General features: G+C 34.8%; 1 protein-coding gene across 1 annotated transcript; it reads right to left on the bottom strand.

The window, feature by feature from the left end:
• Nucleotides 1-7,358: 7,358 nt before the first annotated feature.
• Nucleotides 7,359-109,352, bottom strand: LOC149783352 (uncharacterized). The gene is made up of 12 exons (XM_089931556.1): nt 109,264-109,352; nt 88,962-90,140; nt 75,832-75,978; nt 71,453-71,638; nt 59,596-59,697; nt 48,885-48,995; nt 47,522-47,703; nt 41,723-41,865; nt 37,388-37,433; nt 35,736-35,922; nt 25,317-25,452; nt 7,359-19,753 (listed from the first exon to the last, which is right to left on the bottom strand). The coding sequence occupies exons 2-12, from the start codon at nt 90,070-90,072 to the stop codon at nt 19,702-19,704; spliced, it is 2,403 nt and encodes an 800-aa protein (XP_089787682.1). The 5' UTR covers nt 90,073-90,140; nt 109,264-109,352; the 3' UTR covers nt 7,359-19,701.
• Nucleotides 109,353-113,773: the final 4,421 nt, after the last annotated feature.

Below are 113,773 nucleotides of genomic sequence, written 5' to 3'. Positions count from 1 at the left end.
TTTTCCTGAGTTCTTCCTCCACCATTTATAATGGCTGCCATGTATAGCCTTATTTGTGCTGCAAAATGTCATTAAACCTACAACAACAATAAACATTTGTTTCTAAAATGACAACATACTCTGTCACATATGTCCACTTGCAGTACAAGTTAACTTTTCTAGGCAGGCTATATCAAGTTCTTTCTTTCAGATAATACTGCAATAAATTTGGAATATGTGCCCCATTTTAAGGAATTCTTAGAATTGTTTGATAATTTGTTTGATTATTGGATCTTAGTTCAATGGAAATATTCCTTCATCCTGAAGTAATTAGTCAATTGCTAGGAGCAATGCCATGGTTCACTTTTAGTGAATTCAGGTCAAAACCGCATGAGAGTGTCCTCTCGTACCATAGTCGTATTAAAATCTAGGGGTGTAAATTGTTGGTGTGACTGCAGTGGCTGCCATGAAAAGCCTATCTTGTGCTGAAAATGGATTACACCATACAACAACAACAACTGACATGATTTAATGGTATTGTTATTGTTGTCTTAGTAAAGTTTCCTGACCAAACTTAGTGCTATTGTTGCATTTTGAAGCCTCCTGGCCTGATTTAGTGTTATAGGTCTCATTTTGATGCTTGCTGACCTGATTTAGTGTTATTGTTTTCATGTAGAATCATGCTGGCCTGTTTTAGTGTTGTTGTTGTCATATTGAATCAATGCTGGCCTGGTTTAGTGTTGTTGTCATATTGAATCATGCTGGTCTGATTTAGTGTTGTTGTTGTCATATTGAATCATGATGGCCTGGTTTAGTGTTGTTGTTGTCATGCTGAATCATGCTGGCCTGATTTAGTTTTTGTTGTTGTCATATTGAATCATGTTGGCCTGATTTGGTGTTGTTGTTGTCATATTGAATCATGCTGGCCTGATTTAGGGTTGTTGTTATTGAAGTTTGCTGGCCTGATTTGGTGTTGTTGTTCTCATATTGAAGCTTGCTGACCTGATTTAGTGTTATTGTTTTGATGTTGAAACCAGTTGACCTGATTTAGTGGTATTGTTGTCATATTGAAGTAAATCAAGGTCAAAGACTTGTACTTTCAAATTTCATAATACAATCACAAATTGATTTACCATCCATCCCACTTACACCGGAACCATAAAAGGTGTTGTATCATCTAATTTTTGTTGAGATAAATGGGTGCTTTTTTTCTTCATTTTATAACAACCACACAATAATACTGTCAAACATCATCTCTTAGAAAGAATAATTTTGTAAATTTTGATTACTACTTTGTTGTTGTTGAGTTAATTATAGTGGCATGCACACAATTGTGCATGTGCCACTTTTTTTTCTGACTGCACTGCAGCCTGCTAGTTGTTCCTGGGGAAGGGAATGGTGCCACCTCCCACAGGCTTTTATGGGTTCAAGGAACCCTAATAGTTTGGCCTCAGTCTGTGGGTCCATAAAGGTCCCTTACAGTTGAATGGTTGGCTGTCATTAGTGGGAGGGAGAGCTTGGGAACTGTCTTGGTTGCTTTACATCGCTGGTTTCTTGTTGCATTTGCCTGGTGTTTGTTGCGTATTTTTTTCTCAAAACCATAGTGAACTGCATAGTGAAAATTTAAAATAAACTTTTACCCTTTCAACGAGTTGGTGGCTGCAATAACTAACAATATAAATACCATTAAACATCATCAGAAAACATCACTTGATAGAATTTGACCAAATTTTTAAAAATTAATCCGAACAGCAAAATGTTTCACTTTGCTTAAATTGGTGCTGAACCACTGTAGTTACTAAAATTAATAAATCCTTTAACTGACAGAAGGCATCCTAGGTTTGATGGCTTTCAAAGTATACAGATCTGTTGCCAATGATGCTCATCACTACATATATTAGGGAAAAAAAACTTAACTTCTCAAATTCCATTTTACATAATTTGCGAAGATTTGAAGGAAGAAATCCTGCCAGAAATTTCTTTTGAATTACATCAGTGTTGCCAATACGCCATCAAATGTTGCGTATCTTATTAAATAAAAGTATAAGACCTTTCAAAAGCTTCGTCAAAATAGCTGAAATTTAGACGGAAGACGTCCTGACATGAACCTCATTTGCCGACCCTCCATCATATATGTCCGTCCACTGCAACTAGAAATTGACAAACATTTAAATGATTTTTTTCTTCAAACACCACTAAATAGAGCTTGTCCAAATTTTACCGAAAGCATATAAACAGATGGCTTTTGTACAGATCATGCCAATCTGCCATCAAATTTAGCCGGCATTGACAAAAATAAAACACGTAGAACTGCTTCTTTTCAAAACTGCTGAACATACTTTGACCAAATTTGCAAGAAAGTATCTTGTCCTGGCGGTCTTTCGGATTTATGTAAATGTGACTTTTTCTCAAACACTGCTCAAGGTAATTTACCTAGTTTGTCAGAAAACATAATGTCATGGGTGGTTTTCGAGTTCAACTCAAATTATACTGATCTAGTATTATATATATTTGTTGTAACGAAAAAGAGTAAATCAACTTAAACAATCTCAGGTATACTTAGACCTATTCTTTAAATGTGAGCATTTTAATATTTTTAAGCTCTAGCTTAGTTCTGATATAGGTAATTCCAACTCTGCATGGGTAGAAACGGGTATGTACTGTAAGAGTCATTTTCAGCCCATAATCAGATTCGGATGAAAAATATATATACTAATTATGCCTTTCAATCTTCCTTAAATATGTATATTTGATTTTTAATAAAGGATAGCAACAAACAAACTGCCTGTGATTTTCTTGTCCGTGGTGGTACATATATTCACGGATTATATAAATGTACGCTTAAAAACGCTTCCATCGCGCATATTGCCGAAAAATATACATCCTAAATTGTGCATTTACACGCAGTGTGCATAACAAGGAATGATAAGATTTATAAAAGTATATTTTTGTTTTGAAGCAATCTAAAAATGATGAATATTTCCATTAGGTTCTGCTGATCACCTCTTATACTTAATTTTGTTTTCATTTAAATCTTTTGGCGCATGTATATGTTTAGCGTCACTTTCTGTCTCATTCTTACCAGAATCGTTGCAGATAATGCAACTTATGTATTTGATGATCATCATTTCACAAAAAAATGAGTGCATACACTTTGCTCATTAATAATAGTCAAATGTTAATAGTGAGTATAGGGAAGATTTAAAAATCTTCAAAACATCAGCGACGTCAACTGTTTGGTCTTTGCATCGTTTGAAAGAAAAGCTGAATTTATGTTGTCATTAACTCCGACGAAAATATTCCTATGTTGATGAATTTAAAACTGTTAATTTGCAGGATTTTGTGGGTTCATTTAGATATTAAAATGATTATATCAATGTGCATATATGTATTTATACTTCTTTGATTATTCTGTGTAGTGATGATTTTGTAGCCTTGGGTGAGATACTCAGATGGGTTCAATAAATTTGATCATTGTGTTTGATACTTTTGAACGTATGTGTTATGATATGGTTAGAATCATAACCTTCTTTTCATCTCTTGCTATGAGAAGGGATTACTCATAAGTTAATAAATGACTCTGCCCATGGTTAGAGAAAGAGAGAAGGAGTTCAGGCTCTCTTAACAAGGGTGTTATGCATTGAAACATTGTGTAATTTTCTTATTTAATTATTATGATATTTGAAGCCTTACACATTTAATTCATTACTTTGATTCATATCTAGTTGTACACTTCACATTCATCCTAAATGTAAACGCTGTAAAAAAAAAACTGGTATTGATAAAAATCAATATAAATACTATTTCGTACGTACTTTTTTCATACCAAATATTTGCATTTAGTTAAACTTATTTAGATGTGAGGAATGGTGCTTAATTTGTGAATGATCACTTTTCGGAATTTGAGTAATATAAAAATTAAACTTTTCATAAAACTGAATCTAGTTTGCTTTTTTGTTTTGTCAACAACATATAACAGGAAGAGCTGAATTCAGTATTTCATTATGGAAGAAAATCCGTTCCCGTTATATAACAAATAAATTCAATGTCGCATATATTATATCAGCGTTGTCATGTTTATTGTGGGCTCTAGGCTGGGTAAGTACAACAATGTAGCGAAAAAAGATGTGACCATATACAACTGTATGGCTATAATGTTAAAATGTGTAGGTTGTAAGCTGACTGTCAATAAAGGCACTGACTCACACAGACAAAACTCACCTATCTTGACTAATGTAGATTTTGTATAGATCATTCATTTAAATCATGTACTAATAAGCAAGAGAGTTAAGTGGGTCTGATATATTTCACTTGACTTTCATAACGTAACAGATAAACAATTCAGACTTATGTAGTTTTGCAGTAACGTATCCTATGTAAACTAGCTCCCAACTTTATACCATTTTGTTTGTACCTGTTTTACTATATCCTGACTAAAATGTTCTCTAAACATAAAATCATCATTAATATGGATTGCACAGTCCCTTGTTCATAAATGAAGTCATGATGATACTAATGATAATACACATAACAGATACACGTTATGACTCTAAGTAGCTTAAACTAGGTAACAGAAAAGAGTGAAAAACCAATGAAAATTGTAAAGTTCAACAAATTTATTTCCCGAGAATACAAAGTAAAACTTGAAAGAGAACTTACAGTCCAAATGTATATAGTTCCAAACGAACTGCAGTGGTGTTCCGAAAGAATTACAATTTTGAATGTGCTGATCTGCTAATGTCCTCGAATGTGGTGATGAATTAGCAGTCGTGATGTATCACAGTGATATAATCCAAAATCTTTTAATGGATTCACAATAATCCCAAAAGAGTGACTGAGTCTGAAAATAATAAGATTGATTGCACTTAGGATGTTAAATCATGCAACTCTAATATAATCAACCTTAATATAAATACCTAGCACAATTTAAGAACTTGACAAAGTTAATTTACAGAAAATTCTGAGTTATAAAGAATTTTATAAAGATCCCCACTACTCTTTCATCATAATAGAAATTTATGTTAAACTGCAAATAAAATTCGTTTCTAGGAAAGTCTAAGGTCAGAATCAAGGCTGTGTCTAGAACTCGAAATCATGCAAACATGTTTACGCTATGTGACATTGGACATGTAGGCCCAACTCCTACCCTCAATTATGGATAACGGTGAATCACACAATACAAATTAAATCAATATAACATATAATAATAAACACAAGCCAACATAAAATACAGATTAAATATACAAGCTATCCACAATGTATGTTATTAAACAAAATCCTTTTCTTCATCTTTCAGTCACATTGCGACATTTCACTTTCTGAGATCTAAATTCATTCGGTTATTCCTTATCCCATGTAAAAGCTATCACAATGTTTGGTAACATTATAACATAATATCCTTCATATAAAAAGTGCATTAACACATTGTGAGAGCAAAGCAATTTGTTAGCATGTTTACCTTCAGGTTGGAACCATATTATTTACCAAATTTCATGGCAATCTGTCAAAAGATGCAAGACTAGTTTCATTATCGAGATTGTGTGTTGGATAAGAGGATGGTCATATGGGCGATTTGTCAAAAGGATGGACACATGGGCGATTTGTCAAGAGGATGGACGTATGGGCGATTTGCCAAGAGGATTGACATCTGGGCGATTTGTCAAGAGGATGGGCATATGGGCGATTTGTCAAGAGGATGGACATACGGGCGATTTGTCAAGAGGATGGACATATGGGCGATTTGTCAAGAGGATGGACATATGGGTGATTTGTCAAAAGGATGGACATCTGGGCGATTTGTCAAGAGGATGGACAGATAGGCACCTGGACACAGTGATTCATACAAATCTGCACAAATATAGAGGTAAAACAAACGATTGGGACCATGGAAATTATTTTTGTATTATTTGGGTAGTGTTCTTTTTTATAGCAATCACTAAATGCAGGTCAACATTATCGTTAGATAAGTGAATATTGACCAAGAGGCTAATCTATTTTCAACATTTCAGTTTATTTATTAGCAAAGAGTCTTTCAACTATATCAAGGGCTTTAACTAGTACACAAGCACAAAGATATTTGTACATTCTTTTTTTTCTCCTCTATGGTCACATGAGATTTGGAGGTAAATTCTTTGCAATGAGTTTATCATATTAAGAACTGTTTTCCATATAATGAAAAAAGAAATTGCGAGAGATAAAGAGATTGAGATTTAGTCTAATTGAACAAAGCACCTTGAATTTACTAATTAAATAATTACTGTGGACCATCTTGAAATACCAAGCCATCTGCCAAAATATCATGGTCTCTCATGACTGGTCATAACGCCTAAAGATTATGGTCTCTCATGACTGGTCATAATACCAATAGATCATGGTATCTCATGACTGGTCGTATGCCAAAAGATCATTGTCTCTCATGACTGGTTATAATGCCAAAAGATCATGGCCTCATTGCTGGTCATAATGAAAAAAGATTATGGTCTCTCATGACTGTACATAATGCCAATAGATCATGGTATCTCATGACTGGTCGTATGCCAAAAAATCATGGTCTCTCATGACTGGTTATAATGCCAAAAGATCATGGTCTCTCTTGACTGGTCATAATGAAAAATGATCATGGTCTCTTATCACTGGTCGTATGTCAAAAGATCATGGTGTCTTATGACTGCTCATAATGCCAAAATAACATGGTCTCTCATGTACTCAATAAACCTGTCATTGAGCATCTGATATATATATATATATATATATATATATATATATATATATATATATATATCAAGGCTGGTGTCCTCTGACAGGTTTTTGCTGTATATGCTTGCCTTATTTAGCAATATCCAGCCAGTCAATTAATTCTACAGGTTTTACTGTATATGCTTGCCTTATTTAGCAATATCCAGCCAGACAATTAATCGTACAGGTTTTACTGTATATGCTTGCCTTATTTAGCAATATCCAGCCAGTCAATTAATTGTACAGGTTTTACTGTATATGCTTGCCTTATTTAGCAATATCCAGCCAGTCAATTAATCGTACAGGTTTTACTGTATATGCTTGCCTTATTTAGCAATATCCAGCCAGTCAATTAATTGTACAGGTTTTACTGTGTATGCTTGCCTTATTTAGCAATATCCAGCCAGTCAATTAATCGTACAGGTTTTACTATGTATGCTTGCCTTATTTAGCAATATCCAGCCAGTCAATTAATCGTACAGGTTTTACTGTATATGCTTGCCTTATTTAGCAATATCCAGCCAGTCAATTAATATAAGTAAGAGATCTTTCATTGTATGAGAGAGAGAGAGAGAGAGAATAAATTAACATAAAGAAAAATATCAGATGACATATACAGTATAATATAGAACAATTATCACATGTAACTGCATAGTCTTTATTAAAAGATGGCAGACACAGCAATTATTTTTGACCAAATTACAATATGTAAAAAAAATGAAAAAATGATATAACACACCAATAATTACTATTCACAACCATGCATGTCTTTTGAAGCTCCTGCAAGACCAATATCTTCATAGTCCAGTAAAATATTTAACTTACAATCTACCTACTAGCACTGTTTCAAAACAAGAAAGACCAAACACTCCTTTGGCTGAAATAAGATTCTGGTTATATTGGCAAGTAAATTAGTTATTCTGATCTACAAAATATATGTTATTTTGATACTGCTCTTGTACAAAAATATTGACAGCTAAATTAAATCATGTATAAAACTAAGGAATGTTTAATAGTATGATATGTCGAAATAAAAATGTAAAAGAAAGATTCTTTTCCAGATCAAATTATATAGAACAGATTGAACATTCATTAGCAATTCATTGCAAGAAATGTTAAACTTTTCTTTAAAGACATTCAGAACATTTACAATGTATAATGCTAATTTTTTTAATGTTTTCCATTTATATTTCTGAAATGAGATTAATTTTAAGTGAAGTCACTTCAGACTTAACATACTTGATCTAACTTTGAATCTACAAGCTGACAGGAACGTTTCCATGACAATGGACATTATTACATCACAGGTGTTTCCAGTAATTACATCACAGGTGTTTCCAGTAATTACATCACAGGTGTTTCCAGTAATTACGTCACAGGTGTTTCCAGTAATTACATCACAGGTGGTTCCAGTAAGAATGGCATAATGTACAGTTAGAACTGATCAAAATTTGACACAAATAAACTGCCTGTCCTCTTATGGGAATCTTCAACATCGTAGACAAATGTCTACACTGAGTTGGCACAGAACAGGATTTTTTTTATTATTTGAAAATGTGCTTTTCAAAGATCAGTAAACATTACTTGTCTTAGAAAAAGTATATATGATCCCTATCATTGAGTTCATAAATCGAAATACACACCAATCATACATTATATAAAGTAAATCAACTGTGTACCTTGGTTGTCCATACCTCTGATTGTAAGTCTTAGTTGGTAAGCTTTGAGTCATTTTGTTCTTCAGCTTTTTACAATACAAATACACAGCTTTCTTTTTTTTTTTTAGATCAATGACAAACTTGCTTATAGCACTGGGCACATGTGGGTCATATCTCATCTGCTTACCATGAAACATATCATTAAAACCTGTTAAAGACAAGCTTGATATATTGTCAAACACAGTGGTTTTCATGTACAAAAAATATAAAATCATCAAAATAAATAGTTTGCAGGATTTTTTAAAAAAAACAAAACAATCGTCTCAATAAATGACAGAACACAGGTGGCAGCTGACCAAAAAAAATGTTAACAAATGCCTACTGGTGGCAGCACTGTATGGAATAAATACCAACTGTAGAAGTCTTTTCATATGAAATTCATGTTTTAATACTACTCTATATACTTGATTATAAAGTCAAGTCCAACTGCAAAGTGCACAGTAAGACCCTAATATGCCATCATAAAATGTGCCAAGAAATCTGGGTCTATCCATTATGCTTGAAGTAATTAGTGCAACAAACAACACAGACCCCAATCTACCAGTTCATTATGAAGTGACAGATGAGGGGGCTAATGCTGTTTGCATCTGGACTCGACTTATAAGCAAGTATATACAGTATATGCTTTCATAAATTCATATGTGAAAAAAGTTCATCAAATGACATATTTGCTATCAGTCAAATCTAGTCAAATTTCATGGAGAGTTTCTTGCAAAGAAATCATTTAACGTTTTCTGTTTTTAGTAACAGTAGTCAGATTTGATGTCAGATTGCCATAGTTTCTGGAGACTTGAAAGGCCGGAAAACTAGAATGCTTTGTCAAATTTGATTAAATTCTGTTTAACAGTTTTGCGTAAGAGGTTGTTTCAAGTTTTTTCTATGTGGTCATATTCTGAGTGTCAAAATCCATTATCTGCATAAACTTACATGTCCTTTAGCATATGATACTTTCTGTCAAATTTCATCAATTAATATTGTGTGTAATATTTGAAAAGTCATTTAAACCATTTCTAATTTTAGCAACAGCAGCCACATTTTATGATCAATTGGCATCTGTTGCATAAAATTAAAAACACTTATGCCAGAAACAGTTTGTGAAGTTTGGTCCCAAATTACATTCAGTTTTGGCATGAACTGAGTGAAGGGAGTGATAGCCATATCTGATGGCATCTTTTGTTTAGAATTTAAATCATTTCATGTCAGAATGTTTACTATTAAATTTGGTCAAAGTCCTGTCAAGTGGTTTTAATAAGTTATTTAAAGATTTTTATTTTGTTAGCAATCAGCAATATCTGATAGCAAATCCATATCATTTGTAAAAAAAAAATGTATGCCCTTTGTTTCAGAAACTGATTTTGTTAAATATTATAATCAAATGTAACAAATAAATATAAAACTATTCACCCAAAAATGCAATGGAATTTTCTGCAAATTTCCAGATCATATCAGTGTGCCTGTAAAACTATTTTTTTTTTTAAAAAATGAACAAAAATTGAAATCTGGGAAATAAATGGCCTTGACAGTCTCAACACTTTTTTTCATGAAGCTTATACTGTAAGATATGGAATTATGCATATACAGCAAGGCATTTCTAGATAGGAAATTGCAGGATTCACATCTAGAGTGGAGTCCTTCTATACAGGAAACTATGATTCACATATACAGTGAAGCCTTTCTATACAGGAAAATTTAAGATTAACAAATTGAGAAAAGCTATTTTATGTATGAAATTCTAGAATTCACATAAATTGTGAAGCCCATTCTTATGGTGGAAAAATGATTCACACACATACAGTGAAGCCCATTTTATACTGGAAACCAGGATTCACATATACTGTGAAGCCCTTTTGGTACTGGAAAAAATGATTCACTCACATACAGTGAAGCCCTTTTTATACTGGAAACAAGGATTCACATATACTGTGAAGCCCTTTTGGTACTGGAAAAAATGATTCACACACATACAGTGAAGCCCTTTTTATACTGGAAACAAGGATTCACATATACTGTGAAGCCCTTTTGGTACTGGAAAAAATTATTCACACATACAGTGAAGCCCTTTTTATACTGGAAACAAGGATTCACATATACTGTGAAGCTCTTTTGGTACTGGAAAAAATATTCACACATACAGTGAAGCCCTTTTTATACTGAAAACGAGGATTCACATATACTGTGAAGCCCTTTTGGTACTGGAAAAAATTATTCACACATACAGTGAAGCCCTTTTTATACTGGAAACAAGGATTCACATATACTGTGAAGCTCTTTTGGTACTGGAAAAAAATTATTCACACATACAGTGAATCCCTTTTTATACTGGAAACAAGGATTCACATATACTGTGAAGCCCTTTTGGTACTGGAAACAAGGATTCACATAAACTTTGAAGCTCCTTATATATAGAAAACTTTAGGATTCATGTACACCTTAAAGCCTTTTTGTATAGAAAAATTTAAGATTAAAATGTACTGTGAGGCTTTTTCATAAAGGAAACTAGCATTCACATATACAGAGAAGCTCTTAGATATGAGAAACTTTCTGACTGGCGTATACTGCAAGGTCTTTCTATATAGGAAACTAGGATTCACAAAATTCATCTATCCTTTGTGGATAGATAGTTTGTTGATGTTAAAAATGATACAAATAAGAAAATGATTCACTACTCTCCATTATGAACGGGTCTCCATTATATAGAAATGTCCAATAATATATATATATATATATATATATATATATATATATATATATATATATATATATATATATACACACACACACACACATTTATACATTAGCAATATGCAGTAATCATACACAAGAAACATTTCTTTCTTGCATTTCATATTAATAAAGGCATATTTATAATTTTAATTCAAACCAACACTATTTCGCTGTGATGAGCAGCATACCAGACCAACTTTCGGTGAGTCACAGGTTCAAATCCTACTCAGACTACCCAGAATCCGCTGCTTTGTTGTGCCATGATCCAGAATCCTTTACTCCCATTATCCCAGTACAAAACAGTCTTTAATTTGCTAATAAGCCATTAAACAATTATCAATAAATAAATCAATCAACAGCATTTCAAGTTTATTTACTTAGACCAATGTAAAAGTAACTAGAATTGTGTTCAAAGATCAACTGTGTCTGTCTTCCTAGTATAATTGATGAAACCTTGGTGCAAAATTCAAGGGCAAAAAAAGTTATCGTTCAACAGGGCTCTAACTCAACTTTTCATGGTGGGGGTGGGTGAAGTGAAAATCTAGCCTGAATTTACTTTTCCAAATCCATTTTAAAATCTGATTTAAATCCAAATATCCATCAAATATTACTGGTCAGCAACAAAATTCATGATGCAACACTAAATGTCTTAGTCAAATGATGTCCATAATTCAGTCACATCTGGACATATAAAAGTGAATACCTGACACAAGTCTTCTTGGTCTTATGTCCAGTTACAACAGAATACAACAAATGAATTTAAATAATGAAATATATTATCTTTTTTTTTTAAATCTAAAAGAATGATATAAAATTGTGCTGATGATGATGATATATTGGCACCAATAGGAAACTGAGACCTGTATCACCTGTCCTTTGCAGGTGAGACAAAAAAAAAATCTGTTTTTAAATAATACCTGAATAGTACAAATATATGACAGCTGATATGAGCAATCCTAAGCATAAAGATCATACCAGGCTTTTTATTTCATGAAATAGATTTTAGGATGAAATCAAACATGCCATGATTTTAATTCAATTTAAATCTTGTTAACGAAAATTAAATTTAAAAAAATGGAATACAATAGTCCTCAAGAGATGACACATAATCCTGGTTCCTGACTTATGAAAATCACCTTACTGAAAGGACACCATGGTTGACACTCTCAATTTATATACTACTTATGATACACATTGTTTCCATGGTAACTAAAATCAAAAACAAAGAAAATTACAAGTATCATCAAGAATCGTTACGTAAAATGATTTACATATGTACCTAGACTGACTAAATTCAATTAATGGTTTGAGAGTTCTGAAAATAAAAATGTTTACAGACAGGTACATGTATGCGAAACATTTGTTGACATTAAGAATTCTCTTTACAACTAATGCTTCTTGTCCCACTCATCAATGTTTTAAAACTTCTGTGTTAGTACCAGTAATGTTATCTGGTTTTTAGTACCACTAATGTTATCTGGTTATTTGTACCTGTAATGTTATTTGGTTATGTACCAGTAATGTTATCTGGGTATTAATACAAACTGATCAATGTGAAACTTGCATGATACATCTATAGCACAAGGAAACAATTCACTGAAAGCTGTTTAGTGATCTGGCAATTAAGAAAAATGGCATGTGCAAATGGCACGGACCCAAACCCATCATCACATAATGTACCAGCAGATCCAACTCTACACAGTTTAGCTAGTTTGTCCTTCTTAAATACAAAAACTGAAAACTGAATCAAAGGAAAATCTATTGATTTTGAGTGAAATGTAGTCAAATTTTGTAAATCTCCCAACTTGATTTTTCTGTTCCATCAAATGCAGTCACAGATAAAGACAGAGCAATAGTTATATTAGTGACATTATGTCATACACTGCTAATGAAAAAAGTTGCAACAGCACAATCCAAAAGTTGTGGGATCCAAATGCTTTGTCGACATGTGCATCTTCATGTGATGAATACATGAAGGTATTCAATGGCAATCCATCAAAACTGTGGTAGTAATTACACTATTAGGACCAGGTGGACTAAAAGACAGACAGAGAGACATACAGTCACAATGGATTACTATATAACCTGATGTTTAATGTGGCTTAGGTATACAAATAGCTGATACAAATGGTTGATTAAACAACAACAAAAAAACACTTTGTAACAATCATATGTTCTGATAATACAAAAAATAAAATTTGGTACTTATGCTTGGAATGGTTTATAAATAATGCAAAGACATTGACAACAATCATTTCTGCAAATGTATATGCAAGGTAAAAACCTGTAGATATTAATTCATAAATGGAACAGCAAAGACACTATAATGGTGGTTAGATTACGATAATATCAAGTTTTTCTACAAAGTAAGATTTGATCCAACACTTTACAGAAAAGTATTACTACAACTGTGAGTTTCAAATGACAATACCATGTGCCAAATGTAGAGGCTTTGATGACATTTATTTTTGATTTAATACAATTTGTAAACAAGAGCAAAAAAGCTATTTTTTGTTGCAAACATATCTAATTTTGTATATAGATTTTTACTTTTTTATTTAGTTAGTATAATTTTATAATCTGATTAATAATATAAAGATTGTAAGGTCATAGATCCCAATAAAATGGGCAAATTTTATTTAGCAAATATCACTAAGTTATTTATCTTAATTGTAGTTATTGGCACTTTAAAACTCTTGATTTCATATTAATTACACTTTATTATGTCTTTATACAAAACAAGAACATCTCAATCATTACAAAGATTTACTTATAATGCTATCTGACATGGGGATCCTCATTTCTCAATCATTACAGATTTACTTATACTATACTCCTGAATGGTGATCCTCATATCTCAATCATTACAAAGATTTGCTAATACTATATTTCAGAACTGTAATCCTCAGAGCTCAGTCAATACAAGGATCTGGCTCAAATCTTACCCCAAAACACTGATCCTCACATCTCTGTTAACAAAATGATAATACTGTACTCTAACATGGTGATCCTCACACGTCTATCGTTACAAAAATTGACTACTACTGTACACCAGCATGGTGATCCTCAGATCTCTTTATTGCAAAGATTTACTTACACTGTACTCCCCTCTCATGGTAATCCTCACATATCTTTCATTAAAAAGATGTGCCTTTACCATACTCCAGCATGGTTTTCTTCACATCTCCATCACTACAAATATTTACTGTATCATGCATCGTGATTCCTCACTAAAGAGTGCCAGTATATAACAAAGTGTACAATTTCTTAAAATGGTAAACCTATCTTAGCAATAACATGATCTATGTGATTACAAGGTACAACACACCTCAGTAATAGTGTGATCTCCATGTTTAAAAGGTACAACATATCTCAGTAATGATATGATCTCTATTATAACAAGGTACAACATACCTCAGTAATAATGTGATCTCAATGATTACAAGGTACAATGTATCTCAATAATAGTGTGATCTCTATGATTACAAGGTACAATGTATCTCAGTAATAGTGTGATCCCTATGATTACAAGGTACAGCATATCTCAGTAATAGTGTGATCTCTATGATTACAAGGTACAATGTATCTCAGTAATAGTGTGATCTCTATGATTACAAGGTACAATATATCTCAGTAAAAGTGTGATCTCTACGATTAAAAGGTACAACATATCTCAGTAAAAGTGTGATCTCTATGATTACAAGATACAGCATATCTGAGTGATAGTGTGATCTCTATGATTACAAGGTACATTGTATCTTGGTAATAGCATGATCTCTATGATTACAAGGTACAACGTTTACAAGGTACAAAAAATATCTTGATCTGTATAATTACAAAAGAAAACATATCTTGGTAATAGCATGATCCATGATTGCAAGGTAAAATGTACCTTAGTAATAACATGATCTGTATCATTACAAGGTACAACATATCTCAGTAATAGCTTTATCTTTAAGATTGCAAGGTACAATGTGTCTCAGTAATGGCGTGATCTTTATAATTACAAGGTACGTGTCTTAGTAATAGTGTGATCTGTATGATTACAAGGTACAACACATCTCAGTAATAGTGTGATCTCTAAAATTACAAGGTACAACAGATCTCAATAATATGGTAATCTCTGTAATCATAGCACACAATTTTGTCTCCTCAGAATAGCATTATACTGAGGAAGCACTTTATAATGATCCTTAACATGATGATTTACATTAACGGCTTAACCAAAAAGTTTAAAGTAAAGGATTAGTGCACAAAGAAAATCTCAGGGATAGAATATAATAATTATATCTAAATCATAAGTATATGTTACCGGATTTCTGATTGTCATAAATCAAAGTGTTTTAGGATAAATTTTAAAAATTTTTAATTCTGATATATTAGCAACGTAAGATTTTAGAAACTTCCAACAGGTAAATATCATTGATTGATATAATCTTACAGTTTTTGTCTTCTTAGAAGACAATAGATCTTAACAACTATCTCCTGATTTAACAGAGTTGACATGCTTTCTAGTCACCATCATTTACACTGATCATTATAGTTGTGAATTTAGACATGAAAGTAGGGATTGGAGAGAGGATCAATCATTATAATTGTTTACATGCATTTCATAGTAAAAATAGACTGATTATGACAAAATTTTACAGGGCAACATTTGTATTTAAATAAGGTTTTATCTGCACATTAAAGAAAATGTATCTCAAGTTTTGTGGAGACAATCCAATAAGCAAAGAAAAGTCCACAACAAACATTCCAATAAACAGAAATAAGTTCATAACAGACATTGCAATAAACAGTGAAAAGTCCATAACAGACATGGAATGGTATGGTATAACATAAACACTAAAATGATACAACAGAAGTAGACACTAAAATGATACAACAGAAGTAAACACTAAAATGATACAACTGAAGTAAACTCTAAAATACAAAACAATTAGAGGAACAGTGTATATATATATCTGAGAAAATGTTAACAAAGAAAATACTTCAATTCTGACCAAAATGAAAACAAGAACAAGAAATATATACATACAATTTACAGTATATGGATGTTTACTTCATGCAAAGAAAATGAACATAGCAAGTACATGTTGAAAATGATGCATATTTGCTTTGCAATGATAATGGTTGCCATAAAGGACATGAGGCCAAATAACCTGTATACAGTTCGTTTAAGCACATTGTTTGTTTCATCTTTAAAGATTCATATAAATACCATGTTGTTCTCCATTTATGGCAATAAATTAAACTTTGTAAACAAGTCTGTTCACAGAATCAATTTGTCTGCATAAAATCTGTCAACTAGGAAAATGTATCTTCCTCACTTTTGAATACAGTCCAATAACTTACATACCTTTGTAGTTTCAGAATTAAAATATCCAGCCCAAGGTTCTGAATTAATACATCCACCCATCTTTGAATGAATACATCCTACCCTTGTGTTTTAATTAATGCACTCACTTCACTGTCTTTGAATGAAAGCATTCATCTCTTTTCTTTGAATGAATACATCTACCCCTTTATCTTGAATTAATGCATCCACCCCATGTCTTATAATTAATGCATCTACCCTCCTGTCTTATAATTAATGCATCTACCCTCCTGTATTATAATTAATGCATCTACCCTCCTGTTTTATAATTAATGCACCCACCCCATGTCTTATAATTAATACATCCAGCCCATGTCTTATAATTAATGCATCTACCCTCCTGTCTTATAATTAATGCATCCACCCCATGTCTTATAATTAATACATCGACCCAATTTCTTATAATTAATGTATCTACCCTCCTGTCTTTGAATTAATGCAACTATCCATTTTCTTTGAATTGATGCATCCACAACAAGGCTTTGAAATAATGCATTCACTACTGATCTCTGCAATATTTCACTGAGGATACAATAAACCAAAAGCACAAACTGAAAGTTAACTCAAACTTCTGGCAACAGCAACAAGGTAAGCAATATATATCACTCTGGCATAGGGTTTAAATTCAAAATTTTAATTGCCATACTTTTGCAAATCTCAAAGTATGTGTGGTAAAACAGAACTATAAAAATACTACTTCCATGTACCTCTACCCACTGTCATGGTGTACATGTTTCACAGAATAGGGAGTCTAATGCTTCCATATACTTAGACCCACTGTCATGGTGTACATGTTTCATAGACTAGGGAGTCTAATGCTTCCATATACTTAGAAACACTGTCATGGTGTACATGTTTCATAGACTAGGGAGTCTAATGCTTCCATATACTTAGACCCACTGTCATGGTGTACATGTTTCATAGACTAGGGAGTCTAATGCTTCCATATACTTAGAAACACTGTCATGGTGTACATGTTTCATAGACTAGGGAGTCTAATGCTTCCATATACTTAGAAACACTGTCATGGTGTACATGTTTCATGACTAGGGAGTCTAATGCTTCCATATACTTAGAAACACTGTCATGGTGTACATGTTTCATAGACTAGGGAGTCTAATGCTTCCATATACTTAGAAACACTGTCATGGTGTACATGTTTCATGACTAGGGAGTCTAATGCTTTCATATACTTAGAAACACTGTCATGGTGTACATGTTTCATGACTAGGGAGTCTAATGCTTCCATATACTTAGAAACACTGTCATGGTGTACATGTTTCATAGACTAGGGAGTCTAATGCTTCCATATACTTAGAAACACTGTCATGGTGTACATGTTTCATAAACCAGGGAGTCTAATGCTTCCATATACTTAGACCCACTGTCATAGTGTACATGTTTCATAGACTAGGGAGTCTAATACTTCCATATACTTAGAAACACTGTCATGGTGTACATGTTTCATAGACTAGGGAGTCTAATGCTTCCATATACTTAGAAACACTGTCATGGTGTACATGTTTCATGACTAGGGAGTCTAATGCTTCCATATACTTAGAAACACCGTCATGGTGTACATGTTTCATAGACTAGGGAGTCTAATGCTTCCATATACTTAGAAACACTGTCATGGTGTACATGTTTCATGACTAGGGAGTCTAATGCTTCCATATACTTAGAAACACTGTCATGGTGTACATGTTTCATAAACTAGGGAGTCTACTGCTTCCATATACTTAGAAACACTGTCATGGTGTACATGTTTCATAAACTAGGGAGTCTAATGCTTCTATATACTTAGAAACACTGTCATGGTGTACATGTTTCATAGACTAGGGAGTCTAATGCTTCCATATACTTAGAAACACTGTCATGGTGTACATGTTTCATAGACTAGGGAGTCTAATGCTTCCATATACTTAGAAACACTGTCATGGTGTACATGTTTCATAGACTAGGGAGTCTAATGCTTCCATATACTTAGAAACACTGTCATGGTGTACATGTTTCATAGACTAGGGAGTCTAATGCTTCCATATACTTAGACCCACTGTCATGGTGTACATCTTTCATAGACTAGAAAGTCTAATGCTTCCATGTACTTCTAGCCATTGTTGTGGTGTACATTTTTTATATATAGAACTATATAAACATTAAATACCACATATATGCATACATGCAAATGTATACAATAACAGGGTTCATACAGAATTCTGAAGGATAAATTCAAAGACTTTTCCCAAACTTTCAGTGACCACAAACATGAATTTCCAAGACCTAATTTTGCTACCATTTTGTTTACAAGTTATGTTATATGAGAAAAGAACGAATGCAAGATACTACAATACTGTCTAATGATGAAATTTAAACCATAATTAATTTCCTAATTTCAAACGAAAGAAACCAGGAAAACTCGACTACATCCAAAATCTAACAACCTTGGACAATTTTATTTGTGATTATGCTGGAAAGAAATTAAAATATTTAAGTTTATTTAAATTTTCAATGACTTTTCAAAATCTCAGGGTAATCTGGAAAATTTTCCCAAACTTTCACGGCCTTGAAAATATTTCCTCATTTTATCCAAACTGTCAAAGACCTTAAAAGACCATAAGAAACCTGATTAATATTTTTTTATAAATTGAACAATATTTGCTCTAATACTTCGCGTTACTTGAATACCCTATGTAATTGGTCTAAGTATGCTGCTGGTTCTCTCTAAAAATGATGTACTCATCTAGCCTGAGCTTAAAGATACAGTGGTAAAAATAAGAGGATATCAAGATTTTCACATGAAATTTTCCCTCGTCATACAGCAAGCATTGTACATACAAACAATGGTGTATATAATCCAAGGGTCAGGAGAAAAAAGAATTTAAGGTACAACATAACTGTCTTCAGACAGACTGACATGTTGACATGTTGACAACAACAAGTACTACATTCTTTTCTATACACTTAGCAAAGCATACAAATTAGAGCAAAAACGGGAAACATTTTAAGTCCAAAATATGAAGAAGAAAATGTTTCTCTAATAAACAAGACTAATGCAGGTTTTGGGTATAATGCCAAGACCTTTGTGTAATATGTTTAGCATGGTGGCAGCAGAGGTCAATTTCCTTCACAAATATGGAAGCCAAGTACAGTCCATTTTGGCAGACTTTGTCAGTCTACCTTCACCCATTTCAGGATAGATTTTTGAAATGCATCAGTCCATCTGAAAATAAACAAGATCAAACGGTCAGATCTCTCTCTGATTAAAAACAATGAATAAGAAACCCCATATATATGTCAAAGTAAATCATACCACAGGAGGATTATAGCACAAAGGTCACGACCAAAATAATACATGAATATTAACAAGTAACTGATGATCCTAATAATGCATGAATATTAATAACTGACAGTTGGCCCTAATAATGCATGGAAATTAATAAGTGACAGATGACCCTAATAATGCATGAATATTAATAATTGACAGTCTACCTTAATAATGCATGGAAATTAATAAGTGACAGATGACCCTAATAATGCATGAATATCAATAATTGACAGTCTACCTTAATAATGCATAGAAATTAATAAGTGATAGGTGACCCTAATAATGCATGAATATCAATAATTGACTGTTTAAAAATGTCATATCACTACAATGTCAGCAGTGTGTCAGTTTATAGTGCATGAATATTAAAAAGTGACTGATGACCCTAATAATGCATGGAAATTAATAATTGACAGTCGACCCTAATAATGCATGGAAATTAATAAGTGACAGACGATTCTAATAATGCATGAATATTTATAAGTGACTACCCTAATAATGCATGAATATTAATAAGTGACACATGACCCTGATAATCCATGAATATTAATAATTGACAGACGACCATAATAATGCATGAATATTATTAAGTGATGATCCTAATACTGCATAAATATTAATAAGTGACTGATGACCCTAATAATGCATGGAAATTAATAACTGACAGATAACCCTAATAATGCATGAATATTTATAAGTGACTACCCTAATAATGCATGAATATTAATAAGTAACTACCCTAATAATGCAAGATTATTAAATAAGTGACTGATGACCCAAAAAATGCATGAATATTAGTAAGTGACTACCCTAATAATTCATGAATATTAATAAGTGACTGTTTAAAAAATGTCATATCACTACAATGTCTGCAGTGTGTCAGTTTATAGTGCATGAATATTAATAAGTGACTGATGACCCTAATAATACACAGAAATTAATAAGTGACTGATGATCCTAATAATGCATGAATATTAATAAGTGACTAATGACCCTAATAATGCATGGAAATTAATAAGTGACTGATGACCCTAATAATGCATGGAAATTAATAAGTGACTGATGATCCTAATAATGCATGAATGTTAATAACTGACAGTTGACCCTAATAATGCATGGAAATTAATAAGTGACACATGACCCTGATAATCCGTGAATATTAATAATTGACAGACGACCATAATAATGCATGAATATTATTAAGTGATGATCCTAATACTGCATAAATATTATTAAGTGACTGATGACCCTAATAATGCATGGAAATTAATAAGTGACTGATGATCCTAATAATGCATAAATATTAATAAGTGACTGATGACCCAAATAATGCATGGAAATTAATAACTGACAGATAACCCTAATAATGCATGAATATTTATAAGTGACTACCCTAATAATGCATGAATATTAATAAGTAACTACCCAAATAATGCAAGAATATTAATATTAATAAGTGACTACCCTAATAATGCATGAATATTAATAAAGTGACTGTTTAAAAAATGTCATATCGCTACAATGTCTGCAGTGTGTCAGTTTATAGTGCATGAATATTAATAAGTGTTGTTGTTGTTGTTGTTGTTGTAGGGTTTAACGCCATTTTTCAGCACACGATAGGCTATACATGGCGGCCAGTATTAATGGTGGAGGAAGAACCCGGGAAAACCCCGGAAAGAACCACCGACCCACGAGAAGCTACTGGCAAGCTTTCTCACATACCCACATTAGCCGAATCCGAGACTCGAACCCACGCAGACAGAGGTGAGATGGCAGTGATCCGTAACGGAGAGCGCTTTAGACCACTTGGCCACTCGGGGCCCCCTATTAATAAGTGACTGATGACCCTAATAATACACAGAAATTAATAAGTTACTGATGATCCTAATAATGAATGAATATTAATAAGTGACTGATGACCCTAATAATGCATGGACATTAATGAGTGACTGATGATCCTAATAATGCATGGAAATTAATAAGTGACTGATGACCCTAATAATGCATGGAAATTAATAAGTGACTGACGACCCTAATAATGCATGGAAATTAATAAGTGACTGATGACCCTTATAATGCATGAATATTAATAAGTGACTGATGACCCTAATAATGCATGGAAATTAATAAGTGACTGATGATCCTAATAATGTATGAATATTAATAAGTGACTGATGACCCTAATAATGCATGGAAATTAATAAGTGACTGATGACCCTAATAATGCATGGAAATTAATAAGTGACTGATGACCCTAATAATGCATGGAAATTAATAAGTGACTGATGATCCTAATAATGCATGAATATTAATAAGTTACTGATGATCCTAATAATGCATGGAAATTAATAAGTGACTGGTGACCCTTATAATGCATGAATATTAATAAGTGACTGATGACCCTAATAATGCATGGAAATTAATAAGTGACTGATGATCCTAATAATGTATGAACATTAATAAGTGACTGATGACCCTAATAATGCATGGACATTAATGAGTGACTGATGATCCTAATAATGTATGAATATTAATAAGTGACTGATGACCCTAATAATGCATGGACATTAATGAGTGACTGATGATCCTAATAATGTATGAATATTAATAAGTGACTGATGACCCTAATAATGCATGGACATTAATGAGTGACTGATGATCCTAATAATGCATGGAAATTAATAAGTGACTGATGATCCTAATAATGTATGAATATTAATAAGTGACTGATGACCTTAATAATGCATGAATATTTATTAGTGACTACCCTAATAATACATGAATATTAATAAGTAACTACCCTAATAATGCAAGATTATTAAATAAGTGACTGATGACCCAAATAATGCATGAATATTAATAAGTGACTACCCTAATAATGCATGAATATTAATAAGTGACTGTTTAAAAAATGTCATATCACTACAATCTCTGCAGTGTGTCCGTTTATAGTGCATGAATATTAATAAGTGACTGATGACCCTAATAATGCATGGAAATTAATAAGTGACTGATGATCCTAATAATGCATGAATATTAATAAGTGACTAATGACCCTAATAATGCATGGAAATTAATAAGTGACTGATGACCATAATAATGCATGGAAATTAATAAGTGACTGATGACCCTAATAATGCATGGAAATTAAAAGGTGACTGATGACCCTTATAATGCATGAATATTAATAAGTGACTGATGACCCTTATAATGCATGAATATTAATAAGTGACTGATGACCCTAATAATGCATGGAAATTAATAAGTGACTGATGACCCTTATAATGCATGGAAATTAATAAGTGACTGATGACCCTTATAATGCATGGAAATTAATAAGTGACTGATGACCCTTATAATGCATGAATATTAATAAGTGACTGATGACCCTAATAATGCATGGAAATTAATAAGTGACTGATGACCCTAATAATGCATGGAAATTAATAAGTGACTGATGACCCTTATAATGCATGAATATTAATAAGTGACTGATGACCCTAATAATGCATGAATATTAATAAGTGACTAATGACCCTAATAATGCATGGAAATTAATAAGTGACTGATGACCCTTATAATGCATGGAAATTAATAAGTGACTGATGACCCTAATAATGCATGGAAATTAATAAGTGACTGATGACCCTTATAATGCATGGAAATTAATAAGTGACTGATGATCCTAAAAATGCATGAATATTAATAAGTGATTATCCGAATACTGCATGAATATTAATAACTGACAGTTGACCCTATTAATGCATGGAAATTAATAAGTGACACATGACCCTAATAATCCATGAATATTAATAATTGACAGACGACCCTAATAATGCATGACTATTATTAAGTGATGATCCTAATACTGCATGAATATTAATAATTGACTGATGACCCTAATAATGCATGGAAATTAATAAGTGACTGATGATCCTGATAATGCATGAATATTAATAAGTAACTAATGACCCTAATAATGCATGAATATTAATAAGTAACTAATGACCCTAATAATGCATGAATATTAATAAGTGACTAATGACCCTAATAATGCATGAATATTAATAAGTGACTGATGATCCTAATCATTCATGAATATTAATAAGTGACTGATGATCCTAATAATGCATGAATATTAATAACTGACAGTTGACCCTATTAATGCATGGAAATTAATAAGTGACACATGACCCTAATAATCCATGAATATTAATAATTGACAGACGACCCTAATAATGCATGACTATTATTAAGTGATGATCCTAATACTGCATGAATATTAATAAGTGACTGATGACCCTAATAATGCATGAATATTAATAAGTGACTAATGACCCTAATAATGCATGAATATTAATAAGTGACTGATGATCCTAATAATGCATGGAAATTAATAAGTGAGTGATGATCCTAATAATGCATGGAAATTAATAAGTGACTGATGATCCTAATAATGCATGAATATTAATAAGTGACTAATGACCCTAATAATGCATGGAAATTAATAATTGACTAATGACCCTAATAATGCATGAATATTAATAAGTGACTAATGACCCTAATAATACACAGAAATTAATAAGTGACTGATGACCCTAATAATGCATGGAAATTAATAAGTGACTAATGACCCTAATAATGCATGAATATTAATAAGTGACTGATGATCCTAATAATGCATGAATATTAATAAGTGACTGATGATCCTAATACTGCATGGAAATTAATAAGTGACTGATGATCCTAATAATGCATGAATATTAATAAGTGACTGATGACCCTAATAATGCATGAATATTAATAAGTGACTGACGATCCTAATAATGCATGGAAATTAATAAGTGACTGATGATCCTAATAATGCATGAATATTAAATAAGTTACTGATGACCCTAATAATGCATGAATATTAATAAGTGACTGACGATCCTAATAATGCATGAATATTAAATAAGTGACTGATGACCCTAATAATGCATGAATATTAATAAGTGACTGATGACCCTAATAATGCATGGAAACTGATCACAAAGAACAACTGCAAACAGAAACAAAAGACTGAAGAAAACACAAATATTAAATATTGACCACCATCACCTGGCCTCCATTAACCTGGGGCAGATCCAATAACAGCCAGTTTTGCAAGTTAAAACTAAAAGAAGAAACCTCAGTGGCAGGTTGGCTGAAAACCAAGTAATTACAGGTCTCATGAAACATTAACATGCTATGGTTATACCACACTGCAAGCAGCAGTGAATAAAAAAATGAACCATTTTATTAATCTCAAAATTCAAATCCCAAGGAGTGAATGACATATCAATCAATACAATGGGATTGATCTGCAATCCAGAAAAAAGGGATTCTATGAAACAATGTCTATTGCATGCAGTGAGTTCAACAGTGTATAAAGGCTTGTATTTCATTACAAGCTAATGAAAGTGAGATAAAATTTCACCTTTGTCTGTCAGTCTCATTTTCGCTGTAGAAAGAAAATGTCCTCATCTCCGGCTCTGGGGGTTGCAAAGAAAAACTGCATTTCTTATTTCCAACCAGACCAAAATCCACTGTGTAACCATGAAGATGTGCCACACCTATATAAACATAATGGAGAAATGATACACTAAGTTAGTTTTTGAGAGCAATGTGGGTCCTGTACATAAAATGAGAACATATCTTAGACCAGAGGTGGGCAAACTTCCAAGTGTAAGTGCCGCATACACAAATACACCTTGTCACGGGCCGCAAAGTTCATTAAGTAAAATAATTAATATTTGAAATAGCAAAAACAAAAGGTTCTTCTAAATAACATCATAATTAATTTTCAGTTGTTAATATGTTGTTAATATTTTAAAACTTAAACTTTAAAAGAAGCACATTTATTTGATAACAGAGTAACATAAACAAAGTCAGTGCAAACGATGACTTGTTCCTAGGCCACATCAAAACTCTTGGCAGGCCGCATGAAAGCCCTTGGCTGGCCGCATGCGGCCCGTGGACCGTAGTTTGCCCACCCATGTCTTAGACGATATATGTGTATGTAAAATACACATTCCCCTCCCAACAAAAGTAGAAAATATCCACCAAAAAAAACTAGTGTACTGTCTGTAGCATATTTTGCATATGTCTCATTCTACTAGTGTAACTTTGACAAAACAAATTGGGTGAAGATTCATATCCTGTTCAATAACTTGTATATTAATCCACTAAAAGCCACGGCAATGTAGCTTGGAACCAAAGGTTATCAGTCAACAGAAATAAAAAAATTGCTCCAGATATCTTCAACAATCAAACTGAAAAAGCTGACACAGGAAAACCTTTGGGAGTTCATGCCGACAACAATTTAGTCTGACCAGTCCAGTCTATACAATTTGAGGAAATACAACTGATAGCAATATTGAAATGAGTAACAAATTTGTAAACAAAAATGGACAGCATGAACCATACCAAATTTACCATCAGATAAACCATCCAGAAATTTATTCTTGAAATTGTAACAGCTCAAAATATGAATACAGATCAACCTATCTAAAGTCCATATTATTGTTCCACGTAAAGGATTGACTTTGTCCGCAATATTTCAATGACATGTTGAATTTGAATTCAGAAAACTAGTGCTAAGGACCTAAAGTCTGCTTTCATTGTAAATATTGAAGTACATGCAGTATATTTTATTACCTTCGCATGGAAATTAATGTGGAATAGAAACTGAGCCAAATGACGAACCAACAAGAGGTAATTAAAATATTTTAATTTATTTATAGCTGATCTAAGTCATTATTCTGTTTTATAAGAGTACTACTGATCAAAAACTCACTCTCTCTCTCTGGTCGGTTTGACTTTAAAACTCTTTCTCTGATCCTTTGGTCACTTTGATTTAACTTTTACCATCATTAAATGTCCAGAGACATCAAAAACATTGTGGGATGACACAAGTGAAAATCATCTATGCTCCTCTTTTCATAGATTTTCATCCGTATCTTGCTACGCTGGTCGAGAGAGAGAGAGAGAGAGAGGCTGTCTTTCAGACATTTTCATGTTTAGTTTTTTGGAACATTATAATAGGTTTAAGAAACAACAACAACAAAACATTAAATACATCACAGTATGTGGTGCACATTACCAAGAAATTTACCATATTATGTTGACATGGTTTGCAACTCTGTATAAGTGCACACATACCCTTATGACAAACCATATTTTTGTAGGGTACTTGGTTTAAGTTCAATTTCAAGGTTTTCATACAACACAAATTCATTTTCTCTCTCATTCCAGATTTCTGCATATTTTTTTCTCCATTATGCATGAAAGGGGAGGGTGAAAACAGAAAACAGAAAGGATGAAACTGTGTACCATTCTAAATTCATTTAGAAAATGGGGATTATAAAAAAATTATCATTATTTTCATATATCACTAATGATTAATTTGTGGAAATTGATCATTGATCTAGATTCAATAGCACACAGTTGCAAGAATGTTTATATATGCGTATTATTGCACCATGGGTGGATCACAATTTGATATAACAAAAGTACTGGTATATCAGTTTGCTTTATACCAAATTCCCAAATCACCCCATGGCAAGCAAATAACCTACTGAATATTCCAAAAGCATCTAAATGGCATGTAAACAACCTACTGAAAAATCACAAATTACCTAATGGCATGCAAACAAACTATTGAAAATTCCCAAATTACCTAAATTGTATGCAAAAAACCTACTGAAAAATTCATTAAAATTGAGTCAGATTATCTGCATAGGAATCATATTATGCTTACTAAATATTTCATTGGACTTTGTAAAAATATAGTTTATAATTAACTGTGATAACAAGGTTTTTAACAGACAAAGTCTGTCCCCAAGAAGTACTTGAGATCCTGGCACAGTCTATGCGTATAGGCAGTATATGAGATCCTGACACAGTCTATGTGTACAAATAGTACATGAGACCCTGATACAGTCTATGTTCACAATAAGTACATGAAATCCTGACACATGCGATGTCTACAAGCAGTACATGAGATCCTGACAGTCTATGTCTACAAGCAGTATATGAGACCCTGACACATTTTATGCCTACAAGCAGTACATGAGACCCTGACATAGTCTATGTCTACAAGCAGTACATAATATCCTGACACAGCCCATGTCCAGATGCAGTAAATGAGACCTTGACTCAGTCCATATCCATAAGCAGTACATGAGACTCTAACAGTCTCTGACCAGAAGCAGTACATGAGACTCTGACGCAGTCTCTGTCCAGAAGCAGTACATGAGACCTTGACACAGTCTCTGTCCGGAAGCAGTACATGAGACTCTGACAGTCTCTGACCAGAAGCAGTACATGGGAACCCGACACAGTCTCTGTCCAGAAGCAGTACATGAGACCCTGACACAGTCTCTATCCAGAAGCAGTACATGAAGCTCTGACAAAGTCTATGTCTACAAAATACATGCCAACCACACATGAGGTATAAGCATAACTACTGATATTAAAAGTGTCAAAGAAAGTGTAATTTGCATGTAAAAAGTGTAATCTATATAGTACCTGACATAATTACAGCATGTATGAAAAAGATACTTTTATTTTTGCTAACCCGGTTCTGCAGCTGGTCAAAATTATTGTCACAAAGGGCAATATCCATATGGATTAGAACAAAAATACAAAGACAAAATATACTGAACAATTATTTATATTCAGTACTCACTTTAACTAGTCTACACATGTAACTTCCGCTGAATGATCGTGAATTGGAATTTTGCAATGAGCATGATCATGTGCTTCGAGTGCTGTATTACATTACTCTCATATTCTTCTTTTAAAGTTTGTAAAGCAGCATTGATTTGTCCTTTCTTTTTATCTGACATGTTTTGAAGTTTGAAAAAATCCATCTGCTTTAACATTTTCCATCATATAACATCCCCAACTCACTCTGTAAAGTCTTTTGTTTAACATCTGGCACCATCTTGTTTAAAAGAATAGACTGGTCTGCTATCTAACTATCTTATCAGTATAATGAATCTGTGAGAAAAGGTTTGCATTTGAAGACAAAAAGATGTTTTCTTGGAAATGAGTCATAAACAGGTACATGAGACCCTGACAAATAAGTAAAGTATTCTTATTATATTCTTATGCAGCAGTCATCATGTTTAAGTTGTTGTTGTTGTTGTAGGGTTTAACACCATTTTTCAGCACACGATAGGCTATACATGGCGACGAGTATTAATGGTGGAGGAAGAACCCGGAAAAACCCCAGAAAGAACCACCGACCCACGAGAAGCTACTGGCAAGCTTTCTCACTTACCCACATTGGCTGAATCCTAGACTCGAACCCACGCAGACAGAGGTGAGATGGCAGTGATCCGTAACAGAGATCGCTTTAGACCACTCGGCCACTCAGGGCCCCCATCATGTTTAAGAATATTCTCAAACTTATAGAAGTGAATTAAAGAGATGTTAATAAAAATTACAAAAACAACTTGTTATTGCTTTATTTACTTTTTATTGCTTAATGTAGCAACACAGCATAACCCATATACTGGCAAACATAAAACGTAAGTTGGTGAAAAAGTTCTAATGATCATACCAATAGCTTAATGGTTGGCATGTAGGCTACAAGCAGACCCTGACTCATTCTATGTCCACAAGCAGTACATTATACCCTAACTCATTCTATGTCCACAAGGAGTACATTATACCCTAACTCAGTCCATGTCCACAAGCAGTACATTATACCCTGACACAGTCTATGTCCACAAGCAGTACATTATACCCTGACACAGTCCATGTCCACAAGCAGTACATTATACCCTGACACAGTCCATGTCCACAAGCAGTACATTATACCCTAACTCAGTCCATGTCCACAAGCAGTACATTATACCTTGATTCAGTCTATGTCCACAAGCAGTACATTATACCTTGACTCAGTCTATGTCCACAAGCAGTACAATATACCCTGACACAGTCCATGTCCACAAGCAGTACATAGCAGTACATTATACCCTAACTCAGTCCATGTCCACAAGCAGTACATTATACCTTGACTCAGTCTATGTCCACAAGCAGTACATTATACCCTGACACAGTCCATGTCCACAAGCAGTACATTATACCCTGACTCAGTCTACGTCCACAAGCAGTACATTATATCCTGACACAGTCCATGTCCACAAGCAGTACATTATACCCTGACTCAGTCTATGTCCACAAGCAGTACATTATACCCTGACACAGTCTATGTCCACAAGCAGTACATTATACCCTGACACAGTCCATGTCCACAAGCAGTACATTATACCCTGACTCAGTCTATGTCCACAAGCAGTACATAATACCCTGACACAGTCCATTTCCACAAGCAGTACATTATACCCTGACACAGTCTGTGTCCACAAGCAGTACATTATACCCTAACTCAGTCCATGTCCACAAACAGTATGCGAGACCGGGACACAGTTCATGTCAAGAAGCAGTATATAATACCCTGACAAAGTCCAAGTCCACAAGCAGTACGTGAGACCCGGAAACAGTTCATGTCCACAAGCAGTACATTATACCCTGACTCAGTGTATAAGCAGACCCTGACTCAGTCCATGTCCACAAGCAGTACACAAGGCCCTGACACAGTCTATATCCACAAGCAGACCCTGACATAGTACATGTCCAGAAGTAATACACAAGGCCCTGACAGTCTATATCCACAAGCAGACCCTGACTCAGTCCATGCCCACAAGCAGTACACAAGGTCCTGACACAGTCTATATCCCCAAGCAGACCCTGACTCAGTCCATGTCCACAAGCAGTACACAAGGTCCTGACACAGTCTATATCCACAAGCAGACCCTGACTCAGTCCATGTCCACAAGCAGTACACAAGACCCTGACACAGTCTATATCCACAAGCAGACCCTGACATAGTATATGTCCAGAAGTAATACACAAGGCTCTGACACAGTCTATATCCACAAGCAGACCCTGACTCAGTCCATGTCCACAAGCAGTACACAAGGCCCTGACACAGCCTAAATCTACAAGCAGACCCTGACACAGTACATGTCCAGAAGTAATACACAAGGTCCTGACACAGTCTATATCCACAAGCAGACCCTGACTTAGTCCATGTCCACAAGCAGTACACAAGACCCTGACACAGTCTATATCCACAAGCAGACCCTGACTCAGTCTATGTCCACAAGCAGTACACAAGGTCCTGATACAGTCTATATCCACAAGCAGACCCTGACTCAGTCCATGTCCACAAGCAGTACACAAGGTCCTGACACAGTTTATATCCACAAGCTGACCCTGACTCAGTCCATGTCCACAAGACCCTGACACAGTCTATATCCACAAGCAGACCTTGACATAGTATATGTCCACAAGCAGCAGATGAGCTAGTGATTTTGCTTAATTCAGTACAATTACATTAAAATGTTACAACATTCTTATCATGTTCTCACCTATAATGTTTTACACATGTTCGCTACTACTATTTGCATGAATCCTGTATGCACTCATCCTTGAAGTCTTGTACATATTTTATTGTAGAAGTAGATCAATTGTCAAATTTTTAACAGCATTTGTTTTCTAAAGACACCTCATCTTGTAAAATGTGTGAATATTTGTACAAATGTATTTGAAGAAAGCCTAATGAATGATTGGTAAGTTGACCAAATGAGCTTCTTCTTTATACAAGTCATTATTATTAGTATTACTACTGTATTTTCCGGCCTACAAGTCGATGCGGAGTACAAGTTGAATTGACCAATTTTGTAAATTTTCCATCCTTTGTCCATATATGTCAATTCGGAGTATAAGACAAGGCCAGGTCGATAACTTGGCTTTGTATTTTATACTAGTAACTTCCGGTTGCATGAATATTGATGGTATCGTTGTATGATATTCCATATTACCGGCAATCGTGAAATTGCATTACCGATGCTAACATGCTTGTGATTTTACTTCTGAACTGCTATATTTTGTTATCAATTGACACAGCTGAATAAACAGTCCATGCTTGTTTTATTATAACTGAAGGCACATCCATGTTGTAGTTCATTTTATTACCTGTAGTTACGAATGTAACTTATACAAACTTGTCACTTTCTATCGTAAGTTTGAAAGTCACGGACTCCGTTAAATTGATTCGTATATATATATATATATATATATATATATATACATATACTATTTTTTAAGTGTTTGTTCTGTTTGGACTTGGATATAATTAACATTTTATTACTAATCTATTCAATGCTATACCCCACTATTATCTTTGTTGGCGAGTTCAAATACAAAGTAATGGGTATGATCTCTTGTCCTTATAACAAATTTTGTATGGACAATGACTTCAATAAAATGTTGACAGATTTTCATTTCCCTAAAAAAAACCTCATTTCCCTACTGGCAGCCTCGCTGATTTGACCTATTCTGTCAATTCTTGCCCTCAATCTGGTTTCAATTATAGCCAAAGCGCTAAGCATGTTTAATTACCATGTAAATAACACTGCATAGCCATGTGGTTGTTGTAACAATGTACATCGTAATTAAAACAAGAATGAATTGTTGATTTAGAGGTGTTTATTGATAATGGAATATAGTAGGCTTGTAATACATGAGGATTATCACAATCGTCCGGTAACTCAAAATACCGTCTTTTTTCTCTTTGCAAAAGCTACAAATAAAAACCGCCCTGAATAAAAGAACGATCTTGTACAAGGACAATTTTTTCATCTCTCACTCTTTCTCTCTCATGCGCACACACACAAGCATGCGCGCGCTCACAATATATCTGATTTTAGTTTAGTTTAAACCATATTTGTTTTAATTATGACATTCATTGCAACAAGAGCCATGTGGCTGTGCATGCTATGATTATTCCTTCCAGCTGAAACCAGTCTTGAGTGCAAGATTCAACAGATGAGAACTTTACAAGTTCCAGCTTAAAAGCCGCTGTGTAAGACTTGCATGATTTGACGGGAGGCATTGTGAGATAAGTTGTATGATTTGTACGGGGATATTTATACGAATGATTATGACTGAAAAGATTGATCAAAATATACCGAACTCATTAAAATGTGCCCGTACTATAGCAATGAAAACAATGCCCATGACTAAATTCATTATTTACATCTAGAGAAGGGAGTGGGCATCATTTCCTGTTGTACTTAATCCCATTGATATTAAAAATGGGTAGCGCAATTGATGCGGATTAATGATAAAGAACAATGGGGTACCAGCAATATGGTAACTAGTATCGGTAGCTAAAGCCAATATCAAGGTCTAAACAATTGCGGCAACTGGCTTTGATTGTTGTTGGAAACCAAAGACCAATTTATCAAAAACCGGTATAATCAAAGAGAGACACCGAATCATCAGCTGGTTAAGAATGAATATAGGTTAAGTGTTGACATTACAATTTGCTTTAAACTGAATTGCGAAACTAAAAATCATGGATCACTGATGATCTATTAGTACTGGTAGTCCATCTATATATCTGATTTTAGTGTAGTTTAAACCTAATTTATTTGAGAAACTTTGTCAAATACAATTAGAAACATATGATTTGGGGGATTCAGTAGAATGCATGATCTACATTATTTTATAAATAATCATAGATCGCTCAAGTTAATATGGATTACATCCCTTTGTAGGCTCAATTGGATCAATCAAAAAGCTATGCCGGTAATTGCTCACGTGTGTCCAACATTATCCTGGAAAATCAAATATTAATGGACCAGTTATTTCATATCTTTTTTTTAGGAACAAACAATATGCTTTGAATTAGTACAGTACACTACAGAGTATAGACCGTAAGTGTGCTAAGCGGCCCGGTGAAGTTTTTACCGGTATGGTAAATTGTTTTCTTTTATTTTATGTTTGAGAAATAAGAAAAAACATGCAGAATGCAAAATAAATAATGACAAAACTTACAAATATAAATGCAGTCATATTAGTTTATGACAATTTATTGACATAGTAATTTAACATGAATTTATACTTCTATGTGACCTGTTTTCGATTATGCCGATTATAGAGCAATGTCAATAGCATACCGGATACTGTAATCCATATATAAGTCGACGCAATTTCAATGACACAATCCATATATAAGTCGATTCGGAGTATAAGACGAAGATCGAACTTTCAAGTCAAAAAGTATCGACTTATATGCCGGAAAATATGGTAGTACAAGAAACTCTGACACAATGTTCACAAAGAATACACAAGACCCTGACAGTCTATATCCACATGATGTACATGAGACCCTGACACTATCTATATCCACAAGCAGACCCTGACACAGTCTTGTCTACAAGCAGTACATGAGACCCTGGCAGTCTATTCCACAAAAAATATATAAGACTGCGACAAAGTCTATATCATCAAGCAGGCCTTGATGCAGTCAATGTCCACAAGCAGTACATGAGACCCTGACACAATGTCCACAAACAATGCATGAAACACTTACAGTCTATATCCAAAAGCATACCTTGACACAGTCAAGCAGTAAATGAAACTCTGACACAGTCTATGTGTACAGGCAGTAAATGAGACCCTGACACAGTCTATGTGTACAGGCAGTACATGAGACTCTAACACAGCCTATATGTACAAGCAGCAAATGAGACCCTGACACAGTGTATGTGTACAGGCAGTAAATGAGACCCTGACACAATCTATGTGTACAGGCAGTAAATGAGACCCTGACACAGTCTATATGTACAAGCAGTAAATGAGACCCTGACACATTCTATGTGTACAGGCAGTAAATGAGACCCTGACACAGTCTGTGTACAGGCAGTAAATGAGACCCTGACATAGTCTATGTGTACAAGCAGTAAATGAGACCCTGACACAGTCTATGTGTACAGGCAGTACATAAGAACCTGACACAGTCTATATCTACAAGCAGGACATAAGACTCTGCCAACATAAGGCCAGCTGTTCAAATACATCTTCTGCAGCATACTTAGAGTACACATTAAAAGACATATGCACAGACTTATAACATTATTCCTAAGTCAAATATCATCAATTTGGGATTTGTTGCTTGCCTAAAAGTTCTTAAGAATTGAAATGTAATCCCACTTAACTACAGATATGAATATACATCAAGGGTGCACAACCTTTTTGGCCAAGGGCCAGAGTGTATTTTCTACAACCACTCTCGGGCCACAAACACTAATTTCTTTAGCATAATTACTGTTCATGGGCCAGATTTCTGTGTAATTTTAATTTGATCTGAGGGCTGGACAGAACACGTTTGTGGGCCAGATCTAGCCTGTGGGCTGGGGGATGTGAACCCCTGGTCTACATCGTAACTACAAACCAATACCTATACATTAGAAATAACATCAAACAAATACTATAGAAATAACACCAAAGGAAAACCTACCTATACAATAGAAATAACACCAAAGGAATACATATGTATTAGAAATAACATCAAAAGAATACCTCTACATTAGAAATAACATCAAAAGAATACCTCTACATCAGAAATAGCATCAAATGAATATCTATTAGAAATAACATCAAATAATACTTATACATTAGCTATGTCAAAAGAATACCTATACATTAGAAATAACATCAAAGAATACCTATACATTAGAAATAACATCAAAGAATACCTATACATTAGAAATAACATCAAAGAATACCTATACATTAGAAATAACATCAAAGAATACCTATACATTAGAAATAACATCAAAGAATACCTATACATTAGAAATAACATCAAAGAATACCTATACATTAGAAATAACATCAAAGAAAACCTATACATTAGAAATAACATCAAAGAATACCTATATATTAGATATAATATAAAAATAATACCTATATATCTGATTTGTGTACTTACCCCGAGCTTCTGTAGAACTTAAGGTTTTGTAAAAGTAAATGCAAGCATCCTTAAGAACACTGTATCGTTTGATCCAGTGTCGACTTGATCTACCAAGCTTGTAAAGCCATCCGGAGCAATCTGGTTGACGAATGTCAAGAGCTGGTAACTGTACGTTTATACTTGTAACATCGAGCCAGGAATCTTTCTGATGAGCAGAAGCATTTAATAATATTAATAATAATAATAATCATAACAATCATATCAACAATAATAATAGTGATAATAATAACATACCCTTGTTTTTATTAATAAAAATAAACAAAATTATATCACCTACAACACCATGTAACAAGCTCATACAAAACAACAAAAGCGTTTATTAATTGACTGATAAGTGACTGTTTTAGAAGAATAACTTTGGCTCATTTATTCAATATGTAAGGTCATCATGGGTCAACATTTCAAGAAAATTTTACATAGGCATACAACAATTGATTAAGCACGTTTATGCATATTCTGACAGAAGAAATAAGGAAACTGTATAGCAGGCAATGGGTGAAAAATTAATTAAGTGAATCTATGCCTCTGGTTTTCAGTGATGCAACAACTCTAGAATATAAAATAACTCTAAACATTCAGAGATGCAAACTGTATGAAGTGTCTCAATAAACTTGACTGGTTACCATTCTGATCTATGTATTACTTGGTATCTTAACCAAAACAATTATAGTCTTATGCACTATTTAAAACTGTAAAACTGATTCCTTTAAGTACAGTTATGGTAACTTATTTTTAAAAATAAAAATCCAGTGAATATTTTTAAAATCATGCAAGCTTAAAATTAGTTTATCCACAATAACCGAGTCTACAATGTGGTTACTACATCCACAGTATCTGAGTCTACAATGTGGTTACTACATCCATAATATCTGAGTCTACAACATGGTTACTACATCCACAACATCTCAGTCTACAGTGTGGTTACTACATCCACAATATCTAAGCCTATTTTGTGGATACTACACTCACAATATCTGAGACTACAATGTGGTTACTACATCCAAAATATCTGAGTCTACAATGTGGTTACTACACCCACAATATCTGAGTCTACAATGTGGTTACTACACCCACAATATCTAAGCCTACTGTGTGGTTACTACATCCACAATATCTGAGCCTAATGTGTGGTTACTACATCCACAATATCTGAGTCTACAATGTGGTTACTACACCCACAATATGAGTCTACAATGTGGTTACTACACCCACAATCTCTAAGCCTACTGTGTGGTTACTACATCCACAATATCTGAGCCTACTGTGTGGTTTCTATATCCACAATATCTGAGTCTACAATGTGGTTACTACATCCAAAATATCTGAGTCTACTATGTGAGAAACTGTCATCAATGCTCCAATGATGTTAACCGTCTTACTTAACAATGTGGTATAACTCATGCTGGCAACAGCTGGTGGCTGATAACAATATGTATGATGTTAAATATGCTTGACTGACACAACAGAACTATTAATTATCCTCCATGAATATAAAAGAGGCAGATAAAAGATGGATGAAAGACAATCATCTATTGGGGGGGGGGGGTGAGGGATGGATGGGGAGGGGAGAGAAATAGAAAATGAGCTTATGTATCTTTATGTTTGCTTACCCTCTCTTTTCCTCTTTTAGATGCCTCATTCATAACTCCAACCCATCTGTAAAATAGAGTTTGGAAACTCTTCAGTTTGACTGAATCTCTATATCCATAAAAGATGAATAAAATATAGACTGATGGTAGCAAGACCCCTACTCTGAACATCGAAAGGCTTTATATAAATCTCACTTAAATAATCAGAAAATGCATGACAAGGAAACTGAAAATGGTGGTATGGTTGGATTGCACATTGTAAAATCTAGGTCACAGTGAGCTAGTTTTTGATAATACTCTAGTACTCCTCATGAATCATTTACATACCAAGGTATGTGACTCTACAAGCAATATTGTCTGAGAAAATTCAGCATTGATGCCAGGTGGATGGACAGGCTGATGAATGAACAGAGACTGTCAGACAGACACCATCAATTCATAAAGTCTGCAGTTGGGCCATAAATAGTAGTTATATCTGTCTGCTTAATAAGTAAACAGTTTCAAAGAGGCAACCAAAACCACGCAATAGCCAAGCCAAGAATGAATACTCCTCTGCCAAGTTTGACTACTTTCTGGTCAAAAACTGTGCGTGTTAATCCAAGGCAGACATATATACCCTAAATATATAAAAAATTAATTTCACTTTGACAGGTGCATCACCAACAACAGTGTGCTCTACAGGGTCTTGAATAATGAAACTTGTGCTAGAAAAGCAAAATTAAGATATGGGCATTCAAGAGCCATAAATCATCTTAAATGATGATATGGAATGCTTGAAATCTGGCTCCTTCATGGTCTCATCAATATAAATATTATGCAAAATATGTGAAACTGATCAACAGGGACCACAGCCCTGTCACACACAGAGAAGACAATACCCAATCCATAAAAGACACACCTACATCTATGAAACAACGTTTGTATCAAATTAGATCAGAATATATTGATTAGTTCTTGAGCTTTACTCATTACAAGCAATACACCTAGTAAAGATATCAAATTGACCAACAGGGGCAATAACTCTGTCTAGAGTGGATACAAACATCTCATGAATGATCTCTATGCTGCTTTAGATTTTAGTAGAAGAATTTGCTTGATACGGGTGATAACGCTGTTCTAGCAGTTGTAGACAAAACTGAACCCACTTAAAGTAAGTAAATCTAAACTATGTTAACTACCAAGGGCCATAACTCTATCAAAATGGAGTTGATATGACAAAACCTATAAAAGGTATATTTAGGTCTATGAGAAAATGTACATATTAAATAGTATAACATATTAAATGGTTCCTGATTTATGCTGATTGCAAGGATCAGAAGATTTAAAAAAAAGCAACAATGTTGTTCAAATTGGACCTGAAATGATCTAACCCAACTGCATAAAATATGCAATTCACCATCCAAGCAGTATCCAATTACCTGCAAGGTTTGCAGAAATATGGTGGTTGCAAGTAGTGTGAATAGACAGCCAACCAGAGGGATGGACAGAACAGAGATTACCACTGGAATTCTACATCTTGAAGCAGGGTGCTTTATATTGATCATCTGGCTGTGATTGGCATATCTTTGCTTTTCTTTAAATACTGTATTATCTAAAGAACTGCAAATAGCAGAATCCTTACCTTTTGGCTCATAGACTGTTGTCATAAATTAATAAAAGACATATTAGTTTTAAAGTTGTGTGAAGCCTTGAATGAATGACTTCTTACATAAAAACAATTAATGTTGGTACCAACATGGCAGATTTCTACTGTGTGACTGGATTCGAGGTGCAATTATTAGCATTCATCACAGCACATGCATCAAATATAAAGCATGCATCACAACATAAGCATATAATGCAATCATACCCGTTTCTAAAGGACGAGTCCAAATATGACTTCCTGAATAGCTGTTGATGTTGCGCAGAATGATACTATGATTGCTGAACATAACAGCAGGCACCCAGAAGTCAACCATTATATACAATAGACAGGATAAAGTTATTTCACAATTTTTGTGATCTTTAGTTTTTTGATGTTTTACAGCATACTATCTTCTCAGAATGGCTGAAAAATCAGTGTGACTTGTATGTTTGATGTTCATCACTGCATGTGCAATATGATCAGGTGGTAATATTCTTGGTGTTAACACACATCATCATCAAGGGCTAAATGTGGTAATATTCCCAGTGTAACACACATCATCAGCAATGGCTAATGGTGGTTAATTCCCAGTGTAACAAATATCAGCAAAGGACTAATAATGGTAATATTCCCAGTGTAACACACATCAACAGCAAGGGCCAATGGTGGTAATATTCCTAGTGTAACATACATCATCATCAATGGCTAATGGTGGTAATATTCCTGGTGTAATACATGATGATCATGGTCTAAAGGTGGTAATATTCCTAGTGTAACACACGTCATCAACAATGGCTAATGGTGGTAATATTCCTAGTGTAACACACATTATCATCAAGGGCTAATGGTGATAATATTCCTGGTGTAACACATGATGATCATGGTCTAAAGGTGGCAATATTTCTAGTGTAACACACATCATCAGCAAGGGATAATGGTGGTAATATTGCCAGTGTATCACACATCATCAGCAAGGGCTAATGGTGGTAATATTCCTAGTGTAACACACATCATCAGCAAGGGCTAATGGTGGTAATATTCCCAGTGTAACATACATCATCAGCAAGGGCTAATGGTGGTACTATTCATGGTGTAACACATGATGATCGTGGTCTAAAGGTGGTAATATTCCTAGTGTAACACACATCATCAACAATGGCTAATGGTGGTAATATTCCTAGTGTAACACACATCATCATCAACGGCTAATGGTGATAATATTCCTGGTGTAACACATGATGATCATGGTCTAAAGGAGGTAATATTTCTAGTGTAACACACATCATCAGCAAGGGATAATGGTGGTAATATTCCCAGTGTAAAACACATCATCATAAAGGGCTAAATGTGGTAATATTCCCAGTGCAACACACATCATCAGCAAGGGTTGAAGGTGGTAATATTCTTAGTGTACCACACTTCATCAGCAAGGACTAAATGTGGTAATATCCCTGGTGAACCACACATTATCAGCAAGGGCTAATGGAAGAAATATCCCAGGGATAATACAAATCATCAGGAAGGGCTAAAGGTCATAATATTCCTAATGTAACACACATCATCAGCAAGGGATAATGGTGGTAATATTCCCAGTGTAACACACATCATCAGCAATGGCCAATGGTGGTAATATTCCCAGTGTAACACATATCAGCAAAGGGCTAATAGTGGTAATATTCCCAGTGTAACACACATCAACAGCAAGGGCTAATGGTGGTAATATTCCTAGTGTAACACACATCATCATCAAGGGCTAATGGTGGTATAATTCCCAGTGTAACACATACCAGCAAAGGGCTAATAATGGTAATATCCCCAGTGTAACACACATCAACAGCAAGGACTGATGGTAATATTCCTAGTGTAACACACATCATCAACGGCTAATGGTGGTAATATTCCTGGTGTGACACATGATAATCATGCTCTAAATGTGGTAATATTCCTAGTGTAACACACATCATCAACAATGGGCAATGGTGGTAATATTCCTAGTGTAACATACATCATCATCAATGGCTAATGGTGGTAATATTCCTGGTGTAACACATGATGATTATGGTCTAAAGGGTGTAATATTTCTAGTGTAACACACATCATCAGCAAGGGATAATGGTGGTAATATTGCCAGTGTAACACACATCATCAGCAAGGGATAATGGTGGTAATATTCCTAGTGTAACACACATCATCATCAAGGGCTAATGGTGATATTATTCCTGGTGTAACACATGATGATCATGGTCTAAATGTGGTAATATTTCTAGTGTAACACACATCATCAGCAAGGGATAATGGTGGTAATATTGCCAGTGTAACACACATCATCAGCAAGGGCTAATGGTGGTAATATTCCCAGTGTAACATACAAAATCAGCAAGGACTAATGGTGGTAATATTCCCAGTGTAACACACATCATCAGCAAGGGTTAAAGGTTGTAATATCCCTAAGTGTAACACATGATGATCATGGTCTAAAGGTGGTAATATTCCTAGTGTAACACACATCATTAGCAAGGGCAAAAAGTCACTTCCATGTTTCATTGTATCATAATTGATCTGTAATGCTCACATGTCAACTCATGAGTTGTTCTATTAAGCTTTTCAAACATGTTCTACATAACAAATTAATGTAAAAATTGAGAATTTAAAAAGATTTTAAAACATAGTTCCATTTTCATCAACCTTTACTATATAAAATGGTACAAAGAAAATACCACACATCACAGTACCTAGTCATTGTTTCTCGTGAATCTGCCATGAAGTGGTAACTTTTGGAGCAATATTTCTCTGCCTTGAAGCAGTTCTTATTTAGGTCACCATGCCGGGAAATGACATATCCTGTCAAGGGTATGGCTCCCAATGGATCTTTATCCTGGATATAGAAAAGAACAATATGGTATTGTTTACAAATATATATTATTTAAGTACGCTCAAGATGAACCCATCCAAGGTAAGCATAGACCCAGATCTGCCAAATGAATATAGCATTTCTCCCATGATAAAACCTGGTAAACAGCCTATTAAATTGGGCCAAAAAGTAGGAGGTTGACTTACTTTCAGATAGAGATATATTATGCAAATATTTGCCAATATCTGATAATATGTGTACCAAGACTGGTACATTATATGCATGCCCTTTTGTTAAACAAGTCATCTAGGTAGGTAATGGTTGGGCATGAGGACTGACCAATGGGTCTCAATGGCCATAACCTTAGGTTGTGCAGTCTTCAACTAAACATACAGTGAAGAAACCATTATTTTCTTACGGGACTTACCATGAAATTAATCGTTGACTAATTTACCTCAACATCAACAAGTTTCTACCTTACATAAACTGCAATCTATCCACAATGTTTGGTCTAGAAACCTAATCTAAAATATCAGTTCTTGTGCAAAAAGCAATTTATCTTTGAGGCACAAAGTTCCTGACCTTTGACCCCAGCACCAACAGGCATCTTTCTTACTTTAAGTACAAGCCCTTTGGTCAAGGTAGTGGTCAAAAGCTAGAATTATTATGTAAAGAAAACCCTTGCTCTTCTTTCATTCATACTGACCCTGACCTTTTCACCATCAAACAAAAGGCTATTTTCTTCCCCAAAGTATTAGCCATCCACAAACTTTGGTGAAGTCATATAGCTCAGAACTGTAGTATTTGTGCAGAAACCATTTGTTAGTTTTCTACTAGGGACCTTGATCTATGTCCCCAAGATAAAATAGCTTCTTTCAACAACTCCAGGTACAAACCTGCTATAAGGTTTAGCTCAGGTTTAAGTTGTAGAACTAAAGTTATTGCATGAAAACTTCATTTCTTCTTTCAGTCACAGTGATCTTGATATTCGAGCATTTTACCTCTGATGAAAGCATTCCAAGAAGTTTGGTTAAGGTAGAAAGAGTAAAACTCATTTGTGGAAACAAGGAGGTAAAAATACCTTGTCCAACAGACCCATATTAGTGTGGAAACAAGATGGTATCAGACCAGGACCAACAGACTCAGAGTAGTGTGGAAACGAGGTAACAGACCAGGGCCAATAAACTCTGACTAGCGTGGAAACAAGGAGGTAAAAGACCAGGACCAAGAGAGACTCAGACTAGTGTGGAAACAAGGAGGTAACAGACCAGGACCAATAGACTCGGACTAGAGCTCTTCTTGGCCAAATCAACCCCGAAATGTTGTGACTCCTGCCCACTTTGTGAATCATGCAACACAGCCCTCCACAAGCTATTTGTAAATATCATTAGTGTCAATATTTCTCTCCTTCAGACATGTTATCTTACCATGCAAAGATGTAATGTCTGATTTCATGCTCTCAATGCACAATAAATGTAAGGTTAATTCACTTTACTCTTGTTCTCTTACCCCACTTTCATGGCTTGTCACTCTCTGCCCATGCTGCACCAATTAAGCACTGTAGCTGTCTTCCCTGGCTATACACATTTCATCTAATCCAATGTATTTTCACATTACTTCAGTCACTTCACACTGCTCTTCTCTCACCAGCAGTGGTGAATCATCAGCTTATGCAGTGCTAAGCTATAACTGACAGAGGTGGCATTCATCTGGCAGCATAGTACTTTGGTTATCTCCCCTTACAAGGCATATTTCATCATATTCAATTTATTATCACTATATTTCACTCAGTTCATACTACTCTCACACCAGCTGTGGTGCATCATCAGTATATGCAATCATAAGCTGTAACTGACACATGGAATTCATACGGGGAGTATAGTTAAGGCTGTGGTTCTCATCCCTGACAAGGCTGATTTCTTTTAATACCATTTACGTTTCGTCTCACAAAAAGGCTTATCTTCAAGTTTACTGTTGTTTTTAATAAAGTGTTTCCCTTTTGTGTAATGTAAATTAATATTAATGTCATAAAGCAGTTTCACCCAAAGGCAACTTCTGACCTCAGTACAATTCCTCACAATAATGCTATTTGAAGGCCATAAAGTGTGCCATGCTATATGTGAAGTTGCCTTTATTATGAAGTACATTATACACAGAAATACAAAATGTAGTGGGATCCATGGCCATAGCTGTCCTATAACAGTTGTCATAATTAATTTTCAAGCCACTGGCACACTGGGCCAGCAAATGTTCAAATCACACTGGCGAAACTAAATTTCAGCGACCTACATAAAAATCAAAATATTATGCTTACCCTAGTATTTTCTCATAATAAATGAAGACTGATTTTAACCAAATATATGCCAAGAAAAGCATTACATGTTTCTTATTTATTCCCTCCAAAAAATATATCATAGACATATCAAGTTCTTCTGACACCTCCATTTCATGTGTGTGTGATTTGGATTTTTAAATTTAGCTTTAACAATATTTCAGTCATATTGTTACAATGTCTGCAGTGTGATAGTTTATAGCGATGTCTATCACTGGGCATCATGCTACAGACATATAGTATCATGTCCCACCCAGTAACATTATCTTGACACCAGGCCGACCAGTCCTAGCACTAACCTCTTAATTCTGAGCACCAAGCGAGGCAGCTGCTAGTACCATTTTTATAAGCTTTTGGTACGACTCCACCAGGGTTCAAACCTGTGACACTCCTACATCTGAGCCAGATGCTCTAACCACTTATGCCACTGAAGTGGTATCTCCATTTCATAACCAATCATCATGCTGCAAATTCTGGATGTCCCCAACTTATTTACAACACTCTGTCTGACAGAACTGGCTATGGCTATTATGAAAGTGGCTGCTGCTCTGTCTGAACCAACCTCTAAGCCTATGGATTTGTTAAGTGACATATGGTTCTATAGTGGTGAAAGCTCAGGCGACATTTTACTAGGGTATGTACAATTCTAAATTTATAACCAGTCTGTCATATCCTCTTGAATTAACCTGAATAAACACTAAGCTGCTGCACTAGTTGCAAGATATTGAGAATTAAATTAATGAATTTATACCAAAAAAAATTCTGTCAAGCATGAATTTCAGGTAACAGTAATCTAGCTTTTGTTATGCCCGAGTTTTTTTCCTTGAGATACAAATAAATACCAACTCTCAAGAGTGCTGGTGAAACACGATTCAAGACACCAAGGTGCAATAAACAGAAATCTAAAAATACAAAATTTACTTGTGCATGAAAATTTAGTAGCCCGACTTAATTCCATTATGGCTGAGCTTCTATTACTAATATGTACCCATTTAATAGTGTGGGTAAAATACTGGGATGTACCCATATGATAGTGTGGGTAAAATACTGGGATGTACCCATATAATAGTGTGGGTAAAATACTGGGATGTACCCATATGATAGTGTGGGTAAAATAGTGGGATGTACCCATTTAATAGTGTGGGTAAAATACTGGGATGTACCCATATGATAGTGTGGGTAAAATAGTGGGATGTACCCATTTAATAGTGTGGGTAAAATACTGGGATGTACCCATTTAATAGTGTGGGTAAAATACTGGGATGTACCCATTTAATAGTGTCGGTAAAATACTGGGATGTACCCATATGATAGTGTGGGTAAAATACTGGGATGTACACATTTAATAGTGTTGGTAAAATAGTGGGATGTACCCATTTAATAGTGTGGGTAAAATACTGGGATGTACCCATATGATAGTGTGGGTAAAATACTGGGATGTACCCATATAATAACCCATATAATAGTGTGGGTAAAATACTGGGATGTACACGTATAATAGTGTGGGTAAAACAGAGTCCTTGATAGTGAGGGTGGAAATCAACAAGCAACTGAAAATATTAGTCACTAGAGAGTACAAAATAGATGAAATTAAACTACATTTGGTATGGCAGAGTTAATTTCATTGAGATGTATCCAGATACCAATCTTCATAAAAGCAAGCAACAAATGGGGATATAATGAACGAACCACTTAAAATACAAATGTTACTCAAGCTCAAAAAATGAGTTCACACTTAGTTTTGGTATAGCTGGATTATTTTTGTCAAGCTGGATTACCATACTAATTTTCGTGAGTGTAGGTGTTACAAAAACTATGATCTGAAAGTGAAACAAACAAATAGCTGAATCATGCAGACAAATAAGGTCACAGTGACTAATTTTGTTCGGCTAGGTTACTCTTCCTGAGATGCAGCCACATACTGTTTTCATTAAGTGTTGGTAAAATAGAATTTGAAAGATTGAGGAGGTAATGAAATATTGGACGGACAATGAGAAACAAACAAATGGACAAACAAACATACAAAATACTACTATCTCCTACCAACTTTGTTCACAAGGGGTTAAAAAACTTGAATCACACCAGTTGATTTTCCATGCTTTTCTCAATTATGATAATGATTGCTTCCTGTATGCTGGTAAACTGGTACAAACAGTACATATAGCCATGATGACATTAACTTGATAATCCCTGTACAATAACCTGATAATCCCTGTAAAATATGTATACAAATCAGTGAAGCTCATCCATCACTAATATCTTTTACTATACAGCTCAGTTAAGTGTATTATAAGGCCACTGGACTATTTTTCTGTTTTAGAGTGAGAGCTGAGCTTGGCCTATCTGAAATTGGTCATCAGAAGACAAATAGTGTGCCCTCGTTATCACACTATCCACTGCATAAGCAATAAAAGTATAAGGCTGCTTTACAGTGAGGTATGATCAAAACATCATGTGGTATTTTGAGTGGTTTTTACATGTGTATAATTACGTTATAATTGGTTTTCATCAGCTGTGAACCATTAATCAAGTGCAATAAAATAAGATGTTTGAGAACTTCTCCCTCCTGGTAATGCTGTTCATGGGAGCGCAATAAAATAAGATGTTTGAGAACTTCTCCCTCCTGGTAATGCTGTTCATGGGAGCTATGTAAATGTGCTGTGTTATACAGGTCACCTAACAGTGGGGTACATTGTAGAAGTATTACAATTATGTAACATAATGGGATCTATTACTTTAACTGTCTTAAAACCAGTTATACAAAAAAATGTGATCAGTGTAAAGTAGTTCATGTCCATTCCCGAATTGTATACAGACTATGTAGTGAGTGACTACTATAATGAAGTCTATGACCATACCTGTATTTTATATTGGGTATCAATACACTGACATGCCTTATAGTGAATGACCATTGTAATGGCATCCAAACATGACCATACCTGTACTGTATATTGGGTAGCAATACAATGACGTGCCTTATAGTGAATGACGACTGTAATGGCACCCGAACATGAACATACCTGTATTTGATATCAGGTAGCAATATAATGACATGCCTTATAGTGAATGATCACTGTAATGGCATCCAAACCTGTACTGTACATGTGGTAGCAATACAATGATGTGCCTTATAGTGAATGATCACAGTAATGGCATCCAAACATGACCATACCTGTACTGTATAAATGGCAGAATTATACTGAGAATCTTTACAGTGAATGACTACTGTAATGGCATTAACGACTATACCTGCATTACATACATGGCAGCATTATAATTAAAGGCTTTATAGTAAGTGATATCTGTGAACTTTTTTTTATAAATAAGTTCCATTACAAAATTTTAAACCTGTTGTGTTTTATAGTAATACAGGCAGTTGTCCTGTCGGAGGATGAAAAAACGCTTTTTCCAGCTGCGCAAAATACTGGAGCTGCTGAGCTTCAACAGTGTCCCTGTCATGACAGGCATCTGAAGGTCACGGACTGTATTGATGTTACTGCTTGCCACTTCCAGTTCCAACTGCTTTCCATCTACAATGACAACAAGTGTATCAATATCATATTTTTCCAATAAAAAGTGCATGGGCTGGCTTGTAACTCTTCTGAAAGGTGTGAAGTGGGTTTGCAATTCAGGTATAAAATTCTACATAACTGAAAATTTAACACAACTTTCCATATCAGTAGGTCTGAAATGGATTATCGTTAGATACAGGCTTTTATGGAAGAAAGTTAACACAGATAAAATAAATGTATTCTCTGTGTGTCACCTTATTTAATTTGGATCTTGAGAACATACAAAATGAGATAAAACAGAAGTGGTTTATTTAAAAAATTTTATGTTTCATTGTAAAGTAATGCTGCTTTTACTGACTTTACTAACACTACCAATGGACACAGAGTGCAATGGAAAAAGTGCATGATAATCATCAAAACTTACAAAGACCTGTTAGAAATCATTCAAACATCAGCATATGTTGCAGCTGTGTTGCAAAATACATTTGTATAAGAAATCAGATAATCAAAAGCTCTCTGACAAAATGCAGCTGTACAAGACTCATTCAAACAACAGCTGTGCAAAAATATAGCTGTATAAGACTCATTCAACCAACAGCCATGACAAAATACAGCTGTACAAGACTCATTCAAATGACAGCTGCACCAAAATATAACTGTATAAGACTCATTCAACCAACAGCCATGACAAAATACAGCTGTACAAGACTCGTTCAAACAACAGCTGTGCCAAAATATAACTGTATAAGACTCATTCAACCAACAGCCATGACAAAATACAGCTGTATAAGACCCTCATTCAACAAACAGCTTTGTGACAAAATATAGCTGTACAAGACAATCATTAACCCAACAGCTCTGTGACAAAATAAGCTATACAAGACTTATTCAACTAACAGGTCTGTGACAAAATACAAATGTATAATATGATAATTCAAGCAACAGCTCAGCTGTGACAAAATATAGCTGTATAAGACTGTCATTCAACCATCAGCTCTGTAACAAAATATTGCTGTATAAAACTCATTCAACCAACATCTACATGATAAAATACAGCTGTGACAAAATAGAGCTGTACATGATACCATTATTCAACCAACAGCCACATGGCACATACATATGTACATTCACAAAACGAATGTCAACCTGCTTACAAGAGTTCAAAGGTTAAAGGTTAAATGGCTACATTGTGTTAATACCTTTTTGCATTAGCTCAATAATTTCAGCATGGCTACATCTGAGAACATTGACCTTATTTATGGACACAATGATCAGACCTGTCTGAACCCCAGCCTCTGCAGCAGGACTCCCTGAAATTAAAGCGGTCATTTAAGCAAAGAGAGGGAGTTATCAAAGTAAGCCAAGAAGTTCGTAAGCAAACAGAAAGAACTGATTTGTGAGTCAAGATAAGATACCGTAATTACGCTCATATAACCCCAACCTAACTGCAAACAGAATGCCATCATACAATGCTGTATCTGCTTTCAAACACAAATAGAATGAACCACACAGACCTGACCTGCTGAAATAATAACTTTGATACTTGGACTGAACTGCACAGACCTAGATCTGTCAGCATGTAATACATTGGCTCATCTGGGTCTATGCAGTTTGTAAGGAGTAATCAGCAGAACACAGACCCTGATCTACCAGCTCGTTATGCAACACAGGGTCTATGTTGTTTGTTAGGAGTAATCAGCAGAACATAGACCCTGATCTACCAGCTCGTTACAAGTATGCAAGTACATGTATATACAACATATGATGACATCTCACAGTTTGGTTGTGTTATGCTCATAAAAATGTTAAAGCATAGTGAATTGCAAGAGGAGATAACTGTTAATACAGGAATTTTCTTTACAGCAACTGTATAATAAATATCTCAATATTAGAAAGAATCAAACATATCAGTTTATTACTAATTTTATTTCTGACTGATCAAAACCCTAAATTAAGCCCATTCCAAACCACCCTGGAAAATTCCTGTATTTCACTATGTTCCCACATAGTGTTTGCCAAATTAGCCAGTTACTTCTGATTTCAAAGATGGCTATTAAAGTTTAAAAATACTGGCTAATGCTTCCTCCTTCTTTGTCAACTGTAAAAGAAAAATGTGTATTGATTACCACCAGAGTAAGATTATTTGCTTAATGTTTGATACTTCTGAAATTGCTTAATGTTTGATACTTCTGAAATATGTTAGTGGGAACCTAGCATTATGAATAAGGATGAACTATGGCAAAAACTGATGAGCAATGAAAGCAAATATAGCTGGCTAATATGAGGACAGATATCAATTCCACGCATATATTGTAATATTAGCATTGGGAAAGGAAGAATGGAAGAAACACAGAAAGAATACAATGACTGGATTTGGAACCAAAAGGACCTGAAAGATGACGCATAAACATATACCTAATGACTTATCAACAAATTTCAATCAAACACTGCTAATCAATCAAATTAGTGGTAAAAGGACCAATAATACTTTCAGCAATGTGGATATGCAGCATAGTTACTAAAACACTGATTGTTTTTGTCAAAGTCCAAGGAAAGAGAACTATGACATATCTAGGTGGTTTCCATTATATACTGAATATATTCATATATGTGAAGTCCTATATCTAGGCGGTTACCATAATATACTGAATATATTCATATATGTGAAGTCCTATATCTAGGTGGTTTCCATAATATACTGAATATATTCATATACACTGTATGTGAAGTCCTATATCTAGGTGGTTTCCATAATATACTGAATATACTCATATATGTGAAGTCCTATGGCAAACTGTAAAGATCCCTGATCTTTCACTGTCACTGTATATTGCAATAGCAGATCTTGGTATATGCAGATTGTTTGGAACAATCAGTAGAACAAACAATGTAGACCCTGACTTGCTATTGCAGGAGATGGCATAGCAGGGTCTATGTTGTTTGCACTTCAAATTGGACATGACTTATATGCAATTATGTACACACAAATTCGTATTGTCATAATTAAGTAAATTTCTGCCTGATGTAAAGAAGCTTTTAAATATGGTACCAATTTTAAAGGATACCTATATTAAAGCAATCACCTGTCTTAAACACTTTGTCAAGGTTAGTTACACTCAATTACAGCACAAAAGATCTATTAAGCAGTCACCTGTCCTATGTGGTCAAGTCTCAATAATCGCAGACAATGTTTGCTTAGGACAGATTTGGCTGCACACACCAAAGTTTCAATGTGAAACACCATATTTGTCTCAAATGTTTGAAAAGATTTTCAATTTTAAAGACAATACAGGGTTTTGAAATACACAGTAGCAAGCTGCAGACTGGTCATCTGTCTTGTGACTTTGCCACTTAGTAAAAGATATGGTAGCAGTATTTTGCCAACAAGAAAATATAAATCTGGTTGACAGACTAGCTATTTAGAGATTAACACCTTTAAGTTAGGCAAAGGTTGATATTAATGTTGATTACAGATGACAGTGACCTGCAAACAGACTTTTCCCTGATATGATCTTAAACTAACGACAGGAATCGAAGATAATAATAATAATAATAATAATAATAATAATAATGCTTTATTTATAGAGGGTGACTCATTAGTCAAGGACTATTCTCCCTTGAGGCCCTCTTAAGGAGAGTATAACAATGCACATTATATGAAGATGGCAATAATTACTGTTTATTTTAACATGTTTAGTATTAAAATACTAAATTCCATTATCTGTTAGAAACACATACATGCTCATGATATCTTTTCTTAAATATTCTAATATTTTCAGCAGATTTTACATGTAGTGGAAGCTTATTCCACAGAACTGTGCCAGAGTATTGAAAACTCTTTTTAAATTGCTCTGTTCTTGGTTTTGGTATTAGAATGTTTCCATGTGATATTGATCTCAACTGGTATTGTGCTGAAAAAGGCCTGAATAAGTCCTGAAGATACTCTGGTACAGTTCCATGTAGACATTTATATAAAAGAACTGCCTTGTGAAAATCTATCCTGTCATATATTGTGAACCATTTGAGTTCTGTAAATAATGCTTTTGAGGGATGATCAACAGATTGTTACGAGGATTGTTACGAAACTTTACACTCACATTTATCACATGGTCTGCTTGGTACTAGTTGAAAAGAGTGCTACTTGGATATCCATTATGTCCACCACAGCAGCCATCTTGAAAATCTTGTTAAGACCATTTCTGATATTCTTCAGCAAAATCAAGATTTTTTAATTAGCTGCTGTGGATTTCAGATTTGCATCATTTTTATTTAACATCAATATTCCACAAGAATCATTCTGGTGGACCCCATGCTGATATGGCCATCCATTCAGGAGGAGTAGCGATAACAAGATTTTCAAGATGGCTGCTGTGGTGGACATAATGGATATCCAAGTAGCACTCTTTTCAACTAGTACCAAGCAGACCATGTGATAAATGTGAGTGTAAAGTTTTGTAACAATCCTCTGAGTAGTTTAGAAAGAATGGCTACGACAAACTTGAGATAAATGAAAGATGGACGACAACAACAGACAATCCTAAATGTTCTTCTTGCAAACTAAAAATCTGTATGTAAGTACAGGGGTTAATGACACATCAACACAATGCTGGCTATACAGTGCCAAATAAATTTAGACATTCCTTGGTATAAACCTATTTCTTTTAAAAAGTCCAAGATCTTGTCTGCATGAACATCATTATGGTATGTTTTTCAGAGCAAAATGTCTGCCTCCATATATTGACTCTTACAAAATTAATGCAGAAGAGCACACTGGGTCTATTTTATGCCTCAACCTGACCGGAAAATATATTTGTCAAAACATTTTGCTACTAGATACTCAAGTACATTGACAAAAATTGATACTTTCTTCTTTAATGTGAAACCAGCCTTGACATGCTATATCCTGTATTCATCTGTGCATGGCACAGATCTAACTGATAGGTAAAATCCTGTATTCACCTGTATATATCTGACTGATAACCTTGTATACCCAACTGTAGTCATTGTAAAAATACAGCCAATACAGATCCTGTACATATCTGACTGATAACCCTGTATACCCAACTGTAGTCATTGTAAAAATACAGCCAATACAGATCCTGTACATATCTGACTGATAACCCTGTATACCCAACTGTAATCATTGTAAAAAGACAGCAATACAGAATCTGTACATATATGACTGATAACCCCGTATACCCAACTGTAGTCATTGTAAAAATACAGCCAAAACAGATCCTGTACATATCTGTATACCCAACTGTAGTCATTGTAAAAATACAGCCAAAACAGATCCTGTACATATCTGACTGATAACCCTGTATACCCAACTGTAGTCATTGTAAAAATACATTCAATACAGATCCTGTACATATCTGACTGATAACCCTGTATACCCAACTGTAGTCATTGTAAAAATACAGCCAATACAGATCCTGTACATATCTTACTGATAACCCTGTATACCGAACTGTAGTCATTGTAAAAATACAGCCACTACAGATCCTGGTCACTAACTTCTCCCTCTGAGGCCCCCCAAGTATCTAATATGTCAATGTCTTCTTGTAGGTATGTAAATCAGTCTCATAGTGAACATTCTCATTCATCCACTACATGCGGTCATGGTACAACAAATGGATCTTGTATGTTGTCTTCTTCATGTGTTTATGTAAATAATCAAGGTGATGCAAAGAAATGTCAAGTCTAAAAACAATTTACTGCATATTACTATGTCTCAAACTCAATCCTCTGTTCAAAACTGTAATGTTTTTGGCCTCGTCAAAAGCGGTCTCCAAGTAATCAACCTAAATATTCAACACATCCTCCCTAAACTGAATGAGATTAAGTAAATATTACAGCGAACTAGGTCAGTCAGAATTCTAGGTCTATGTGAAACCTTTCTTTCTGATGATACCAATAATTTGGCTCTCCAAATACAGGGGTTCAACTTTGAAAGAAAAGATAGGGAATCCATGTGGGGGAGGGGCTATTCTTCTCTATGTAGACAGTTCCATTAGTTATAACATACGTGTTGATCTAGAGACAATCTGGGTAGAGAGTATCTGGATCGAAGTAACCCTTGCCCAATCAAAGCCAGTACTCTTATGTTCAGTTTACAGACCACCTAGTTCCACAGCTGATTGGATTGATAGATTAGAGGAGCAATTTCAAAAAGTATTACATAAGGAAGATTTAGAAACTATCATATTAGGTGATTTTAACATTGACTACATGAAAAGTCCACCATTAACATGGATCAGTAACTTTGAAACAACTTTACTCAATTAATTAACACCCTAACTAGAGTAACAGATAAAAGTGCAACTATCACTGATCATATCATTAATACTAATAAACCTGAAAACAGAACTGTATGATAAAAATTAATTAATGACACTGCCAGTGTACACAATGAGTGACCACTATCCAGTCTGTATAACTAGACATATTCTGAAATCATCTAAAAATGGTCAATACATTGAAATACAATACAGGGACTTTAAACAGTTTGATGAGGTCATGCTCTCAAATGATTTAGTTTGTAAACTGTTCCAATCAGTCTGTAATATAGCTGATGTCAATACTGCCTTAGACAAATGGTATCAGATGTTCCATGCAGCCTTAGACAAGCATGCCCCAATTAAAACAAAAAGGGTTAAACACCAAATTACACCCAAGTGGATTACCCCCAAGATAAATGATGTTGTTGTTGTGGGGTTTAACGCCATTTTTCAGCACACGATAGGCTATACATGGCGGCCAGTATTAATGGTGGAGGAAGAACCTGGGAAAACACCGGAAAGAACCACCGACCCACGAGAAGCTACTGGCACCTGAGATAAATGAGGCTAGGCACCTAAGAGATAATTTCCACAAGAAAAAAAGACATGAAAAGCTATAAAAAGTGGAGGAATAAAACTAAGCACCTGATAGATAAGGTGAAAGAGAACTACTATAAACAGGCTTCTGATTAAAGTAAGAATACAAAGACATTGTGGAAGCAGCTAGAAGAGCTGAACCCACCCAAGAACAGTTGTCTCCCCCTAGACTTAAGCAAAATGATGATATGGCAACATCTGTACAAGACATTGTGGAATGTTCAACAATTTCTTCATAAGCATTTTCAGTAGCAATTTTTGGAACCGGACAAACAACCCAATTGAACTTTGTGCTCTTCTATCATTTACATGTATATAACAGCTGAAATTCCTGATGATAATTATTTTTCAATAGCTAATGTTGGTGAAGCTGATGTTTTTGATATGCTAATTACGGTGAATATTAATAAATCTCCTGGATTGGATGATACTGGTCCATGAATGCTTAAAATTGCTGCACCAGTAATAACAAAGTCATTAATGCATATCATAACCTTAAGTATAATGAGAGGTAATTTTCCAGAAACTGAAATTTGCAAAGGTTACACCTTTCTTTAAGAAAGAAGAAAACGAGGATACAGGGAATTACAGACCAATATCAATTCTACCTGCATTGTCAAAATTATTTTAAAAGCATGTAGCCATTCAGGTTTATAAATTTTTTGAAACATACTCTCTATTTCATAAAGTACAATCAGAATTTAGAAAGCACCACTCATGCCAAACAGAACAAATTAATTGATATTTGGCCGAGGGAAATGGATAACGGACATATGACTGGGATTGTTTTCCTTGACTTCAAGAAAGCCTTTGATAATGTTGATCATGAAATTCTACTGCAAAAGTTTGCCTGTTACAGGTTTGACAATCCATTTTTAAACTGGTTTAGATCATACCTAAACCAAAGGTCTCAACAAGTAAGCATTGGCAATATTAGCTCTCAAACTCGCACTATTCATTCAGGGGTCCCTCAAGGCTCAGTTTTGGGCCCTCTCCTCTTCCTTATCTATATCAATGATCTACTATTAAATAATGAATCCACAAATACATATTTGTTTTCAGATGAAGCAACCTTGTATACATCTAGTTCTAATACTGAAGTTATCCAAATTAGATTAAACTCAGACCTTATTAGAGTCCAAAACTGGGCAAAACAAAAATAGGATGGAATTAATGAAGGTAAAACAAAATGTATGATTTTGGGGACATCACAAAAGCTACACAAGTCAGGGAACCCAGAACTATCTCTTGCAATAAATAATCGTCTGTTAAAAAATGTCAAATGAAGAGCTTGTAGGTGTGTCTGTAGATAATAATTTATTATGGAATGACCATACTGATAAGCTTAGTAAAACACTGTCATCCAAAATTGCCCTACTCAGCAGAATCAAGAAATATTTACCTATGGAAACTCGCAATCTATGCAAGTCATGTATTCTTCCAACAATGGATTATTGTTCAAATGTATGGGGAAACTGCTAAATCTCAGCTTGACAGGATTTATAAACTTCAGAAATGAGCAGCACGCATAATTTTAGATGCATCTATTGATCATCCCTCATAAGCATTGTTTACAGAACTCAAATGGTTCACAATATATGACAGGATAAATTTTCACAAGGCAGTTCTTGTATATAAATGTCTACATGGAACTGCACCAGAGTATCTTCAGGACTTATTTAGACCTTTTTCAATACAATACATGTACCAGTTGAGATCACTGTCACATGGAAACCTTCAAGCACCAAAACCAAGAACAGAGCAATTTAAAATGAGCTTCCAATACTCTGGTACAGTTCTGTTGAACAAGCTTCTACTACATGTAAAATATGCTGAAAATATTAGAGTATTTAAGAAGAGATATCATGAGCATGTGTGTTTCTAATCGATAATGGAATTTAGTATCTTAATACTAAACATGTTAAAATAATGTGCATTGTTATACTCTCCTTACGAGGGCCTCAAGGGAGAATAGTCCTTGACTAATGAGTCACCCTCAATAAATAAAGCATTATTATTATTATAATTATTATAATTATTATTATTATTTTTATTATTATATGATGGACTATAACTTGTTTTCACTGTGTATGACGTATCCACTTGATAACCTTTCACTCCCAGATCTGTTATCACAAAATACACCTAATGCAGATCCAGGCCTAGTTTGTTTGGTTCAAGTCATAAACAACTGCAATTTGTGTCTGCATTTTAGGAAGACAATCTCTACTTCTATAAAATCAATAAGGAACTCATTACAGATACCAATACTATATATTCTGATGGTTTTTTTTTCTTCCTTTTTTCCTTCACTCATCAGAAGCTGCACTGACTCAGTTGTTGGCATGAGAGACCCATGTCTAAAACTGAATGGGTTCAAATCCAGCAATCTAATCAGCCTGGGTCAAATACTTTGGTGTTTCCATTCAAAAGGCATTTTACTCCAACCAAAAAGTTGGCAGTAAATAACCTAATTGTGTTGCCATACCATAAAACACAAAACCAAACTAAGTGTTTAATCAATCCCTCAGCTTTCAATATTTTCAATCAATAAAGAAATTTGAAAAGAAAATTAAGTCACAAATGCATATCTCAAAAGAGTTATCAAGATGAGGAATATAATTCTGAATATGTCCAAAAAATCTACAATCCATCAGTCATCAGTCACTTTTTCCATATCTATAGTAGATATCTGCTGTCCATTAGTCATCTATCACTTTGTCACATCTGAATTCAAAATCTGCAGTCCATCAGACACCTGTCACTTTTTTCCACATCTACACTTAAAATCAGCAGTCCATCAATCACATTTTCCCTATCTACATTGAAAATCTGCAATCTGTCAGTCATCTGTCAGTTTTTCCAGTTATGATTAAAAATCTTCATGATGCAAAAAAGTGTGGTCATCTCGATGTGGGTATAATCAGCTGAAGCAATATTTGAAAGTAGTAAATACACTGTAAAAAGACGAGTCCATAATTCAATTAGGGATGACCACTTCTGAAATACTGCAAGTTATTTTTAACTGCTAATATTTTTACAAAGATCTAGCAATCCAAAATTACAAAAGACAAATTCAGGTTAAAATGGAAGTCATATTGATGACATAATAATATAATGATCACATAAAGCTGTTTTGTAAGCATTCATTTCACCAAAGCAAACTAGCTTGAAGGACATGGGTAAATAACATAATGAAACCTGTTAATTTCAAACATACCTGAAATGAGAAATTAATTAGTCATATTATTACACATAAAAATAAATTAACACTACCTAATTAATACACAATTCTTTTACATCATAAACAAAACTTTGGGAATAGGATTGGTTAATTTTATTTATATATATATATATATATATATATATATATATATATATATATATATATATATATATATATACATACATATATATATATGCAATAAACTGACAACGAATAGTGCGAAACTAGTATCTAGCTAGCCTGTGCGCTTCTGACTCTTTAATGAGTCTTTTTCAAAGGCAAATACAAAACACAGACAAGACAAACAAACAAAACAGAAAAACGGATATGTTTGTGAAACTTTACATGGCTGTTTCTACAGGAATTCAACCTATTTTTAACTCTATTATGTGTCAACTAGTTTATTTCAGCTTGTTGCTGATACTGGAAAATATTTTTATTGACCTAGAAATTGATGAACCATGACAACATGTTATTTTATGTAAATTTACGTAAGCCCAGATTATATCCTGGATATTTCATTGTTATAGTAGTCACAGGCTATTGAGCAAATTTAGGCTAGCTAGATACTAGTTTTGCAATGTTCATTGTCAGTTTATTGCATTTATCTTAATCAATCCCAGTAACACGTGATTCCTTGCTGGATCCAGTACACTTGAAAGGATTGTTATTCGCCATATGATTTGTATTCTTTACATATATTGGCAGTTGGAGCCAATATGTCCTCATTCAGAACTAACAAGACTGTAAAATGAATGAGTTGTGTTTTATGGCAGACCTTAATGTAGTTAAGGAGATTTTCAATAACAAATGTGTGATTAATGGACATACAGACAGTGGACAGAGGAAAATAGGCCATTCTTATGGTCTATGAATAGTAGACATAGTAAAGCCCAATGACTGTTAAGAGATTCTTATGTCCAATGAATAAGTTTAAAAAGGTAATAAATCCACTACAAAGAATATCACGACCATCTTCAACCAATTACATCCTTTGACTTTGGTTCTGGTTGCATAATGTAATGTAAATGGTCCCAACATTCTGTACATCCCGGTAAACTAACATATAACTAATAAGAGAAATTTTCCATATAAAGCAATGAAAACTATAAGAATAAATGTATGAAATATAAATGCTATTATTGATTTTTTTTTCAAAAATGAATTAAATATTTACCAATATAATTCCTGAAATTGCTGATTTGGTGTATGATAATTTTTTGTGTGCATCTGGTGGACTCAGAAAATTTACAACGTCACTTAGGGGAACTAATTTCGTTGCATAATTTTGAAATAACAACCTTTAGAAATTATATAAATGTGTATGTAGACATAATTTTCAAATTCCGATGGCCTAAAATGTCTAAGCCGGTGATTTTTACACAAAGGGGGAATCCCACCTTTGTACAGAGGGATTTTCAATTTTGTTAGATGATAGGGAAAGTTTGTATGTGAGAACAGCAAAAAATAAACTTGTTTCAACAAACATGTTGTGAGATAAATAACTTATAATGAATAATAAAAACTTACATTTGTTGATCTTTATCAGCACAATGGCAGTGATTGTGTTATGGCATTGTTGATCATGAAACTCAAAGTAACCCTGATTTTAAAAAATATCTGTAAATCTTCTCAAAATTAAATTTTAAAATCATAAAACTTTCAGGAACTCTAAGGCTGGATCGTCTTCAGGTAAACCGAAACTGAATGATGATACTCCAAGAAGAGAAACTCAAATATGTTTTCAGCTTAAAATTGTTCACCTAGATTATCACAGAAAAATAGGGGACCTGATTTTCAACTTACCTGGATTTATGCCAGAAATTACTGCTGGATTATCATTCAGGATATGGAGGCCAAAGCCTGTATCGGTGCTGTCTTTCCGTAAAACAAATGTCCTTTCTTGTTCTGGGTATCAACAATAGACAGAATAGAAAAACATATGGATTATGCATTAGAGAAGCAGAAAGCAATGCTTATGACAAATGCAGTTAACTGTCACATGTACATCCAAGCAGGTTTTTACTCTTTTACTGTATCTGATTAGGAAGTTAAAGCAAGCACAAGCTGGCAGATTTTCCAAAGACTTAGTCCTGGCCTGTAGTCAAAAACCTGAAAATTGAAGTCCAAAGACAAAACCATACTTTGTACCTCAATGTTTTAATATAACTGAAAGGTTGGAATACACATACAAATACAGAAAAAATAATGATTTTTGAAATTTCCATGACTCCAACATTGCTAGTAGTGGTCCTATAGCATTTTTTTTGTCAAATTTCAATGCAACTAGAGTTTTCAAGCTTCAGTTATTAGTTTTGTGACTTAAGAACATGATTTTGAAATGATGATAGGTCACCAGTTTCTGACCATTTGAAATTTATTGTTAGAATTGTGTAATAATTGTAAATTTTTAACTGGATATTGAACCAGGCCTCAATAACGGTATAACAAAATCATGCCCTGATATCACAAGATGCATAATTAAACCAGTAGGGTTATCAAATCTGATAGCGTGATGTCCCAGAATATCCATCGGATATGTAAAATTTTCCAAGGCAGTTGAATTATGGATTTATTTAAAAGAATGGAAATCTTTTACATTGTGTAGGGGACGTTTTAAGTGACCGAGCTACTGAACAACATGCACTTACATGCTAAATAAATTGGAAAACTGACATAAACATTGCATAGGGCAAGATAAGCTTTGGAAACAGCGTGTATAAGAATTAAACAAATACCCTTTCACCAAACGTAAGAACTGATAAAGGCTAATCTTTCATGCTGATATATATATATATATATATATATATATATATATATATATATATATATATACAATTTCAAGTTTAATTAAAGACTTACATGTCTAAGGATGTAAAACACTTTATGACTGGTTGAATATCAAAAGTGTAGGTGTAAAACACTTTATGACTGATTGAAAATCAGCATCTCTAGCAGTAAAATCAGCAATATAACATACAGTAAGAAATTCTGGTAATGTGATGATTCTCCCTGTGAGGACTGCCAAAAAGACAATACATTGTAACCTCATGTCTCTCCCTGTGAGGTACTGCCAAAGATAATATATTGTGACCTCATCACTCTCCCTGACAGGTACTGCAAAAGACGTAGTTTTTGGGAAGTGGTAGAAAAATTGAATAATGAAATACCTGTCACAATTACTTCACTACTCTCTTCAAGGAAGTACGTTCGTTCACACTTATAAATTCTATGCTCCAATTAACAGGTCTTTAAATTTTTTTCACTAACCCACAGAATCAGCATATTCAATTTAGTAACTATCTCTCTAAATTTAACTGATCCTGCTCAAATCAAGCAGAAACCGATGCTGTACAGGGACAGGGGCCATTCCAACCTGCCGCATATTTGGGACAATCTGTTAACTTCACTCACCATTCCATCAAGTGAAGCTGACAGTCAGTAGAGATCACATCAGCCTGCTGATGAAGTCCTTAGTGTAGGGTTAGCTTTCTCTATTTTTTGTGTGTGTAAGTAGCTGAAAAGTTAAATACATTGTCAAATACTCATAGGACTTCAGAGCAGCGACAGTGAAGGGAACCTTGCAATAGTGACAGGTAATGATTACATTATTTAAACAAGTTTATTCACCCACCTCCTAGCTATATTTCACTAGCAGTCATACACCATCTATCACTATTGCCTTGCTGATATTGCCAGTTCTGAGAGAGGCTGATGGTCTAAAGAAGGAGTTTCTACTGCTATGCTGGCAGCAGATTGGGCCACGTTTTTGTGCTGTAACAGTTTGGACCAAGGAAAATATGCCTTCAAGCTGGTGTGAAAAAGACAAAGTAAAAATGTGGATATCAAAACAGCCAGTAATCACAAATGGTTTAGACAGATCTCATAGCAGCCACCAATCACAACTGACTTAGACAGATCTCATAACAGTCACCAATTACAAATGATTTAGACAGATCTTGTAACAGCCACCAATCACAACTGATTTAGACAGATCTCACAACAGCCACCAATCACAAATGATTAAGACAGATCTCATAACAGCTACCAATCACAACTGATTTAGACAGATCTCATAACAGCCACCAATCACAACTGATTTAGACAGGTCTCATAACAGTCACCAATCACAAATGATTTGAACAGATCTCACAACAGCCTTCAATCACAAATGATTTAGACATATCTCATAACAGCCTCCATTCAAAAATGATTTAGACAGGCCAGCCTAGTAGTATTAGTCCTAGCTTCATGCACTTTAATTCTGAGAAGTTTTCTTGACAGTGAAAATAAGGAAACAAGAAATAGTGCATGCAGTAACAACAGTGAGCCCTTAATATGATTGAATGAGATGCTTTCAACCCTTTCTTTTCAATTTTGAAGCAGCCAAATGTAAATGTATGCCCCAAATGGGTGAAAATGTCGATTTTGTTCATCCCCAGCAATATATCAGTAAGGTATGTGGTTGACAAAGGAGAGAAATGGACCCATAATTACCAATGAACCATAAAAAATCTTTTCGAAAGCAAGGCATGAAGTTTGCTCCTTCTTTTCATGGATGCTAAGGAAACTACGATCATGGCAGTTTCAGGAGTGAGGTTCTCTAAAGAAGTTTGACCAATAATTCAATGGCGGTTTTCCAACAAGGTATTTGTAAGCAAGATACAAGTCTCTGCAGCTTAAAATACTTCATAAGATCAGAGAGATGAGGATCCAGTCCATCAGCTGGAACCTTGGACAACCTGAGCATGTTGGACAGGGTTGCACTTCAGCCCCTAATAGTAGAGATTAAGTCTTTTCTCTCTTTGGATATGAAGAGAAGTCTACCACTGTACAAAGACATGCTTCCTGCTGAATCAATCACAGAATATTCTCCTCTTTGCATCGTAGACCTTAGATGTGGACCATTTCTTAGCCTGGACAATATTCAGTTAGTAACTTTGCTAAAAAAAACTTGTCATGGCAGATTTAGCATTTGAAATGAGCCAAGCATGATGGTGAATCTGAGAGCTTCTGAGAAGAGCCTCCATATGCTGAAACAGCAGGTCCCTTGTCTGAGGTAATGTCATGGGCTGGTCTACCAAAAAGTAGAGTAGACTGTTTAACCACAGTCATTGGGGAAACAGAGGGACTATCATACTGATTCAGGCTAAAAAGGTCCAGACTTTGTGGAGCACTTGAGGAATTATTCTGATGGGTGGAAATGCGTAATCTAACACATAATTCAACTTTAGATTCAAGCTGTCCATCGGAATCTGATCTGCCACTGGGGAGACATAAAAGGGGAGCTGGTTGTTCCATCTCATTATGAACAAGACCACCAATGGTCTCCCCTGAGTCTGAACATAGGCTATGCTATAGAGTGGAGCAAAGACCATTCCATGAGAACTACTTTGCCTCTCCTGGATAGATTAACAGAATATTTTTCTTGTACTGAATATGACATATAAGGAGGGTAATCCGTCCTGATTTTGCCCAACAAAAGAAGTTTCAAACCTCACACTAAGAGAAAAAGCATGTCCACCTCCTCATCATATGAGGTAAACTATGACTGAGAGAGGAAGAGGAAACCACCACCACAAAATGACTATTTATTTTGTTGATACATCTGTGTATGGTTATGAATACTGCCCTCATTTCCAAACTGTTTACATGAAGGACCAGATGCCTGAAAAGCCAACCTATCTGACTCCAAATGAGCACTCCAACCCAAACCTAGTGCATCAATATACAGATGGGAGTGGGGTTATGAGGCATGCACTGGGATTCTGGACAGAAACTGGTCCCAATTGGCCTACAGACTCAAGTGGTAATGAAAACCTGATCCCAGAGAAATCTGAGCTGACATTGGAGACCAGGTTTGCTGCTGAGTTTACAGTCCCCAGTTTGTATAAGTAAAGGTAAGTAATAATGACTTGAAGTGCCACCAAAAGAGCCAGGATTCTGTCTACCCTGTCAAGTGGAACATGAAACTTGCCTCATATTGGAAAGGTAGTTCATCCACGAGTAAGCAAAATCCTTAGAAGTGAGTAGCTCAGATTTCTCTAAGTTTGGAATAAGTCCAAGCTGGGTCAGCATTGACCAGTAGTGTGGACAGATTTAACAGAAGGAATCTTTGAGGCTCTTTTGCAATAACTAGTGGTCAAAATACAGGATGACAGGGACAACCAAAGGCCTCAGGTGGGTGGCAGCTACTATCATCATCCTGGTGAAAGCCCAAGAAGACTTAAGGCTGCATGGCAAGAATAAAAACTGGAGATTCTCATGATACAGTCAAAATTGGTTGTATTTCTTATGAGTAGGAAAAACGTGGATGTGAAGATGAACATCCTGAATGGTTTCTCCTTGAGGAACCTGTATAAGGAGGAAAGATTGATTGAAAGCTGAAACTTCCCTGGAGACCTGACAATCCAGGAGTAAAGGCCAGACAATGCCTTTTTTCACCCTGTTCCACAGCTCCCATCTGCAGAAGGGTATGCACATGCCTTTATATGATCCAGTTCTGACTGGTGAAAGAGGATACAGTCCTTGATACAAGGACTGCATGGTAGCCTTGCCTTAGTTTAGAATGACACACCAAAACCAAAGGGATATCTTCATTGTGCATTTGCCCAATGAGAGGCATTACCTTTTAACCCCATATCCCTGTGTTGAGTTTGAGACTTGGGGGTGGGGATATCTTTGTTAATGGGGAGTTATGGAACTGGCCCTAATAGCAGACATTTTAGTAGGAAAAGAATGAGTGTTATCCTTCCTTGATTGTCATGTTTTTATTTAGCCCCCACAAGCAGATGTTCAACAACCTTCAACTCAGTTTTGCTATGATGCCAATTCATGAACATCCATGGCACCATAAATGGGAAGGAAGATTCACTTCCCTGGAATTGATCCCCCCACATTCCAAAGAGTTTATAAGGGAAGATGGGAAGGGGGAAGATGCTGATCTGATCCCTTCCTATAGACAGATTAGTATACAACAACTGCCTGTCACCAACAAGATTGATCAGCAGTATAGAGATGGCTGGAGGGTATTTGACTCACCCGATCCATGCCCCCATATAGCAATGATGACGTCATTAGTCAAAGACCTGTCAGGTAACACTGATCTGATGAAGAAGCCCTCTTCAGAACTTGAAGATGATGTTTGTGGCTCCCCCCCACATCTTTTAAGGTGGCGTGATCTGTTCATCATCATCACTAGGCTTAGGGCTATGAGAGGAATTAGTTCTTTATGGGGGTGGGGGAAGAAACATGTGGCTCACTCTCAGAGTATTTTTTCCTTGGGATCAAATCCTATCTGTAACTGACTGAGTCTGGACATCTGTTAGTAATTATAAAGCATGAAACCTTTTCCTGAAAAGAAAAATCCCACACCCTCCTGGGAACAAAGAATGTAAGCCTGAGCCCCAAAGGATCAGAGAATGATTCCACATTCTCCTGGGTTCAAGTAGTGTTACCCTCATCCGCACAAGACTGGGAGAAAGGTCCCACACCCACCTCAGATTGAGGAGTGATACTCTGAGCCCCACATGACTCAGAGAAAGATCCCACACCCTTATGGGATCAAGAAGTATGACTCTTAACCCTGCAGGACACAGGGGATTCCATTACTGTTCTGCGATCAAGGAGATCTCTTCCCTAATAATAGGGAGATATCACATACCCTCCTGGGCTCAAGGAGTCCTCTAGTATTAAGGAGGCTGATTCTGAGTCCTCTAGGACTGGCAGAACAAGCCTGGCCCTGTGGGGTATTTCTTTTCTCTGAAGCAGAGAAAAATCTTATACCCTCCTGAAATCATGGAGATTAGGGGCCAAACCTCTTCAGACCAAAAATGTTAAGTGCACACCAAGCAGGTGAGATGAGTGTCCCCCTTGGATTTTTTTAACTAACATTTGTCCACACTATGTGACATTACATTCCAAAATGCAAAAATATAACAAAATATCCTATAAAACAATCTGATGAAAATAAACTAAAATTCCTGAACTCGAAAAGGTAGAAAATACTTATTCTGTCATTGGATAAGGGAAATGGTATAATTAGACTTGAGCACTGCTAGGTTTAACACTGCATAATTCACCGATTTAAATTCATTAAAACTGAAAAAAGAGCTTATAATCACACTCAGATTTTCAAGGACTTTGGGTATTGTCATTTGATAAGTAGAGAAAATATAATAAACTGTAAAAATAACATGGAACATAAAAAAGGCCAAATTTGAACAAGCTAATTTCCACATGTCTGATTACATACAGATCACACAAGAAATGGGTATCCTGCTCTGGCTTATGACATGGGAGTTAGACCTGGTCTGTGTTCTTTCTACACTAATGTTCTGGAAATTTCTATCTAATGGGAGGATGGAAACGATAGTTCTGATGAGGGTACTTGCCTCCCAGAAAAGATTACCAAGGTAATTGTGACAGATAACCTATTACTGCATTTAAAACAATACATTATGATCTCTGGACTCTCATTTTCAGGTACTGCCAAAGACAATACATTATGACCTCTGGACTCTCCTTGTCTGGTACTGCCAAAGACAATACATTATGACTCCTGGACTCTCCTTGTGAGGTACTGCCAAAGACAATACATTATGACCTCTGGACTCTCCTTGTCAGGTACTGCCAAAGACAATACCTTATGACCTCTGGACTCTCCTTGTCAGGTACTGCCAAAGACAATACATTATGACTCCTGGACTCTCCTTGTGAGGTACTGCCAAAGACAATACATTATGACTCCTGGACTCTCCTTGTCAGGTACTGCCAAAGACAATACATTATGACCTCTGGACTCTCCTTGTCAGGTACTGCCAAAGACAATACATTATGACTCCTGGACTCTCCTTGTCAGGTACTGCCAAAGACAATACATTATGACTCCTGGACTCTCCTTGTGAGGTACTGCCAAAGACAATACATTATGACTCGTGGACTCTCCTTGTGAGGTACTGCCAAAGACAATACATTATGACTCCTGGACTCTCCTTGTGAGGTACTGCCAAAGACAATACATTATGACTCCTGGACTCTCCTTGTCAGGTACTGCCAAAGACAATACATTATGACCTCTGGACTCTCCTTGTCAGGTACTGCCAAAGACAATACATTATGACTCGTGGACTCTCCTTGTCAGGTACTGCCAAAGACAATACATTATGACTCCTGGACTCTCCTTGTCAGGTACTGCCAAAGACAATACATTATGACCTCTGGACTCTCCTTGTCAGGTACTGCCAAAGACAATACATTATGACTCCTGGACTCTCCTTGTGAGGTACTGCCAAAGACAATACATTATGACTCCTGAACTCTCCTTGTGAGGTACTGCCAAAGACAATACATTATGACTCCTGGACTCTCCTTGTGAGGTACTGCCAAAGACAATACATTATGACTCCTGGACTCTCCTTGTGAGGTACTGCCAAAGACAATACATTATGACTCCTGGACTCTCCTTGTGAGGTACTGCCAAAGACAATACATTATGACCTCTGGATTCTCCTTTTCAGGTATTGCCAAAGACAATACAGTGTGACTTCACAACTCCTTGTGAGGTATTGCTGAAGACAATACATTGTGACTCTGGATTCTCCTTATAACACACTACTAAAAAGAATACATTGTGACCTCATGACAGAGTTCCCCTGTGAGGTACTGCCAATGATAATACACTGTGACATATAGACTCTTCCTGTGAGGTACTGCCAAAGACAATACATTATGACTCCTGGACTCTCCTTGTCAGGTACTGCCAAAGACAATACATTATGACCTCTGGACTCTCCTTGTCAGGTATTGCCAAAGACAATACAGTGTGACTTCACAACTCCTTGTGAGGTATTGCTGAAGACAATACATTGTGACTCTGGATTCTCCTTATAACACACTACTAAAAAGAATACATTGTGACCTCATGACAGAGTCCCCCTGTGAGGTACTGCCAATGATAATACACTGTGACATATAGACTCTTCCTGTGAGGTACTGACAAAGGCAATACAATTTTGTACTATTTTTAACATAAATTTTCCAAATGTGTCAAAACTAGGGCTGGCATGATTATGCAAATAAACAGATAATTGATAATCATACATGCTAAAATCAATTATCAATGAAAATATTAGGTAAATGATGTTTGAAGAAGGTGCTGAAATCTATATGCCAAGAGTTACAAAGTACCGGTAAAACCTGGACAATACATACACATGGAAATTAAGTGTATGGATTTTAAAAAAGCATCTGTGCATTTGTGTATTACTTTAGCAAAAAGAATTCAGAATATGTATGTGTGCAAATTTAAATAAAGACATAAAAAAATGCTCATCATTTGACTGATGAGACCTGAATGTCATCAAATGAACTTAAAGTATAGACTTGAATTTAAGTTTAGAATCCAGTGATATGATTAGCTGAAATTCACTAGGCAAGTCTGACTTAAGAGCAACCAATTAAATATCTTAAGTCTTGACTTAACTTATGACCTGTGAACTTGGTTTTAAGTAAGTGGTAAGTAGGATATTTTCTTTATTTTGATATAATTTTGCCTCTTTATCCATCTTTCCTGTCTACTATTAACCAGGTTGATAAATGTAAATCCTGGAACTTTCCAAATAAAAATGTAGTTACACCATGACACAATTGACTGCCAATAAATATATAACAAATACATATAATCATCACTAATATAAAAACAAAATGTATATGACCTTCAGTTGTTTAAAAATGGTATTTGAACTGTAGTAATTTAAAAAAGCACATGACTGTCACTAATTTAAAAAATAATCACATATGACCTTTACTAATATAAAAATAAGCAAACAAAACCTTCACTAATTTAAAAAATAAGCACATATGACCCTCACTAATTTAAAAATAAGCAAATAAGACCTTCACTAATTTAAAAAAAAGCACACATGACCTTTACCAGTTTAAAAAATGTGCAAATAGAACCTTTACTAATTTTAAAAATAAGCATATATGACCATCACTAATTTAAAAGATAAGCACATATGACCTTCACTAATATAAAAATAAGCGATTAAGACCTTCATTAATTTAAAAAAATTAAGTACATATGACCTTCACTAATTTCAAAATAAGCACATGTGACCTTTACCAGTTTAAAAAATATGCAAATAGGACCTTCACTAATTTTAAAAATAAACACATATGACCTTCACTAATTTAAAAGCAAACAAGACTTTCACTAATTTAAAATATAAGCATATACAACCTTCAGAAGTTAAAAAAAGGTAAGCAAATAAGACCTTCACTAATTTAAAAAATAAGCACATATGACCTTCACTAATTTAAAAACAATCACACATGACCTTCACTAATTTAAAAAATAAGCACATATGACCTTCACTAATTTAAAAAAAGCAAATAAGACCTTCACTAATTTAAAAAATAAGCACATATGACCTTCACTAATTTAAAAAAATAAGCAAAAAAGACCTTCACTAATTTAAAAACAATCACACATGACATTCACTAATTAAAAAAATAAGCACACATGATCTTCACTAATTTAAAAACTAAGACCATATGAACCTCCTTAATTTAAAAATTAGGTAATATAACTATAATTTTTTATTAAAAAAATTAGGTGTTTACTTATCATTAAGATTCTACAGCATGTACAATCTAATCTCATTTATCTGACATCTATTTATCCAGACTATCTCCCTCTCTCTCTCTCTCTCTCTCTCTCTCTCAACAATAGGATGAATTTTCTCAAAGACATTCAACATTAAACCTATTTATCCAATAATAATTTTGTATTTATTAACAGCAACAGACTGTATTGGAAAAAAGGGTTGACTAAATGATATGTATTGATCATGATGGTAGAACTTTATTTCAAAGCAACACAGTCATGCTATCAATAGTCACCCTGTAATGGGTTGGAAGAGAAAGCCCTAATCAAGCACATCACACAACTTATGCAAGAATTGCTGTTATTTCTGCCGATCAAAGTAATATGGAAAAGTCTATTCTAGGACACACAATTATTGAATTTCCAAAACACTGGACGAAAAGAATTTCCTCCCTTTAGTTTCAGTTATACAATAGATCCTGGTATACTCAGAATAGCATGCCGAAACATTGAGGGAAATGGGGATGAAGAGGTTAAGTGTACCAGGAATGAAGAGATTAAGTGTACCAGGGATGATGAGGTGAAGTGTACAGGGGATGAAGAGGTTATGTGTAATGGGGATGAAGAGGTTATGTGTAATGGGGATGAAGAGGTTAAGTGTACCAGGGATGAAGAAATCAAGTGTACTCAGGATGAAGAGATTAAGTGTACCAGGGATGATGAGGTGAAGTGTACAGGGGATGAAGAGGTTATGTGTAATGGGGATGAAGAGGTTATGTGTAATGGGGATGAAGAGGTTATGTGTAATGGGGATGAAGAGGTTAAGTGTAATGGGGATGAAGAGGTTAAGTGTAATGGTGATGAAGAAATCAAGTGTATGGGGAGGAAGAGGTTAACTGTACCCAGGATGAAGAGGTTAAGTGTACCTGGGATGAAGAGGTTAAGTGCACTGGGGATGAAGAGATTAAGTGTACCTGGAATGAAGAGGTTAACCGTATCAGGGATGAAGAAATTAAGTGTATCAGGGATGAAGAAATTAAGTGTATCAGGGATGAAGAAATTAAGTGTATCAGGGATGAAGAAATTAAGTGTACTCAGGATGAAGAGATTAAGTGTACTCAGGATGAAGATATTAAGGGTACTCAGGATGAAGAGATTAAGTGTACTCAGGATGAACAGATTAAATGTACTCAGGATGAAGAGGGTTAAGTGTACTCAGGATGAAGAGGTTAAGTGTACAGGGGATGAAGAGATTAAGTGTACTCAGGATGAAGAGATTAAGTGTACTCAGGATGAAGAGGTTAAGTGTATAGGGGATGAAGAGATTAAGTGTACTCAGGATGAAGAGATTAAGTGTACTCAGGATGAAGAGGTTAAGTGTACTCAGGATGAATAGGTTAAGTGTACTCAGGATGAAGAGGTTAAGTGTACAGGGGATGAAGAGATTAAGTGTACTCAGGATGAAGAGATTAAGTGTACTCAGGATGAAGAGATTAAGTGTACAGGGGATGAAGAGATTAAGTGTACTCAGGATGAAGAGATTAAGTGTACTCAGGATGAAGAGATTAAGTGTACAGGGGATGAAGAGATTAAGTGTACTCAGGATGAAGAGATTAAGTGTACTCAGGATGAAGAGGTTAAGTGTACAGGGGATGAAGAGATTAAGTGTACTCAGGATGAAGAGATTAAGTGTACTCAGGATGAAGAGATTAAGTGTACTCAGGATGAAGAGGTTAAATGTACTCAGGATGAAGAGGTTAAATGTACTCAGAATGAAGAGATTAAGTGTACAGGGGATGAAGAGATTAAGTGTACTCAGGATGAAGAGGTTAAGTGTACTCAGGATGAAGAGATTAAGTGTACTCAGGATGAAGAGGTTAAGTGTACTCAGGATGAAGAGATTAAGTGTACTCAGGATGAAGAGGTTAAGTGTACTCAGGATGAAGAGATTAAGTGCACTCAGGATGAAGAGATTAAATGTACTCAGGATGAAGAGGTTAAGTGTACTCAGGATGAAGAGGTTAAGTGCACTGGGGATGAAGAGATTAAGTGTACCATAAAACTTGTGTGACAGTCGATGGTATTCCTGTTGACTGTCAGATCGCTGAACATAACATTTCCTCAGGCTACGGTATTCCTTGCGGAACTCAGCTTCAGAAATCGTTGTAGCAGTTGAGTCATTCCTTCGGTGATTGAATCTCTGTAGCAAAGGAGATGTTGGGTCCTTGTTGAACACGTCATCTGCAATTAAAGTAAAAACCAAAGCTAACTTAAACTTTATTTAATCAAACTTTTATCTGTTCATTTACTTAACAGCATTTTGCACTAAATAAATTTAATAAATTGAATAAATTCATCTTGTACAAAAAAGAATTTTACAGTAGATGGGGTTAGATGTAGAGTGGATGGGTAAGATGTACAATAAATGGGATCAGGTGTATAGTGGATGGGATCAGGTGGATGGGATCAGGTGTATAGTGGATGGGATCAGGTGTATAGTGGATGGGATCAGGTGTATAGTGGATGGGATAATGTGTACAGTGGATGAGATATGAACTGCTTGCTGATACCAACTCCAATTTTCCATGTCCCTCTAAATGAATGGTCGAAAGGCATCTTGAATAAAACTGATTTATTAATGTTTCCATATGAAATCATGATTTCCTGATGGATCGAGTTGACTGGTTGTTGTTGTTGTTGTTGTTGTTCTAGGGTTTAACACCACTTTTCAGCACAAGATAGGATATACATGGCGGCCAGTATAACTGGTGGAGGAAGAACCCTGGAAAACCCAGGGAAGAACCACCAACCCATGAGAAGCTACCGGCAGGCTTTCCCACGTACCCACGCTAGCCGAGCCTTGGACTCAAACCCACGTAGACAGAGGTGAGATGGCAGTGATCCGGAACGGTGAGCGCTTTAGACCACTCGGCCTCTCGGGGTCCCGATCGAGTTGATTGGAGGTTTACTCTATTCTATATGGCAGCATATGTAATCCTCTCACACCAGTGCATAGTTGACTAGTGTCTCGGCTACACAGGTGTCTGCATGCAGTTTCTGAGTGTACTGGAACTTAGTTATATGACTCTGTACTAATTTGTGTAGTACATGGATTCAGTGATAAGCATTACTTGGAACTACTGTGCATAGAAAATTCATCATTGTGCTCATCAAGGTGTATAGACAATAAGCATCACTCTACTTAGTTCAAATGTTTATTGGGCACTCTGGTGTATAGTCAATACACTTCTGTATTATGTTGAGTAGCATGTGAATAGTAAAATAGGCATCTTCTAAATTAAACTGAGCAGTGTGATGGGTACTCTGGTGTATAGTCAAATAGGCATGTTCTACATTAAATTGAGCAGTGTGGTGGGTACTCTGGTGTATAGTCAAATAGGCATGTTCTATATTAAATTGAGCAGTGTGATGGGTACTCTGGTGTATAGTCAAATAGGCTGTTCTACATTAAACTGATCAGTGTGTTAGTTGCTCTGGTGTATATTCAAAAGTCTGTAATTTAGCTGTGCAGACTGTGTTGGATACCTTGGTATACAAACAGGCATAAATCCCATAATTGGATAGGTTGTTCTATCCCAGCTTGTATCTCATCTGAATTCAAACAGTCTTTTCAGCAATGTACAATCTGTATATCGTCCTTGCCACAGTACTGAAACTACTCTTCAAAAAGTAGTTAATGACATTCTCTCTGCTTTGGATAGCAGAAATATTACAGTCCTCACCCTCCTTAATTTGTCTGCAGCATTTGACACAACAGACCATGATATATTACTTCACCGTCTCCCGCATGTATTTGGCATTCATGATATAGCCTTACTATGGTTCAAAAGAAGTCCTACTTGGTCAACAGGACACAAGTTGTATCTGCAAATGGAATACACTCCAATCCAGTTGATCTATGTTGTGGCGTTCCACAGGGGTCTGTTCTTGGACCTGTTCTCTTCATTCTGTACACTCGGTCGCTCTCAAGTGTCATAGATCATCATCCAGAATCAAATACAAAATTTGTTCCCTGTGCTACATTTCACTGACGGACTCTAGTCCAACATACCTATCCAACCTCAGCCATGTCTACACACCAGCAAGATACTTACGCTCCTCTTCTGACAATCGTATACTCATTAATCCCACTATGAAAACAAAGTCATATGGACAGCATTCTTTTGCATACCAGGGCCCAGTAACATGGAATGAATTGCCCACTGAACTTAGACACAAAGACACAGTGATCCCATTCAAGAGTGCTCTCAAATCTCACTTATTTCAAATGCAAGAACAAACTTAAAGACCTAATAATGTTTCCTACCTTAAATATTCTCAGCATGTTTTTTATGTTTTCAAATTTCACGGTGTTTGTTTTTGTAATCATATCATTATATATGTTTTTTATCTTATAGGTGATGTCTAATGTTGTAAAGTGCTTAGAGCTTCTAAAGATTACAAAGTCCTCATTATTATTACAGGTATTATTATTATATCCCAGTATAGACCTTGCATCTTTGTACTAAGTGTATAGTATGTTGGTATTGAGTCCGTTATATGATTAATAAACATATGAAGTACCAAGATTTATAGTAAAAAATTACTATGTTATATGCATGTACTCTAGGCTAATCAACACTGTTTTGCTGATACAATGTTGATACAATTGGCCTTATAGCAATTTTCTTCATGTAATATAAGTTTCCATACAGATGAAACAGTGGTTTTTATATTATGACATCTACAAAATCATTTAAATTATATTTACTCAGGTTTATATTTTGATTCAATGGAAAGATGAAATTTCAATAAGGATATTACATGCAAGTTTGTGTGGGTACATACATGTACTATTTTTACATCATCTCTTTTTGAAGGCCTGCTGTGAAAAGGTTCAGCTCTATCACATCATGTATAATGTAATGGAGCTAAACCCTTTCACAGTAGGTATTCAAGAGGAGATTTTATATATATATACATATATATAACAGATGTTTACTGATCTTGTCCTTTTAACAAGATATGGGTTACGAGAATCCATGTGAATTCTCCGATCTCAGATGATTTCATGTATATTAAAGACTTGAGTGCATATTAACTGAAATTAACGTTAAGCCATGAAGTGAAATTTCATGTATGCTAAAGACCTGAATGTGTGTATTCACTGAAAATAATGTAGTTAAGCCATTTAATGAATTTCATTCATTCATTTGTGTAATTGAGATGAGAATGGAACTGTTATGGATCGTGTGATATTAAGGCTCGTGTGATATTAATGTGACACAGTGATGAAATATCCGTTAGGAAGTACATTAATCTCATGAAACTAGGTTTGTTTATGGTCTGCCATGTTTGGCTTTGCAAGATAGCCTTTGGTATCTGTTTGAATTCTGATAGGACAATATCTGACATAACGAGGGGAGTAAGGATCTATTCCCAGTAGGATATCTGACAGAAGATTTAGGTTGCTTCTCAGTTTATTCTGAAAGGGGAAATAGCTCCACTGATATATCCACAAGTATCTATGTACAAAGTTGAGAGCCGAAAGAGGCGAGACAATAGAGAAATTGGAGAAGAAAAAAGCAGAAGGATTAAGAAGAACAACCACAGTGAAGTTGGAGTGAACCAGAAATAAGCAGGTTATGAAGTTGTACAAGGCAATCAATTCGATTGTTCAGTCGATTCTATGATGAACCAATTCTATCATTTAAAAACAGATCTGCTATTTATGTAAGTATATTTGCGTCTGAAATTCAGTGAAAGATTTATTTCAAATGAGAAATGTATCTTTCTAATTGAGGCCCAGAGGGGCCGAATGGTCTAAAGCACTCACCGTTACGGATCACTGTCATCTCACCTCTGTCTGTGTGGGTTCGAGTCTCAGGTTCAGCCAATGTGGGTATGTGAGAAAGCTTGCCAGTAGCTTCTCGTCGGTCGGTGGTTCTTTCCAGGGTTTTCACTGGTTCTTCCTCCACCATTAATAGTGGCCGCCATGCATACCCTATCTTGCGCCAAAAAATGGCGTTAAACCCCACAACAACAACAAATCTTCCTAATGTAACATATTATCACAGTTGTTTATGTAACTGATTAAACTGTTGTATTAATGGGCTTGTGTCATTCTGTTCTATATATCTGCTCAGATCTCTATTTATTCCATCTATAAGTTTTACACTTTATATTAATATTTACTCAATCCAGGTAACAACACCGAAAGCGATCACCTTCTAGATAATGATAAACAAATAAATCGGACACCTTTTAAGAAGGTACAATCTGCCATTCAACCCCACCAACACCTCCAGCCCACATCCACCTACTATAAAAATAAAATACAGCCTAAGATGAAAAGATGTCCTATATATATTTGGTCTCATTGTTCCTTCAAAAGTCTAATTTAGACCCATTTTAATGTAAATGCTGATAGATACCTGCTCCACTTAGTTGTCCTTCAATACTAGCCATTGATGATTCACTGATGCCACTTTTCTCTTCTGAAATTAAACTCGGTATTCGCTTTGATACATCATCACCAACAAACAGCCATGTGGACTTTCTATAACTTTCCCTGTAAACACCTGAAAGCAAAAAAGGAAAGTAAGGGATGACAAATGATGTATTTCTGTATGTCAATCAATGCCTAATACAGGCCAATACCTAGGGTTTGCTGACCAATACTACTGCTGTGTATGTATAACTAACTTTATTTCCTCCTCCACACATTACCACCTCATGTCTGCAGTTTGTTCCAGGGATGAATCAGCAGCTGGCCTGCCAGTCATGTCCTGTGGGTTAAGCTGAGTCAGCTAATCCTGAATGTCACCAGCCTATGGGGCCAGTTACATTTTCCAAATAATTAGTTTTATATGACTGGGAGGGCCAGTTGATTTTCTGCAGGGCCTGTAAATTTCTGTATGCCCTGTTGGCCAATAATAAAAAAAAGTTCAATATTAAAAAGACCCCTGTTGTACTATATAAAGGATGTACTATATAAAGGATGCATTATATAAAGGATGTACTATCTAAAGGATGGCAAACGCCAATGATGGGATTGATGTCATAAAGCCTGGCTGTAGAGTTTTCAGTCCACATATTTTCCCAAATATATATATAGAACCTGCCAATTTTATCTTACGTTATAAGTAAGCAATTTTCCTCTAAGAAATGGAAGCCTGTAGGGCAGCTCTGGATGCTTTATATGCCCATTTTTTATAACCATTATTATCACTCTGACTAGGTGTATGAGAAAATCATATTTGTGTAGGATCTGAGAGAGTGAACGAAGATTTTGCAAATATTTCTTCTAAGCCTGACAACCCCATTTCCACATTTTGGTAAGTTTGGCAATCCTCAAAAACAACCTGGCAACCTTCTGTGACCCTCCAGAATGTCCTTGCAACCCTGACTTTACTCACCTTCAAGAAGTTGGAAACCAATGGTCTGTATACAGGCACATATGGCCGTATTAGTGGGTACCGATTTCACTGAATTTATTGTGAAAAATGAGAGGATTAATGAGATTTGTTTGAATTGGCAATGATCAAATACTGTCTGAGGGAGGTGATTGTGAAGGTGGTAAGTTTGAAAGAGAGAATTTTGTAGTATTTGCAGCACTGAATTTGCCATTTTAAAGTGAATTTGAAAGTGAAATGAAATTTTGGTTGCCCTCTCCCCCCACCAATATTTGTCTCCTATTGCACTGGTTTAAAATTATGGTTGACATGTGGTTTGTTTTAAACATTATATATTTAATACAACTTTAAATGATTTTTTTAACCCCTGCTGAGCCAAAAAAAAAAGACTTATAAAAATGGTACTAACAGCTACATTGCAAGGTGCTCAGCATTAAAAGGTTAGTGTTAGAACTGGTCAGCGAGGTGTCTGGATATTGTAAATGGATGGGAAATTATACTACTTGTCTGCAGTGCAGCCACTTTATAGTGATGACTAGTACTGGATAGTACTGGAGCATCATGTGGCATCATGTCCTTAGTAACCCAGTCACAATATCTTGACACCAGGCTGACCAGTGAGTCAAAGCACTAACCTCTTAATGCTGAACACCAAGTGAGGCAGCTAACCACTTAGGCCACCAAAGCATTCACATAGCATTAGTCTTTTGCTTGGCTTTCAATCAGTACAGTCAAAAGATTCCAGTTTCAAAATACGTTTGTGTGATAGCAATGTGGATTTGTCACAATTATGAAAAAAAAACACTGAGCATCAACTGTACAGTGGCTAACAACTCATTAAACTAAATTGAATAAAATACAATGTAAATAACTCAACTCCTTTAAGGTGTACAACACTGTACTGGAGACTTTAATAAGTCACTAATCACCAAGCTTACTTTAACTGTCAACCACATAGGTGTCACATAATACATGTAACCACTGATGCATTACAAGTCAGCTTGAGCATTAGGGACAGTTCAGTGATATACATGCAGGTCAAGTAAGTATTAATTATAGATAACCAATCAAATACAGAGAACAGAAATAGTACTTGCCCATTCATAGTTAACATGCTTTTGCACACAAAGGTAAAACCTTAGATACAATTCACCAAACAATCTTCATAAGCTGGAGGGACATACAAATGAAGCTCCAACGGAGGGCTTAATATAAATCATTAAAGACCATCAAAATGAAAATTAAATCTGTGCATTCAAGGTTTCTTTCAGGTGAATTAGACAACTCTTTAGTTTTGACAGGCCTTGTTAGAAAGTCAAATAGAATGCAAATGGATGGTCTGAGTTTTAAGTCTCAGCTTAAATATACACAATCAAGCCACGGTCAAGTTTAGATTGTATGAAAGACCTGTATAGCCCCAGCATAACCTGGGATTGGGCCTGCTGCCCAATCTGTGTTTGCAATGACTCTTATCAAATCTTGGGCTTTTGCCACACATCTCTGGGTACTGTATCACAGACTATTTAATATATAGAAGGAAAGTCAGGTTACATTCTAAAAAATGCCCTAAAAGTTTTGTCTGCTTTACAACATGCATAAGAAAGCTGTCAAGACAGAGTCCGCCAGTGCAGGCAGCTTTAGAAAATTAAAACCTATCTTCTTTTGCCCATTTTGGTATTCCATTCACACATAATAGCACCCATACACATTAGTCCATTAACATATAAAAAAGTTGTTGACTTACACATATAATGATCATCCAGGTTTGGGATTCTGGCATTTCATTATGCTACAGAGTTTAATGTTGAAAAGGGTGGCTGACAATATAATGCCCTGACATACTCCAATATCCTTTAGATAGCATTCAGAATGGGTGGTACCTACAACAACTCTGATAATTCTATCTTTCAAAAAATTAGACCTAAGAATAAGTAAACAGCATCTTTAAGCTTTCTCCAAGTCAAAAAAGATGGCTATTATATCTTCCTTCTTTGTGAAAGCTTCTCTACAGTTTCGTATTTTGCATTGGTTTAAAATTTCAGAGAAAAAGAAATTCCCTGGGTTTCCTCACTGGTTATACTGGATATTTAAAAAAGACCTTGCATATCTTAGGTACTGTTCAAAGAACCTTTAATTCCCTTTATCTTGGTATATGATGGATGGGTAAAATATGGGTCAGAGAGTATAAAGCTTGGCCTTGCTCCAAATGTGCACCTTTCAAATACTGTGAGCTCCGCTTGGACATTTTCAATACCTGGACTTCAGAGGTAAATTGTTTTTAAAAAAAGAGCCAATTAACTTTTTTGACATTTATATATGTAGTAATTCATCCACTGCACTTTCAGAAGCTGGAATTGTCTAGTTAGGCAAACTTAATTTTCCCTATTTTAATAGGTGCTAAATACATGTATAGTGTACTTTAGCCTAATTCAGGCTGATTATTTTAGCATAAGGGATTAGTCATTTTAGTTAGCAGTGTGCTTAGATCATGTACAATTTCCATAAGTACAATATCCAAAGAAATGTCAGCCACATTACATCAAAGTAGCATAGAGGTATGTCAACAATCTCTCCGCTTTGCATGTTTCAAATGCAAACAACTTCACCTTACATAAATCACTCTCCCTAGAGTACATAATAACTGGTGAGCACCCTCCATAACTGTTTCAAGTCTGATAGATAGTTTGTTGTGCTTTTCTATGGTGTAAACAATGAATGTCTGACAGTAGTATGTTGGACTCCAAATGTTTGAGCAATCTGTCATTTATGTTATGTTCAATGGTTTTGTAAGTACAGCTTGTTGGTGATATAGGATTATAACTGGATGAGCTGGTATGGTTCTTTCCTATTATTTAAAATGTTTAGTAATGTACTCAGAGCTGTATCAAGTTATGTTACAGTAGTGGACATCACATGGTACGGACATCACATGGTACAGACATCACATGGTCCTGCTTAATTGTCATAAGCTAAATTGTAGTTCTCAGTGCGAGACTTTAAGACTGATCTTCAGCATCAGCTGATTTTAAATTGGAAGGAAATTTACTTTCAAGTTTTTGAAATAGCAATTAATATTAAAGTTTCTGAAATAGCAATCAATGTTAAAGTTTGGGAAATAGCAATTAATGTTAAAGTTTTTGAAATAGCAATTAATGTTAAAGTTTGGGAAATAGCAATTAACGTTAATGTTCTTGAAATAGCAATTAATGTTAAAGTTTGGGAAATAGCAATTAATGTTAAAGTTTTTGAAATAGCAATTAATGTTAAAGTTTTGGAAATAGCAATTAATGTTAAAGTTTTTGAAATAGCAATTAATGTTTTCAGAATAAAGCTCTAGCTCATTCTAATTCAATAGCTTGGGTCCATTACCAATGACCACATTATACCAAACTGTGTTATACTGAGAATAACATAAAATACAGAAATGCAGTATGATGAGCGTGGACTATCAAAACTTTTTAAATAATGGTGTCTTGAAATGGAAATGAAGCAATAACAACAAGTTTGACTTTGTTTTCTTTCAGCCATTACTACAATACACTGATGAGCTTTGGACACTTGGTCCATGGCAGTACAGCATCAGTCCACCGTCAGATAAGTGGTCAAGTCAGCACATTCAACAGTTACAGTACTGCTTGCAGATTGTGAAGTGCAACAGTGAATCATGCTGTTGAACTAACTACAATAATATATTTCTGGATATTTTTACCTCCACCTGTTCCACACTACAGTACAGCACTGATAAAGGGATTACCTATGCACCGGTTGGCACAAACAGTGGAATGTTTGGATCTCTTTATAGACGACTGGCTCTTTTACATCTGCAGCCTTCACACAACTTCTTGATTCCATTTAATTTCTGTCCGTTGGTGACTGCTGATCTTGAGAAACATGTTTGTAATCAGTGTGGCCTGTACTTTCCATCTCAGGCTGTGAAGCGCAATCATGCCTGTATTCACAGGCATGCATTCATGACTTATTTGACTGGCTACAGTCTGCAATCATGCCTGTATTCACAAGCATGCAGCAATGAGCACATGAGCTGAAGTGGCAGGTGTCAGCACTGAGAAGCCTGAATCTGTTAGCGCTATTCTATCAACTACATCATCAACTTCCACTACTGAAAACACTGGTGACAGTCTGCCAGTTGTTCGCAGCTTATCTGACTGGCTAAAGTCTGTGTTTGTTGAAGTGAAGTAAGACACTGACAGTCTATTGAATTTAGCTTTCTGTGAGATGACAACTTTTGTTCTATGTCCTGAATAAAGACTTTTTTTAAGAAAGAACTTTCTGTTTAATTTTTTCTTTGTTTTGAGCTACATCTTGTGATGAGATCAGTGAGCACTTTATTTTGAGATGAACAGCTATTACACTGCCAGACCATAGAGCAGTGTATAATGCTAGATGGGGATGTCTGCAGCAGGGAGGGTGTGTGTGTGTAAGCCACTTGCGGACAAAAGTGGAGAAGGGGAGAGGGGGTAGGAAAACAGGTATTATCTGCGGACGTCCCTTATTATGGACAACCCCTAAAGGAGTGGATTCATCAATCACCATGAACTTGTTTGCATTATTTATATGATAATCCTGTTACCAAAAATATTCTTAGCCTCCTAAATATTTTTCAGCTGATAAAGTCAATCATAGATTACAAAATTGACGATTTGGTGTTGGCAAGCTAGCTAGGTTGCCATGTTTTGGGATTAAAGAATTTCTTTTTTATTATATTACATTAAATTTGAAAAAGATAAGAACATTTATAGGCTCTCGTTTCATAGCACAGGCACTTGATTCCAGAGTAAACTAATGTGTACACTCACTAATTAATACAAATTGTTAGGTGTTAATTGATGTGTATACATTAGTTTACCCTGGAATCAAGTGCCTATGAAATATGTACAGCATTCTGCAAACCTTATTGTTATTTTCATCTTGCCATTGATTATAGCTTGTGTGTGTTGTCAAATAGGGAGTTTTAAAAATAATTGTCGTGAAATAATCTTAAGGAAATTGGACTGAAGTGTTCCTGTTTCTATATATTGTTGAACCCTGCCAAGATATATGATAAATAATAATCATAATAATAATAACTGTTATTATTCTCATTTTTCTAAAAGATATTTCTAATTTTATCTTTGTCTGATTCAGTTGTAAATCTTTTAAAGTGAATTGCAAGAATATAGAACATTTTAATGATAAAAATTATTTAACTGTGCCCAATTTGAATAGTGTAAAGCAAGCTAACCCATTAACATTAGTTGAATTTAGAAGAAAAGAATTAATAATGGTTTTAATTATTTATTATTATTATTAAACATGAAAATGAAGTCGTATTTTAAAATTGTAGAAGAACAATAAAATATTTAATGACTCAAAAATGGATCTTAAAATAATTGTGTTTACAACATTATTACTGTACATGAAATCATAAGAATAGGTTTATGAATAGTGTTAAAGAACAATAGAACAGAACATCCATGCGTATAGGTTGTTAGGCAGCAAGAAAATCTACAAAGCATTCAATTAGATTCATTATTGCTTCAGTACACTGATGAAAAGCTAAATTACTTTTCAATTTTCTTTAAGTACAGTATTTTATCATTTAAATAACTGTACTGTTCTGCCATATTATCATGCAACTGCATTCTACTTTTGGATACAAGGTAGTGATTCATGACGTCACATGATGGCCACTGTTAAACAACTTTACTGACTTTGCAAACCCTGATCGTATACGCCTTTCATTTTGGGTGTAAATTTGTGCACCATATTAAAATGATTATTGCTCATGCATGTCATATGTTGATGATATTAAATAGTACTTAAATTGGATTTCTTTTGTTTGTCTAATTGAAAAGGAAATATGGCGTCTATGATACAAATCTCATGCTTTATTTTACCTATTGCATAAGAATTTGCAAAACTGCAAGCATCAGTGATCTGTTAACTTTCTTAAAATGTCAGGCTACATAATTAAAATGATTATTATTTTTATTTTTAAAGGCTAACATGCCTAACCACATTTTCTTTCATCAATAAACATCGGTGTATATTTTTTCCCAACTAATCAATCCTCATCACTAGTAAATAGCATGGAATGTATTGCATATTATTTGAAAAGTTTGCATTTTTTTTTAAATTTAGGGTTAAAAAAAGTGAAGATGATAATCCACAAGCACCAAAACCAACAAAAATGTCTAAGACAATAGCAACAAAATAGACCACCAAGATGGCAACACCAAAACAGACTAAGACAGTGACGCCAAAATAGTCCAAGGTAAGATAAAGATGCATATTTGTTTTATTAATTCATCACATTTAATATTTTTAACCAATATTTTTTTTTGCAGGACTGATAAAAAAAAAATGGCAATGTTTCAAACAGGTGATGATACACAAGAAAATCAGCGAAGTGCTAAAACCATCAAGAAGCCAGGATATAAATGGATGGATTTTCAAAATTTGGTACTAAAGAAACATTATGGACATTCTTGATATTTGGACCTTTAAAAAAAAATTGTACATGTTGAACAAATTAAAAATAAAATGTATTCTTATATTCTGTAATATTTGATTCAATTCTTGGTCTGATGTTTTATGCCAGGGAGGTGTTAGAAGAATCCTCTGACAATATTTCCAAGGAATCCTTGGACGATGTGTCCTAGGAAACCTCAGACAATATGTCTGAGGAATTCTCAGAATGCTTGTAAACCATGGACTTGTCCGAGGATTCCTAGGAAACCTTGGAGTATTGGTTACAAAAACACTTGGAAGTCTGAGGTCAACCTTGGACAGAGAATAAAAACCTTGGACATTGGCATAACAAAAAAAATTGTCCTTGAACTATTACCTCAGAAAGTAAGCAACTAATACTCTTGAGGTTTTTCCTAGGAAAATTTTTCCAAGGTTTCCTAGGACACCTCAGAACATGTACAGCCAGGACATGATAAAACATTACAGTTATTAAGTGTCCAAGGAAAAGATGATACATGTACTGCAATGTACATGACATTAGTTAGGGACATACAACTGTTCAATCAAAAATATTCTCTATTTTTTAGTACTACTACAACATTAAGTACTAAGCACTATTTTTCTTTGCTTCTTAAAATGTGTCTGGAGAAAGTGGGACAAAGTGTTCCGTGTCCTTGGGATCTGACACTGTGATATGGTCATGACTAGCTGTTTCAGCGATTCTTTTGGTTTTATATGTTTGTTGGATATTGCTGCTTTTAGTTTTGCAAATGATTTTCTGTACCATTCCCCATGCTTAAACTAGTGGCAAGGTTCTCCATGAACTGGTCTCTCCAATGGCATGGCGAAATTAATAAATATGTAGGTATTTATTCAGATTTTTGTATTAGCATAAAACTCCGAAAAAACATCTTCTGTTTCCTGATGGCATATCTTTGCAAGCATCATCATCATCAAACAGAGTTACTAGTATTTTTTCTTCATAAACATCTGGATTATCTTTGTAAATAAGTGTATTGGATCCACTACACTGTGAATATTATCATCTCTTTACTAAATCTGATTTAGTGTGAATCTAGAAATATTTGCCAATTGATCTTGTTAAATTTTCATCCCTATTATTGAAGTTTGCGAGTGGAGATACTTCTTAAGTATACTGGAAAATTGTCATTACCACAGAGGTCATTACCAACTTACCAAGATAAACGAGATGAATGGCAGATCGAAAATCTAAGCAAGTAGTGTGTTCTGGTAGAATGCTGGATGGTGAAATGACATAAATGGCAGACTGAAAATCTAAATGAGGTACTAAGGAAGTTCTGGTAGAAAACTGGATGGTGTATGACTTATCATTACAATGTCAAAGACTGTATTTAAAAACAAAGTGTTCCATTTTTTTCCCAGCATGCAATGGTGTGAATATAAAAAGCAGGGTCAGAATTTTTACAATAATCATCAGAGCTACTATCAATAATTACATGTATATTGCAAAGGCCCTCACTTACTGCACTTTCCTTAGTTGGGATTTAAACAGAGCAACTATGTGGAAACAAACGAAAGGAAATTCAACCAACAATAATGGATATAATAATAATAATTAAGACTATAAAATAATGATGTAAAGTTGAGCTGCATACCATGAGCAATTTTCGACCACAGTACACGACCGCATTACTGAATATACTATGATACATACCATAGTAACTACAATGATATTGAATATACTATGATAAATACCACTGTACACTACAATTAAATTGAATATACTATGATAAATACCACAGTATACTACAATTATATTGAATATACTATGATAAATACCACAGTATACTACAATTATATTGAATATACTATGATTATTGCAATGCCAGTAGCTGGTAATGAAAAGTAACATTTCCACTGGTCAGAATGTTACCACGTGATCAAAATGAATTGTGTTTATTTCTGTATGAACTGTAAGGAGAACTACTTTTCTAAGAATACCTACTTCTATAAACAGTCACATGTACAGCATAAGATAAACACTGCCAGTAAAGGCAGACATGAAGTAAGCATTGAAGGGAAAGAACACTCTAACAATTAAAAAAAAATTTTTTAAATAAATTCCATTGGTTGAAGAATTGGTATTATGATCACCTTATTATGATCAAGCAGGACAATCCCAAGTGCAATAAATAGCTATGTAACAGAAAACCCCATACATGTATTACTATGTTCAATTAAGATTTTTGTTTTTTAATGATGCAAGCAAAATAACATAAAGAATAATTGAAATTTCAATTATAAGAGTTTAACATTGTGTTTTTCTGAGTTTATCATGGCATAAACTGTCAGTTGCTGACTCACACAGCTTACATAACACCCTTCAGGCGTTATTTGCTGTGTGAGTTGGCAACTGGCAGTTTATACCATGATAAATTCAGAAAAAACAATATTAACCGATTCGGCCCCGATCCCATCTGTAGGTGTGATGAGGCTGTACCCTACTTCCAAGCTCTGCAGCATTAAAGTCATTTAAGATACACCAATGTGGGTGGTATTAAAAAAAAAGCAGACAGATATAGCTCTAAAATGGTATCAAATAATCTGAAAGTTCTAGCTGCACTACAAAAGACAGAGAGATAAACCTCATTTTTTGGACCCAGTCTTTTTTAAACCCAAAATTCACTCGAGATCAGGATGCGATTTTGTGTCCAGATTTTAGACCTTTTGGCCTCAGATCTAAGGCATACCAGTCTTAACTGCACACAGACAGGTGAACCTTTGCAAAAACTAGGATAAGGTGGGCATTTGGAATAAATTGCGGTCTCCATATGAAAATGATGGCTCCATTAAGCAAAAAAAAATATAAAAGAAATAAATAAATAAAAAAATATAAGAAAAAATTATCCAACTTTTACCCTTCTGTTCATGCACAAGCAAAGTAACCAATGGAAAATGATGCTTCTAATACAACTATGCATTAGTCTCATGGAAAATCTGTTGAAAGCTGATGTATTATGATGTATTCAGAAATAGCCCCCCAAATGTCTTTCCTACGCACATTTCAGGCAAAAACGACAAAAACCTCTGGGGCCGAATGAGTTAAACTCTTAAATAAATACCACAGTATACTACAATTATACTGAATATACTATGATAAATACACAGTACACTACAATACAATCATATTAGGGACAAACCATTTAACGTTCTGGGGCAGAGGCCTGACACCTTTTGAAAAAAAATTCCATCTGTTAATAGTCAGCTGATTTAAAGCAAAACAACACATATTTTTATTATATTATCCAAAAGAAAATTAATCATCTTGAGACAAAAACATAGTTCAAATGAAAATCACAGACCTCTCCCCCCTCAGAAAGAGTACTAGTACTTATCTCATTAACATATGAAAGTATATAAGTAAAAACAAGACTTTTTTCACAAATCCATTTTACCACCCAAAAATTGGATTAGGCCCAAATATCTTAAAGAACATTCCATTTGGCCACCACATTGGCCTATAGTATGTTACAGATGTCAAAAATTCTATTAAAAGATTATAAATATAACTATATCTGTAATATTTAAAATTAATTTGTGCCAAATACAAGTTTTTTATAAAAAAATAAGTTTAAAAATATGCTGCAAATATCATTAAACTCATAACAAGATTACTCGGGTCATTCCATACATTTCTTTTTGACAGAAACTAGAGTACTGTACATTTAAAAAGTTCATGTTGTCTACCACCACAAAAACAAATATCACATTCCACCAGTAATACTCAGCTATTTCCTTACATTCGTTATTGATCAAAACAACCGAAGTACAGCTACAATTATAATGTTCATGACATGTACTACCACAAGAAAAAATTGGGGTCACCATTAACACCACACACCTCTAGTACAAAGTGCAGGCAATCAAAATCATGTATGTAACAGTTCAAATTTTTAGCTGGACAACAAATCTGCTTGAAATCCTGTATATATTTGTGCAATAACAAAAAGCAAATATAATGGTCACTACCTCCACTATGATATTATAATTTACAAAATGAATCTTGAAGGAAGCTTACAATTAAACTAATTTGAGACCATATCAATATAAGGCTGCATATATTTGGTTCAAATCAGGCAATTTTCAGTAAATTTAAGTTGTAGAATGGTAACCATGGGATATAAAATTTGTAAATAAAATATAAAATGCTGGAAATTTAAATCATTTGATATTTCATGCCAAGTTGTACTGAAACCTTAAAATCGACAATACATTTAACTTAAAGAAAGCTGAATATAAATATGGTAAATAAGGGGCCATAACTCATGTAAATGATCTTGCAAAATGCAGGACATCAAATTCCTTTATGATCTCATCAACATGCTGTTGTTATTTTTGTAGGGTTTAACGCCATTTTTCAGCACAAGATAGGCTATACATGGCGGCCAGTATTAATGATGGAGGAAGAACCCGGGAAAACCCCGGAAAGAACCACCGACCCACGAGAAGCTACCAGCAAGCTTTCTCACATATCCACACTGACCGAGCCTGGGACTCGAACCCACGCAAACAGAGGTGAGATGGCAGTGATCCGTGACGGAAAGCGCTTTAGACCACTCGGCCACTCGGGGCCCATTCATCAATATGCAGCTACATTACAAAATCAGGTTGAAATACACCAATCCTATGTATAGTTACATTGCCAGAAACCAAAGTTAGGAGGCATGGCAACCAAGGGTCCATACCTCCTCTAAATAAAGACTTGACTTTAAAATGAATATCTTGTCAATATAGAGCTGCAAGCTGAACTGCACTAAAATCTGCATATTCCAAGCAAAGCTATCTGTTGCTGGATAGATGAACAGCTGGAAGGATGAATGGTAAGTTGTGATAACAGGGTACCACCTACTTTATATAACAGGGCAAATATATAGTTTCCTGCATCTCCTCAGAAAGACCTTACAAAAACAGCCATACAATTATTTCCAAAGCATTCTGCAAATGGCTGGCTGGCCTGGGTTGATACTCAACCTGTGACGTTTGCATTACAGTTCCAGTGCTCTACCAATTAAATTAATGATATGCACAGCTGGACAATGAACACTGATGGATGGACTGGCAAACACCAAAGCACAATACTGTCCTGATGTTTGTATAACTATTTTATATCTCTTTGTGAGCACTTTTAGCTCAAACTGGACCATCAAAATGCGTGTTCTAGATTACAAAGTTGTAGATGTCTGATGATTCTTATAATGGAGATGTATGTAATTTTCCCAATATGTTTATATAAAAATATCCATATTCAGAAACAACTGAAATTCTTAATCTAAAGGATGGGCGAAAACTAAAACAATGAAGCTAGAATACAGTAACAATCATAGTCAACATTTCTTTTTTTTTGGTGGGGGGTTTCTTGTCTTAAATATTTACTGGTATATGATTTTCCACCCACTAACAGACTCCCTGACCCTCCAACCCTGTTTTGCATGGATTTGTTTTCCCTTCTGGACCCAAAGTTTATGAAGACTTAGGATCCAAGATTCCCAGTGTCAGGGATTGAATGAGTGACAGGCAGCTGCTGTACAATGTAGATCTACAAGTACCACCTGTTTATAACTAGACAAATTTTCATTTCATAAAGTGCAATGACAATAAAATTTATATCTTGCCCTCCTTCTTTTTCTTGTTTATACCTGTGTCATCATCAGATGAGTTTTCTTCATCTTCTCCATCCTCCTCCTGGGATTTGCTTCCTGTGTTCCGCTTAAGCTGCCGTTTCACAACACCACTGCTACCATTCAACCCTTCTGTACTGCCCATCTCATTCATGCTAGACTGTGATCCTGAACTCTTGCTGGATTTTGACAGAGTGGAGTCAGGTGAGAAAGACTCATCTACAGAGCCCAATCTATTATGATCAGTATTTGGAATGTTTCTCATATTGTCCTCATATTGGTCATTGTTTACCTGAACATCAATGGCATTGCCTCTTTTAAGTTTCTGATTTACAGGTAAATCTTTACCAGATTGATACATTTCAGGAACATTTGCATCATCTTCTAATTTATCATGCATATTGAGGATGGAAACCCCGCCATCCATCTCATCCAAGTCTCGTAAGAAATTAAAGGCTTCGCTGACAATTTTTTGATTTTGTCGCCATGAAGATATTCTTCCCCGATGAGATTCACCACCACCTTCTTCTCGAAATTGTACCTTAGAACCATCAATTTCTATATCCTCTTTGGCATCTTCACAACCTATAATAGGACTTTCTAAGGAAGTAATAATTGTGAACTCCTCAGCCGAATCGTCAGTCTTACCTACTGTTATAAAATCTTTCTGCAGTGGATGGTCATAATTTTGTTCATTATTTTCTTCTGAATTTTGTTTTGAGCCAGTTTTTGTTACCATGGCACCTGTTTTATATTCATCCTTTGAATTGTGTCTTGCCTCTTCTGAAGATATCTGGGTAAGGGTCACCTGATTTGAACTCTGACATGGAAACCCTGTCTCTAACCCATTTTCTCCCTCTAGCTCATCAGGGTCAATAACAGATGTGATTATCCGATAATCGTCTCCATTCTCCTCCACAATTACTTTATTTTTAAGATGATTTTTATCTTGATGTCTCTTTAAATGAAACTCAGAAATTTCAGGTTTACTATGTGACCTCTGATCTCTGTGGTTAACATTATCATTATTACTGTAATCTGACTGGGGCAGAAATCCAAATCTCTCACTAATGCACGTTTTCGTTAATGGCACATGGTGTGGATGATATTGTAGTGGACCGTCTTCCATGATTCTTGTGTATTTTTTATCATTCCATAAAACAAGGGGAAGTTACTCTATTTCTTTAGCTCCTTACCCTGCAAAAAAAAGTAATTCACAGTTACAAGACAAAGCACACATGAATACTGGGTTTTGTTTCAATACTGGAAAATTAATCACACTGTTCTATATTTCAGACATCTATACCATGTTGGGCTTTTGATAAAGCTTTAAATCTCACCCAGTTAAATAAATTATTAAAGTGTGGAAAACAAGCTGCCCAAGTGGACCTGATGCCTCTCAACTAACTGACATAAGTCAAGAAGTCAGTGCAAGAGCAGCTGAATGAGAAATCTGGATCAGGATGATGCTTTCTGTTCAAATTTCTTCCAATATTGTTGACTGAACATGTAATTAAAACATCCGCTTCAAGGTTTTTCGTTTGTGCATCTTCATCCATATTTGATGACACATCAGCATTACTTATTCAATTTTGAAAGGCCCTTAAGCCAGGATGCATTGTGTCGATTCTGAAAGGACCTTATGCCAGGTTGCATTGTGTTATTTCTGAAAGGCCCTTGGCTCTTGCCAGGATGCATTTTGTCAAATTTGAAAAGGGATGCACTGTGTCAAATTTAAAAGGCCCTTATGCAAGGATGCATTTTGTCATTTCTGAAAGACCTTTATGCCAGGATGCATAATGTGTCATTTCTGAAAGGCCTTTTGCCTATGCCAGGATGCATCTTGTCAATTTTGAAAGGCCCTTATACCAGGATGCATTTTGTCAAATTTGAAAAATCCCTTAAGCTGGGATGCACTGTGTCAAATTTAAAAGGCCCTTATGCCAGGAAGCTTTTTGTCAAATTTGAAAAGGCCCTTATGCTGGGATCCATTGTGTCAAAGTTAAAAGGCCCTTATGCCAGAATGCATAATGTCAAATTTTAAAGACCCTTATGCCAGGATGCACTGTGCCAAGTTTGAAATGCCATTATGCCAGGATGCATTTTGTCAAATTTGAAAAGACCCTTATGCTGGGATGCACTGTGTCGATTGTGTCGATTTTGAAAAGGCCCTTATGCTGGGATGCATTGTGTCAATTTGAAAGGCCATTATACTGGGATGCATTTTGTCAAATTTGAAAAGCCCTCATGCTGGGATGCATTGTGTCAATTTGAAAGGCCCTTATACTGGGATGCATTTTGTCAAATTTGAAAGGCCCTTATGCTGGGATGCATTGTGTCAAATTTGGTTAAATTCTGCAGAGCAGCTTTTATGATAAAGTTGTGTAATTATTTTGTATTTGGAGTAATGGCATCCATAAATGACAGTAGAACAGCAACATTAGTATAAATCTGAACGGAATTAAAACTAAGACACCTTACATGTATGTGTGTGTGTGATTTTGGATTTTTAATGTAGCTTTAATAATTTTTCAGTCATATCGCTACGATGTCTGCTGTGTGACAGTTTATAGTGATGCCCAGCACTGGGGCATCTTTCCGTATACATGTAGCATCAGGTCCCACCCAGTAACATTATCCTGACACCAGGCTGACCAGTCCTAACACTAACCTTTTAACGCTGAGCGCCAAGCAAGGCAGCTGCTAGTACCATTTTTGTAAGTCTTTGGTATGACTCGGCCAGGAATCGAACCCACGACCTCCCACATTCGAGGCCGGTGCTCTAAACACTAAGCCACCGGAGCAGTTCTTACATATATGTCAAAAACCTAAACAATTTTAGAAGATATTATTAAAGTTTTTTGGGGGTATATTTGGCAGATTAACATCATCTGTACAGCGTACATTAAAGTCATTCATGCACTTTCAGAAATGCTGCTTAGATCATTAATCTCTGAATTACAATGAACAGCTACTTTTATCTCTGAATTACAATGAACAGCTATTTTTATCTCTGAATTACAATGTAATTACAATAAATTCATATTTATCTCACTGAATTACAATGTAATTACAATGAATTCATATTTATCTCACTGAATTACAATGTAATTACAATGAATTCATATTTATCTCACTGAATTACAATGAAATAATGGCTATTTACTTCAGTTGTTGAGCAGCTTTAATCTCTTTAAACAATTCTGTCAGTTGTTGTGACTTAAACACTTAATATAATTCTCAAAAATCCCAATGAACTGCATTCCACATGAAAGTGATATAAAATGGTTAAAATTAAAAACCTGTACAAAGGCAATTTTTTGTGCGCTTCTAAATTTCAGATCACTCAAGTGAAGGAATTGCCAAATTTTGTAGACTATTAGATTGGGCAATGGACAACAGGCCATCCCACAAGGTCTTCTGGTCTATGACCAGCACAGCTAAAAATCACAAATAGATGAAGTTCATGGTGAATAAACTTCAATTTGTACAAATGTTATTAATTACCAAATTATATGAATCATATCTGAATAAATGTTGACTTTGTTTTGGTGTGTAATTACAGTGTAGCCTAGCAAATAAAAAGTATCTTATTTCTGAAAAACAAAATAAATGCATCGATTACAGGAATCTGATATGCAGTGTGTATATGTGTGTGATTAGGATTATTAATGTGGCTTTAGCAATTTTTCAGTCATATCACTAAGATGTCTTATGTTATGTGTTTAGGCTCTAATAAACAGTAACAAAAGAAAGAGGGAAAACAACAAGCTTTGAAAAATTTATCAAATAATTTATTTCCCTGGAAAAACAATGTAAAAATGAAAAAATAAGAACTTATGGTTTTAAGAATCAAATCCAAAAACAATCCAAGATTAATCCACAAATTAAATTTTAGAAGTCCTAGTAATGAAATATTCTAATGAATTCAAGTTCGAGTCCTGATGAAAAATCCAAAAAGAAAGGCAATGGCGTATACTGTAGCCTTAATTATACGGATGTACCTACAGTTCTTGTTCACAAACAATATTCTGGTGTTTTGTCCAAGAATTCTGTATGAGCACTCAAATGTTTCCAGGAAAAAGAAATTCATCTTTAAGAATCCAAATAATATGAATCAAAATTAAAATATAACTCCAAACTGGTCACAACAAAATGAACACCTTATGTCCCAGTGTTTAGAAGCCCAACTGAGGTTATTTCTCTATAGACAAAGGTTATGCAGACAAATAATGTGCAAAACAGATACCAGTATGAGGATCATGTGATCACATTCCAGAATGGTTTAGAAGGTATCTACATGTCCAAGGTCACCTATAACATTACAGTCTCGATTTCACTATTATCATCCACACATTAAAAATGAATTTTAAAAAAGAAGTTGCTTACTTGATTCTCAAATAAGGCCAGGAACTAGGTCAGCAAAAGATATAAAGTTCAGTGTTTATGATTAAACAGGTCAAACTAATTTCTGGAAAATATCAAATTCCTAGTAAACAAAATTACACTACTCTGACATGTAATGAAATTAAAAATAAACAGATTTTAAAAGTTACAAATAATTATATTAAATCAAACATAAATAAAATATTCATAATAGATGTCTGCAGTGTGGCAGTTTATAGTAATGTATAGCACTGTGGCATCATGCCGCACACATCAAGCATCATGTCCAAACACCCAGTCACATAAAAGTTATCCTGACACTAGGCCAATAAATCATAACACTAAACTCTTAATGCTGAGCATCAAGTGAGGTTGCTGTTAGGACCACTTTTATAAGTCTTTGGTATGACTCGGCCAAGATTTGAACCTGCAACCTGCTGTATCTCAGGTGGATGCTCTAACCATTCAGGCCACCAGAATGGTCCTGCAGTGAAATATAACCTTTTTCTCTTTTACCCAACCCATATACCATTATTAGGCAATGTGTATATGCAACCACTATACCATTATTAGGCAATGTCAATATCCAACCACTATACCATTAGGCAATGTCAATATCCAACCACTATACCATTAGGCAATGTCAATATCCAACCACTATATCATTATTAGGCAATGTCAATATCCAACCACTATATCATTAGGCAATGGTAATATGCAACCACTACACCATTAGGCAATGGCAATATGCAACCACAATACCATTATTAGGCAATGGCAATATCCAACCACTATACCATTAGGCAATGGCAATATCTAACCACTATACCATTAGACAATGTCAATATCCAACCACTACACAATTAGGCAATGTCAATATCCAACCACTACATCATTAGGCAATGGCAATATGCAACCACTATACCATTATTAGGCAATGGCAATATCCAACCACTATACCATTAGGCAATGTCAATATCCAACCACTATACCATTAAGCAATGTCAATATCCAACCACTATATCATTATTAGGCAATGTCAATATCCAACCACAATACCATTAGGCAATGGCAATATCCAACCACTATAATATTAGGCAATGTCAATATCCAACCACTACACCATTAGGCAATGGCAATATGCAACCACTACACCATTATTAGGCAATGTCAATATTCAACCACTACACCATTAGGCAATGTCAATATCCAACCACTACACCATTATGCAATGGCAATATGCAAACCACTATACCATTATTAGGCTATGGCAATATCCAACCACTACACAATTAGGCAATGTCAATATCCAACCACTATACCATTAGGCAATGTCAATATCCAACCACTATACCATTAGGCAATGTCAATATCCAACCACTATACCATTAGGCAATGTCAATATGCAATCACTTGTCCAGCATTAAACAATGGCAATATCCAACCACTATATCATGATTAGGCAATGTCAATATGCAAGCACTATATCATTATTAGGCAATGTCAATATGCAAGCACTATATCATTATTAGGTAATGTCAATATTCAACCACTATATCATTATTTGGCAATATCAATATCCAACCACTATATCATTATTAGGCAATATCAATATGCAAGCAATATAACATTATTAGGCAATATCAAAATGCAAGCGCTATATCATTATTAGACAATAGCAATATCAAAAGTAGTCCAACTGTAATCATGTATACTTTTTGTAGCATACAGGCTAGACATGATCACAAGCGTTAATCAGGAAACCCAGGTCTACTTGTACTCCAAGACAAAACTACCTGAACCTGAGCATTTTAAAAAGTATTCTGTCACTTTTATAGGAGTAATACACCCTGAAAACTTGAAAGAAGACAACAGTATTGACAGTGTTTGATTTTTCTGTTGTGAGTAATTTCATTAAAGCTATAATGTTACTATAATACATGTATCATCACAAACAGGATCTGATACAAGGTAAAAATTAAAATAGGTGTGGTTTCATGAACATGACTTATTTTATGGCTTATATTCTATAAGGTTGTAAGTTAATATCAAGTACGCAACACAAAAAAATCAGTACCAGCTGTTCACAGTATTTCACCTCTGAACTGGTGGCTTTATATTGTCAGCTGTGACTAACACGAGCTGAATAAAAAAATGTAATAAAAACTTTTTATTGCCCTTTTGGCCAGACTACTGACAGAAACACAAATATGGTTTTCTTTGCCGGTCACATTGCATACTGTATATTAGTAAGATGAAGAAATTTTGAGGACCCCAACTATATCAAAAACAATTTATCCTATACTAGAATTTTAGCAGTTGCTCTCCATTTATGAATCAGAACAAACATTTATTCTACTGTCAACACTAGCTCTAATAGGAAGGATTCTTAAATCAAAACTTACACATTGTAAAAATGGAAAAATATAACAAATTAAAGAATTACCAGTTTTCTTGTTGCATTATGTGCAACATGGCAGTAGGATGGTGGGAATTTTACTAGGTCTTTAAATGGGATGATAACTGATTTCTACAAAAAAATAACATAACAGGTACTTGAAATATTTAGAACATGCATGTTCTGTGTTTATACCACTGTCTACAGATTCGCTGAATTGAAGTCACTGACATGTTCAAGCATCGCATATTTTTTAAGCTGATTAAATGATGCATGCGACACAACTTCAAAGGAACAAGAAGAAAAGCAAAACAAAAAGTAAACAGTTATACATGCATTCCTCATCATGTCACAGCATGACATGACTGACGGATGGCAAAAGGCATGGAAAAATAAAATAAATGCTAATTTAAAGTCTGCAGAATTATTCCATATCTAAGTTTGCAATGTCAAATAAAAACCTGTAAGCATTATTTACATCAATTAGAAAATCAGTGGATTTATTTCATTTGGCTAAAAAAAAAAATGATTATCTCCTTCACACTATCTGAATATTACAGGAGACTCATAATAATGGCATGCATCCTGATCACAATCCTATTGAGAAATCTTGTGACACTGTCATGTGTAAGAAGAGGTTTTACATGTATATCTTTGAAGAGCTATAGACTATATTAACAGTTTGAAGAGATAAATACTATATTCCATTAACAGTTTGACGAGCTACAGACTATATTCCATTAACAGTTTCAAGAGATGCATACTGCATTCCTTCAACAGTTAGAACAGCCAGACTGTATTCCTTTAACAGTCTGAAGAGCTATAGACTATATTCTTTAAGCAATTTGATGAGCTACAGACTGTATTCCTTTAACAGTTTGAAGAGCTATTGACTATATTCCTTTAACAGTTCGAAGAGCTATAGACTGTATTCCCTTAACAGTTTGAAGGGCTATAGACTGTATTACTTTAACAGTTTTCAAGTCTCGGGCTCGGCCAATGTGGACATGTGAGAAAGCTTGCCGGCAGCTTCACACGGGTCGGTGGTTTTTTCTGGGGTTTTCCCAGGTTCTTCCTCCACCATTAATACCACCATATATAGTCTATCTTGTGGTGAAAAATGGTGTTAAACCCTATAACAACAAGTTTAACTGTTTGAAGGCCTATAGACTGTATTCCTTTAACAGTTTGAACAGCTATAGACTATATCCTTTAACAGTTTGAACATCTATAGACTATATTCCTTTAACAGTTTGAAGATCTACATACTATATTCTTTAAACAGTTTAAAGAGCTAAAGACTATATTCCTTTAACAGTTTGAACAGCTACAGACTATTCCTTTAACAGTTTAAAGAGCTACACACTATATTCTTTTAACAGTTTAAAGAGCTTAAGACTATATTCTTTTAACAGTCTAAAGAGCTATAGACTATATTCTTGTAACAGTTTAAAGAGCTACAGACTATATTCCTTTAACAGTTTGAAGAGCTACAGACTATTCTTTTAACACTTTAAAGAGCTATAGACTATATTCCTTTAACAGTTTGAACAGCTACACAATCTAATCTTGTAACAGTTTAAAGAGCTACAGACTATATTCCTTTAACAGTTTGAAGAGCTACAGACTATTCTTTTAACAGTTTAAAGAGCTATAGACTGTATTCCTTTAACAGTTTGAACAGCTACACAATATATTCTTTTAACAGTTTAAAGAGCTAAAGACTATATTCTTTTAACAGTTTAAAGAGCTATAGACTATATTCTTTTAAGAGTTTGAAGAGCTATAGACTATATTCCTTCAACAGTTTGAAAATCTACAGACTATATTCTTTTAACAGTTTAAAGAGCTAAAGACTATATTCTTTTAACAGTTTGAAGAGCTATAGACTATATTCCTTTAACAGTTTGAAGATCTAAAGACTATATTCTTTTAACAGTTTAAAAAGCTAAAGACTATATTCTTTTAACAGTTTAAAGAGCTACAGACTATATTCCTTTAACAGTTTAAAAAGCTTAAGACTATACTCTTTTAACAGCTTAAAGAGCTTAAGACTATATTCTTTTAACAGTTTAAAGAGCTATAGACTATATTCCTTTAACAGTTTAAAAAGCTTAAGACTATATTCTAATTAACAGTTTAAAGAGCTTAAGACTATATTCTTTTAACAGTTTAAAGAGCTACAGACTATATTCCTTTAACAGTTTAAAAAGCTTAAGACTATACTCTTTTAACAGCTTAAAGAGCTATAGACTATATTCTTGTAACAGTTTAAAGAGCTATAGACTGTATTCCTTTAACAGTTTGAAGATCAACAGACTATATTCTTTTAACAGTTTAAAAAGCTAAAGACTATATTCTTTTAACAGTTTAAAGAGCTTAAGACTATATTCCTTTAACAGTTTTAAGATCTACAGACTATATTCTTTTAACAGTTTAAAAAGCTAAAGACTATATTCTTTTAACAGTTTAAAGAGCTTAAGACTATATTCTTTTAACAGTTTAAAGGGCTATAGACTATATTCTTTTAACAGCTTAAAAAGCTTAAGACTATACTCTTTTAACAGTTTAAAGAGCTATAGACTATATTCTTGTAACAGTTTAAAGAGCTATAGACTGTATTCCTTTAACAGTTTGAAGATCAACAGACTATATTCTTGTAACAGTTTAAAGAGCTACACACTATATTCTTTTAACAGTTTAAAGAGCTAAAGACTAAATTATTTTAACAATTTAAAGTGCTATAGACTGTATTCTTTTAACAGTTTAAACAGCTATAAATTATATTCCTTTAACAGTTTGAAGAGCTACAGACAGTACTACTTTAACAGTTTGAAGAGATACAGATTATATTACTTGAAGAGTTTGAAGAGCTGTATTGCTTTAACAGTTTAAAGAGCTACAGACTATATTCTTTTAACAGTCTGAACAACTAGAGATTATATTCCTTTAACAGTTTGAAGAGCTATAGACTATTCCTTTCAGTTTGAGGAGATACAGTCTGTATTCCTTAAAAAGTTTGATAAGCTATAGGCTATATTCCTTTAACAGTTTGAAAAGCTACAGTCTGTATTCCTTAAAATGTTTGAAGAGCTATAGACTGTATTCCATTAACAGTTTGAAGAGCTACAGACTGTATTCCTTTAACAGTTTCAAGAGCTACAAACTGTATTCCTTTAACAGTTTGAAGTGCTAACAATTGTATTCATTTAACAGTTTGAAGAGCTACAGACTGTATTCTTTTAATAGTTTGAAGAGCTACAGACTGTATTCTTTTAATAGTTTGAAGAGCTACAGACTGTATTTCTTTAATAGCTAGAAGATCTACAGACTGTATTCATTTAACAGTTTGAAGAGCTACAGACTGTATTCCTTCAACAGTTTGAAGAGCTACAGGCTGTATTCCTTTAACAACTTAAAGAGCTACAGGCTGTATTTAACACTTTGATGAGCTACAGACTGTATTCAGTTAACAGCTTGAAGAGCTATATTTTGTATATTCTTTAAAAAGTTTAAAGAGCTAAAGATTATATTCCTTCAACAGTTTGAAGAGCTACAGACTGTATTCCTTTAATAGTTTGAAGAGCTATAGACTATATTCTTTTAATAGCTAGAAGATCTACAGACCGTATTCTTTTAACAGTTTGAAATGCTACAGACTATATTCCTTTAACAGAGTGAAGAGCTACAGACTATATTCCTTTATTACCTTGAAGATCTACAGACTATATTCCTTTAACAGTTTGAAGAACTACAGACTATATTCCTTTATCAGCTTGAAGAGCTATAGACTATTTTCCTTTAACAGTTTGAAGATCTACATACTGTATTCCTTTGACAGTTTGATGAGCTACAAACTATAGTCCTTTAACATTTTGAAGAGCTACAGATTATATTCCTTTAAGAGTCTGAAGAGCTATAGACTATATTCCTTTAACAGTTTGAAGACCAGTCTGAAGAGCTATAGACTGTATTCCTTTAACAGTTTGAAGAGCTATAGGCTATATTCCTTTAACAGTTTGAAGAGCTACAGACTGTATTCCTTTAACAGTTTGAAGTGCTAACAATTGTATTCATTTAACAGTTTGAAGAGCTACAGACTGTATTCTTTTAATAGTTTGAAGAGCTACAGACTGTATTCTTTTAATAGTTTGAAGAGCTACAGACTGTATTTCTTTAATAGCTAGAAGATCTACAGACTGTATTCATTTAACAGTTTGAAGAGCTACAGACTGTATTCCTTTAACAGTTTGAAGAGCTACAGGCTGTATTCCTTTAACAACTTGAAGAGCTACAGGCTGTATTTAACACTTTGATGAGCTACAGACTGTATTCAGTTAACAGCTTGAAGAGCTATATTTTGTATATTCTTTAAAAAGTTTAAAGAGCTAAAGATTATATTCCTTCAACAGTTTGAAGAGCTACAGAATGTATTCCTTTAATAGTCTGAAGAGCTATAGACTATATTCTTTTAATAGCTAGAAGATCTACAGACCGTATTCTTTTAACAGTTTGAAACGCTACAGACTATATTCCTTTAACAGAGTGAAGAGCTACAGACTATATTCCTTTATCACCTTGAAGATCTACAGACTATATTCCTTTAACAGTTTGAAGAGCTATAGACTGTATTCCTTTAACAGTCTGAAGAGCTATAGACTGTATTCCTTTAACAGTTTGAAGAGCTATAGACTATATTCTTTAAACAGTTTGGAGATCTACAGACTATATTATTTTAACAGTTTGAAGAGTTATAGACAATATTCCTGTAACAGTCTGAAGATGATATTTCTACCAGATGGATGAACTGTGCCAAAATCCATGCAAGAATGAATGCATGACTGGCATTGAGTGCATTGACAATATCATTGCAAACTATATTACTGTCACATGTCCTGCTAGGTTTGTCTTGGAGAGGTTTGATCCAGCTAATAAGGTGTCCATCATAGAACTGAATTTTTACAAGTATATATTCTGCACGTTAACAATGCACTGGCATGAATACTTGTGGTGACCATATTATGCCTATATGCAATGTATATTGAAATTTCAAATAATCTTTTGTATATTGATTCTTAATGTGAGTACATCTATTGGCTTTTAAGCAAGTGTGCAGTATATTAATTTCAGTGATATGGATGAATTGGTAGGTGTGACACACTGACAATATCATTGCAAAACTAAATGATTATCTCATTTCCATGTAGATGCTGTGTGGAGTTTTTCTGACAGAGGTTTCAGCTTGCTAATTTGGTGTCCCTTGCAGATCAGTACAGAATCAAATTGTTACATGATAATAATTTGACTGTTAATAGGCCGTATGCACATGAATAATTATGGAGACATTGTGATGTCAATATACAATGAATTTGGAAATTTCAAAAACTCTCTTGTATATCAGTTCTTAATTAACTAAATCCACAGGATTTTTATCTGGTAATTTTGGCAAGCATTAAGATTGAGTTGTTAGAATGCAAAGTTCAATACATGTAAGGGAGACAACCTAAGATGACACTAAACTGTCCAATTACAGGTCTTGTGCAACTATTTGAATTCAACACATGTACTTATACATGTTATTTCAAAACAGAAGACATTAAAAATCATACAAAACTGTTACTTCAGTACCCTACTTTATAGATTTTGCCTACACATAAAATGGAATGAGCAAAACATGTTCTGATGTAATCCATTGTTCAGTATTTTTTTTTAAAGTTTTAACCTCTTGAAATAGTCTACCATCAAAAATGCATGGTACTAAAAGTGCCTTTCTACATTTTATTTTTAAAAAATCCTCAATCACTATTTTAGTGGCCTGTCAGGTGCTGGTGACACATTAAAGAAAAAGTAGTATAAAAATATCTACCACAGCATCATTCTTACTTTTGTGGCATGTAAAAAAAAAATGCAAAATGAAACAATATAGATATCATAGTATATATGTTCGCCATGTACTACGGACCACCAGGAAACTACAATGATGTATGTAACACAATTGATCATACCAACGTACATGCATGTGACAACATTCTGGCTTAATGAGAGGTAATTCAACCTGTGTAATTTCCATTGCCACAGATCCAATTACATGTATGGCCAACAATGACAAGGCCAAAATATATATATACAGTTACCCCATACCAGCCAAACATTAAAAGAATATACACTTCTTCCAAACAGGTTACCTGACCTATGACCTCTGTCCCACCTGCCGCAACACTGGTTTGTAAATTTCATTTTTTTTCCAGACAAAGGTTACAGCAAACCAACAAATTGTTCTCCACTATTTTTTGTAAATTCTAACATGAATGGAGTCAGGTCTTAAGTTTCTCTATTCCAAACCAAACAAGGAATTCAATTAATAGCAGCCTTCAACTTTTGTGTGTGCAGTTAATGCTTGTGTATTTTATGTATGTCTACACATGTAAATACACAGCATATGCATAGTTAATGCTTGCGTATTTTATGTATGTCTACACATGTAAATACACAGCATATACATAGTTAATGCTTTTGCATTTTATGTATGTCTACACATGTAAATACACAGCATATACATAGTTAATCCTTGTGTATTTTATGTAAATCTACACATGTAAATACACAGCAAATACACAGCATATACATAGTTAATGCTTGTATATTTTATGTATGTCTACACATGTAAATACACAACAAATACATAGTTAATGCTTGTGTATTTTATGTATGTCTACACATGTAAATACACAGCATATACATATTTAATGCTTGTATATTTTCTGTATGTCTACACATGTAAGTACATAGCATATACATAGAAAGAGAGAGTGGTTCAAAGTTTGGAATAATGTCTTTATTTAGGAGGCATATAGACAAGAAATTTTAAAATATAAATTCTCTTTTGGCTGATCTCTCAGGTATTCAGTGATTTGCTACTACTATGTATGAAAAATAATGAAGGCAGCATTACCTGCTTGTATAGTATTTGAACACTCACATTTGAATGTACACCTTTACTTCTTCTATGGCATCAAGTACACAAAACTTGAATATTTCATTTACCAGTTTATAATTTATAACCTGATTGTTGGCAGGGGTCTTAAACAGTCAACTTGTTGGCATTTTGAATCAAACAGGAGATTCTTTAAAAAGTTTAGTAGCATTTTACATATCACTGATGCCATTTGCTTTTAAAATTGGGAGGAGAGTACAAACAGGGGGGTGGATAAATACTATAACAACATGTAGAACTCAATATAATTTTGTTTTAATTTTATGTTAAGATTAGACTATAATGCATGTTAACTTAGCTAATTTGACAGATAAGTGTATGATATTAAATTTGTACATCAGTGCTTGAAAAGAATATACATATATATTTACTACTGTACTCAGGTCAGGGCTCACCTTAATAAATATTGGTAAATGAAGCTGAACATATTCATTTTGTAGCTGAATGATAATTACTTAATTTAGGAAACCACATGTTTTAGGTATTCTGTCAATGTAATATTTATATTATTTTTAGTAACTTGGGTTCTACATGTACATCGAATTGTCACTTACCTTAATGCCACAATTCTCCCTGAAAAGTGTAAAGCTACATTAAGGCTGGGATAACCACACACTGAGTAATGCCTTGAGGCAAATTATCTCTTACCAGTATAATCAATGATCAAGGTGTAATGCCAAGGTAAATTACAAAAAATGCCATACAATACAAAATTGTCATGTGACCTTTTTACAACCAAACATGCATTTTCTATGTTGTTGCCCTTGGCAATTATACTACCTCAATTATGTACACTTACAGGTATATCTATATGCTTTCTGATGTGTAATGTGATGTGTTTTCATCAAGTTGCTGTACACACAGTAAAGAGAAATGGCAAAATTGCATGGCTTAATCCATTTATCAGCATTCCAAATTTTATTCCAATATTTCATGTATATATTTATTTATGTGACACAATCCTAACCTTTGCCTCACAATAATCTTGAATTCAGTAAATAAAGATTGATGATGATAATATGGTTAGGGGTGTACAGACATTTTTCAGGGACTTTTAGTCTTTTTGAATTGCAGTTTCTGCATGGCTGATTCCATCTTCCTTATTCCATCCACAGTTGCCGTGCACAAATGACTATTAGCTATTACATGAGTCAAGTGTCCTCTCTCATGACCTTTTCCTCTTCCTGATTTGAAGAAATATGACATAACCACACCTGCTATTTAGAGCAGCAATTCATTTTTGGTACACAGTACAAATTTCCTCAAGTATCAGTTGAAAGACAGTAATGTTTTCACCATAAATTTTAAGTAGTACTTGCCAAGGTGACAGAAGCATTATAGTATTTCAACTTTCTCATTCCAGAGTTATTACATAACAAGTCCAATAAAAGCCTGCCTTAAGAATGGGTGTTATGGTGTTCTAGAAGCAGTGTTATACCATTAATATACTTTCCGACTGCTGAATGTGCAACTTAAGAGATCTGAGATAAGGCTGACAGATAGGGTGCTTGATGTAGGTCTGTCTGACAAGCAAGTCAGTTATAGTTTGTATGCAATGGAATAAACATGTACTTGTAGAAACAGGTCTTTCATCTCTCATTACAAAACCCAAATATTAAAGGTGGGGTGGTTAGACCAATGAATAAGCAACACTTGACTGACTGGGTGCTATGCAGGGTGGGGCTTGGTGATTTGTCACTTCCAGGTTCTAAGAATAATACAGTTTCATACATGGGTCTTTATTTTTTTAAACAGATTCAGAATTACACTGGAGAAACAGGACACATATGTGACACATGCTGTTAACACATTACACTGGAGAAACAGGACACACATGTGACACATGCTGTTAAGAAAGACATGTTAACTTCCATCTAACACAACTGGCAGTGTGCTGCTTAATTCATTTTTTCTTCTTCTAAATGTAGCAAGTACACTTTGAAAGTTTGTTTTTAGAGTTTATTTGAGGCTTTAAGGCAAGCAAAAGGATATGTTCAGTTAACTCTCTCTTAATATCTTTTTTCTCTTCCTGAATTGTGCATGACTGATCACTCCTTCATTATCTGGTCAACAATAGATCATGCATGACTAACCAAGGCAGAATCAAGTCCTATCTGTAGACCATTTTCTCTTCCTGGTTTAATAAATCACCAAATCCAAGATAAAAACAGCTACATGTATTAGTTACCATAGCAATACTATAAAATCAAAGGGGTTTGTTTTTTAGATTGAAACACAAAGTGAATTTAGGATCAAAGTATAAAAAAAAATACTTGACTTAACAAAATCCTGGAAGGTAGGTTGTGCTTCTTTTTTTTCTTTTATCTAGTTAATGTGGAGTTGGGTGATGCATTATCTACATGATGTTCTAATGCAACCAGCAGTAGTTGTGAAATAATTCATTGATACATGCATTATCAAAGTATAGATACTTTTTCATATCAATACCCACATCAATACCAGAAGTGAAAAATCAATACAAAACAATACTTACCCTATACAAGTTACTTTAGTCTTCAATAGTCATCAATAATTATTAGCTGTTTGCCTTCTTATTCTTTCTTCTTTAAACTGAGAAAATATCTGAGACAGCTGTCACAGGCATATGCACTAATTTCTGTCAGTTTAAAAATTTATAAAACTAGCTACAACATCCACTTGCCTCCAACAAATTAACACAGTATGACTAACTCACGTGGTTTGAAATCTGCCCTCTTTTGCCAATTCCATGCCAGTAAAATTATCCCATCAGCATTAAAAAACCCAGCAACAACATATATTTGCCTCCTACAAATTAACACAATGTGACTAACTCACGTGGTTTGAAATCTGCCCCATTTTGCCAATGTTTTGCCAAATCCCATTAGCATTTTCAGCCACCATTAACATATATCAATGTAAAGGAGACATTTCAAACATGGACTTGCTTGTCAGTCATTGGAATGCTCCCACACTCAACCTGTTCAACAAAAGATTTTCCTTGCTGGAGGAAATTATACTATTTCTTCTGTGTTGAAGATAATGCCATAAAAAGTTAATTGATGACATGAAATAATATGTTTTAAAGCACTGAAGCAGTGCAAATGAAAGGGTGCAGTGACCAAGATGAGTCCTGAATCTGATTAAATGGGCACAGCCTGAAAGGGTCTTCAAGTCTGAATTAAAATTACTGGCAACTAAAAGGTAGTCTCTTTGAATGATATTTTTTATTTTGTCAAGGATGAGAATGGGATATGAACAAATGAAAATTTATGTACATACTTTGGTTTAACTTAGTTGTTATGATTTAACTCCATATTTCAGTAAATGATGAGGTTGTACATGACAGCTAGTATATATGGTGGCAGATAGAGGGAAGATGACATTGATCTGTGAAGGCATGTGCCTTAAACCATTTAGCGACTCAAGGCTCCTATCACTGTCTGATCTATATACTGGAAAGACAACCAAAATGTCAATGCATATAAAATGGCACCTCCCTATGATTATGAATGAAAGACCTTCTAAAGATGAAAAGACCATCAAGAGGACATGTGTGTTGATCGTACCATAGGCTGTGTATTATTAATCATATCGATACATGGCAGAAGTGTGGATGTGTTCATGAACAAGTTGTTGGTTGGGCAACTGGCTTATAATAGCACTTTCAACACATCAATGGCTGCATTATTCTAAAGAAATTGGTACAAATTTCTGGTTCCAAGGACACACCAGGATTTAAAGGTCAATGGTAATGCAATATTCAGTACAGGTGGGTACTCTGATTATGATGCAATTAATTGATAACAGTGACCTATTTCCTGCTATAACATATCCTGTAATACTCAGCAATTGGTTTATGAAAGAATAACTTAAAAAGGAAACCTCCACAAATTCATTTAAATTTAAATGGTCAGACAATGAGGACAAATTTGCCATGTGTGTGTTAATTACTTTATACGCTGTCATCTAAAACTGTAACTCAGAATAGGGATGACTACATGAAAGTCAAACAGAAAACAAATATCGTTTATAATGCCCTGCTTGGTTGCCATTATGGCACATGTAGCATATGCCATATATATGATTCAAGGTTCCTAAATATAACTGTATTGATAATAGTCAAAATTAATTTATGATAAAATAACATTATTTGTAAACACATTAATAAATTCTTGAATTATTTTCAATGAAAAATTAAAAGAAACCTACAATATAATTAAATTCATAAGAAGCTTACTCAGGAATTTACATAATTACTTGATGACAGAAACTATAGATGTAATGGTAAAATGGAAAAGTACAACAGAACATACTGCAGAAGAAAAAAATATAATGTAAACCAGTAATTCTGAGTAACTCTGAACAATATCAAGTCTGCATGTAATGAAATAAAATAGTCAATAACATTAATCAATAATATGCTAAGTAACAAGAAGTGGGATTTGTTCAAAGCTGAGAAACTGAACAGAAGTTTATCTGAACATACTATTTTCAAATAAAAGTCGATTTAGTCAGGCCTGAAAACCTGGAAAGTAGATCTTAATAAAAGTTATGTAGCACTGAATCAGCCTTAAGCAGTATTTGAAAAACAAACATAATGACATGTTGCTAATAATAATAATAACAATAACAACAACAACAGCAACAATAATAATAATAATGAGAATAATGTCAGTGACAAACATTATAATGATCTTCAATCTCTGTTCTTACTGTACACCTATCTATGCATCTGCCTGGTTGTATTCAATATTAATTTTGTAGTACAACAATAGAATGCTTGCTTGCTGCCATTTTTAATTTTCAGTATGCAAGGTCACATGACTGCCTCTATGCTTGACTATTTTCTGGTCTTAATCATGTAAAACAGAGTGAGTTGCAATGTTCATGACATGCTCTCTGAGACTTTCAGACACATAGAAAGATACGAACGGACTGACCCAAAGTCCTCAAAAATGATACACAAAGAAATCCAATTAATATTTAACACAGATATAAAAATATAAACAAAACACCAACAATATGTACATACAAATTTAAAAATATGTTTGAACTCTTTTCCTACATATAACCTACTTGACAACTGTAGTTTTCACTGCTGAAGAACAAGAGGACATGTAAAAATGTACATATCAAACTCAGTCTCTTACCATTTTATGCAAATTGACTTTAAATTCCTGCTTAGGGACAATCATTACATTCAACAGAAAGGAAGGAATAACCCTGTTAAAAAGTATGCAGTTTTTATTCAATATTTAATTTTCATACAAATAACAATTTTGTTCTCTTAAACCACATGTTCTGCATAGCAGTAAGTGCCTTCTCATATACTGATATGAAAATACACATCCTAAAACTACAGTATTTCTAATAATTGCAAGCCAAGTCATTATACATACTCCTTATGAATAAATATATGTTTACGATGTAAAGCAAATATAAGTTTTCATTATCTTTTGATGGTTATTAAAAAGGATCAACTGGAAGATACCAACATACAGTCAATCAAGAGAGGACAACAAAGTAAAATGTAAAAAATGGAATGACTGTTGGTAATACATATTGTACACATGTTCTTCTGAATTTTTATACACTATTTAATGTGCAACTGTTACTTTAAATATGGAAATATGGACAGCAACCATGTTAGAGATGTTTATGTAGTGACTCAGTCATGGAACTGTACTGATTGGAAGAAGGTGGTAGACTCCATTACATTGATGCAATGTTATGTTTGCCGCATGCAGTATATGTAGCAACTTATGCAAAATGGAACACTCATTGCATCTTTTTAAGTCTTTATGCAACATGATCATTACACTGAATCACTAAATTCTATCCCTACATAAATTATTTATCTACTGTATGTAAAATGCAATATCATATTAATTATTATAATTATTCTTTCCACAAAACTATCTGCAAATTCCACTTACATTTTTTTTTAAAATTAACAATGTAACAAATTATGCTTATTACATTTTATGCATGATGTTTACTAATAACACACCGACCCACTAATAAGACGACGAATATTGTACGTTACACGAATACTAAACGCATAAATATTGCCCATACAATCTGTCTCAACGCATACTGAAGACATGTTTCTGTTGGTGGTTTGAATAGATTTACAGAGAGAAAAAACAAAATGGGGCTCAGTTTACATTATACGTCCCACTAGCTGGTGGAAACGACAGTCATGCAATGCAAGACGTGACCCTAATATTCAAGATGTACTGTATTGTATCACAACCATTGCAACATGAAATCGGAGAGGATGGAGCAAACTCATGATAGCATACTCCTCTACTAGTACTGGTAGTAGAAAAGACTTTACCATGAATTTTTCATTTTTTACTGACAAATCAAAGTGCCCGCAATTGCAGGCCTAGTGGTTGGCCTTAATAACAGATTATTCCTCTGCAGGTGTTATCGTACAGTATAGAAAGTAGACACATTTTACCAAAAGGGATAATATTAGGGCTCAAAATTTGCACAATACAGAATGGCATCACCACAAAAATGAAAAATGTACTAATAAATGAAAACATGAATACCTTGTTTTCCAACGAATACAAAATTAGTTCAAGAAAATTTCCATATTCCGATACACAATTTCCATATTCCGATAGACTAACCAATAAAAATAGCAATACATAACTTCCGGGTTGACCTCGGATCAGTTTATTACACTATTGCACACTGAGACCGATAACTAGTCACAAGCAATCCACAGACTAATCGGGATCTGACGAAGGATTGCTTATTTATTTTATATTTATTTTCAGAAATGTTTTAAATTGCAAGTACAAACGTAGAATTTTAGGGGATTTAATGGAAAGCAGGGGTTTATTAGAACACTATCTCCACAAGAGTAACAAACAATGTAACACCATAAATTCGGATGATGGTCAAACTAAATACGTGTTCCAATTTTGTAAGACGATCAATGCGACATAATATACATAATTTACAAGAATCACAGATAACCTATTTGAAATTGAGAATGCAAGATGGCGGACTGTTCAGATGGACGTTGCAGTGCTTATGTGCAAATCATGGATAATTCTGTTTATGAGACTCGCTCCAGGAAGAAATATACTGAACTGGAAACAGAAAATGAAGGTGATTGTACTGTACATGGGAATTGTGGTTTAAATGCTTTTTATGACGCAGATTTGGTGAGTGATGAGCCTGACAATGCAAACAAGGCAGATCTATGCTCGCAACCTCAGTACACGAGTACACAGAATGTTGATAATACATGTTTTGACAGAGATGCCCAAGATTCGAGTCACCGTTGTAACAGCCCAACATATCAAGATGTCATATCTCAGGTTCCCAATCAGGACTATATTAGAAGACTTGATCAGGAACTAGATAATCTACCCAGAGACATGTATATTGAGAAATTGCTAGAGGTTTCACACGACAGTGAAGATATTGTAACCTGGTACAGGTCAGTTTTATTTAGTAGAGCACGAGGTTTTCCTGGCTGTCCATCTGGATATTTGGTTGTTAGAAAAAACAGAAATGGTGTAAGTAGTTTAATAAAATATGCAAGGGATTGTTATTCTTTAGCTATATTTATAAAAGGGGATCCTTGCGAGATCGATTCTATTTTTAGCAAGAAGAAATCAAACCCTAATGTACAAGCTGAACATTGTGAACATGACGATGAACATAGCTCAGGGCAAGCAGAACAAGTGATTAATTCAGCAAGACTCTCGCTAGCGGAAATCAAGAGTGATTGCGGTCATCTACAACAAACTGTTGTTTCGCTCAGAGAAGAGATTATATCTCTGAAGGCAACCCAAATCACATTGGTGAATATGAATGACCTTAATGCATTCCGTGCTGATGTAAACAATAAGGTACAGGCACAATCTCAAACAATAGAACTGCTCCGTAATGAGATTACGTCACTGAAAACTACTCAAAGCGTGTTGATGAAAGAAAATGAAACTCTCCACACCATCACCGAGCAACTTAGAGTTAAGCTGATGAAATCTTTGAGTAAACCCATGTCTTATGCGGATGTCGTTCGCACGAATAGTCCAGCTGTAAGTAACCTATCATGTAGTCCCAATGGATGTGGTGATAGCTCTCCATCAGTTGCTGCTCAGAACAAGATTCATGTGTCTAACTGTTCATCTTCCGTCTTGATCGACTCTAACAAAACTGGTTGCGATACACACTGCCGCCTATCAAGTGAATCTCAGAACAGAACTGCAGTGTCCAACTGTTTGTCTCCCGTGTTGGTTGAGGCTGACGACTCTACACCAGGTACAACGGCAGTGGAGTCACGAACCGGTGTAACGGCCCAAACAACTATGGAAAAGAGTGGGGTCAGTGCTCTGCAAACTCTGGTTTCAAAAAGTTCGGATATAATTTCACAGACTTTCGTTAGAAGACATATCGCCCCCTTCGATGGAAATATCCCACAGATTTATAAAGCCAGTGTTCATCCTGATGTGACAAATGTTGTACGCACACCCATTCAGAATCAAAATAAACTGTTAACTTCGACTTCGACCAGGATAGAGAACGCTAGGCATCCGATTACTAGCAACAGTAATGTGAAAGGTATAGACTTGAAAACCCCTCCTAGCAAGATACCTACCGTTATTGGGGGTCAGGTAGAAAGACCTAGATCATTTGGTAAATCAGGTTTAGAAATAGGTTCAGAGAGTATTGTTGGACATGAGGATGTTGATGACAAAAATGAGAATGTTGTATTTGAAGGTGTAGTTAGACGTAGAACAAGGCGCTTTTATGTGGGTGGCATTGGCGTCAAATCTACTGCTGAAGGCCTCGGTAAATTCTTGAAAGAATACGATATAGATCCGTTATCCATAAAGTTTATCCACAGTAGACGTAATTGTCTATCGGCCAAGCTGACTGTATATAATTCAGACTGCGACACTGTTGAAAATGATGTAACATGGCCAAAAGGTGTTTATGTAAGAAGGTGGTATGGGAATCAATCTTGGCGAGACAGGTTTAGCAATCGCGATCAGAAGGCAAATGAAGGTGCAGGATGCGATATTCTGTGACTAGGGTGACAGTTAATTGTTCATAAATTTGCCATTATGTTCTGTCGTAAGTTAATGTGTTTTGTCATCTTTGTCATTTTAGTCCTGCTTTCACGATGCATAAGTATTAATATGCCTATATTGCAAGTTAATATGAATCTTAATATACTGACCTGGAATGTTAGAGGAATTATGTCCTCTGCTCTTAGCTTTAGTGCAATGCTGGATAAATATAATGTTGACGTAGCTTGCGTAACTGAACATAAACTATTACAGCACATACTTCCATTTTGCGATACTATTCGTTCTGATTATAAATGCACTGCTAAGGCAGAGGATATTTCCTCTAATTGTATGTTAATAAAATGTGGTAAAGGAGGAGTTGCAATCTTCTGCAAAACTTCTCTCATGAGATATGCTAACTTTATAGATGAAGTTAATAGTGACAGAGTTGTTGGCATAGAATTCAAATTTCCCGATATGCAAAATGTATATATTTTTTGTGTATATATGCCGACCCTATTATATGGCATAGATTGTTACAAAGCGCAAATTGAGTTGATTCAAAATCTCTATGATCAGTACTCACAGCTGGGGGACGTGTATTTTACTGGTGATTTCAATGCAGTAGCTGAACCAGCCACTTTCAGAGATTACAAAGATAGAGTATTTCATGAGTTCTTGCGATATAATAATCTAGTGAGTGCTGGACATTTAATAATATGCACTGGTTCCGTGCAGTTTTGTACTGTCGGATCAATGCATAGGTAGATTACGAAGTGTGCACATTGTTTCAGATCACGAAGAGCACGCGATATCTGACCACCTCCCTATCCTTACTTCCCTTCGTACAGTGACCTGTGGGAGAGACTTCAGACAGTCTATGAAGAGAAACAACATAGCCTGGAATAAATTAAACGCTGATATCTTGAAAAACTATCAATCTGAGCTGGACCTTCGCCTGAAAACTTTAGATATAGATACTATTTCGGACAATGTTGATAGCTTTTACCAGCACATTGTTAATGCAATACAGCAGTCAAGCGACATCGCGCTTCCAAAGTCTAAATTCAATTATCATGCCAAACCATATTGGTCAAATGAACTCAAAGAAGCACATAAACTTCAAAGACAAGCTAGGTATACTTGGATAAATGAGGGAAGACCGAGGGGTAGTCAATTTAATTCTTACAGAGAATATAAAGATAAGAAGAGAGACTTTAGAAACGTTCAAAAACTGGCTGTGGAAAAATATATGGGGGAGGTGTATGAAGAAATTGAAAAAGCACATGAATGCGATGTAAGACACTTTTGGAAAATGATCAACATTAAGAGAGGGAACAATACAAATTTTTGTCAGGAACTATCAACTGATGGAGTTTGTGTCCGTGATGATGATTCCATCGCAAATGGCTTTGCTAGATACTATGAGGACATTCACACGCCGAATTTAAACCATAGTTTTGACGGAAACTTTTATGAATTTATAGAGAGAGAATTAAATCGGGGTCTACAGGACGAAGTAAGCCATATCGAGGCCTTACAGACCAGTATCAGTTTAAATGAAGTAAGAGAAATCATTAAAGGTCTAAAGAAATCAAAAGCATCGGGCCATGATCAAATTTGCAATGAACATTTGATCTATGGCAGCGACTACCTCATCGAGTGTATGACAATTTTATTTACTCGGATGATTGATCAATCTTACATACCTGTAGATTGCAAAAAAGGGTTAGTAATACCACTGTACAAAGGTAACAGAAAATCAAAGAACTCCCTCGAAAGTTACAGGCCTGTTACTTTACTGCCTGTTATCTACAAAACCTTTGAGAAAATTATTCATGAACGTTTGGTAACTTGGCTCAAAGATACTAATTCTAGTATACCCAGTTCACAACAACATGGTTACCAAAAAGGTTTAGGCTGCACAACAGCGAGTTTTGTGCTGTTGCAATCAGTACAATATAATGTAAACATGGGTTCACGGGTTTTTGCTGCTTTTCTTGATACAAAAAAGGCATTTGATACCGTG

The sequence above is a fragment of the Sinohyriopsis cumingii genome, chromosome 14 (assembly GCF_028554795.1).
Source record: "Sinohyriopsis cumingii isolate HCF-2022 chromosome 14, ASM2855479v2, whole genome shotgun sequence".
Lineage (NCBI taxonomy): Eukaryota > Metazoa > Mollusca > Bivalvia > Unionida > Unionidae > Sinohyriopsis > Sinohyriopsis cumingii.
This window is presented reverse-complemented; position numbering and strand designations above follow the sequence as displayed.

Coding starts and splice junctions, on each gene's coding strand:
- LOC149783352 (XM_089931556.1), bottom strand. CDS start 90,072: ATGGAAGACGGTCCACTACAATATCATCCACACCATGTGCCATTAACG. Junction 75,979..88,961: donor CTCATCTGATGATGACACAG/GTATAAACAAGA, acceptor TTTTGCTTTCAG/GTGTTTACAGGGAAAGTTAT. Junction 47,704..48,884: donor TATTGAGCTAATGCAAAAAG/GTATTAACACAA, acceptor TTGTCATTGTAG/ATGGAAAGCAGTTGGAACTG.